Genomic DNA, 144,179 nt, shown 5'->3' on the forward strand with positions numbered 1-144,179 from the left:
GTGGAATGGAAAGTGCTTGAGTTTGGTTGGATCAAGATCAATTTTGACGAGGCATCACAAGTAGATCATGGCTCCTTTGGGGCTGATTGTGTCGCTCGTGAATGGTGGGGTCATGTACTAGCATGGTATAAGTAGTTGCTCAGTTCAGTTACTAACAATGTGGTGGAGGCTAGTGTGGCCCTCCTTGCGGTTAACTTAGCAAAAAAACTTTCAACCCCATCGTGGAAAGTGAATCTTGGGTTATCACTAATGTGATTATTAAGGGTGGATTAGACAATTAAAATATTGACAAGCTGGTGAAGGCAATTCAAGAACTTTTATTTTCTTTGAAGGAGTTCAAAATCTTGGGTAACGTGGAGGTAGATGTACTCTCAAAGAAGGTGGTGGAGTTAAATGTGGAGATTGAAGAGAATATTAGGAAGCATTCCCAAGATGACAGAGTGGATGTTGGGATGGATTCGTTGTATGGTACACAATTAATATCGTTGAGAATTTATGATTCAAAGTGGGTTGTCGTCATTTTATGCTTTGTGCAACATGTGGATTTATGTTAGGTGGTGGGATTTGTAGTGTTAGTTTGGCGTGCTGGTGAAAATTGTGGTGTACTCTAGGTTCTGCGTGTTTGTCGAGGGATGTGGAGTTAGTGGTAAGAAAAATGAAGGCCAATTTGATCATGTAGACTCTTAAGCCCATGGTGGCCTTTTAGAGCAAGGTGACAACAGACTAGTTGAAGAGGGTTTCAAATTTAAATATGATGAATTCATGCATTGGGTGTTTATGATGCTTGGGGAGTCTTTTTTTAATGTGGTTCATTAGTATCAGACTATTATAGATATTGTTTCTATGAACTCACTACATGGTTCTTAGAACTTTGTTCAAAGGATGATGTCTTTTGGTTGGTTTTTCTATGCCTCGTGGAGGAATGGTGTTTGGGATTAGTAATGTTTTTGAGCTTTCTTAGCCTGGTGAAGGTATCACGGCTCTTGTGGGTGATTGGATACATGTTGGGGAGGCTATTCCCCCTTTGTGCCCCTTCTTCTTATGGGGAGTAGACTAGGAAAAGGAGGTCTGTAGAGCAGCGACCCAAAGTAGGAAAGGGGAGATCAATAACTTTGTACATATGGTGGATAATCACGTGCATCGAGAAGAATTGGAGGTGGATTCACAAGGTGCATCGGGTTCACAAGAGGTTTCAAGGAGGAAGTGTGGTCACCCATTGGGCTTAAAGTGTGCTAAGCAATTGAAGGTGGCAGAGGGAGTAGGTGTGTCTTCTAGTGGAGGGGTTAGGGTGAGGGCTTCCTCTTCATCAGGTTGAGATACTCGAGTCTACCTCAACTCTCGTTGGTTTTGGTATGATTGTTGTGAGTTGGTGTAGTGTTTTTTGGCCTTTGTGTCTCATGGGCGTCTCTTCACTTTGTAATGGTCGGAATTCAAGAGGCTTACATGGCTTATTTTCTATTTTTTTGGGGGGATTGGGATAGAGATATTGTTTGTAATTTCCTCTACAAGTGGTTTTTTGGTTAGGGATCATTTATAGAGCTATGGTCTAGTTGGTAGTTTCAATGATCTTTTTTGTAATTATGATACTTTATATTATTGATAAAATTAACCTTTACCTATAAAAAAAAAGACTGACCACCTTGAACTAGAAATAACATTTTCACCCAACCAGACCTTAATGCTCGCTAGAGGATGTGGTTATAATGCCTTAAAGTGAATATGGTTTTGGTATTTAGTACATTAAGGGTGAGGAGAATATAGTAGTGAATGCCCTTAGTAGAAGAAGGCACCTTGCAGCCATGACCACTACTAGGTCAACCTGGAGATAGCAAGTGTTTTTAGAACCTTTAGTATAATGAGCACTATAGTAGAGTGAAACATGCATTAAAACAAAATCCCACTAATCAATGATTTAATGAATATGTTTTTGAGGCAAATGAAATTATGAGATACTAGGATAGGATGTATATTACAAACCAAGGGAGTTTGTGAAAGATGATTCTAGAGGAAGTCCACAATGCATTATATTTGGGACACCTCGGTGTGACCAAGATGGTAGAAGAATTGAAAACCCTATACTTTTGGCCCAAACATAAGAAAGGCATGACCAAATATGTGGCTTAATGCTTGGAGTGCTAGTGAGTTAAGGTTGAGCATGTACATCGAACATGACTCTTATACCATCATGATGTACCCAAATATAAGTGGTAGGTGATTAGCATTGGATTTTATCCAAGGCTTCCCAATGTCTAGAAAGAAGCACGATGTCATCCTAGTGGTAGTAGACAAGTTAACCAAGGATGGCACATTTTATTCTGATAAATCTTAAGGATGGATATTTGGCTATAGATAACAAGTTCGTTTAGGATATCTTTCACCTTCACGGGGTTTTGAAGACAATCATATCAGATTGGGACACCTATTTTACCTCGAGGTTTTGGACCACACTAAATGTATCTTTAAGTATCGAGTTGAATTTTAATTCCACATACCACCCTAAGACAAATGGACAAGCGAAAAGGGTGAATCAGGTAGTAGAAGAACTCCTAAGGATGTATATATGGGCCAATAGTATAAACGGGAGGATTACCTACCCTTGGTTGAATTTGATTACAACAACTCCTACCATGCATTTTTAGGGACACCTTTTGAGGCCTTGTATGGATGTAAATATCATGCACCTCTCAATTAGGATAGGGTGGAGGACATAATTGTGATAGGCCTCAACATGCTTAAGGAAATGAAAGACCAAATAAGGGTTATCAAGGAGAGACTAAAATATGTAGCTAATAAACAAAAGAGTTATGTAGGTCTAGGTATAGGACCTTTAGGCAATCTTTAATTGGAGATGAGACCTTTTTGAGGTTCAAGCTGCATAAGAGTTATATAACATTCGACAAGGCATCCAAGCTTGCCCCTAGATATGTGGGTTCATTTGATGTTCTAGAAGGGATCAACCCCATTGCTTACATACTTGCCTAACCTCCAACTCTTGCCCAAATTCACAATATTTTTTATGTATCATTACTTAAGCCATGTCATCATGATGCCTCACATATGCTTGATTGGTGTGCCTCATAGGTTTAGGATACATGGGTGGTACTAATGGAACCCCTTTGCAAATTGGTCAACGTAGCCTCAAGTTGTGCAATAGAGATAGTGCTACTTGGGAGGATGAAAAGGAGATAAACACATCTTTTCCCCATTTGAGGAGCTATATACTTGGACATTGATGTTTGGAGTGACATTTTATTTTCTTAGTGATGATTAGAGTAGTAGTGTGAAACTTTAGGTCGTGAGTGTGTGTAATAAGACATTGAGACAATGCCTCTTCCTAGTGGAGAAGGATGTCATGCCCCATTATTTTTCTTATTTTAATAATGCATAAAAACTAGATTTAGATATTTGATTAGTTAATTTTAATTTATGTTGAATGGATTAAGTTAATTAGAATTTAATGGTATGCTTAGTTTATAATTGATTAAGTAAGATTTAAATGATGAACATGCAAAGTTATATGAGAAATTGATGAAGATTTAGACTAGATAAGTATGATGATAATGATTTTTGGGTTAACCTATTAATATGTGAATGCGTTTAAGTGGATGCAAGAATAGTCAAATATAGGAACATGGTCAAGGAGAGGGGTCCTAGCCATTTGGGTGAAAATGTCCATGATGGGAACTATATCATACACCATGAAATAAGATAAGATCACGTGACAACTAACTAATCTTATAGAATGACACCTAGGACCTAAGTAAACTTAGTTCATGTGAATAAGTCCCCAGCTAGGAATTAGTGAAAACACTAGGTACGAGACTTTGTAAGGTTCATAAACTTATTCACACAACATTGAGCCACTAATATATTAAATTCTTCCAAGTGGTCTACAATTCATCCATCCTTTTCCATTTTCAAGGAATATAATTTCTTCCTCAATAAAATCTTATTCACTAATTATTTGGCTTGATACATCTCACCAAGTTTCTTTCATAATTTCTTTGGAGATGACTCTTCATGGATATTGATCAAAATAGAATCTATTGAGCACAATCCGATTAGACCCTTGGCTTTACAATCCATAACATCATATTGAGCAACCAAAGCGGGATCTATAGACTCAAATAATTCTCATCAACACCATACTGAATGACTTCTTCTAAGTACAATAGATTAATGTAGAAATATCATGCATAAAAATGAACAGACCAGTGGATCCCTTATCAAGTAACATATTGTCTTATAGGGTTTCATTTAATTATCAACTAGGGATGTATCTTCGTGGAGGATGCTAGCACTACATGTGAAGGTAAAGCTTCTCTAGGTTATTCTATCAGTTGTGTACATGAAATTAATTGAAAGTTACAAACTAAATTAAAATAATAATAGTGTTAAAAGAAAATCTAACTACACAACAGAGGCTATGGGTGACTATTTATACTAAAATTTAATTATACAACAACTTATTGTACTAAACTTATTTTATCAGTTATTAACAACTAATTATATCAATCAACATTAAAGAATTTAACTCAATAATTATTCTACCATTTTAATTAATAATATAATTTATTATAACAACAATAATCTACACTTCAAAGAGAGTTATAACACCTCAAGTAGCCTTTACTCGAGTGTTGTAACTTCAACTATTAGTACTCAATCTTTAACTTCAAATTTCATCATCAACATTCCACTATTGATTAATATATTCTTGATAACCATCCAACTTTGACATGATTTAGGATTTATACATGAAGCCTGAGAATTGGATCACTTTAGGTCTCTAAACAAATATCCTAACAACTGTCAACTCTTCATTACAATGAGGAGATGACTTATTCTAGTTCATAATTGATAATAAAGAACTAAAAAAAAGGAGTTGAGGGTGTCATAGTCCTAGTTGAACACATACAACATCAAGAGACAATTTAAAATAGAAAGTGTGCAAGAACAAGACAACATCATTGCGAACCATATTCTTGCTTTCCCACAAATGCCTCCTTGTTCTATGACTACATTTATTCTTCATTAAGAACATTAACAAAAAGTAGCAACAACTGTTTGACATCCTCTACAACTGCACCATGATAATTAGTGCCATGATCATTTCTTTGTGAGATGCAAGGGATAGACACATTGTGCTTATCATGCAATCACCCTTCGACTCTGGGTTAGAAATCAAGCTCTGTTGTTGCATGTTAGTTCCCCAAAAGGAATTCATTCACAATAACTAACATTACTATAAAAAACCACATCATTCCATACACACACACACACACACATACATGTATACAGATACAGAGATAGATAGATAGATAGATAGCTGATAAAAATTCAGGTATTGTTTTAAGAGAAAATGAAATGTCATGGAAAGTATGAGATGAAACAAATAAAATAGGATAAAAAAGGTCAATCCTAAGGTTCGTCACATCCCAAAAATATCAATCTATTAACAAATCCCCCATCTTCAACTTCCACATCTCAAAATTGTTACCAAAAAATTTATCCACCTTTGTTCTCCCTAATGAAGTTTCTCTCTAAAAAATCCAACCATAAGATCACAAACTATCTTCTACATAAACTCCCATTCAAATATGGATTAGTTTAAAAAACCCATCAACCACAATTGAAACCAAAGGTGATTAAGCTTTAATACCACTTATAAGAAAGTTAAGGTGGTGGAACAACTTCCTACACTAATCTTGAGAGTAGGGTAATACAATTTTTTTTAAATATTTATGATAGTTATTGAAATGATAAATAAATATCATGCATATCACAACACAATGATTTATGTGGGGAAAATCCTTTAGAGAGAAAAACTCCACACTTCAAAGGATGCACAATCTATTCTTCTAAAATCAAAGAGATTATGATATATTTGCAAAGCAATCTTCTCACAAGAGTATCAACAATCAAAGATCCAATCATAACTCAACATTTATAAGACTCTTCAACACAACGTCCATCTCATGCACCTAATACATAGGAGATACAATACATGAAATTGTCAAACCATATTGCAAAACCATGAGCTGAAACCACCCAAAAAGTTGGCGCTCAACTTATCTCTATTCCAATATACCTTATAATGTTAAAACACACACCTACATATGTAACTCCCCCTTACATCTCAATTATGCTTCCAACATGTTTTTAAATCTCCTATTTTAGGACACCCAACTTTCAGAGGCCATAACTTCTAATAATGGAGTTCAATTCACAAATTGTTTGAATTGCTAAAAAGTTCAAGAAGTGCTCTATCAAGCTACAGTTTGCTACGCTCACTTTGACCACATCCAAGCCCAAAGAATACCTTTAAGGCCTTCAAATTAAACTTTGAAACTTAACAAAAAAACTTTAACGTCTTAAAAATAAATATGATTTTGTAACAAAAATTTACTAGCATGCTTATTTAGCCAATCTGTAGCTTTGGGTAAAATTTTGGACCAAACTGTGCTCAAATATAAACTTATTATAAATAATAACCTTATGTAATTGCAAGGTTGAGACACTATTTTCCTAACAATACATTAACATGGACAAACTATTCATGGGGTGACCACTAAAAGCATTGATTGGCCATCATTGACTTCTATATTAGGTTGAAAAGCATTATGATTATTTGTATTAATAGACCCCTTTTAAATGAGAACTATAAACTCATTGTCCAATTATACTCTAGGTAAGAAATGGAATCCCAAATTAATAATAAAATATATTCAAGAAGAAAATAGGCTTCAAAACTACTAAAATCAATCTAAAAAAATCTAATATTAATTAATTTTCTTAAAAAAATTGCTTGATGCCATCTAAAGCAACGATTCCTCCCATCTCTTCAAGGTATAATCCTAGCCAAAAAAGGAATTGTCCCTATCTATGGATAGAAGGGGACTCAAATAATATAATAAAGTGCCTCAATGGGACTTCAAAACCTTCATGGTCAATTCACAACATAATCACTTCTAATATTGACATTATTAGAACCTTTAAAAAATGCCATATCTCCCATATCTATCGGGAGGCCAACTATTCTGCTGATTGGGCTGCCAATGTGGCGGTTAAAAATGAGACAATTACCACGTGGATGCGTGAGAGCGGACTCCCCGAAGATGTCAGACAAATCATAAGTGATGAGCGATATAGAAGTACCCCAAAGACTCTTGATTGATAGGGTAATAATGAAAAGTACTGATGTGAGCACTTCGAGTTATTTCTATAATGATAAAATCACTCATTATAACATCAATGCCATCAACTCCCATGCTTGTTGGGTAATTGTTCTAGCTCCGAAAAGCTCTTTGTTTAACCAGCTCTGCAAGTTTCAAAATTTGGCTGTGAGAAGCGACATCATGGGCGGAAATAGGAGACGATATGAGCCAAGTAGCTGTAAAGAATGGAAACAAAAGAAAGAGGTGTGGGGTATTTTGCAGAAGGGCGGTCTCTCGAACTTCATAGAGAGACTCCACGACCGTGATGGAATGGTAACTAGCCTTTTATGCAAAAACTGGAAGAAGGGCATGTTAAAAATGGGTGACCAAATGGTGGAAATTGATGAAGATTTAATTGCTAAAGCTACGGGTCTCAACAGGGAAGGCTGCAACTTCTACAGAGACAGGAAGGTCAGCAGGGAAGCCATTGAAAGGTACCCGGTTACTGAGAAAGAGAAAAAATGACTAGTAAAGTTGAGCAAAACCTACTACCCGCCTAGGGCTTTTGCCAAACCCTGGTAGGAAATTCTCTTTGTTTTAATGCGGTATATTACTCTAGATGGTAGGTTTATGAAAGTCTATGGGTATCATTTTGTTCTGTTAAACCACTTTAGGCATAATGATAAGGTGAATTTTCCTTATTTCTTGCTTTGCTCAATGAATGCTTCCCTTAAAGCCTACAAAGAGAATCCTCTGGGAGATACTACAATGCACCAAGGCCTAATGGTCCTAATTTATGACCATTTAAAGGCTAGTCAAATTAACCGGATGCAGCCCTTTGTGGACTCTGAGGAAGATATGTCTGATTCTGCTTTTTCGGAGGAGGAGGAATCTGACAATGATTCCTCGTCTGATACTGAGGATAGCTCTGATGATTCAGAGTATGAGAGTAGTAAGAAGAGGAAAACAAGACCCTCATCTTCCAAGGACAAAAAACTTCAAATCAAACCCTTGATCAACATCTCTTCGGAAGAAGAGGATTCAGATTATTCTGAGGAGAAGAAGAACCCTAAAGGGTTGCTAAAGAAGAAAATTAAAAACCAAGCCCAGACCCGGAAAAAGCATAAGAAAAAAGAGGAGATTGGCAAGGAACTAGAAGCTGACAAGCAAGCTAGGACCCTGGAAGCCGAGCATAGCCTGGAAAAGGAGACAATGGAAGAGACTCTCAGGGCTGCCGACACTATCTCCGCCCTCCATATCCCTAAAGATGAATAGGTAACCCCTGGAAAAGTGACTCCCCCCTATGGCCCTCCTCCCAAGGGCTTGCATGGTTTTATGAAAACTATGGAATGGCTCATTGATGGTTATAAGAAAGCTATGGATGAGTATTAAAAACTATGCAACAGAGTCCTGATTCTGGAGACCATTAATATAGGGGAGGGGAATACAATGGCTGACTATATTGAGGATCTGAAAAACACTATTGCTAAAGCAGAAGACATCAGAGATGCTTTCAACCCCAGGTTTGAGAAGATTGAAAAGGAGATGCTGGATAGAAAAAACCTTGCGGAAACTAGTGAAAAAACACTCTCGGATACTATCACTAAAGTGGAAAAAATTGAGGAGTGCCTTAAGAATATTGTGGAGCAGAGCCTTAGTATTCTGAAAATATCGGCCAATAATACTCATACCCTCATCAATAAGCTTGATGATGACAAGGAAATCCAGGAAATTGACTTGGACGCTAAAGGTATAGGGGAAGCTCAAGGTCCCAGAACCCGCACTAGAGGCAAGACGAAGGAAAAGAAAATGAACAAGGATCTGGAAGAGCTAAAAGCTGTCGGGGCTACCTATGATGAGTTGGTGATAAAGGCAGAGGACCTGCTAAAGAAAATTGCTGAGTAGCATCTCCCCGGTTTCTTTGCTGTGTTTTGTTGTTTTGTTGTTTTGTTGCTTTGCTGTTCTTTCTATTCGCTGGTCTTCTGGCCAGTCGTTATGTATGCAGACTTTTAATCCTTTTGCTGCTCTTTCTCTTTCTATGATGTAAAGGTTTCGGGTCCTTAAAACCCATTTTTTAATCAATCAGAACGATTCCTCCCATTATCTACTATTCTACATATTTTCCCTTTCTTAATAATTCTTTTGCTTTCTCTCATATGGACCATTATTCAAATACCTCAATTGCCCACTTAAGCAAATGTTGGAAAATTAAGCAAACATGAACTTAAAATTTTAGTATCATAAATTGTAACCCTTTACAATTTCACAATCCTTTTTTGGGCCCCGACTTTAGTGGCCCTCTCATAGCTCAATTTAAGCCTATTTTTGGCCCTAGCATGTCCAAATTGTCATCATATGCTCATTTGATGACTAGATCCTATGTTTTGGGACCTTCCACTTTGCAACCATCCTTCTTTGCTCCTTTTTTGGGTGGACTAGGGAACCTAACGCCATAGTCCTAGTGGACTAGGGCATCTAGCACCATAGTCCCTCCAAAAATGACCCAAAATTAAATGCATATGAGTGTTAGTTCCTACTATTTGTGATCTAATCCTGATATTTTGACATGACCGTTGGAAGTCAACCTAAAGTAGGGAATACATTGTGAACCCTATATAAGGCATCATTTATAATTCATTTGAACATAATCACACATCAAGTGAGTATTATTGAGCGACTATCTTCATATTCAAGCATTATGGAGAAGCAAGCTACAACCACCTACATGAAAGTGTGTTTTCATGATTGATCTTGTTATGTCTTGTAATGACATGCCATTTTATTACATCAACCCTTGAGGGACTCATCAAAAGTGCACTGCATCACCACCATTATCAAGCCTAAGCTAATATTATTTCAATTCAACATTTCATTTTAGATTTAGCCTCTATCGTAGTAGGGGTAAGCTCTCTTTTCTCCTTCATCATAGTTATAGTGGAGGTGGAAATATCGACACAGGGTTTGACTTAGGAAAACCCCTATACAACACAACACTTCCCTTCTTCTCTATGTGCAAGTTACAAATCCAACAATTGCTCAATGCACATTAAGACATATAATTTTAGACTTTGAATAGGTAGAAACCTCAGGACTATGCCATTTTGCACACCTTACCATCACTTTTTGGCTAAATTTTGGAGGGAATGATCTATATAGATTCCTAATCCAAAATTTGAAGTTTTAGTTGATGGAAGCATCTCTAGGTCCAAGGCACCTAGAACACTTGACCAACACTTTTAGCTCCATATTTCAGTAACAAGTTCTCCTATGCATCACATTTATAGGTATGTGCCTCTATGTTAACTTTTTGTTTTATTTCTATCTATTTGTGCCGAATCTTGTCAATTTCCTAGCATTTTACTTAGTCATTACACATTCACATCAAATCAAACAACAATAAAAACTCTTGAAAATAAGCATATACAACATCCAACTCTCCTTTATGAGTGAAGTTGAATCTTATTGATTATTCTCTCAATGAAAAGTGAAAAAAGTGATTAAATAAGTTCTTAGTTTACATTTCTAAGCTAAGACTCCTATTTCCACAATTTCAAAACTAAAGTCAATACTTAGTGGATCAAAGTCAAAGTGATAGAAAGACTCAAAATAATCAAACATATTTTTATGTCATTTAAAGTGAAGTGATAAACTTGTTTTTTTGGATAACTTTGGAGAAGCATTATCACATAGAAAAAGAAAAAATAAATTTGTGAAGAAAAAAAGCCCATTAAAATTGACTTGTTATGTTAATTCATTAATTATATAAATGTTATGTCCAAAAAAAAAAAAAGAGTGCAATAACCAAAAATATAACATGCATAACACAAACATCAAACCTATAACACCTCAAAAATATTTAGGTCACAAATATTTAAGTCACACTATCTTAAACATGTTTGTTGGTTAGTCATGGACTAATTTTAATAATAGAAATATGTATCTACTACCATTTTCATTTTACATGCATGATCATTTAGTCAAGATTCCATTCAATAATGAAAAACAATTATTTATAATTGTTAAAAAGAAATTTATTAATAAATGCTATCAACCAATTTGTTTACAAAAAGGTGCAAATATTTGTTTGCTATTTTTGTAATGTCTACTTTGAAGTGTTTTATTTGCAATTCATAGTATGTGGAGATCATTTGGAACTAATTTATTCATTACAGTATTTGTGATATAGGCAATGATTTCTGTGTTAAAAGAAATTAAAAAAAATTGCATAATTTATTTAGTGTAATTTTTCAGACCAGTTTTAAAAGGAAGAGGCTGGCATTAACAAATTATAAGCGAATCCATCAATTTATTATCAACAGACTTACACAATTACAAAGAAATTTAAGTGTTATTTTTCAAAAGGAAGATATTCAGTTTGTCGAGTGATGCCTTTCTGTCAATCAACACTCTCTGGAAGTTCAGCTTGAAAAATGAAGAATGGCTTACAGGACAGCAGTTAATCTTAACCTGCTTGTAAAACCACTATCAAAAACACCTATTTTTCCAAACAATCCAAAACCCCTTCCTTTTGTTGGAAAAACCCAAAATTCATGGATCGGAAGGGCGTCATTATGGTCAATGAAAAAGGACCCTGCACTGGAAAAGGCCTTGAAAAGAAACCGGCGGTGGACAATCAACAATCAGCTGAAGAACATTCTTCAGAGGTGCCCACAACAGTCCGCTTCAGTAAAATTCCTGCAAAGAAAATTCAACTCCCTCGACATCAGGCAAGGTAATGTTCTCAATTGGCTCAGAAAATACCCCTGCCTTTTCGATATCTATACAGAGAATTTCGAGATCTATTGCAAGTTTACAAAGAGAGTGCGACTCCTGATAGAGGAGGAAGAAACCCTAAAAGAGCAGCTGGAGCCTGTCATGGCTGAAAGATTGGCTAAAATAATCATGTTGACCTGGAAAAAGAAATTAAATATTGTGAAATTTAATGACCTAAGAAAATATTTTGAGTTACCCGATGATTATGTTCTGAGTATTGTTCCCAAGTATCCGGAGCTTTTTAGGGTTAGTGATTATAATGCCAGGAAAAATAGCTTAGAAATTCAGCTGGTTTCATGGAATCCTAGCTTGGCTGTTTCTGTTGTGGAGAGAAGAGCAGAGCAAATGATGCAGAAAACAGGTGGGGAAAATTTTGTTGAAGTGCAAATTTTTGTTGAGAAAGTGTCTAATTTTCAATATTGAGTTTTTTAATTTTATTTATAAAAATAATAATTTCCTTATGATTTTATACTGTTTAGCCTATTGGTGAATGTTAGTCGCTGATTCTTCCTTAAAACAGGGCAGAAGCTGGTGCCTATGTTTGAGTATAGGATATCAGAGGGTGATGATAGTTTACAGGCGGAAAAGTTTAATAAATTTCAGGAAGCTCCATATATTTCACCATATTCTTATTGTGAGGATCTGGAAGAAGGATCTGAACAGCATGAGAAAAGAACAGTTGGGGTTATTCATGAATTGCTTTCTCTGACAATGTGGAAGCGGGCCTCCATTGCGAAGCTGGCAAAGTTTCAGAGAGAGTTTCGATTTCCACGGAATTTGGTCAACATGTTGATGAGGCATCCTGGGATTTTTTATGTTTCAAACAAGAATGATAGCCATACAGTAGTTCTCAGAGATGGTTATGTTGAATCGGAGCTTGTTGAGAAGGATCCTTTGGTTGTTGCAAAGGAGAAATTTGGCGAGCTCATGCAGGAAGGGCTCTATGAGTTTACTGAGAGGCGGAGAAAAGCGAATTTGGAGAAGAGAAGAGAAAATAGACCTCTGTGGAAGATGAATAATGATTTTAAGAAGCTGGGAAGGGAGATTTTTGATAATGAAGTAGAAGGGAAAGAAGAGAAGTATCAGAAAGAAGCAAGAGAAAGGTTTCAGAAAGCATGGCCTGGTCCTGATGCAAGATGAGTCCCGCAGATTGCTTATTAATAAACTATGCCACAAACTTATGTCTGCACTTCATATGAATTCAGCCATTATGCAGGTTTGCTTCAAATGCATTTTCAGCTAAATAACAGTATTGAGGACTCATATTATTTCTTGCTTTGTATAGACTAGAGTTGTAGTCTCCTTGTATGCAACACACACTATGTAGAAATCTTCATCTTTAAAATTATTTTCAAGTGAAGCCAGGAGCAGGTATTTAATGTCCCTTTCTCTGATATTATTATAATTGTGTAGGACAGATCCTCTTATCAGATGTGCAACAGCGAGACTGTTGAGCTTCTATCATTTGCAGGAGTAGGATGATTCCTCGTGTAACCAATTGGAACCTTTGGTCGTTGGGAACCAGTTTGTATTGCCTGCTGGAGGATATCGATGCAGCCATGCTCCAAATTGGGTGTCTTAATAGGCATGGACTAGCTTCAACCCTTGTCATCTAAAATGAAATTAATTGTAGCGTGCATAATTAGTCCATGGAGGGATTCCTTATCTGGAGATGAATGAGTTGTCTACAGCCAATATCACATGCACACTGATATTTTGTTCACAGGTATATGTTTTGTGAATGATACCATTATGAAGTTTAAAATTTGTTATATTAGCTTGAAGTTGTTTTAGGTTGAAGCTTCTAAGATGCTGTAACTTTAGAATATAAAATTCTTCTGCTTTCTGCAGTTCAGGCTATGCTTTATTTATTAATATTGTTAAGAGCTGTCTATCTAAACGACATTTGTTAGAATGTTTTTGATTAATAAAGCAGTGAGAACAAGGGCACTGACGCTTTACATAGCATAACTATTAATGAGACCACAATGCGGAAACAACACTATAACAGCATTAACAACAACTAACAGCAAAAAGAGACCAAGTCTTTAGAAATCAGAAACATCAGCAGAAAACACAAAAACAAACTACAGGGGTGCCTTTCGCACCCCAGTGGCATCCATGGCATTGTTCCATTCATTGGACAAGAACTTGTATAGGTCCCTAGCCTCCTGCTTATCCTCCTCCGTGTCCGCAGTACGTTCCCTCAGCAGAGAGAGGGTGAGTGCCGAGCTGTGTAACACCTGCAAATGAAATTTGTTAAGGCTCGCCATTTGGGCATCCCAGGCCTCCATCTTGCTCTTGAGCCGATTGACATCGTCCATGATAGCCTGCAATTCAAGCACGGGGACCAAGTTCTCAATCCTCTGCATGATGTCCAACACGTCCGTGCGCAGCTTTTCCATTTGTTGCAGAGTAGGGACATCCTAGGGGTTCACAGTAGCCATGTCATCCGTAGTCTTTTCCATCTCCTTGGGCACATCTTCAGCAGGGGCGCTGTCAATATCATTACCCAGGCCCATCAGGGGGAGAGATTGCATCACCTGTTCCGCCATCTTTAAATCCGGGTCCAAGTTACCAGAGTCCAGGGCTTTGTTATCAAAAATTTCCTCACCCATGACACCCACAATGTCCATGTTCATAGGGGCCGTATCCTTAACATCAATAGGGTCCCGGGTTTGCATCTCAGAATTGCCCGTGTCAGCGGCACCAACAGTGGTCGGAACCATGGGGTCCCTAGTCATATCCACATCCACAACATCCCCATCAGGGCCCCCCATAGTGGTATTAGGGTCCTCTCCCTCCTTGTCCCCAATGGGGTCCTCCTCCTCGTCAATATTTTTGATCACCAGTTTCTTCTTCTTACGGCTTTTGGAAGCCAATCTGGAGGATCTCCTTTTAACCTCAGAATCAGGGGAAGGATTGTCATTCTCAGCATCCTCAGAGGACGAATTGTCATCAAAGACAATACGTTTGCGTTTAACAGGGGTTTTGCCTTTGCCCTTGGAGAGGGAGCGGGAAGCATTGGGAGAGGCTAACAGAGTCAAACTGGGGGAGACCACAGATAAGGAAACAACAGAGGCATAAGCAGGCAGAGACATGGTGGCCGTAGTAAAGCTTTCATGAGGGTACTGGAAAAATCTGGGGAAGGCCATAGATAGGGCGACAAGCTGCTGAGGAGTAGGCATGGGGGGTTGAGAGAGCGAGAGGTTCGGGGGGGGTGGGGGGGGGGCAAAGGGCCTCATGGAATTTATACAACCTGTAAATGAGGCCTTGGTGAAGGAGGTAGGGTGGCTTATCTCCATGCTTGGGATCCATGGTGTCTTTAACAGAGCTTTCAATAGAATGCAGTAAATAAAAGGGCAGATAGAGCAAATCATTATTGTGGAAATGATTGAGAAGGGGCGAATGATAGTAGCAGAATACCTTGTGCCTGCCCTTGAGAGTGAAGTACTTCATGATCATAAGGCAGATCATGTTCCTCGGGTGTTTGAGCTCCTACTGAGCAAACCCACCCTGGAGTTTGACAGGTTCTTTGCGGTTGCGGAAGAATTGTTTCAAACCTTCGCTATTGGCAACATGGTTGGTACGCTTCCAGCGTCGACCGTCAAGGGTCAGCTTCGTAGTCTGGGCAGTAGTCTCCTCAGAGACATCAAAGGAAATGCCACCCACCGAGACACGCCTCCCAGACCAAGAGGAGGCAAAAGCAGCCGAGAGCTGCTCATCGTGGCCTTGCAGACATTCCAAAAAATTGGCAACCCTTCAACGCAGAAATTCCAGACCAGGGGGTCATTTTTGAAATCATCCGGATTATTCGGTTCGTATCTAACTCTGTCACCCCCCATATCCTTCGCCAACAGAGCTTCTTTAGTCATGAAAAAAATTTCGCAGATAAAGTTGCAGAGACCCTTCGAGAAGCAAGCCGAGAAAAGATAATGGGAAGTGTGCGAGCCCGACATCAATAAATGAGACATGAAGTTGGGCACATGGAAAAAATTGAAATCACTTTTAGAAATGATTTCCTGGTTACGAGGCATGAAGAGCCAACAAATACCGGTGGCAACCAACACGTTACCAATCCAATCGTACCTCATCATGACACTGTAAGCCCAAAGGAAATGCCAACAAAGTAGCACGTCCATCACCGCCAGCTTGGCCGAACAAGTCACCACCACATCAAAAAAGATCGAAGGGATATTCTCATAATTTGAAATATGAAACCAACACCTCCAGACTACCCCAAGGGAAAAGAGGAGAGTAAGGAAAGCACTTGGTAGCAACTCAATCATTAGTAAGAATTTTGGATTTCTCTTCCTAAAGAAGGAAGTTAACATGGTCCGAGAGGGAATAGTGGCTCCTCCAACATCTCAAGCCTGAGAGATTTAGTCCAATGGCCGCCAGGGCATCCGCCACTTTGTTGCCTTCCCTGAAGACATGCATGATTTTAAACGAGTCAAGCTCAGAGATGAGCCTCAGGGTGTCCCTGATGGTTCCCTCAATGGTCCAATTAAGCTTATTCCGCCCTTTGACAACATCAATGATGAGCTTGGAGTCGCCCTCAATGTCCATAATCTTGATTCCCATGGTGAGGGCGAGACGAATTCCCCAGGCTAAGGCCATAGCTTCAGCCTGATTAGAGGAATGCCCATTCAGGTTACCCGCATAAGCAGCAACAAGGGCCCCCAAATGGGATCTGATAACCCCTCCACCAGCAGCTAGACCCCCCTGGTAGCCCCATCAAAATTGAGTTTGAAATGTATAGTCGGAGGGGACCGAACCGTGTTTTGCCTTAGGAGTCTCTTAGAGCAGTCAACAAGAGAGAACGAGGGGGGGATGTTCCAACATCTAGCAATTTCCCAGTCCCAGGTAGAGGGGGGCTTGGATGCCATTTGGGTTTTAGAAACAGAGATATTCTCAAGAATCAACTTAAGGAATCGAGCAAACACAGTTTCCACAGAGGCCTCTTTGTCTCTGAATATCCTGTCATTTCTTTCCTTCTAGATACTCCAACTCACATGAGGGGGGATCTGCTTCCACAGTTGTTGGATCAGGGGGTTGGAAGAGGGGCCCCGAAACTCCTGGGACAAATTTAATAAATTAGCATTCATAATCCAACAGATATTGAGCTTGCTGTAGACCATCCCCTAGAGCTCCCGAGTAAAGGCACAGTGGAGGAAGAGATGAGCAGAACTTTCCTCATCATTTTTGCAGAGGATGCATCTATTAGGGAATTGGAATCCCCGCTTGACCAAATTGTCTTGGGTCAAAATTTTGTTGTGGAGAGCAGTCCACCAAAAGAAATTAACCTTGGGGATGAGTTGGGGATTCCAAACCTCATTCCAGATAGAGGTGTAAACAGGTTCTCTTAGCAAGCTGGTGTAGGCAGTTCTGAGAGAGAAGTCTTCAGAAGGGTCCCACTTCCAAATGAATCTATCTTCCTTAGGAAAAAGGGGGAGGAACGTACCAGCCAAAAGCTTCTGGAGCTCTCTAGTAGCTGGGAGGAGGAAGGGATGATCAATGCAGCAGTCCTCCAAAGCCCTCCAAGTGCAGTTGCTGAAATAATCACTGACCCTTTCTCCAAAGAAGCTTTTGGTAGCATCCTGGAGCCTTCTAAGGGAGGGGGAAGAAGCAAAGGGTTTCTCTCCCAACCAACAGTCCTCTCAGAAGAGAATATTCCTTCCATTTACAATAAGCCACCTCAAACCATGAGATAAAGGGTCCTTGCAACCCAAGATGTTGTTCCAAAATTTTGGAACCCGTGGGAAGGCCCTCCTCTTTCAGAACAGAGGAAAAGTCCCCATTACCTAGGTATTTGGCCTTGATGATCCTGCTCCAATTCGTATCCTTAGTCAAAAGCTTCTAGGCAATTTTGGTCATAAGGGCTTTATTGAACTTTGAGATCTTGCGGGTTCCCAACCCGCCCATGGCCTTCGGAAGATAAACTTTGTCCTAGCCCACCAAGGCTAGCTTCTTCTTTTCTTCCATTCCCGTCGAAAGGAAATTCTTTTGGATATTCTCCAGCTTAGCAGCCATAGCCGCATAAATCTTAAAAAGGGAGAGGAAGTACACATGGATCCCCTGGAGGGAGGAGGAGAGCAGCTGCAATTTCCCAGCATTACTGAGGAATCTACCTTTCCAACCAGCCAACTTCTTCTGCATTCTTTTGAGGATAGAGATCCAGAAGGAATTAGAGACATCTTTGAAAGTCAAGGGGAGGCCCAGGTAGGTGCCAGGGAGGGAGGCCCTTTGACAACCAAGGATTTTGCAAACTTTATCTTGGAGTTGGACATGAGTGTGAAAGAAGTAAATGTTGCTCTTCTCATAGTTAATGTGTTGGCCAAAGGTCAGAGCAAAAGATTTCCAAGCCTTAGCTTCCCACACAGAGGAGATACCAAAAAGAATAGTGTCGTCGACGAATTGCTGCAGAACATTAGGAGGTGTCGTAGAGGCAGGTTTGATGCCTAGGAGAGCTCCCCTGCGAACCATGGAGTTCAAGTTAGAGGCCAACACTTCAGCAAGGATGATGAAAAGGTAAGGGGAGAGAGGATCCCCTTGTCGCAGACCTCTGGAGGCCTTGAACTTCTCCAGGGGGCTCCTGTTGAGAAGCACATAGTAGGTGACTGTAGATATACATTCCCCAATAAGTTTGATGAGTTTATCTCCAAAACCCATAGCTTTGAGAACTTTGAAGAGGAAGTTCCAGTTGACTCTATCATAAGCCTTGGAGATGTCAAGCTTGAGCACCATCCCCGACTGATGACACTTATCCATGGAGTGAATAATCTCATGAGTAGAGATGACCGCATCAAGAATCTGTCTATCTAGGACAAAACCCTTCTGGGAAGGGTTAATCAGAGGATCCAAGAAAGATTTGAGCCTATTAACAAGAACTTTTTTGAAGATTTTATAAATGGTGTTGCAGAGACTGATAGGACGTAAGTCCTTGAGATTGGACGCCTCTTGAATTTTAGGGACAAGGGTAATGAAGGTGTAATTGAGCTTGTTGAGAAGCCTTCCAGATCTGAAAAAATTCCTAGTGGCCAGAACAACATCAGGGCCCACCACATCCCAGAAATCTTGGAAAAAAGCCAGGGGAAAACCATTAGGACCCGAGGCTTTGAAGGAACTGTTGTAACGTTTTCACACATCGCCCCATTACAAATGGGGACCCCCTACTTTTTAGGCCCTCCCGGTCTTTTGGCTTGCGTTTTTGGGGTCTTCTCGCAGCAGTCTCGTCAGTCTCTCTGCTTTGCAAGTGTTTGGGGGTCATATTGATTAAATTTGCTTTTCGCTTGAGCAAAGTTGATGAAGTCTAGGGCTTGTTTTGTCTTTTCTAAGGGTTTTGCCTTTTGTCCTAGATTTTAGGGGTTTCTGTTAGGGTTTTGAAGAAACTGAACATACGACTGGAATTAGGACCCTTCAAGGAACCTCCCAGTAAAATTTGAGCCAAAACGGAGCAACTTTCTATTTTTAGAAAGTTCCTATTTTTTAGGGATTTTACTGAGTCTCGGATTGGTCTAATTTTGCCAAAAATCAAATGTACTATTTTTAGTAAGTTTCTATTTTTAGTAAGTGCTCTTCTGACCTATTTTGCCCAAACTGCTGACATTTTGAATGTTTCAATTTTTGAAAAGTCAGTACTGGCAAGGTCAGTCAGATAAGGCGACAAGGATCAGACGTTCACAAACATTTCTAATTCCGTTAAGTCAGACAATAGATAGAGAAAGTCAGAAATTGATCAAGTGCTAGAAGCCTATGCCTAAAATGGAAAGTTCAGAAATTCACCAAAATGAGGAAGGCAAGGACAGATGGAAAATTCCATGAATCCCTGGCACTGGCAAAATTCCGCCCAAGTCTGGAATTGGGCACAAAAATGGGATTCCCAAGGACAGAAAGAAAATCCATGAATCCCTGGCACTGGTGAAATTCCGCCAAAGTCTGGAATTGGGCGCCAAAATGGGATTCCCAAGGACAGAAGGAAAATCCATGAATCCCTGGCACTGGCGAAATTCCGCCCAAGTCTGGAATTGGGCGCCAAAATGGGATTCCCAAGGACAGAAGGAAAATCCATGAATCCCTGGCGCTGGCAAAATTCCGCCCAAGTCTGCAGTCAGGCGCTGAATTGAAGATCCCAAGGAGAGGAGGAAAATCCGCGAATCCATGGACAGAGCAAAAATGCGCCCAAGTCTAGAGTCAGGTGCTGAATTGAAGATCCCAAGGACAGGAGGAAAAATCCATGAATCCATGGACAGAGGGAAAATGCGCCCAAGTCTAGAGTTGGGCGCTGAAATGGAGAAGCCAAGGAGAGGTGGAAAAATCCGTGAGTCCATGGACAAAGCAAAAATGCGCCCAAGTCTGGAGTCAAGAGCCGAAATGGAGAAGCCAAGGAGAGGTGGAAAAATCTGCGAGTCCATGGACAAAGCAAAAATGCGCCCAAGTCTGGAGTCAGGCGCTGAAATGGAGAAGCCAAAGAGAGGTGGAAAAATCCGCGAGTCCATGGACAAAGCAAAAATGCGCCCAATTCTGGAGTCAGGCGCTGAAATGAGATTCCCAAGGAGAGAAGGAAAATCCATGAATCCTTGGCATGGTGAAAATTTCACCCAAGCTAAAAAATTGAAATTTTGTTTAAGGCATGGAATCCAAGGAGTCAAGGAGGAATAAAAAGCAAAATTCCTCTCGGGCAAATTTTCGAATTTGCTATTTGTAGACACCAAATCTCGACGAAGAATGGAAAATTTTATAGATTCGGAATCGGGATGAAATTTCCCATCCAATGAACCTGGCCCCTAAATTTTAGGAGGATCCCTAAAAAATAGGGATGTTGAAAAGAGGAAATGGACAATTCACAAAACAATGAATTCCTTCCTCAGGAGGAATTTCCGCCCCAGCCTTGTGGAGGGAGCCAGAATGAGGAGTGCATGTAGAAATATGCAAATTGCAAGAGTCCTTGACCAAGGCATTTTAGCGCCCAAGTGAGAGAAGGAGCCCCAAATAGAGGGATGCAAGGAATCCATGGAATTGAAAGAATTCCCCACCAAGTGTAAAATGCCGCCTAGGAACATAGGAGTGCGCTAAAATGATCTTGTCATGGACAATGCACAAAGAGATGAATTCCTTCATCGGGGAAGAATTGCACCCAAGAAGAAGAAATTCCAGGAAAGGTGTAAAATTGACTTAGTGTTTGAAATTTCTTCCTTCAGGACATAGTTCTTGGAAATCATGGAAATTGGCTAAGGTATGAAGAATTTCCTTCCTCAGGGTAAGGAACAAATTTCTTTCCAAAGGAGAATTCCTCCACAACAAGAAATCACATCCAAGGATGAATTGAAGATAAAATTTATAAGGCAAGGAAGGAATCAGGGATGAATTGAACAAGAAATTTCCCCCCCAAGGAAAAATTTGAAAAATCCATTTTCAGGGCTCAAATGACCTCCAAATTTAGAAATTTTTGAAGATATGGTTACGTGAGAGAATTCTCTTCCTCCTGGTCTTGAAACCCTAATTTGTGCAAAATTCCTTAAAAATAGGAGATGTTGAAAAATCATTGAAAATCTTTTCCAGAGCAAGGCAAGTTCAAAAACTTCAAGAAAATACTTCCAGAGTCAGAGATTCTCCCTCTTGAAGTCTTTCTCTCTCCAGGGTTTTTTCCACCAAGTGGCAGTCGAGTCAATAGACGCTGAATTAATGAAGCATCTCTTAGCATGCAGCCGTCACATTTATGGCATTATGGCAGATTCCTTCTGCATGCGGCCATCATGTTCAGGAGATGATGGTGCATTTATGACATAATGGGGTGAATTTTGCATGGATGTATATTCCACGCATGTTGGGCGAATTTGAAAGAGGTGGTGCATTTAATGCGCAATGGATGCTATTTTGGGTACTTATGAATTAATTGTATATGGGCATGATGGGTTATTAATTGTTGATCCCCACCTTGTTGCATCATGTGTGGGGAATCTTTTGGGGAAACCCTAATTAGGGTTTTGCATGTAATCATGGCTTGATGCCTATATAAAGGGGTGACCCCCTCATTTGTAAGAGGAGGGAGTTCTGCATGATATTGTTGCGATAAGTTTTTGAGAAAATAATAGTGAAACATTGTTCTCTGATGGTGTCCACTTAAGTTATTTTTTTAAAACTTGCATGGTTTCACCTTCCTCACATAGATTAGAAATAGTAAAGTGCTTTGATTTCAATAGAGAATGTAATGGTGTCTGATGAATTTCCATGGTTCATACTTTTTGCATCTTGCTGATTGTAAGTTGTAGTGTAAAGTTAGTCTGAGCCCCCTAAATTTGTGTTGAGTTCGATTGTGGATAGTCGTTTGGATTGCGCCGTTTTTGGGTATTCAAATGTACTTTCTCGATTTGAAAATCCTCTAGCATCCCCAGAAGATTGCACCGGTTCTTGCGGAGTTGTAGTTGATCTTGGCAAAGCAGAGCTTGGTTTATTTGGAATTTGTCCACCAGAGCACTATTCATTGTTATCATTGCCTTTAGGAGTAGATTTAGATCCTTCTGAACCCTTTCCCTTTTCTTTCAGTTCATTTTAGTCCCTTCGAAGCAGCAACATCGTAGAATTGCCATATCTGATGATGGAGTTCCAGCCACAACAAAGAAGTGAAAGAACGATGCACACGTAAGGCCCCTTGGATTACTAGCAATCACATCAGCCAACTGAGTCACGTCCACGCATTGAAGGAACCTTGGAGTCGATTGTTTGAACTTCTTGCAATCTTAGCATGCAATCGTACTTTGATCAAGAGAGAGTGAAGTGACCGTTAGGCAACTTTATTCTGTGTTCGACGCTGTCATAAAAAACACGTCAACAGGAACCCATAGCAAAAACAACGGACTTGACTTCCTCCTCAGAAACAGGGGCCAAAATGAGGCTGTTATCTTCCACCGAGAGGGGTGGTGGGAGGCAGTTGAGAAGGTCCTCCCCAACAGGGGCCCTAGAGTCACCATCTTCCCTAAACAAAGTGGCAAAATAGTTGGTAGTCAGTCTGCTCAAACTATCCTCATCATTGACCTCTTGATTGTTATCATCCAAGAGGGAGGAGATGTGGTTTCTACGCCTGTGGATAATAGCAGATTTGTGAAAGAAAGTCGTATTCTTGTTACCCTCTTTGAGCCATTGAACCCTGGATTTCTGTTTCCAGTAGAGTTCTTCTTTGTGGGAGTTTTCCTTCCATTTTCTGCGGAGAGCAGCCTCTTCCATATGGGTAGCTTCAAGGGAGTCACCTTGATCAATGCGCTCTTGGATAACAGTCAGTTTACTATTGAGCTCCTTTTTTTGCTTGAAGATATCCCCAAAGGTATATTTATTCCAACCCCAGACGTTCCTTTTGACCAAATCAAGCTTCTGGGCAATCCAGAACATAGGCGTGCCAGGGATGCAGGTGCTCCACCATCTTTTAATGCAATCCTTGAACTCCGGATGAGAGTTCCACATAATTTCATACTGAAAAGGATGACTTTTCTTTGCAGCATTTGTTGTATTCCAGAGGAGCAGGGGGTTGTGGTCAGAGACTGTTCTAGGGAGGGCAGTGAGCTTCAAGGAGGGACCAATTCCCCAATTGCCCGAGATGAGAAATCTGTCAAGTTTGACCTGAATAAGATCCTTTCCCTTCCTAAGATTGGACCAAGTGAATTTTTGCCCCGTTAGTTCCACATCCATCAACCCATTCCTACCAATGAAGTCAGCAAGATCAGTCATGCTGTCAGAGTACTCTGGGAGGCCTCCCAACTTCTCAGAGGGGATCAAAGGAGAGTTGAAATCGCCCGCAATCAACCAATGGGCATTGGCATTATTTTGTATTAGAGCAGTTATGTCGTATAGAGATTTAGTCTACCTGATCTGACATTGGGGGCATAAACATTAACGAGAAGGTAGGAGTCCATCGGGGAAGAGAGTTCAGAGACCAAAAGGTTGGCCGAGGAGGAGAGAAGACTGCCAGAAAAATGGGAGGGGTCCCACATGGTAACCAAGCCACTAGAGGCTCCAGTAGCATCACTGATAACAAACTTAGCACTAGGCCAAATTTTCCCAGCAACAAGGGAAAAGGAATACATAGACATCTTAACTTCTTGGAGAAGGACAATAATTTTATTTTCAAAAATACACTTCTTAAGAGCATATTGCTTTTGGGGGTTGTTGAGGCCCCTCATGTTCCATGAGAGGACCTTCATTTCTTACCTTTTATGGACGTCTCCAAAGTTCGCTGCCTGCCATTGGCAATATCCCTTGCTGCTTGCTTTTGTCTCGATGGTCGATCCTTTTTAAGGTCCGTCCCCACATCGGGCTTTGCATTCCTGGTCTTGCGTCTTTGAGTAATCCAACCCTCGTCAACAGGAGTCATGCAACTGCTAGATGACGCACCAAGAGCACCAGGGGAGAGGATACCCTGGTTTGGAGTGGGAAACACCATCGGGGAGCGAGCCGTCTTTGGGGCGAGAGTGGGGTCACTCGCAATCTCGCCATCTTCCAGTTGATCAACTAGTGAAACCGAGTTGGCCGTCAGGGAGATGCACTGTTCCTTCAGGGCCGATTTGGAGGCTTCGTCCACATGCTTTGTAGGAGATTTGAGAAGGTTGATAATACTCTCAGCAAAGGGGTATTCTTCCATAACTGGGTCCTCGACTGTAGGGGGAGGTAGGTCCAGGCCAGGAGTAGGAGTCACAACAAGCCCCACAATTGGGTCTTGATGAATAGGAGGAACATTTGGCACAGGGCCTTCAACCAGGGCCGGGCCCTTAAGCTTAAGAGGTAAGGGAGCCGAAGCTTTACATTGAGAAATAATATGCCCAGTTTTGCGGCATTTTTGGCAGAAAAGGGTGGCATTTTCATAAACCAGGGCTTGAGTCCAGCTACCATGCCTGGATTTGAGGGTTATAAAGTTGGGGAGATTCATGCTCACAGTAGCTTGAACACAGAAACAAGCATAGACCAGGCGCGATTTGGTTTTGGTGATTTCATCAACACCAACAAAATGACCAAAGGAATTCCCAATCTATTTAAAGATGGACTCATCCTAGTATTCAAGGGGGAGCCCCGGGAGCCGAACCCATATCGGAGCAGTTTTCTGTAAGTTAGCCGCTGGGTCAAAACCAGCCTTCCAACAACAAAGGGAGAGATTGTTTTGACCATAGGACCAGCAACCAGAGAGAACAAGAGCGACATCCTCCTCAGCAGTGAATTTGAAGAGGAAGAGGGCTCCAGGCATGGCACTAATAGAAACACTCCCTTTCAGTTTCCATTTATCCTTGACCCATTTTCTAACCATCTCCACCATGGGGTGTAGGGAGAAGAATTTTCCCACCAGAGTATTAGCCATGTTCTGCAAAATGTGGTCCAAAACAACGTCAGGGAGCTCTAAAGACGTTCCCTCCTCAGTTTGTGAGTAGACAGGAACGATGTTGGGGTCCATAGTCTCAGTGTTTTCAACCAACACGTTTTTCCAGCTTGTGAGATTCGTGTTAACAGTAGGAGGTTCTGTGACATGTTGGGTATAGGATCAGAAACCACAGGCGTGGCCAAGGAGCTCTCCGAAGAAGAACCGTCAAGCTGAATCATAGTCGGACCGGCGGGAGGATCCACCGTGGGACTAGGAGAGGATGTGACAGACAGTGTCAGCATCGCAGAGTCCAAAACGGGGTCCATAGGCGGTGGGGGAAGATCCCCACCAACAGAGTCCACCATGAACGACAGGGGTTTGAAATTTGAAAACTTGCAGAGCGGGAAGATTGGGTTGGGTGCACACATTTGTTAGAATGTTGTATCTTATATGATGTTTCTTTTGTACAAAATCTGCAAGTGAATCCATATCTATACTCTATTATCTGGATGTTTGAACTATGGGTTAGCATTAACAAAGTTTAAGCTAGACGAAATTAATGAATCATTTAGTAAATGAAAATGAATCATGCATTCAACCATGCATAAAGCCATGCATTATTCTATGCATAAGTTTATTTACAAAGGCCAATGTAAAATTATTGAGAAGAGAATGTGAACTGAGCCTTTCTTCACTATCCCACCCAACAACACCAACCCCGACAACACCCAAATTGCGCATAGAAGAACCATCAGTGTTAATTTTAAGGAAAATATCAAGGGGTGGAAGCCATTTTCCAAATCTGTTCGCCTTCTTGGAGGCCTATGTCCTAAATCAGGGCCAAGTTAGAAGTGTCTAAAACATCATTGTTAGTTTCCATAATTATCAGAATTACTTGTTTCTAATGGTGATTTGGGGATGGACTTTTTTTCATTATTTTTTATATGAAATAAAATAGTCATGTCAATATGAATAGGCCCATAAAGAATTTGATTTTGAAAGGTTCCAGAATTGTTGAAAATATGGAAATCACTTTCATATAAATTGTAGAGGTTATTTGGAGGAGATGCCAAAGTCAAAGAGGCCAAGCTGCAATCACTAAGAGGTCAACTTGAAGGCATCAAGATGAAAGATGAAGAAAAGATTGTAGACTACCCTAACAAAATAGATGAAACTGTGAACACCATCAGAGGACTTGGAGAAGAAATTGCTGATGAGATTATTGTCAAGAAGGTACTTAGATATCTCACATCTAAGCATGATACTAAGGTTTCTGCCATAGAGGAAGTTAAGGATCTGAAGACCTTCACAATGGATGAGCTATTTGGCTCTCTAACAACCTATGAAATGAGAACAACCGATGAAGCATCTTCAAGGAAAGAGGCAGCGTTCAACTCCACCAAAAAGGGCAAAGAAGAGGTTGCTCATAAAGGATCCAGTGAAGACTCGGATGCAAAGGCAACAAACTTTGTCAGAAAGCTCAAGAGAGGATTCGGCAAGTATAAAGGAAAGTTACCACTCAAATGCTTCAACTGTGGTAAAGTTGGACACTTTGCTGCAAAATGTCCTTATAATGAAACTGGTGGAGATGAGCAAAGAAGTGTTGGCAGATCAGTCGGTAAAGACAAAGAAAGGAATATCTACTGGCAAGGAAGGAGAGGCTACCAGAAGCAGAATAGCAAAGTGTCCTTATAATGAAACCGATGGAGATGAGCAAAAAAGTTTTGGTAGATCAGCCGATAAAGACAAAGAAAGGAATATCTACTGGCAAGGAAGGAGAGGCTACCAGAAGCAGAATAGCAAAGTGTCCTTATAATGAAACCGATGGAGATGAGCAAAAAAGTTTTGGTAGATCAGCCGATAAAGACAAAGAAAGGAATATCTACTGGCAAGGAAGGAGAGGCTACCAGAAGCAAAATAGCCTATATACTATTGAGGATGATGCCACTGACGAAGAAAGTGCATCAGAAGATGACTACCATGAGAATGAAAGAGAAGTTAATCTCTTTATGGCACTAGATGAACCGGTTGGTGAAGAAGAGGAAGAAGAAGACATTGAAGCCGAAGTGGATCTAGAAGGTGAGCTCATAAGTGCTCTTGAGGAGTTAAGCAAGACAAGAAGAGAACTCAAGAAGGTCAACCTTTCTGCAGTAGAAGAACAAGGTCTCTTGAAGCAATCCCTAGATGAGTCTAATCAAGCTATCTCTGACTTGAAACTCCAGTTGGAAGAAGCCAAGAGGATATGTGAAATTACATCCTCTGATTTGATGAAGAAGGAAAAGGAGCATCAAGATCTGGAAGCAGAAATAGTGAAGCTCAAAAAGGAGCTTGAAAAGAGTAAGGATGAACTGAAAGTGAGAAGCAAATATGAGGGTAGCACAAAAGCCTTGGACAAGATGTTGAGCAAACAGAAGCAATCTAAAGATACCGGTGGCTTAGGATTTGAAGGACAAAGTTCAAACAACAAAGACACATCTGGTAAGGAGATACAATTCAATTCTTTAAGTGAAGGTGAAGAGAAGAAGACATTCATGGTAGCAAGGATACCGGTAAGAAGACTTATGCAGAAGCTGTTAGAAATTGCCACACAAACCGGTATACACAATCAATGAACTGGAGGCCAAACTCAATGTACCGGAATGCAGATCTTAGGAGAAATGCAAGAGTTGATCATGAAGGATTCACTAGAGTTAGCAGCATGAAAGGAAGACCCCCGGTGAGACAGTTGTTTGCAGGACCAAGGCAACCTAACCGGTATGTTCCAAACTTTTGTGGTTATTGTTACCGGTGTAACAAATTTGGACATAGGTTAGCTAATTGTAGATTAACCAATAAGCCCACTATGAGTTATGAAAGTAGAAATCCATTTAATGCACTCTGGGATATGAATGTTGTTTGTTATTAGTGCAATGGATTTGGTCATAAGAGTTTTGAATGTAGGAAGAGTAAACCGGTATCCTACAATAGTTACAAAGATTCATCTTTCAATGCAAATGTGAAATGCTATAACTGTCAAGAGTTTGGACATATAGCAAAGTTCTGTAAGAACAGGAAAATCAAGCAAAAGAGGACAGATTCTGATCAAGAACCGGTAGCCAAGCCGGAGCACAAAATTGCAGCTGATAAGAGGGAAGGAAGCTAAACCAGTACGGGTTGAGAAAGAAAAGGACAAGGCAGAATCAAGTTTGATAGTGCAGACTGCCCTACATGGTGAAAGAAGAAATCTATGGGTTGTAGATAGTGGCTGTTCCAACCACATGACCGGTGATAAAAATAAATTTATCAAGCTTGAAGATTGGAATGGTGGTTCAGTGAGATTTGGAGACAACTCATCCATCAAAATAAAGGGAAAAGGTACTCTAAACATCGATGGAAAACTGAAAGCACATGATGTGTATTATGTGGAAGGCCTGAAACACAATTTGTTGAGTGTAAGTCAGATGTGTGACAAAGGTTATAAATTTACCTTTGATTCTACCGACTGCTAGATAAAGGAGAGTACCGGTCAAATTGTAGCAGAAGGCAAAAGGACAGACGATAATGTATACAATGTGAAATAATGTTTTGAATCCCAATGCATGTTGGGACAAGTGGATGAAAGCTGGTTGTGGCATAGAAGATTAGGCCACATAAATTTTGATAATCTAGTTGCGGTAAGAAAAAAGGGTTGTGTAAGAAATATTCCACCCATCATCAAACCGGTAAGCACATTTTGTGATGAATGTGTGAAAGGAAAGCAGACTAAGGTGAGCCTCGGGACCAAAAAACATAACACTTCAAGACCACTTGAAATTGTACATACAGATCTGTGTGGTCCAACTAGGACAAGAGCTCTTGCCGGTGAAAGATATTTTATGCTTTTCATTGATGACTATTCAAGGATGACATGGGTCACCTTCCTACAAGATAAATCACAAGCATTTGACAGATTCAAGATCTTTCGGAAGATGGTAGAGAAGGAAAGTGGGTGCAAGCTGAAATGTCCAAGATTAGATCGAGGTGGAGAGTTAACATCAAATGAGTTCGAAGATTATTGTGAAAGACATGGAATCAGAAGGCAATACCTAGCCTCTAGGACACCACATCAAAATGGTGTGGTAGAAAAGAAGAATAGGACAGTTAAGGAGATGGCCAGAACCATGTTAAATGAGGCAAGTTTGCCGAACATGTATTGGAAGGAAGTGGTTCATACTGCTGCATATACCTTGAACCAGGTTCAACTAAGAACAAACAACAAAATGACACCTTATGAGTTGTGGTATGATCGGAAACCATCAGTCAAGTACTTCAAGGTATTTGGAAGCAAGTGTTTTATCAAGAGAGATATGGATGGTTTAGGTAGTTTTGATTCCAAGAGTGATGAAGGAATCTTCCTTGGTTACTCAACTAACAATAAGGCCTATAAATGCTACAACAAAAGACTAAGAAGAGTCATTGAGAGTGTGCATGTAAGAGTTGATGAGGATATGCACAAAGGAAGACAAGCACAAGAGAACCGGTATGATGACTCCGGTGATGAAGGTGAAGAAGCTCAGTCAGACAATGAACTGAAAGAAGCATCCAAAAAGGTCCCTAACCGGTATGTGTAGATAAATCACCCGGAAGAGCATATTTTAGGTAATAAGAGTGATGGTGTGCAGACTAGGAGAAGACTTGCTCGGAATGATGAACAAGTCAATTCTGCCTTATGACCGAAGTAGAACCTAAAACGTCCAATGAGGCCAGCAAAAGTCAGAAATGGATGGATGCCATGGAAGAAGAGTTGCAGCAGATTGAGAAGAACAAGACTTGGGAATTAGTCCCTAGACCGGAAGACAAGAACATCATTGGCACCAAATGGGTCTACCGGAATAAGATGAATGAAGAAGGTAAAATTGTTAGGCATAAAGCTAGATTTGTGTGCAAGGGTTACTCTCAAGTAGAGGGCATTGATTTTGAAGAAACATTTGCACCGGTAGCTAGATTAGAAGCAATTAGAATGTTTCTAGCTTTTTCTGCCTACAAGGGTTATAAGGTATGTTAAATGGATGTAAAATCTGCCTTCCTCGATGGAAATTTGGAAGAAGTGTACATGGAGCAACCAAAAGGGTTTCTGTTACATGATGATGAAACCGTTGTGTGATGGTTGAAGAAAGCCCTGTATGGTTTAAAGAAGGCTTCTAGAGCATGGTATTCAAGGCTAGATCAGTATCTGAAGGAGCAAGGATTAAAAAAGGGGAGTGCTGACAACAATTTATACATCAAGAAAGACGAAAATCACATGATCATTGTGGTTGTGTATGTAGATGACATTATTTTTGGAGGCAACAAGGACACCCTTTGCAAAGAATTTGCTGATCAGATGCAGTCAAAATTTGAGATGTCAATATTTGGAGAATTGACATACTTCCTTGGTTTGCAGATATCACAGCAAGATAAGGGAATCTTTATCTCACAAACCAAGTATGCAAAGGATATGTTAAAGAAATTTCAAATGGAGGACTGCAAACCGGTGAGTACCCCCATGGTGACTGGAAGCAAATTAAGCAAGAATGATGAATCATTGGTGGTGGATCAGACACTATATAGATCCATGATAGGCAGCTTATTGTATCTTACTGCTTCTAGATTGGATATAGTGCAGGCAATGTGCATGGTGGCTAGATTTCAAGCAGCACCTAAGCAGTCACATATGAATGCCGTAAGCACAATTTTTAGGTACCTGCAAGGGACACTCAGTTATGGTTTGTGGTATCCTAAACAAGGGGAATTCATCTTGGAAGCATATACTGATGCTGATTGGGCAGGTTGCATTGATGACCGGAAGACCACAAGTGGTGGTGCATTCTTCCTAGGTGACCAGTTGGTCTCATGGCATAGCAAGAAGCAGGATTCAGTCTCCCTATCAATTGCTGAAGTAGAATACATTCCCGCTCTCAGGTGCTTTGGATGAAGCAAACCCTCAAGGACATACAGGTGGACATCTCTGATCCTATTCCCATCCGGTGTGATAATTCAAGTGCCATCAACATATCAAAGAATCTGGTAATGCATTCAAGGACAAAGCATATAGCCATCAAGTATCATTTTCTCAGAGAAAAGGTTGAAGGATAGGAAGTAAAGATGGAATATGTTCCTACAGGAGAACAAGTGGCAGACATCTTCACCAAACCATTATCGTTAAGCACTTTTGAGTACTTAAGACACAAGTTGGGAGTTGTGTCACCTGCCTCATGCACTTAAGATTGGAAGGAGATCTATAGTTCAAAGGGAGTTCATTATAAAATCTCCTATCTCTTCAACCATATGCTGGACATAGGGAGAGATCAAGTGTTTATGATGCAGAACCCACATGCTTGAACTTATGGGTGTACTAACAACATCAACTGCAGAATAAGGAAATTGTTGTAGGAATACCCAAGAGAATTTCATGATTACAAGTGTCTACTTTCCCACTTTGCAGCACTCATAGTACAATCACATTTGAATTTTTTATGTTGCTGGTTGAGCGGATTGTGGCAAAAAGGGGAGAATACACTGAATAATCGGGGGAGAATGAAGTACCCTGACCCTTTGTCATTGTGTCAAAGGGGGAGAAATCTACCGGTGTGAAGTCTTGTAGTGAGTTGACATCAATGCCAAAGGGGGAGATTGTTGGCATTATTGACATTATGCTGTCATTGATGTCAACTGGTATGGAATGGTCACCGGTGAGTAGGTAGTGGTGACTGGTATGGGTGAAGTAAGTTATGATGTCAACCGGTATGAAGGATGGAGTGTGTAAGCAGACATACATAAAAGGTATGTTACCGGTACATATGAAATGAATCATCTATCGATAAAGTAGGACCACCGGCAAGGCAAAGCAAGCAAGCAAAAGAAGAACTTATGTATGTAAACCGGTATACATAGAGAAGTTTAATGCTGCCGGTAAATGGACTAAGTGGTAGGAGCAGCATGTTTGATGAAAGCCCAAGTTGATCCATCGACAGAGAAAAGGTCAGCAGTTATGAAGGTCCACCGGTGAAGTAAGGTTATACCGATAAGGTGAGTTGAACTAGTAGTCAATCTTGGTCGGTGAAAGATGTCAAACCGACATAGCAAACCGAGCATAGGTGGATGTCGACAAGGATGACAGGTGGAAGCCAGGTGGTGATCACGCAGAGGTCGGTGAAGTATTCATCGACGTAACAGTCAACTAGCAAGTCGGCTTTTATGAAGAACTCGAAAATCATGGGAGGATGGCAGAATGTTGTGGCTCGAGGAATAAAAGATGGCAGGACGATTGAACTAACCCTGCAAGAAGATCTGATCTTTGTACCCGCTTGCCAAAGGAAACAACCGAGCCATTAATGGCGTTTGATAGAGAAACGCAGAAAAGCATGTTGTAGGTCACATCCAAATATAGAAAACGCACATTGGAATGCGAGGGGTTGGCGGTGTTGATCGATGACATGTAGATCATCACTCCAGAAAAGCAGATCGGATCAAATCCAATACGGATTGAGTTGGTGTAGGTAAAACCTAACACGACACCGTTTGAATGCAGCTTTTGGCAGGAACCCTAAAAGATAAATATGTCAGCTCGAGACCGAAATTAGTTGATGTTTGATGCGAGGTGTGAGAGAAAAGAGAGCCTGAGCAGCAAGGAGAAAGATTATTTGCCTTAGAGTTTATTCTGAGAAAGTTGCACTGTGGGTTAGCAGGTTGAACTGGTGAGAGGGTCTAACCGGTAGAAACAGAGTAACCGACAAACTGGTGCAGTTCTAACAGTCAAGCAAACTGGTGAGGAGTGATTAGTTAAGAAGGCATCCAAGAGTGACACTGTGGAGGGTGAAGCTGAGAGAGAGAGAAGAAAGACTGAGAGTAACCGGTGATTGATCAGAGAGAGTAATCTGATAACCGACAGTGTGAGAACCAGTGAAGAAGGGGAGTTTGTTAACCGGCAGAAATCCATTGATCAAGTGTTGCAGAACTCATTTGCAACCGGGTGCTATCACTGTATTAAAGTTGTATTTCATTATATATCACCGAGTTGGAGCTTGGTGCAGAGGTTGGTGCTCCTTGGGTTGGTGTCCTAAATTATTGTAATCTGATTGTTTCATTGTGAGGCTGCATTGGAGTAGTAGACTCCAGCAACACAGAGGTTTTTCCCATATTGGGTTTTTCTCGTACATTTGGTGTTGTGGGTTGTACATTTGTGTGTTTGCCTCTTTTGATATCCACTCTTATCTTACCGGTTTGTTGGTTTAGTGTTTAGGTTGATTACTGGTATTCCAAGCTTGGTTTAAAAAGAAAGGATTTTAGGAACCACTGATTCACCCTCCTCTCAGTGGTACATTGTGTTCAACAGCTAAACCATGATGTGATATATGAATAGGAAATCTATGAAATAAATTTCACCGACAAAAATCAATTAGCTAAAGACCCAAAGAAACAGTTTGACATATCTCTCATGACCATGTCCAGATCCATTTTTTTAAATAGTAATTTTCTGCACTGAACTCTAAATTTCATATACCTTTCCAACTTGAAGTAGCTAATCTGGTGGTACTTTTCTTCATATACCCTCCAACTTGAAGTAGCTGATCTGGTGGTACTTTCATGGTAGAAATGGTGCACCTACAGTTGTTCTGAAGAAAACAATATATATATATATATATATATATATATATATATATATATATATATATATATATATATATATATATATATATATATATATATATATATATATAATTAATTGTGAAAAAAGACCCCTCATTGTACCAGTTCTCAGTATGGATTTTCCCAAGACATACGCAGCCTCTACATTGTTTACCAGCTTGAGCTGCTGCAACTCCTTATGTTTAGCAACAGAGTATTTATCTCTTGCTGTTGGATTTCTGAGATGATCATTCATACTATCCTTTAGTTCTTGATTTATGATAAGATCTTTTATGCTTTTGATAACTTGGGTCAGAAAATCCCCTGCTTCCACGCTTGGGGTCACATTACTGTAACCATATTGTGCGAGGCATCTATATATACCATTAGGCCCAAGTTTTCCCACTAGAAAACTCTCCTCTAACGACACTGTTGTTACTGGTACAATTCTTATTATCAAGATAATCATAATCTCATGAAGAGAATCCACATTCTTAACGTAATGCCACAGAATTGGTGGCAATCCGCACAAGAGACACTCCTGGAGTATGCAATCCTACACTGGCAACCAGCATATGAAGGTCTTCTGCACTTAATTTTCTCTGTTAGGTGCTTATACATTAATTGCCTTCCATAATTCGAAGAGTACATTATAATCAGAAGAAAGATTGAAACTGCAAATGGCACCCAACCTCCCTGTGGCACCTTGTTCAGCACTGCTGATAGACTCCCTCTATGAGACCGAATACGATAAGGAATAGCAAAATAAATAGAAAATGCATGTTCCAAACTACCAGAACCACCAAGCTCACTAGACATGTTGTAATGAACATGGCTCCAATAACAGCAACTCCTGCACCTCGATATCAAGGGAAAAAAGTTCATATCAAGTATGGAAAAGATATAAAACTGCAGATACCATAGGCCATTATGTTATAATGGTTTAAGAGTGGAGAATTTGTGGGTCTTTGAAGTTCAATAAGCTAGCATGATCTGAAAAATAATTCATACCATAGGCATTGCGAATTTCTGGGCTGCCCTTGAATCTGACCACATTAGCAAGACAAATAACCATGAGGACATGGTTATCTTCTGGAGAGTAAATTCGGCCTCATTTTTCTTTGATGTATGTACCATCTTCGTGAGGGAAGCAGCCGAGAGCCTCAGAATGTTTTATAATTGAGAAACTTGCTGAGATCAATAATTGACTAGCAACAATGGCTGATAATGATGCAATATTAAACATGGGCCAGTATACTTCATTTGGGATTGCAGCATACAATGCAATTTTCGTGTCTCCCGGGTTCTTGATCAAGTAAGCTGCTTGTCCGGTGCAAGTAATAATCAGAGCAGGGTATTACCAAAGCAGTGAAAGCGATCTACAATTTAAAATCATGAAATTTCAATAAGAGAGCAAAGTAAATCAGTTAGAGCAAATTATATATAATTGTAATAGTTATTTCTCTTCAAGTCTCTGGAAAACCTGGATGGATCCCTTATTGAAGTGGCCCAAATCAGCAAACATTGCCTCAGCACCTGGTTTGAATAAGATACAAAAGATAGATTGGCTAGCTCTTTGAAATCCTTGCTTTGAACAGATAATCTGGTTCATGCATATTCTCTATTTTACTAATGGAGGAAGAGAGTAGAATTAATTTATAAGCATAAATAAGTACAAACTTGTTATACAGAAGGCTGCTGGGTAATTTTTGAGATTATTGTATATCCCAATAAGAGCATTATACATGAACCAGATGATTATTACAGGTGAGAACACAAAACTCACTTTATCGGTACCAAATTTTTGAAGAAGGAACAGTAGCAGCAGAAGTACAACTGATATTCCTACAACAGCATCTGCATATGAAAAAGCATTACAAGTTACATTTAATGAGGAATTAAAAAGCTAAATATGCCCAAGACCTTATACATTGAAGGTAGATGTAAAAAATCTCTAAAGGGACCTATCCAGTAGATAAAATATTAAAACCTTATTAACTTGTAATTAAGTATTTGAGCAAGAATTACCCATTGTAAAATTATTAGTCATTTAATCCTACAGTTCGAGGCAAGCTCATATAACCTAGCACTTTAAACATGAAGATAATAATGAATGATTAAAGAGGTAATGACATAAAATAAGATTGATTTGCGAAAATTAAAACATTCATTCGAAGTGTAAACTCCTGAATTAGACAGGTTGCTCATTTTGCCTACTTTAAAAATGTTGGGGGCTATGATAACAATGTTAAAGAAACTCAGAATGCAAAACCAGATAACTTTAATAGCATTTAACTGTATGTGTTGACCCATTTGAAAATTTAATTAAATTAAGTATTAAAATAACATTAATTTGATATGTAAAATATTGTATCTAAAAGATTTTAGATAAAAGTTTTAGAGACTTATATTGTGAAAAAAAGTCATTGAAGATTCTTGAATTTTGGGAAAAAAAACATATTACTTAATACACTTGAAAAACACCAAAGATATGTTTACATTGAGAATAGTTTTGAGATATTAATTTATAATATTTCGTGTGTTGCAGAATGGTAGTCTAGCATTATCTAGTCTTGTAGTCAAGCTTTTGAATTTGTTGTTAGAGTCATCAATGGACTCAAGCCTTTAGAAACACGTTTGAAATCAAAAGATGCCTTCCACATGAGAGCAACAAGAGCAAAATATTGCCTGATTATGGGCACAATGGATTAGATTGAACTGGACATTACATCACAAAATGTACATATGATGTCTTGCTTATTTAGGCAAGGTTGATAGGTAGGATGACATGTGTCTTAATTCTATGGAATGAGACAATTAACAAGATAATTTATTAAAAAGCTTAAGACAAGAATTAAATGTCAAAAAGACAATATTACATCTAAATGACAACTAAGACTTTTAAAAAAGATTCTTTAGACCTAAGTAAACTTAATTTGTAAATAGGACATGTTAGTGAACTAGATAGGTAAAATACCTTACTCACACCAATACCTCTCATTAAGTGCAACTTAGGAAGCGATAGACATACACAAATGATGCAAACCATGAAAATTATTATGCGTTGCGACTTCTATGCTATGCTAGTTGTAGAAACTTAAATTTGGTTAATTAATTTAATCAAATTTAATTCTCTTAGTTATTGCTTCCCTCCTAGCTAAATTAATTTAATTAATCGAGCCATGTCTAATTAATTTAATTAATCGAGCCATGTCTAATTAATTTACTAATACTTTAATTAATTAATTACTTTAACCTTCTTCTACCAAATAAAATATATTAGTTATTTGGTTCATGTCACCCTCTTCCTTTTATTCGAATTTAAATAATTCGAGTAATTCACTTTAGTCACATGTCTCCTAATCTTAACCCACATTTAACCCCTTCCTCTAGCCTAACCCACCATCCAACCCTATTCCTCTCAACCAACCTTATCTTTCTAACTTCCCTTATCAAATGTATGCACATTCCTATTTTCCTAAATATTAGGAAAAAAAACTATTTTTTCGATGTTTCTCTCCCAAATAGATGCGTGCTTGCTTACACTTGTCACTTCTTGCCATGACACTTGCCCTTTCACAGGACACTTGTTGCCACTTGTCCTCAATTGAGGCAAGTGGTATCCTCTCAAAGCTTCTTTCATCTTTATCAATTTCTATTTAATCCCCTCATTTTCTTGCACAATCCATCCACTTTCATACAATCATATCATCGTAATGTTAGTTTAGCTACTCATATCCAACCATCTTGCATCCATTTTTAGCTTAGTTTCTTGCATAATTCATCATCATGGAGCACATGCTAGCACCCTTGGAAGCATATATTGAGCACACATCAAAGCGATGGACAATCAAATCAAAGGAAAATCAGAGAGTTTGCATTTCTTTATTGTTTATCATTCGCTTTCTAATTTTCCTTTTTGGTATCCTAAATCTTGAGTGTTTGATTGAATTTGTGCTTGTATAGATTGTTAATTTCTTTCTTTCAATTATTTTATTTGCACACATTTTCACTCACACTTTTCTGGCACGTTCGGTGGGACCCACTTCACGAGTCATTCTCACATTTTTTGTTGTTAAGTGTGCTATTTTTGCATATTTCAGACACTTGGAGGCAAAAACATGAGGTTTCAAGTCGATTTTCACTTTGGCAGAAGTCAGTTTAGCTTCAGCTCGATTTTCAGGAACTACGAGAACGTATTGTCAAATAGCAAGAATGCCACTAGAACTAGCGGGAATGCATTCTCGTTGTCGTACGAGTGGAAATTTTTTAATTCTTTGCTCTAAGGTTTCTTTGTTTTTTGTCAGCACCTAATGGTAAAACGACGAGTTTGCATTTAGAAATAACGGTATTGACACTAGTAACAGTGGAATTGTGTGAAATAATGGCGAGTTTGCATTTTTGTCTGTGCGTTTCTGATTCTGTCTCTATTTAAAGTTTGCATTTTGAAAGTAAAACAGTGGGTTTGCACTTTGTACTAGTGAGTTTGCGAGTAAAATCAAGAAACAACAGGAATGAACAGTGAAATGGCGAGAATGCATATATTTGCATTTTTTTGTGTTTTTTCAAATGATAAATTTTGTTAAATTTGACCTAAAATACTAATCTATTTCTATATGTTGTTGTGCTAATATTTACATATAGATTCACTCATGGAAGGCCCCAAACTCTCAAAACATTAATATGTTTGTTGTAGGACCACTAAAGAGGGGTGTATTGTAAACAAAAACATCTACTTGGGTTAAAATGAACGACGTGTCTTCTTTTTAGTTAGAAAACACTTCAATTTCTTAAAGGGAATGAATCTTATTTGCCATGTCTTCATTTTGTTTAGATTAGATCCCTCAAATTAGTATATAAGTATCCTCTCGTGCTCCCAGACAACCTTTGGTGTAAGAGAATGTGTACTAATTTCGCTAGCGAGCGTGTCTCCTGGTGCGTTACACCTATGAGAGGGAACAACTCAAAGCAGTACTTTCAATCTGGTCTGTTATATAAATGGGCTAGGGTGAAAACCTAACTTTTCTTGGTGAAAAGCGTATTCAGACAATTTCCCCCAGTATCCACATTCATGTGAGATGCATAAAAATCCTTTTGCGAGGACTGTGACAAGCTCTTAAGTGAGTCATCGATGAATGGATAGCCATCGAGTCCTCAAATTATGCCTAGGCACCACTTGTTTTAGAGGCTCAAAACCCATGCTCACTAATTCAGGGAATGCAAATTGTATCTCGAAGTTAACCTTTCATGTACCCTTCATTGTGAGGTATGAATTCTTCGATTAACAAAGGTTTTTGAACCTTCAGAGAAGAGATCTAGTGTGCCCAAGCTGTGGTGGGGGAGACAGTGTCACCGGATCTCTGCATATATACTTTGTCTGAGGTATTACTATTTATAGCGAAGGGCATTAGTGAGTAGTATCCAATTTCCAACTTTAGGTTATGAATTGCTTGATGTGTCTTCATTTGCAAACCACTAAAATGTTATCACTTGGGCTAATATAGGCCCTCCTCGTCCAATTGAGTTAGACAACTGTTTTCATGCTCCTTGTGTTTGTGCTACATAATCATCTTTTTGTCATAAACAAGTCCAAATTGTTAATTCAAATTAATGGGTTCGTGTCAGTTTACCTTTTCAGAGTAATCGCGGGATTGCTATCTCAAACCATGGGTTCACACCTAGAAACAACAAGAATGTTGTTGTTGTCCAAGTCAGTTATCCCAGATCACAAAACTGCGAGAATGCTATTAGAAACAAGGGGTTCACCTATTGTCATAACAAAAATGCTTTTTGTCTTGTTATTTTGCCAAAATTTCCAAGTGTTGAGATTGCTTTCTTGCCGAATGGGTTTGCCTGTTGGTCCTAGAAAACATTTCAATCCTTTTGCATCATCACCTATCAAGGTATAATTGTGCGTGTTCACTATCATCATCCTAGTCCCTTGCGTTCTCCATCTTGAGGGTCATAATTCAACTTGCATCACCATTCGTCCTCATAGTCACGACATCATTATCCTCTTTTGCTAAGACAAGGGTCCTTACCAAGCATCAAGTCAAGAAAAGCAATCCTTAATTGGATGTCAATCAACTTTGCTCAATTAATAAGTCCAAAATCATGTCTCAGATTTGTCTCATTTAGTCCAAGCAGTCAATCCAATCACCAAGCGCTAATCTATTCTTCGATCAAATTGAATCAATCAATTACTTGCTCCAAATTTTTCATCGAATCAATCAATCAATCCTTCAATCAAATCAATCAATTAATCAATCTTTGCAATCAAATTCAATCAACCAATCAGATCAATTCATCTAGTCATTGAATCAAGCTCTTTCAATCAATCATCCAATCTAATTGAAAAATCAAGCCAAGGATCAATCCTTTTTCCATACTTGGTCCCATATCCCAAAATTATGACGTAGTCTACATCTTTAGCAACCTTTATTATTAACTCTTTTGACTATATCGTGTCTAGAGTTTTGGTCTCTTTACATTTTTGTTGCCTTATCACCTTGAGCTAGAGGTTTGGTTCACATTAATTCATCTTGTTGCTTGAGTGCATCCTCTTGAGTAACTCGTGTCGCGTTACCCAATTAGACTTGTCAAACTACAATTTGAGTATTAAGAATCCAATCAATCAAGCTCTTTTTGTGTCATCAATCTCTCATTAAATCAACCAAATTGGTCTTCAATTTCGATCCTTGGCTTTTTGTGTTACGTTTCATCTTTACATCTTTTTATCTCATGGTTCATGCCCGTCACCACTCGATCCAAATCAAGGCAAGCAATGGAGCAACAACCTTCCCTCTTCAGTCTAGAATTCCCTGATCCTCAACCAAATCCAAATTTGGGTGTCACGCCCATTGTGTCAGGAAATCCACCCTTTAATTTTGACCTGCTTAATCAAATCTCTTTCGATGAGACCATGGTAAATCAACCTGATGAAACTGATGTCCAAATCAGCCCTATAGATCATTTCCTCCAAAATCTAGACTATGCTCAAATAGTGGAGGACATTATTGAAAATCGTAAGGACATCATCTTTGCAAACATGGTGGCTCAAGGCATGACCATTGCCTCTTCAGTTACGCCTGCGACTACTAACTCTCGAGATTTACCTCAACAACATATTTCTCTTTCGGTGTCATCACAACTGCCCCAACAACCAATATCGCTTCCACTTTCTCATCAAAACGTTGTGATATCCTTAGTACCACCCCAATCAAAAGTCCCATCATCAGTCGTACTACCTTAGCAGAGTAACCCAATTATATCAATTGGATTGCCATTGATGGGCACGCTTGGCCAATATTATCAACCCTTTTACGCCAATTCGACAGTATTCTCACCATCTGTATCCTTAGGAGGAATAACCCAATCAATTGCACCCTCGATGCAGCTTATCACGTCAATACCTATGATGACTCAAATGCCTATGACCTTGCACATGATTCATGTTACTCCCTTTGTCAATCCAGTTGCATGTACATTGAATGTATCTTTAGCACAAACGCAAGCCTTCACCACTGGAATGGTTGGCTATCCTCCACCACCTCCTATGCAAGCTATGACTGGGGGCATGATTTCCATCATGCTAGCATCTTGCCCCAAGTTTCTAATGTGCTTCCAACTGTGCAATCCTTGCCAGAAGTCGTTAATGAATGACAATACCAACCATCTATATTTGTTCAACCTGTGATATCACAACAACGAATCAACTATTTGCAAGCACCCTCCTCTGCTCGCATCGTGTTGAATACTTACCAATCATCATGTGGTACTAATCTAAATCCCCATCTTAGAATCAACAAGTTAATGCATATCATACTTATGCTAGGGGCAATTATCTCTAGGGTGGTACACATCAAATCAGTGCATCTCAAAATCCTTTACATCAATAGAAATATATAATGCAACAACCAAATGTCGCTGCTTACTAGCAACCTCCGCTGGTTCAATCGCATGGCCTTATGTATCAACAACTACTTGTTTACCAAAATGTGGCAAACTATCAACAACAACCCTATCACGGCCAGTCACATCTGGTTGCATCCCAAACACCACAATACCAATCTCATTCACCATCACCAGATTTGTTTCTCGTCAATACCAAATGAACCAACTTTTAAAGCCTTACAAGAAAATAACTTTGAATGAGTTTTCAAATTTTAAGAGCTTTGTCCCTATCCTTTTGATAAGTCAATAATTGCCATGCCATTCTCTAAAGACTTTGAAATGCAAAAATTTAATAAATACAAAGGGAAAGGTGACCCTAGGCATCATATCAAAGAATTTTACATGGCTTGTCAAGAAGTGGCTCATTGTGACAATTATCTACTGCATTTGTTCCCCAAGAGTCTTAGCGGACCTACCTTAGAATGGTTCTCCAAATTACCATTCAACACAATCACTTCATTTGTAGTCTTGTTAGAGAAGTTTGTAGCACATTACTACTGTAATGTGGAAAATGACATTTCTATGTTCAACCTCTGTCAAGATAAACAAAAGGGAGGAGAGAGAGTCTATTAGACTACATTCAACAATGGAGGGCTCTTGTCGGTATCCTCCTATGCAAGGTACTTGATTCTCAATTGGTCCCAATGTTCATCAATAATCTTTACCCAAAGCTTGCTTATCATATTTGATTAAGTTGCAGAAGCACATTCCACGATATCATGTCTAATGGACCAACATTCGAAATGACCTTGATTGATGAGGGGGTCATCAAACTTTATAAGGATCATTCGGATAAGCTGACCAATGATAAATCAAAGTATTGAGATAAGATTACGAATGTGGTTGGAGATGGAGTGATGGATTCTAAGACTATTCAAATGATTGTGGCTGCCAAGCCACCACCACAACCACCACAACCAACTTATGTCACTTCTTCACAACAATCGTATGTTAACCCCTCTCCATCAGTCCTTGTCAATCCTCAACCGCAAGCACAACATCCTCAAACCAATCAGACCAATGCTATTATTGTTCCTCAAGCTCCTAAAAAACTGATGCCTCATGACAACCTGAAGTGTCATTTCACCCCATTGGGGGAACCTCTCAAGGCTATCTATAAAAGGATGGAGCAACACAATCTGGTCATATACCCATAGATGCAACCATTTGATGAATCTAAGCCTATGCCTGATTAGTACAAAGAAAATGAGTACTACACTTATCATCGCATCAAAGGTCATTCCACAAACAAGTGCATGAAGCTTAAGCATTTGGTGCAAGATTTCATTGACGATGGAAAAATTACCATTGATCCTATTACAGGAAAGTCTCCAAATGCGCACCTTGGGATGTAGAAGAATGATTTTCCTAAGCATCAAGGTGAAACTAGCACTTCTGGTTCTAGTCAATTTAATGCAACCAATAACATTAATTATAATGTGGTCCCATTTGACTACAGTAACACTATTGGTTGTATTAGCTATTATGAAGGTCATGTTAATATGATTCGTGTCAAAGGGGTAGACAATCAATGCACAACCACCACTAGAAAGGTTCGCATGACTGTTCTTGGTCTTGCAACGCCTACCCGGCCTCAAGCTTTGGTATCCACGCAATATAATATCCTAGAGAATTTAGGAAAGACTCCCACATAGATCTTCGTCTTGGATTTTCTCAAGTCATCACCTGCCCATCAAGAGATCCTCATGCGCACTTTGCAAGAAGCCCGTGCTCCAAGCAATATTGATCCTACTCAATTTCAAGCCATGGTAGCAAACTTGTATTCCATGTATCACCTAAGTTTTACCCAATTAGATGTTATGGTTCTCGATCCTAATCACATCCGCCTGCTAAATACTGAAGCCATTGTGAAGAAATTCAAAGTGAAACTGATGCAGGAGCATCATTCTAGTTCTTACTGGTTGAACATTTTTCAGTATATTTGCTTGAGAGCTTGGCATTTCGTCATATTTGAGTGTTTAGCATTGTGGTTTTGGGTTTATTCCCTTTTATTCATGGTCGTTATCATGTTTGAGTTTCATAGCTTTTGGCTTTGTTACCGTTAGTAAGCAAATTCTAGTATTGTCCCGGTTGGTGTGTTCTTACCGGTTAGCTTGCAGTGTGTTGAGCGAAGATGATTTCAGGTTGCAGATGATCTTCGTGACTTGCGGATCGTTGGAGATGTTGTTTTGGGCCTTTGTCGGTATTCCCAAAGGGTTGTGCATCGTTTTGTGTTTTGGAGTGATTGAGCCGACGTGTTACCGTTACATGTTTCCTGAACCGGTTGGTCTTTGGGCCGACTTGATTAAGTTGTAATTATTTGTGGGCGGTAGATATATGGAGGTTTGTGAATCATTTGAAAGGGAATTTAAGGAAGTCACATCAAAGGAGTCCGATCATAGAGGGCACATCATAGAAGTCAGATCAACGAAGCTAGAAGATTGAAGACAAAACATTGATATTGGGTGAAGATGTAGAACTAGTTGGATTCTGATTTGGTAGGATCGAGGCCGGAAGGCCGAGGTTCGAATTGGGGTTGAACCGACAGACTGATTACCGATAGCCGATTTGATATGAAGATGATCTGCGAATCTTGTAATTGCATTGTAAGCATTGTTTGTATCCTAGACTGCGATCCAGTATGTGGCATGCATCATTCTTCAGATTGTAATAAGATTCGTTCATATTGTTTACTAGTTATCTGTTCTGTGTTGTTACTGGTTGTTCTTCCTGCTGTTTCTGGCACCTTGTTACTGGTTACCGGTATGCTTTGCATGGTTTATGTGTTTAGTTGCAAGGTTGGGTTGTCCTTCATTGGATCTCCCTGCGTTGACTGCACCAGAAACAAGTCCTAATTGATAATGGTTTGACCCTAGATATTTGTACATTGAAGTTTGTTACTCAAGTGGGGTATACTATCGTAGATATGCATAATCACTGTATCACTATAAAGGCTTATGATAATGTTGAAAGAAGTTCGATGGGTATCTATTCATGTAGGCCCAGTGATCCAGAACACATTGTGCCATGTCATTGATCTTGATCTTCCATTCAACATCCTTCTTGGTCATCCTTGGATTCATGCCATGCAAGCCATCCCACCCACCTTTCATCAATGCTTAAAGTTTCCCTATCAAGGCTACGAAATCACCATCCATGGAGACTCCCAACCGTTTTAGTATTGTTGTGCCCTCAAAGCCTCATCACCCTACACATACCATTGCCTTGGGATCAACATCGACACCACTCACATTGCTTCATCCTCTTCATATGTTGATCCTGACACAATACTCGTTGCTAAAGAAAAGACACGCATCTCATCCTCCTTTTCCCAACTCAAGATCAACGACGCCGGTTACAGAGAATATGCTTTGCAAGGAACATTTATAGCTGGGGCACTCCTATTAGATCCCCACACTCATGGAAAACCCACCAAAGAGCTAAAAAAGAAAGAACCTATAGTTTTAACATTTGGGCACACCACATTTTAATCCCATGGAGAGCTAAATCGAGAAGTCATAGAAGGAGATATTAATCAATGACTCTATAAAGACCCTCTTGAAGATAATGATGCCCCCCTTGATTACTTCAAAGAAAAATATCCAGCATCCCATAAGATAGTCACCAAACGATGGGATTATCAAGGTGGAGGACTAGGACATGAAGAACAAGTAATCATAAGACTTGTGGATGAGATTCCTAATTTGCACAATCAGGGGCTTGGTTTTGGATGTCCCTCTAATGAAGCCTCAACTTCAACTAGTACTTCTCGAAACGATGAGAGTAGCTTCGTTGGCATCAAAGACATACCTGAGGAGGTTGTTAAACAAACATACGATGATATAGAAAACTCCTCAACCTTCAAAACTTCCAACATTTTTGACACATTCATCGTTTTGATTGACCTTCCCCTTTGCCATCCTGAACTCATCGATTGGGGTCAAATTGTTGCACACCTAGACACTTTCCAAAATGATGCTGTACTCCTAGAATTCTTGGGTGCAATTGAATACGCACCATATTAGGATATGACTCCAAAGATAGTGTACAAGTTAGATCCTCAAGGCTATTTTGGGGAAGAAGGGATCCTTAGCCACAAAAATGAAAAAGAAATTAAAAAGCAAGTCTTTTGGTGAAAACCTCTCTTAGGCGCCTCTAGACCATAAAATAGTAAAAGGAAAGGGTGTATCTTCTAGTGAAAACCTCTCTAAGGCACTAGAAGATGAGGATTCCCCCCTTCCCCTCATGGATATACATCGGCCTAAAATATCTCCCATTCTTATTGATGAGACTCAACCTATCAATCCAGGCACCACAAAACATCCATGCATTACACATGTTGTAACATTGTTTGCGGAAGAGCTTCAGGTGTTCATGCAGATTCTTCAACGATGACCTATTAACTTTGCCTGGTCTTATGGTGATATGCCCAACTTGGATCCAAATCTTGTAGCACACCATATTTCTGTCAAGCTTGATGTAAAGTTGGTCAAACAAAAATTAAGAAAGATGCACCCTTGAGTGGCATTGTTAGTCAAAGCATAGATAGAAAAGTTATCAGAGGCTAAATTTATCCAGCTTATTGATTATTTAAAATGGGTTTCCCAACATGGTACTTGTCTCTAAACTCGATGGAGCCATTAAAATCTATAGACTTTCAAGACCTCAACAAAGCCTATCCAAAGGATGATTTACCACTCCCTAGCATTGTCATCCTTGCTGACCTAACAATAGGACATGAAATGTTATCTCTCATGGATGGTTTTTCAAGGTATAATCAGATCAGAATTGTAGAGGAAGATCAACATAGAACAACATTTACAACTCCTTGGGGGACTTTTTGTTATTAGGTCATGCCATTTAGCTTGAAAAATGTGGGTGCCACCTACCAATGTGTGATGACAATGATTTTCCATGATTTTATGCATAAGATATTGAAGGACTATGTAGATGACATCTTGGGTAAATCTAAAACCAAGACTGAACATGTAGCCATATTGGAATGCATATTTGAGCGTCTTGCCAAGTATCAACTGCACTTGAACCCCAAGAAGTGTATTTTTGGTATTACATCATGAAAACTCCTTGGTTTCATTGTGTCCACACATAGAATCAAAGTTGATTCCAAGAAGTAAGAGAAATTTTAGAGATACCTCCACCCAAAACATTTAAAGATCTGAGAAGCGTACAAGCAAAACTACAGTCCATCAGACAATTCATCGCTTAGCTCGTAGATAAGTGCCAACCCTTTTCACATCTCCTAAAGAAGGGAATAGTGTTCAACTGGGATATCCCTTGTCAATAGGCCTTTGATAAGATAAAAGAGTACATAGCTAATCCCCCAATATTAATGCCACCCATTCCAGGTAGGCCCTTGTTATTGTATATTTTAGTCACATCAGTTGCATTGGGGGCATTACTTGCCCAACATGATGATCATGAAAAGGAACATGCCATCTATTATATTAGTCATACTTTGGTTGGTTATAAGCTCAATTGTACACCTATGCCTGGCGATTGTTTTCTATACTCAAAAGGTTTGTCACTATATGTTGAGCCACACTATTCACCTCATCTGCAAAATTGACCCTTTAAAGTACCTATTGAAAAAGACACCTCTCATAGGTTGTATGGCCAAATGGGTAACACTTCTTAGTGAATTTGATGTTTAGTATGTGGACTAGAAAGCTATTAAGGGCCAGGTTATAGTAGATCAATGTTAGAAGTACGGTTGAAAGGACCATAATAATGAGAGGGAGAGGGGGGCGCGGGCGCGGGGGTGAATCAATATTCCCACAACAATAAACTTTTTCACTGATTTTTGTTGGACATTGTTGCTGCTAGGATATGTTGTTGTCATTGATGTCAACATATTCCTGTGATTTATTGCTCCTGTGATTTATTGCTCCAGTGGTTGTAGATTGGTTTATTTGGATCATGGTTCGGTATATGGAGTATTTCTAGTATCATTACATCTTTCTGTATTGGTTTCAGTGATCGAGAACTTAATTGATCATATCATATGATCTGGTTTATAGTTTGGTTCTTCTGATCAATGCTTTGCAGAGTTTCATATTTCCTCTGGTATATTTCGGTGTGATCAAGTCTTGAGCTGTGATTTTGGGAGATTGTTCGGGATGTTCTTATGTATTTTCATTTTAGATGGATCGTGATTTGGTGCTCTGCAAGTTATCTTTTCTCGTGGCAGTTGTTGCTGTTTGAGTGTTCTTGAGTTTTAGATGTTGATCGATGAAGATTTGATAAGTGGTGCTGGTGCAGCTGTTACATATGATTATAACGTGCTTGCTGGTGATTTATAATTGTGTCCTATTTGTTGTGATGATCTACATTGATCGGTGTGCATGGTTTTGGTGTTTTATTTGTTCGGTGGTGCTATTCATGCTATATGAGACCTATTTGGTGGAGTAGCGTGTTGCGGTTGATCTTGGAGTTGATTCCGGTGGTGTTGTGTGTTTGAGAATTTGATTTAGGTCCATGTTATGTCATGTATATCACTATATTGGTCAAGTGATTGATCTTTGTATCGTGTGATGTAATTTTGTAATTGTGAGTTGAGGGTTTGGCCAACCTTGTAGTCAAGGTTGATGAATTGTATAAATAGGTGATAAAGTTATGCAACTTTGGTATCGGTATTGTGTCTGCATTATCAGAGAATAGTAAAGGTGCGAATAAGCGAATACATCCTTCGACATTGTGATTGAGTAGAGATTGGAGTGTTGCAGAGCAGACAAATGCGCTTAACTGGAACTGTCATCAGGAATTTGCAAATACTATTCTTTTAGTTCATTTGTTTCCAGATTGTTGTCTGAATATTTTGTAAGTCAGCGGGACTTCCTTATAAGGTAGTGAACCTTCCCTGAGGGTTGTAGCTTTTCGGGTTATTGTATTTTGAGCAGTGAGCCCGAATGCATATGCATTACTCATTGTAATTATTTTCACATACTATTGCTGAGTATCATCTTATTGTGGGTAGGTTCCCACTGTGGTTTTTCCCTTAATTGGGTTTTTCATGTCAAAATCTCGGTGTTGTGTGTTGTGGTATCAATTTGCTTATCTTTGTTGTTGCTATAGTTAATCAGATTTGTATTTGAGGTTAAGTTTGTTAATCTGGTGAAAACTGATTCACCCCCCCCTCTCAGTTTTCCTTCATTGTTGTTGCCAACAATTGGTATCAGAGTTAGATCCTCCCGAAGAAACTTGACCGCTTGAGGTGATCCAGGATGGCATCTGGAGGTGTTATTTTTAAGAAGGAAAGTTCGAGATTCGATGGAAGTAATTATGTTATATGGAAGAACCGGATGGAGGTGCATTTGAGATGTCTTAAAGAGGATTACTAGAAGATTACAAAGGATGCCTATTCCGTTCCTCAAAATGGACCGGTTACTATTGCTGAGATCAAGGATGCTAAAAATAACATTAGAGCTAAGGAATCATTGTTGAGTGCCCTAACTAATTCAGAGATGACGAATGTAATGGGACTTCAGACTGTACATGAGATCTAGGAGAAGCTTGAGACCTTGTATGAAGGAGATAAACAAGTCAAAGTTGCTAACTTGCAGAGTTTGAAAGGGAAGTATGAGATGCTGAAAATGGGAGAAGATGAGAACATAAACTCCTTCATGGCTAAGGTGAATGAACTTGTCCTAGGTATTTGATGTGCTGGTGGAACCCTTGAAGAAGATGAAATTGTTGCTAAGGTGCTGAGATCATTGCCTCCTGCTTACAAACACAAGGTAGCCGCTATTGATGAGATCTTGAGTATGACTACTATGACAAGAAATATGTTGGTTGGAAAGATTGCTGCATTTGAACTAAGCGAGTTTGGTGAATCACATGGAAAGTCTGAGACAACATTTAGAGCATCTATATTCGAAAAGCAGAAGTATGATCTTGAAGAATGCATAATATCCAGATATGAAAGAGAGAGAAGAGAGATGGAAGAGCAAGAAAGAGAATTGGATGAGCTTGAAACATTGATTGCCCCGAGATTACCTAAAGGAGCTAGTAAGTATGATGGAAAATTGCCTCTGAAATGTTTCTCTTGCAATAAGATAGAACATTTTGCTTCTAGGTGTCCGGAGAGAATGTGTAAATATGATAGGCATGATAGGAATGATATATATAAGAAGCATGAGAAGTATGATAAGCCTTACAATTCTAACTGGAAGTATAAACATCAGAAGAATTGTTATTATGCTACTGATGATGGTGTTACAGATGAAGAATCAGAAGGAGATGAAATTGTGTTTATTGCTATTAAAGAAGATGGACCGATACCTGTTGATTCTACAAGCTGCACTATTGAGGATAAAGCTTTAGCTGCTAAAGTTGAAGAGAAAGATGAATGGGTGATCCGTGGTAGAGGTTCTATTTCCTTTGATGGTAAGAATAACACTGATGATGTCTTGTATGTTGAAGGTTTGAAGCATAATCTTTTAAGTGTTCGACAGATGGTTGACAAAGGTTATGATTTGCAATTCAAGAATGAAAAATGCAAGATCCTAAATGCCTCTGGTATAAAGATTGCATCAGGAACTAAGATTGAAGGGAATATCTTTCATTTGAATACCGGTGAAAAAAGTTGCTTGATTGCTTAGATTGATGAAAATTGGTTGTGGCATAGGAGAATGTGTCATGTTAATTTTCACTCAATGATTAAGATCAGTTCTACTCAAGTTGTTAGAGATTTGCCTAAGATTGTTAAGCTTGCTAATCTTGTATGTAAGGAATGTCAAATGGAAAAGCAAACAAGAATTTCTTTCAAGAGTAAGTAGTATAGATCCGATGGATTGCTAGATCTTGTGCATACTGATCTATGTGGACCTACAAGTATAAGAAATGTGTAGGGTGATAGATATTTCATGTTATTGATTGATGTGGGTTGATGTGGGTTGCCTTTTTGAGAGAAAAATCATAAGCATTGGACAAATTCAAGATATTCAAAGCAAAGGTTGAGACTGAGACATGATTGAAGCTGAAATGTCTGAGATCTGATAGAGGAGGAGAATTTTGTTCCAGTGAGTTTGACTCATTCTGTGAGAAGCATGGAATTAGAAGACAATTATCTGCTCCTAGAACCCCACAATAGAATGGAGTTGTTGAAAGGAAGAAAAAAACTATCTTAGATGCTGCATGGACTATGTTGATTGAAGGGAATGTTCCAAAGATTTATTGGAGAGAAGTTGTTAGCACTGTTATTTACACATTCAACCGAGTGCATATAAAAAGTGATACCAGTAAGACTCCTTATGAGCTATGGTTTGGTCATGTTCCCACTATGAATAGTTCAGAAATTTTTGGAAGCAAGTGTTATATCAAGAGAGCTGAGGATATAGGAAAGTTTGATGCAAGAAGTGATGAAGGAATTTTCTTGGGATATTCAACAAAGAGAAAAGCCTATCGGTGCTACAATAAGAGACTAAGAAAGATAGTGGAAAGTGCAAATGTGAAGGTTGATGAAAATTGTGGAAAAAAAATCAGAGCATGCGGATATGATGATGATCTAAATTTCATTTTAACACAAATTCAGAGTGAAGAATTGAAGCAGAATGATTCGGTAGAGGCAGTGAACCCAGATATTGCTGCTGCCGGTGAAGAGGTGCAAAAACTTGAAAATCAGAATAATCATAAGACTTCAAGGTATGTAAGATTGAATCATTTTGAAAATAAGATCATTGGTGATAAAAATAAAGGCGTGATGATTAGAAGAAGGCTAGCTGCTGAAGAGGTATGTTTGATTTATATAATTGAACCCAAAGATGTTGTGGAGGCTTGCAAAGATGAAAATTGGATAAAGGTTATAGAAGAAGAATTGAATCAGATTAGAAAGAATAACACATGGAAACTTGTGCCTAGACTTAAAGACAAGAATGTGATTGGTACTAAATGGATATTTAGGAACAAATTGAATGAAGCCAGTGAAGTTGTCGGAAATAAAGCAAGATTGGTATGCAAAGGATATTCACAAAAGAAAGGGATTGATTATAAGGAGACTTTCTAGACTTGAAGCTATTAGACTATTGCTTGCATATGTTGCTTATAAGGATTTCAAGGTATATTAGATGGATGTCAAGTCAACCTTTTTGAATGGTGATCTTAAGGAAGAAGTCTATATTGAGCAATCTGATGGATTTTCATTATCAGATGATGGAGACATGGTATGCAAACTGAAGAAAACTCTTTATGGACTAAAACAAGCCGCTAGAGCCTAGTATGCTAGATTGGATATGTATTTGTTGAAATTAGGATTTAATAAACATACTGCTGATAGGAATCTATATTTCAAGATTGAGAATGATAAAATTTTGATTGTTGAAGTTTTTGTGCATGACATTATTTTTTGAGGAGATGATGACTTGAGTATGAAGTTTGCCGGTGATATGGAGAAAGAATTTAAGATGTCTATGATAAGAGATGAATTTTTTCTTAGGTTTACAGATTTCACAGATTGGAAAAGGTATTTTTATATCTTAAGCTAAATATGTGAAGGAATTATTGAAGAAGTTTGGGTTAGAAGATTCTAAACTAGTTGGAACTCCTATGGTGACTGGCTACAAATTCTTTAAAAATGATGAATCTCGGAAAGCTACAAATATATGGTTGGTGGACTACTATACCTAACTCAGACTAGACCAAACATTATGCATGCTGTGTGCATGGTTGCTAGATATCAAGTTGATCTGAAAGAGAGTCATGTCACTTCTATAAAGATGATATTCAGATACCTGAAAGGAACCATGGATCATGGTTTGTGGTATCCAAGGAATGATGATTTCATGTTATGTGCTTACACTGATGCTGATTGGGTTGGTGATGTTGATGATTGAAAGAGTACCTCCGGTGGTGCATTCTTTTTGGGTAAGAAATTGGTTTCATGGGCAAGTAAGAAACAAGATTCAGTTTCCCTATCGACTGCTAAAGTTGAATACATTGCCGCTACTAGTAATTGCACTCAGGTAGTTTGGATGAAACAAATGTAAAAGGATATCAAAGTTATCTATGATGAGCCTACTGTCATATATTGTGATAATTTCAGTGCTATTAATATGTCAAAGAACCTGGTGCAACATTCAAAGACTAAACATGTATCAATCAAGTATCATTTCTTGAGAGAAAAAGTCAGTGAAGAGGAAGTGAAGTTAGAGTATGTGTCTACAAAGGAACAAATTGCTAATATTTTCACCAAGCTTTTGCTTGAAGATACATTTGTCTATTTGAGAGACAAGTTAGGGGTATCTACCCCACCTGATGGGAACTAGATGCATTGAGTTGCATCAATCCGGTGGACTTCACAAACTTTTCTTCTTGTTCGGATTGATGAGCTTATGCTGCTTCTCTGATGGAGTAGTCTGTTTGTGGTTCAGTTGAGTTGGTTATAATCATGATTTGTTTATCTAAGGGGGAGAGTTTGGTTTTTTGTCTTGAGAATCTTTGTCATTGATGTCAAAGGGGGAGTGAAAGCATGTGAAAAACTGTTTTATCTGCTTGATCTTAGGGGGAGTTTGTTGGAGATGTTTTCTTTCTTTGCATTGATTGCTTTTCATATCCATATGTTGCCATTAAGGCCAAAGGGGGAGATTGTTGGACATTGATGTCAACATATTCCTGTGATTTATTGCTCTGGTGGTTGCAAATTGGTTTCTTGAGATCATGGTTCGGTATATAGAGCATTTCTAGTATCATTACATCTTTCTGTATTGGTTTGAGTGATCTGGGAGCTTAATTGATCATATCATATGATTTGGTTTATAGTTTGGTTCTTTTGATCAATGCTTTGCAGAGTTCGATATTTCCTTCGGTATATTCTGGTGTGATTAGATATTGAGCCGTGATTTTGGGAGATTTTTCGAAATTTTCTTATGTATTTTCATTTAAGATGGATCGTGATTTGGTGCTCTGCAAGTTATCTTTGCTCGTGGCATTTGTTGCTGTTTAAGTGTTCTTGAGTTTTAGATGTTGATCGATGAAGATTTGATGAGTGGTGTTGGTGCAGCTATTACAAATGATTCTAACGTGTTTGTTGGTGTTTCCTAATTGTGTCCTATTTGTTGTGATGATCTATATTGATCATTGTGCACGATTTTGATGTTTTGTTTGTCCGATGGTGCTGTTCATGCTATATGAGACCTATTTGGTGGAGTAACATGTTGCGGTTGATTTTGGACTTGATTCCGGTGGTGTTGTCTGTTTGAGCATTTGATTTAGGTCCATGTTATGTCATGTATATCATTATATTGGTCTGATGGTTGATCTTTGTATTGTGTGATGTAATTTTGTAATTGTGAGTTAAGGGTTTGGCCAACCTTGTAGTCAAGGTTGATGAATTGTATAAATAGGTGATAAAGTCATGTAAATTTGGTATCAGTATTGTGTCTACATTATCAGAGATTAGTAAACGTGCGAGCAAGCGAATACATCCTTCGACATTGTGATTGAGTAGAGATTGGAGTGTTGCAGAGCAGACAAATGCGCTTAACCGGAACTGTCATCAGGCATTTGGAGATGCTATTCTTTCAGTTCATTTGATTTCGGATTGTTGTCTGAATATTTTGCGAGTCAGTGGGACTTCTTTGTAAGGTAGTGAACCTTCCCTAAGGGTTGTAGCCTTCCAGGTTATTGTATTTTGAACAGTGAGCCCTCCCCATTGTAATTATTTTTCCATACTACTGCAAAGTATCATTTTATTGGGGGTAGGTTCCTATCATGATTTTTCCCTTAATTGAATTTTCCACGTCAAAATCTTGGTGTGGTGTGTTGTGGTATCAATTTGTTTATTTTTGTTGTTGCTGCAGTTAATGAGATTTGTATTTGAGGTTAAGTTTGTTAATCCGATGAAAACTAATTCACCCCCCCTCTCAGTTTTCCTTCATTGTTGTTGCCAACAATTTAACCTCAGCAATTAATGTCATCAATATGAAACAAGAAGTGCAGAAGAAATGAAAAACATAATCACAAGATAGACACCAGATTTTTTATATGTGGAAAAACCAATGGGAAAAACCACGAAGAGAGTTAGCTTTCAAGATAATATAACTAGTTATATGGTGTTTACATGGCTCATTGTTAGATTACAATATGGCTCATTGTCAAAATACAATAGGGAGCATTGTTGAAATGCTCATTGCATTAGAAATAAGTGAACTAAAGAGAATTGCATCTGCAAATGCATGAAGTCAGTTCCAAGATAAGCTCAGTTAACAAAACAACTACTTACGATAGAATCAATGAAGGATCACTGCAACACCTTCTCAACTTGTCAACACAATTGCTTGCAGTAGATCTGGTAAGGGATTATTGCAACTATGTCTGCAATCTGTCAACTCAATTGCTTGCAACAAATGTAGTAAGGGATTACTAAAACTCTACAACCGCACTCACACTTCCACACTTACACACACCTTCGCTTTCCACTATTGACACTGCACGTTGCTCACATACTTTTTATTCTCAACTGCTCATTCGCTCTCTTCTCTATACATTTAAACTCACTGTAGTTCTCCTCCCTGATTCATTTGGTCTTTCTGTACATTAGAGGATTATATTGACCTAGCTTAATCTACTTTATGATGATTTATTGGTATCATGCTATGTACTAAACCTATTTCATAATTGAATTTGATAGGAAAATGGATCTATATTTGATGATGTATATGTGTTCATTATTCATGATGCATCATATTGCTTACGAGATTTTATTGACATTATGATTACGCCAACCCTACTCTATGATCGTGATGTTTGAATTGATGCTATGATGTTTGTGATTGTCTTCTAGTGTCTTCATGATTAGAGACAATGTCATACCACTTATTGTGAGCACGATATGACGTTGCAATTCTCTATCACTTGCCTAATCATTTATGATGTATATGTGTTGTATATATGTTGCATTGTGTGTAGTGGTGGATGCAAGATTGCAGGTACTAGACATCGACTCTACTTGGTCTCACATGTCTGAGCGTGTCTTACCCCGATGGCAAGTTGTTGGAGATGACATGTGTTTCCTTCACACACTCTAGGCTTAACTTGTTCACCTTGTCAGTTATGTCGTGACGCAAGTTGGTGGTTAGAGTTTTGTGTCAATGTTCAACCCTATGTGATTTATATGATTAATATTTGATTAGTATAGTATTAATACTATAGTTGATTTATTTGATGGTTTGATTATTTGATTATTATTTGGTTGATTATTTAATATTTATTTCTATTGGCTTGGTTAATGATTATTTGAGCTTGATTTATTTAATTAATTAATTGACTTATTGTTTATTGGCTATTTATTTGTTTGGTTTATTTAGTGTTTGATTGATTATTTGATATTTAATTTATTGTTGAGATTTTATAATGATTTAATTAGGATTAATTTATTGGTTTATTTGACTTATTGCTTAATCTATCATCTTATTATTCATTTATTGTTTAATGGTTATTTATTTATTATTTAATTGATTTGATTTTATATTTAATTACAAGTTTCTATTTATTAAGCTTTTATTTATTTAATTATTGGGATTCGATTTGTTATTATCGCATTTATGTTTATACTATTACATTATTATTATTTGCATAATTGGTTATATTATAAAGTTTATCTACCCCTTATTTCTATTGGTTGATTTTGAGTGGGGTAAGTAAGTAATATTGTTAAATAATACTTACCTTGTTTTCACACATGATAGGTATAATATATAGTTTAATGGAATTTTCTGATTGGCCAATGAATTTCTATAGTTTGAATTTGATTTTTATTTATTTGAGCCTTCTGGTTTGTTGCTAGGTTACCATCCGAGAGAAATTTTGGGATTTCAATTTGGGATTTCAAGTTGGATTGATGATTGATATTTGAAGATTGTAAATTGGACGAAGGATTTTTGATTTGGGATTGCTCTTCTTCGAATTTCATTTTTCCATTTACTGCAAATTTTTCCAAGTTGGAACTTTATTTCCTCTCTGCAATTTATTTGAAAAGATTTTTTGCATCTCGATTGTGGAAGGATTGTTTGGGGGAAATATTTGATGTTTAAAGTTTTCAATTTGATTTTTGGGGAGGAATTTAATGGTGATTGAAAATGGATTTGAAGTATTGTAAATTCTGGGAATGATGTGTGTTGCCAGGAATGCATATTCTGCATTTTCCCTTGTTGGATTATTGTTTCCTCTCCCTTGTGATTAGGATTGAGATTAATAAGCTTCTTGAAGCAGTCACTGGTGAGGAGGGACCTCAAAGAGATCAATTTGGACTCGTTAGCAAGAGTAAACACAACGGAAACACAAAGATATCATGGAGGCAATGGAAGATAGATTGATTTATTGCATAAAATTCGATTACATCCAACTGATAACAACCGGGTCACAACATATTGGCTCACAGGCCTGGTAGAATAGGTCACAACCGGGACCTTGAATCTTATGATCTATCTTCTACGCACAGTCTGACTACTTAATTCTCTATCCCTTGCATTCTAATGCGTAATTACAAATATATATATCAAGCCAAAGGATGCAGTCGACCCAGAAGGGATCAAACTTGAAGAACAAGACCTAACATGAAAATAACAATGCTGGCCTTCGTCAATAGATTCCTTCGGAAAATCCAAAGGATGAAACGTAGATCGCGGGAAAAAGTCGGCCACACGCCAAAGAACATCAGAATCAACACCTAAGGCTTCGCAAACTTCGAAATGGGTTCTGGTAGATCACCATAATAGGTCCAGGCAATCGGTAACAAAGGAACAACTGGTAACAGAAAACCGTCATGGAAACCAGTAGCGAGATCTTGCAGGAAAATGATCCAAATGCGATGCAGTTTGGAATCAAGAAAGATGATCAAATATTCAAGTAGATTCCAACTCCACAGGATCCGGTGATCCAAAACTGGGACACACAGAAAGGAAAATTGAAACTGCAAACATAAAACAAAACAAAAATGAATTTTTTTTTTTGGTTGATACAAGATTGCTTATGAACCGAGGATGCTCTTGCATGACTTCTTGAATTATTTTTATGTTTCTCCTTGATGAGTTTTCTGTATCTCCTCAAGTGTATGTATGTATTTGTACGAATGTGGCCTGTGGCTTGCCAGGAGTTGCTTTCAGGAAGTCTTGAGACTTGCATTTCCTTCATTTAATATTTTATTGTCATCTTGGGTTTTGTTTCGGGTATTAGAATGCCATTGCAATGTTTCTTTGTACCTATCTTTGTCTTATTGCATCTCCCTGAGCCGTTGTGCGAATTTGGTGAAGTTCTACGCACATTTGGGTGCGCTTGTTATTGAAAATTGATGTCAATATATGATCATAAAGTTTTATTTATGTTTTTACCTAATGATATTTCATCCTCCCGCACCTTCTTGGAGTGTCTATTGGTCAGTTTGAAGTCCTTATGCAAATCTGGACAAGTTTCATATCATATTTTGTTCGTTTTTGTTGATTTTTGCATTCTGGACTGAAAACAGTAATGTTTGGTACCAGAACGCTAAAGAATGAACTCAAAATGCTAGAGAATGCTATAGGAATGCTAAAATATCTCCCACGAATGCTAGTCTGGGTTTTTGTTGCGCTATTCTGCCCGAAGTTGCAAGTTTTGATGATTTTGCCTAATTTGGTCTCTTTTCCGGATTTTGTGTATTTACCAGAGGCTTTTTATGATTGAATCTAGTTCTTGAGTGGTGTGTATGATTTCATCTTTTTCATTTCATATTGATTTTGTGCTCCGGTAAGAGGATTTGTGCCTTACCATTGAGGGGTTTGCATATATGTTGTTTTGCTCTAGCGAGAGGGAGAATGCCTCACCGTCGAGGAATGATTATCAGAGCTCTAATGAGATGTTTATTGCCTCACTATTGAGGATTGAAATTTGTGTTGGATTAGCCTTTGAATCATGTTTATGCTTTGGTTCATTATTTGCATTTATTTGGTGAAGGCTCTTGCCTTGTATATGGCCATATGTATCCTATTATGCTCATTATGTTCTCAGTGATGTTATGACTATTTATTTCAGTTATGATGATGTTGTTGTGATGTTATTTGGATAAATGTTTCACCCTAAGGCCTAGGAGCATGATTAGGGAGGGTGGGTTTCCATGAGTCTATCGAAGTCACAAGGAATGAAATGCTAGGATTTCTTCTTGTTTGGAGCTGGGGATCAGATTGTTTGGATAGCTCATTGGAGGTTTATGGTAATAATAAAGTGATAACATAATTAATTAATCCTAGGTGGGTTGGGTAGTAGAACTCATCTTAATAAGATAAGAAATATGTATATGTGGTGATGCCCCATCTCATGGCTAGGAGTAAACCAGAGTGAGGTATGAGAAGATCTGGTAATTGGATAAACCGAACTCCCTTGATTTCTTTAAAGGTTGAGATGGTTCCGCATGTGTATCACAGATGCCAGGATGAGTTCTAGGATATCCTTATTGGTGATAGCATGTGATGACACTCTTCCCTACATGTTGGTCCTTGTTTCCTTATGCTATCCCGATTGGTAAGCCTCTGGATGTTCCATAGTTGTGATTGGTAGTTTGAGAGTTTGTTTTATCTCTTGGTTGTTAGGTGCCAGCCTAGGTCTAGAGTTGGAACCTCGTGTCATCTCCTAGTACGGGGGGTGGTTCCTATTTGGTTCCACATGGTCAGGTGGTTTGATGTCTTCTTCCATTGGGATGATCTTCTTGGGTGATAGAGTGCGTGGATTAGGATTTAATGTATCTTCTTATGTGAATGGATCTTGGAGCATATTCTTGTATCAATGTATCTTGAAGAAGATGTAAATGTAATAGATATTATGTACTCTTGTATAATGTATTCATATGTAATAGGACATGGTGTAGAAGTTGTGATTATGATCTTGTAATGGAATGAGACGTTTTATTCATTGTATGCTTTATGTTGCAAGGATGTTCACTATGATGAGATTGATATCTTATGTTGTTTAGGAAATTGAATGATTGGATTATGTGCATTCTTGTTGTATCAAATGGTTCTTGAAATGGTTTAGTAGCATGAGATTCCTAATAGGAAAGGAGATTAGTACTTGCTGCTATAATCTTTGCATATGTATGTGGATAATAATCTTGATTAAATGTATAATGATTATTCTTAAGAAAATCAACTAGTTTTATTGGTAGGAGTAGTACACACACACACACACACACACACACACACACACACACACACACACACACACACACACACACACACATGTGAGGCCCTACCCCGACCCATCCTAGCATTTCAGTAATTTTCATGTTGGAACTATTATGGATGCCTTATTTCTATGCATTATGGATATAGAACTTTATATGATCCCAGGACTGGATAACATTGTTATATTTCTATGCATTATGGATATAGAATTTTATATGATTTTAGGATAGGATAATATTGAGATGGTGTATGTCATTTATTTGATTTGCAGGACTTTATTATGATGTTAGAAATATGATGTATGTCTTATGAATGGTTGGAAATTATGAGGATTATGATAATTGCTTATGTGGATTGCTTTGGATATATGGTAAATTGATTTGTATGATGTCAATTCTATGCAGAGTGATTGATTTGTATTCTTATTTATGTGTTTGATATTATATGAGGCTATTTGGGAATTACTAATGTGTAATTGAGATGCACAAGAAAATTATCCATGTGACCATGAAAACATTATGGAGAATCAAGCCTAGACCTATGTACGTTCGTAAAACCAAGGGTTGTCAATTTGGAGAGGCAACACCGCGTATGTATCGTATTTTATTTGTAAACGTAAATGTTTGCATGTGTGTTAAATTGTATTTATTATTTTGTTTAAATCCAACAAGAGACAATTTTCATGTGTAAATTAAGTAATGTATTTTATTGTGTCACTTGACACGTGCTGAATAGTGTTTTGATTTTGACATGTCTCTTGGAGGGGAATTGTTTCAACCAAAGCCTTTTTCAAATATTTGAGTGTGGTCCCTAGATTTGCATTGGGTAGAGAGCCTTTGGAGTGGTTAATTCAGATTTGACCCGTAGGTTAACTTCAGATGGGTTTCTAAGGGGTCAAATGGACCCCTAGGGTTAGTTTAGGGGTTTTTCCAAAGGTCCATAGGGTATACCTATGGGTTAGGGGTATTTTTAAGAATGTAACCACTCCGATGTGACTGAATTGACCCTTCAAAAATTGATTTTTTCAAGATGAGCGAAAATCCAACTTGGAAGGTTCCCCCTAGGTTAAATAACCTTCCTTTCTTGTGATAGTTTCTCTTCCCCACTTTCTCTTACATTTTCAGTTTCTAGTTTTAGTAACCTATAAGAGGTTGGGAAGACTTCTTGAAATTTTGGAAGCAAGTTTAGGATATAATTTTTGGCTAAGTGTTGAATGAAAGAAGTGTGGATTTGGTCTGCTCTTCTCCAAACTATCTCTTGTAAACCCTTGTCAGATTTAAGGTTGGTTCAATCTTTTTCCTTGTATGTTACAATTTTGCTTTGAAAGATTGCTTGAATGTAGTTTGTTTTCTTCCTTTTTGTTTAATTTGTGAAGAAATATATGTGAGCTTTCACTTGTTTTGGTTATGCATTTTATTTGTGTTTTGAGAGTATCCAAGGCCAACTCACCCTTGGGAGGGTAGAGTGGCCTTGGGGTGGAGGGTTGTATGACAACCTTAGAGTGAGAGGCTCTCTTTGGAAGAGAGTGATCTCAAGAGTTTGTTTTTTGTGACCCTTGCTGCATAGTTATTGTTTATGCATTTGGGGGTCATAAGGGGAGATATTATGGCTTGTATGCCTTGAGGGTCATAAGGATGTTGGAAGAAGTTGGACTTGTGATGTGTTTTTGGTTGCCATGAGATGGCTTGTGTTATACTGTTTTGCAGTTTCTCCTAAAGGTACTTAGTCCACCTCCACCCATGTAAAAATCACATTTGGTGATGATGTTAAGTCTTGGGATGGGAATATGTTTGTTGTAAGTTTGTCATGCTTGTTTGTGTTTGCTTGAGTGTAACCCGTCTAGGTCTTGGTTCTCCAAGCTTGGGGGTGGCTTCTAGTAAGCCTAGGTTGGGAGGTGAGCCCTCTATGGTTACCACCTTAAGATTTTGTAATGTAGGTTTGCTTGGAAAAGAAGAAAAAAGAAAGCTAGGAGTTGCTACAATATTATTTTTTTGAGTTGCAAAAGAATAATGTATTTATTTATTTAAGTCCCCATTTATTAGAAATGAGAGGCTAGTTGGGTATTTCACCTATTTGTAAAGTTGACATATTGTATTCAAAGTATTCTTTTAAGAAATGCATTCTTTTGTTAAGTTGCTGTTGCAAAATGAAATACATATATTTATGGATTAAGCTTTCTTTAGTTCATGAAATAATATTTGTTGTATTTATGTTTTTGAAAATAAGAGTCTTTTCTATCCTTTTATGCATATTGAATATGATGGAAATGAATGAATACTATAGCATGAATGTTAGTGGAAAGAAAATCAATCCTTTACCTTTATTTATTCATTCCAAATACAAATATGCTTAATAGATATTAGAAGAATAATAGTTTTGCATTTTTAATATTTTTAATAGATTTTTAGACTATATTAATGCTGTTGTAATTTATTTATTTTTGTCATTTATTTCAGAAAAAAAAAGCAGAAAATAAAGGTAGATAAATTAATCTTTTTCTATAGTTAACCATATAACATTAAAAAGGAAAAGAAATACATTTAATCTATGTTTAGTAAATAGAGATTTTATTTGAAAGAGAAAACTAATAAGTTTATATGCCTTGTATATTCGAAAGAAAAATAGATAAATCTATTATATGCTTAATACATTAATGTTTATTTTTATGGAAGAAATGAACTATTTAAAATGCTTATTATGTTGTTTTAAAAAAAAACTGTCATATTATTTCTTAATGTTGAATATCTAAATGTATAATAACACACACACACACACACACACACACACACACACACACACACACACACACACACACACACACACACACACACACACACACACACACACACACACACATATATATATATATATAATTTTTTTTTTTATATTTATTTAAGTTTAAAACTTAATAAAAAAATAAAAAATAAAACAAAATAATAATAAAAGAAAACCTTACCCCGAGGGTTCCACGGAGCCGAAGCTCCATGCGGGAGGCCCTCGGTGGCCCGAGCCCTACAGAGGTGCCGCTGCGGGCCGCACCCCGCGGGGACGCCTCGACGTCACTGCAGGCTGCGACTTGCAGTGGCGACTCGGCGCCGCTGCGGGTGGCCCCGCCTTCACAACGCCGCCACTACTTAATGGAAACCGTCGCCTGCGCAAAACATAACCCGCGGCTTGTGTGTGGTCAAACCGTCGCCTGAGAACAATGCCATCTGCCATTGTATCTCCTTTCTTGCATAACGCGTAAAAACCCTAACTCGGATCTCAGGTTAGGGTAGAAACATAAGTTAGGTTTAAAAAAAAAAGTAGATTGGTAACTTTGTTTTATAACTTTTAATTTGGTTTAGGGTTTCATGGTATATTTAAAATGTTAAGAAAATAAAAAGGGGGGAACCCTATTAATAAAAGTCTATTGCAAATAATTAGGCCTTAGGGGATTAATTGTTTGGCTAACAATAATTAAATTATATAGGGCAAGGTATGTTATAAATTTACTTAACCCTTTAGTCAAATTTGAGACATTATATTTATTGCTCAATTGGTTATTAAATTTTAATAGTCTAAATGCTAGAATTAATTTAATTAATTCTTGGAGTGTTAAAGGATTATTGTAGGGTATTATTTTCCCTTGTCAATTTAAGTTAGAGATTTTGTTTAAATTAATTTATTAAATTAATGAAATAATAATGATTCTTTTGGAGAGTTAATTCTCCGCATTGAATTTAATTTCGCATGCTTGATTAAGTTAATTAGTTTAACTATAGTAAATAACTCTTTGAATTTCCAGAGTTTAAACATAGTTAAGACAAGACTTAATTTATTGCATGTTTATTGTTAGCACATTTAGTTTTATTAGGTTGTTTTAAATTTTTTTGTTTTTCCGTTTTTGCCCAAAAGTTTGGGTATGACAACATACATATACATATAATACATATATACACACACACACACAGATACATACATACATACATACATACATACATACATATACACACACACAAATATATATACATATATACACACATATATACATATTCACACATATACATATACTGTAGTGCCCCTACCCTAGTCAGCTTTGTAAAATAGGTTTGACCTTGGTTGACTTTTTTTATGTGGCATTTTTGGGTGGTTGATTTACCATTATGTAATGTTGTAGTAAGATATTATGATTATTGTGCGTACCTGTTAATGTGCTTTCGCATCAATTTTTATGTAAGTTTATTTGTTCTCCTGATTCATGTTATTAATCTCGAGCTAACACTTTCATTAAATATATATATGCTTGTGTGACTCATGGTTGCAAGAGATTGCAGGTATAGTACCACCTAGGTGTGAGGTTCGTTTTCACCTGGATTCATAGGTTTGATTGTACCTCTTTGGTCCTTAGAGTTTGGATTAGGTAGTCGTAAAACCCTCATTTTACCCTAGTCGTGCTCAAGTGAGCGTCGTCAGTCGTCTGTTGGTTTTTCGTTTTGTTTGGGCTTGCGGGTCATGTATCTGGTTGGCTTTCTTGGGTTGCGTGCTTTGCATGTGGTAAAATTGAGTATTTAATTTGATTTAATGTGTGCTTACGCATTTTAATTAAGGAATTAAATTAAATAGGTTTCTTTTATGTGATTAATTATTAATTAAAAATTGCTCTATTCATGTTTGTAGCAAGTTCAATTTAATGGTTAATTTTAAATAATGAATTTATTCAGTTTATGCATTTTGAAAGGAAAGATTTAAATTTGTACAAAATAGAAATAATTTAATGTCTTTTGCATTTTGGAATAGAAAGGTTAATTTCAATTATTTAAGAAAATCAATTTTAATTAGAAAAAAAAGTTTTATATATATATATATATATATATATAGTGTGAAAGATTGATTTTGAGATTTTATTTTAATTAAAAACATTTTACCCTCATTAATATTTTGAAATATAAATGTTAGTTTTGTAATATTGAGAAAATTAGAAATTAAATAAAGAAAAGAAAGCATTTTGATTTTTCTAATTAGAAAAACAAGTTTAGAATATTTGAATAGTTCGAAAAGAATGATTTTTCATTTTATTTAAAAGAAAGTGTTTTAAATTCAAAGATAAGAGTTTAGGTCAAATATTCTTCCATTTTTAACCTAGGTTTGAAAATGTTTGGTTGAATGATTTCTACAGTTGGGAAAATTGGTAGCTCTTCCCAAACTTTCATCCAGGAAAGCTTAACCAGGTTGGATTATTTGATCTGTTGTTTTGTTTAATAAAAAAAATAAAAATGGGAAATGAAATATTTTCTGTGAATTCTTGTTTGTTTCATTGTTTTGATTGTTTGAATTTGTTCATTAAATTTGCTCGAGAATAAAAAAATAAAAAAATCCAACTCATATAACATATTTGGGGGTTTAAATTTAATCAGTTTCCATTTTTTTAAAATTTGGTGAAGAAGGAAATGGACAGGAAAACTTTTCATGATTTTTGTTATTTGATTTCCAAATCCCTGTAGAAGTTTTTATTATGCTGTTTCATAATGTCAACGATATCTCCAAATATATGAACTAAGTTTCTACGAAATTTTTTGGGTTTCTTGGTGACTTTGTATTCTAACTTCTGTATAAATTTCGTAAAAATAAAGTTTCGGGTTTTTGAGAAATGATAGAAACCGTGTGATTGTGTTTATTTTTATATATAAGGACTTGAGATTTTTATATAGCTGATAGAAAATGAAATTTAAGTTGATATGATTGTTTGAAATTTATAATGATATATGGATTTTATATTTAATTTTGCATTTATAGGCAATTTAGTCAATATGAGTTTATTGGGAAACCAAAATCTTTAATTAGATTAATTTATGGCATTTGACTATTATTTTTTTATTTTTTTTTGAAAAAAAAGGGTTGTTTGGAAATCATAATGCTTATGAACCCATCTTCAATCAATTGTGAATTGAAAGCTATTTGGTTTAATTTTGTGTAAAAGAGGAAATTTTCTTGTATATGTTGTATGGATGTAATTGTCATTGTTTTGCAAGTTAAATAGAATAGTAGTGATTTTTGGAATTATGTATTACTTTTATGTTTTAAAAATAAAAATAAAAAATAAGTATAAATAAACTGTGTCAAGATAAAATAAAAATGATGTTTTATTTTGAAAATGAATATCATATGTTTATGTGATTAAAGAATAATTGATTTTATATCACTGGGTGCTCTGCTTACTATATTAATGTATTTATGGTTTGAAAACTCATGATGATTTATTTATGTTATTGTACGATGCAATTGAACTTTAGGGAGTTAGAAAACCATGAATGCCTATACCTAGACAAGGTAGATTACTGCAATCAAACTTAGATCCTCTAGAAAATTGGATCGATTGTAATGTTTAACCAATGTGGAAAAAGATTGTCTTCTCTGGGTTATGCTTGTGCATGTTTAAATTTATATTTTTGCATTTGCTTAAGGAATGGCAAGTTCTTGTTTGTAATTGTTGGTTATTATCGTTTGTCGGTTTGGGTACCGGTTTATGTCCTTGATCCCGAATCTTGATTGTTTTCATGTGATGGTTTGTATTCGATCATGTCCTTTGTGCGAGTGTTTAATATTGGTTTGTGGTAGACCAGAGCTGGCCAAGTCTCTTGTTAGAGTACCGTCAATTAGTGCATCCCGTATAAAGTTCAGTTTGATCAAGTGGGTAATCCTACCATATTGAACTCTGTTTGCTTGACCTTGTGTATTCCTGGGTTTTAGGAGTTTGCTTGAATATGTTTGCTAGTGTGTTGTTGTGTTGCCTTTGATAGGAGCACGGTTGTGGAGTCATCCTGATGTTTATTGCCCTCATGAGAACTTGATATTCATGTGAGACCATGGGATGCTTATGATGGGTTGCGAAGATTTAGTTTCGCGGATGCTCCAGTTGATCTTTTATAATTGCTTCTTATTATGTTCAGTTGGATCCTTCCTATTCAGGGATCATTCATGTATTTATTTGACCAATGTGTTTGTATGTATTACTGGTTATGTTCGCCTTGATGGCAGGATTGTAAATGATGTGAACCTTATGTATTCTTCACTATTGATTAAGTATCAGAGGGGTTTTGTAGTTGAGAAGACCCGAAGATGTAGCCCACTAGGGGTGAACTCCGAGATCATTTCGATGTTATGTGGTGTTTTTCCATTCTTATGTTACCTTTTAATTTGTCATGTATGAATGCTTTATGTTAAAATGTATAATGAGGATTTGATGAAATTAATCATAAATGTATGTATGTAGTCATTTTATTAAATGCAGTAATAGGGATCATAAAAGAATGTAGATTTGATTAATGGAATATATTCAGTTATTGATAGCACAATTAAGTATGCATGGAAAGTATTCATTAGTTTATGATGAAGTTAAAGTACGTTATGGAACTAGATGCATGACATGTGTTCAATGTAAGATTGAACGTAATGAAGGGTTAAAATTTATTGGATGAACTTAGTCATGTTATCCATAGCTTTAACTCACTCTAATGGATGAACCTCATTGTGCCATCTATATTTTAACCTTAATGGATAAACTCATCATGTAATCTATTTTTAACTTTAATGGGTGAATTTCCTCATGTTAGCTACATCTTCAACCATAATGGATGAACGCATCCTATTATATATAATTTTAATTTACTGAACAAATTATATCTTTGTTTAAAGTAATAACATGAAATTAAGTTAACCTGCTTAATTGGATCAAATGTCGTGAGTTGAGTTAGATGTTAAATTAAGTAATCACGTTGGGAAACTCCTTAGGTATTGTTTAGTCTTCCGCTGTGTTATCTGAGCTTTTGATAACTCATTGTATCATTATGTTGTCTTATTTAAAAAAAAAAATTATTTGCACTCCATTCGTGTGTTTTAGCTTTATCTCTTCAGGGTTTCCTGGCGGGGCATTACACACACACACACACACACACACACACAGACATGTGATAGATGAAAATGAAAGATAAGGGAATTAGGAACACTTGGTTTGGTGCCCTAAAATGAACTTAAAGGATAATGGGTTATGATAGATCATGCATTGAAAATAAATGAGTCTCATGATAGGGAAGATAGTATGGCTTTTTGATATGGATGTGTTATGTGTTGTTGATAGTAAGTAATGACGTTGGAGTACCCTAAGGAAAGTGTAAAAGGGTATATACATGTTTGATATGTTTATGGTTATGATGTTATTTCCGCTTGCGTTATGTGATGTTATAGATATAGATATGTTCATGATGTTTTATGCATATATATGTGAAGTTAATCTGTGATCTTAGGTAGTGATGTTTTACTATGTTGCATTAGTAGATGTTTTAAAAAACATTATCTCTATTTGATAGTTTAGTTATTTTTTCTAGGGTATTTTGGTGGGCATTACATTCATGTTCACATATAGGTACATAATCCATACATCCACATACATACATACATACATACATACATACAGACACTAGTAAGTACATACACCAATATAATATGTCGGCCAAGCACAAAATATTTATATAATTAATGCATTGCTCGAATCAATATGTTGCACATAAATACCTTGACCAAAATGGAATAACCAAGTTGACCTTCATTGATCTTCTACATGCTTCCCTCTTAATTATCGGAACATACACGTCAATTATCGGAACACAACAAGGGTCTGCCGGACCTATAGACACGAACCCATAGGAACAAATTCCAAGCAAATCGACTTCCATCTTCAAGATATGAATGCCACAAATTTCAAAGCATAGGATTCATCTCGATGAAGTTGCAATACCAAAGTCTAGATAGCAATTGAACTGTCACAACTAATACGACCACTTGATACAAAAGGAAAAGCTCAACCACGGTTAGCAAAACAATAGATTCCAAAGCAAAGGATCTTCCAAAAAATACTCTCTGTAGAATATATATTCTTCGCTACTCAATATCATATACATACCTATCTTCCACTGTTGCTGAACATACATACCCGACTTCCTCTGCTTCTCAACATGCTCTATCTAGCCTTAACCGGATGACAAGGTTTAACATCAATGACAACATTCACACAAATCTAACAATCTCCCCCTTTGTCATTGATGACACAACATCTCAAAAAGAAAACTCTCAAAAGGAAAAACATGTCTGCATATATGTTTGCACAATACTGAATATATCTCCCCCTTACTCATATCACTCATATCTCCATTTCTCCATTTATCTTTCTTCCTTTACCTTTGTCTCTTTACCTTTCTTCTTTTACCTTTCTCCCCCTTTGACATCAAGAAAAAAGGGTGCCTTCAACCAATAAAAAAGTTATCAAAATTGTGTATCAACCAAAAAGAAAACTTAATTTCTTCTCTTCTGAAATATCCTCTTGTATTTCTCCTTAAGTTCCAGAAGGAGAACCTTCTAGGAACGCACTGCCAGTTTAATTCTCATAGATATGCTTCTGGTTTCAACCAATAGATCAATAACATGAGATAAGCTGTTCGAAATGGATGGATTTTCTTCATATTATCTTGCATCTCTAAGAATTCCTGAAAAATGTACTAATTTGGCTTCAACATTTTCTTTCACCTTCCAAAAAATATTCACAATGTCTTCTGTCGTGTGTGTGAAGTAGGGTACTTGCAGCTACAACATAAACACTCAATAGATCATTACAAGAATGGTTAGAAAATTAAAAATAAATGAAAGATAAGCCATGACAAAGTGACCTATCTCTACCTAAGAGATGCGAGTGTGGATTTGCTCTCAGATCTGGATAAGCAATCCTTGTGACTTGACTACACCTAGACAAAGGATGTACAATGATAATATGCAAGCTAGATGAAATTGATTATGTTAGATTGATCCAAGAGGCTAATTAAGCTAATGATATGCATGATTAAGCTATGATAATGATGCAATTAAGCTAGAATGGAGATTGATTAAGCTACATGATTCAACAACTATGCTAGAAAATGATCAAATTAAGCTAGATCTAAGATGCAATTACCTATAATAACAATGCTTAAATGATATGCTAGAAGGGATATGACAATTCTGATACTTAATATAAGTACAGATCCAATAGCCAAACAAGATGAGAGCGGGGGGGGGGGGGGGGTTAATCATACAAACTTAATCATCCATAAAAACATCAGATTCAACCTCGGTAACATATATATCAGTCATATAACCAAAAACTATCAAACATGCAAACTCAAAAGCATATGAACAATATAAACCTCATAACACCAGATTTAACGTGGAAACCCAAATAGGGAAAAATCACTGTGGGATTTCAGACCCACTAAGAAATATACTCTTCTAGAGTATGCTCGGGTAAAAGCAAATCCTGTTAAAGATTACAAACACATTGCTAGATGTGACCCGGTTAAGGGATTTCCCTCAAATTTGTTAGGATCTTCACTTCGTTAGAAGTGACCTTGTCAAAGGATTTCAAACACTCAATCAGAATGTCACCTTGCTAGAGGATTTACATATAAGACTGTTAAGTCCACTCGGTTAAGAGATTTCCTGTCACTTTCACAAAATAACAGTAATAAAGATATGTCTGCAACTTCACATCTAAAAATGCTAAAGCAGATTCCTATTTGTTCAATACAATTTAGACATAGAACTAATCTTGTCTATCTGCTGGGCATCTACACTCTATTATTCTAATAGGTCTTCAAGCTTCTATGCTTGGTAATCACTATGTAGCATCCCTGTGCATACACTTGCCCACATACATTGTTTATCAACAGTTTCCTATTTATAAACAATTTTCTAACTGCTCAATCTCCTTGATCACATTTCCCATGATCAATCATAGCCATTAGATTTTCAATCTTGTCTAGGTTCAATGTATCTTTCGATCTGCAAACGTTTTACCCTGCCTTGGAACTTGCATTGTCACCTTGGAACTTGTGTTAGGGTATTGCGGTTCAATCTGAGTTGTAGATCTTCATGCCGACTTTCCATTGCCTTAGATTCATTAACAAACTTCTTCCATGGCTTACCAATCATTGATCCGCTCCAGCTCATCAGCTTCTTTCATTAAATATCATATGTAAACATTTAATGCGTTCTGTTATAGTTCGGTTGTAACTCGGTAAATACTAAACTTCACTCGATAGACATTCTGCCTTCATTAACCGATAGCAATAACCTTAGGGTTTACCAACTAGGTTCTTTGCCTGATAACATAGTATAGTATTAACCTTTACATTTTACAACATATGTATGATGTTAAAACAATCTAAAACATCATGATCTCATCATTGTGTGACTCGGTAGTAGTTGCCCATTGAATAACTTATCCCCTTATTCATCATATTCTTTCTTGTGTCTTTTACCGACTTCTTTATAATATTCATATCATACTTCTCAAGATATGGCAACATCATACTGAATTAGAAAATCAATTTCTTGACATCAATGACAAAATAATAATATCAAGATAGTAAAACATCTTTAATCAGTTATGTCCATAATCATCAACAACCTTCTCAATATCCTTATAGAAATGTCAACAATCTTTCATTGTCTGTTATAATGTAATATTGCCAACAATCTCCCCCTTTGGCATTGATGGAAAAACCAATTGATTTGACCTTTAAAAGATTCGGATTGTTGTGATTCTGAAATGCTTGAAATGCTCTCCCCGATACATTAGACTTCTCTTCTATTTTCAGTCTTTATTTCAATCTGTAGTCTTCTCTCATTTTTCTCCCATATATTAGTCTTCTCCCCCTTTGGTAGGTCTTCTCCCCCTTTGACAACAATGCCAAAAAAGAAAAGAACTAAAACATAATTTCTTTCTGTAAGAAGTTATTTCCTGCTGTTGTGTATCAACTGAGTCTTGGTCAGAGCATTTGTCTTCGATTCCTGTTCCCTGTATCATTCTTTGTATTAGTCCAGTATTAATTCCAGTACACTTTTAGAAAACATTCTAAAGTGTATAACTCCAACATCAACTCCCCAAAAGATATTCAATAGAGTCATCGAATTGATGCTTTCACCGAACTCGGTCAGTGAATGGAAGATAGGGGTAGGACCCCTAACTTACTTTTAAGATATTCAAAAGTGTCATTTGGTAGTGGCTTGGTGAAGATATCTGCTATTTGCTCCTTTGTGCTAACATTTTCCAACACCACTTTCTTCTCTTGAGCTTCTTCTCTAAGATAATGATATTTGATAGAGATGTGCTTTGTCTTAGAGTGCATAACAAGATTCTTTGAAATATTAATGGCACTAGTATTGTCACAGAATATAGTTACTGGCTCGGTAACTTTCTCATTTATACTTTCCAATAGTTGTTTGATCCATGCAATGTTGGTGCAATTCAGTGCTGCAGCAACGTATTCAGCTTCTGCTGTTGACTGAGAAACACATCCTTGTTTCTTGCTAAGCCAACTCACTAGTCTTTCTCCTAAGAAGAAAGATCCTCCACTTGTGCTTTTCCTGTCATCAATGTTGCCTGCCCAATCAGCATCAGTATAAACTTTTAAATCAAAATCATTTCCTTTCTGATATACTAAGCCATAATCTTCAGTGCCTTTTAAGTATCTGAAAATTCTTTTGATTGCTGTCATGTGTGTTTCCTTAGGATCTGCAGAAAATCTTGCAACAATACCTACTGCATGTGCTATGTCTGGTCTGCTGTGAACAACATATTGCAACTTTCCAATCATAGATCGGTAAAGTGTCTCATCAACAGATACAGATTGATCATTCTTTGATAGTTTATAGTTGGTAGTCATATGAGTACTTATTGGTTTTGAATTCTCAATTCCAAATTTCTTCAAGATTTCCTTTATGTACTTGGATTGAGTAATGAAAATCTCATTTTTCATTTGCAGTATCTGTAAACCTATAAAATACTTTATCTCACCGATTAATGACATCTCAAATTCTTTGCTCATTTCATTTCCAAAGTTCTTGCATAAAGAGTCATTTCCACAAAATATAATATCATCAACAAATATGGCTGAGATCAGTATTCCATTTTCATCATTCTTCATGTACATATTGCTGTTCTCACTTGTCCTTATAAAACCAATCTTAATCAAATAAGAGTGCAATCTTTCATACTATGCTCTAGGTGCTTGTTTCAGAACATATAAAGCTTTGTTCAATTTACATTCCTGATCTTTATTATTGTCTTCAACAAATCCTTCAGGTTGTTCAATGAAAACTTCTTCTAATATTCCATTCAGAAATGTAGATTTGACATCCATTTGATATACCTTGAAGTTATTGAAAGCAACATACGCCAACAATGTTCTTACTCCTTCAAGTCTAGCAACAGGTGCAAAAGTCTCACCATAATCAATTCCTTCTTCTTGGGCATAACCTTTGCAAACTAGTCTTGCTTTATTTCGAATGACTTCCTTTTTTTCATTTAGCTTGTTTCTGAAGATCCACTTTGTACTGATTACATTTTTGTCCTTCGGTCTTGGGACCAGTGTCCATGTGTCATTCTTCTTGATTTGATCAATCTCTTCTGTCATAGCATTTATCCAATCTTCACTGTTAAATGCCTCTTTCACAACTCTCGGTTCAAATTCAGATATCAAACATGTGTTCTGTCTCAGTTTGTTTCTTGTCATCACTGGATCATCCTTATCTCCTATAATCTGACTTGGTGCATGATGTCTTTTGACATACTTGGATAATACAGGCTCGGTAGGCTCTGTATGATCTTCTTCATCACTCGGTAACTAGATATTTTCTTCATTTTCTTCAACAGTTTTCTCGGTAGGACTTCTTGGTTGCACATAGACAAATCCATCATAGTCTTCTCGTTCTTTGGAATTTCCTTCATCATTTTTTTCTGCAAATTCATCAATTTTCACATTTGCACTTTCTACTATTTTGTTAGATGATTTGATCAGACATTTAAATACTTTGCTTCTAGAAGAATAACCTAGAAATGTCTCTTCTTCACTTTTCTGATCAAACTTGCCATTTCTATCATCTTTATGAACATAACATTTACTTCCAAAGATTTTAAAATAACTTACATTAGGTTTCTTGCCATACCAGATTTCATAAGTTGTCTTCAAAGTACCTTTCTTCAATTGAACTCGGTTCAAGGTGTAAACAGCTGTTCTTATTGCTTCTCTCCAAAATGTTTGTGGAACCTTCTTCTCAATCATCAGTGTTCTAGCACAATCCAAAATAGATATGTTTCTTCTTTTAGCTATTCCATTCTGCTGTGGAGTTCTCGGTGCAGAGACTTGTCTTTTTATACCATGATCATTGCAAAATAGGTTGAACTCATCAGATGTGAACTCTCCTCCTCTATCTGATCTAAGACATTTCAGTTGTCTTCCTGTTTTATTTTCAACTCTAGCCTTGTACCATTTAAACATTTGAAAGGCTTCTGATTTTTCTTTTAAAAACATTACTGACATCATCCTTGAATAATCATCCACAAATAATATGAAATACTTATCACCATAATAACTTTGAACTTTCATAGGACCACAAAGATCAGTGTGCACAAGATCTAAAATTCCCTTAGAAGTGTAGGACTTACTTATAAAGCTAGATCTTGTCATCTTATCCATCTAGCATCCTCTACACATAGCATTCTCAGGTTTTTCAAAACTCAGTAGACCTCTTACTCGGTGCTTCTTACTTATTTTGATCAGATTATCAAAATTAACATGACAAAACCTTTTATGCCATAACCAGGTATCATCAATCTTTGCATATAAACACTTATTGTAAGTTGAATCAAGGTGAAATGTATTACCTTTTGTTTGTGTCCCGGTAGCAGCTAACTTTCCATTCTTGTCATGAACTTTGACAATTCCTTTCTGAAATTCTATTCGGTAACCTGTGTTATTTAGCTGTGCTACACTCAACAAATTGTATTTCAAACCTTCAACCCAATAAACATTATTGTATCTTGCATTATCAAGAAGTGTTATAGATCCTTTACCTCTTACCAGATATGGTGCATCATTACCAAATCTTACATAGCCTCCATCATAATCTTCTAACATAACAAACTTGTGTTTATCTCCTGTCATATGATGTGAGCATCCACTATCTATAATCCAAGAATAATTAGTGTTTATGTGAGATATTAGGGCTTTTTCTTCATACCTTTCTTCATTTGATCCATCCTTGATAGCCACATAAACAACTTCCTCTGTATCAGTCTCATTTGATTTATCATCATTAGATTCCTCATCAGCTATTAAGCATGTCTGTCTATCTCTTCTTCTAAAGTCTCGGTGTCCTCTGTAATGATTATCTTTCTGTTTATCATCTCGGTAATCTCTCTTTTCAGTAAAATCTTTGTCAAAATAGTTAGAAGCCACACGTCCAATCTTATCACAATTGAAACATTTCAAAGGTAGTTTTCCTTTATACTTACCTTTGCCTCTCAGTAACCTTTTGGCCAATAGTGCTTCAAACTCTTCTTGCTTTCTGATTTCTTCATACAGTTTTTGTACTTCTTCCATGTTCTTCCAAAATCTTTCACTTGCTCCACTGTGATCTCCTTCAGAGTACTTATACTTTCTTTCATTGTAATCATTAGATTCATTCAGATGAAAAGAACTAAATGCAGATTCAACTTTGTTTACCGATGACCCACTGTTATCAAAATTACTTAACTCAAATGCATGTAGCTTACCAATAGTAGCATCCAAAGAAACTGAATATTGGGTACAGACCTCAATTCATTGATTGCAGAGACTCGGATTGCATAGGCAGGTAGAAGGGTTCTTAACAACTTACTTGTTACATCCTTTTCTTCAATAGTTCCTCCTGCTCCTTTGATTTGATTTAGAATCTCCTTTAGTCTTGTACTGTACTGGGTTATGTTCTTACCTTCATTCATCCTCATAGATTCAAGTTGTCCTCTTAAACTATCTACTTTTTCTCTTTGAACATGTTCATCTCCTCCATGTACATACATGAGCTTAGTCCACATTGCCTTTGCATCAGTACATCCTTTTAGATCATTAAACTCTGAATCGGTCAATGCAGATGTTATTTCAATCATTGCTTGAATATGTTCTTGCTTTGCCTTTATCTCTTCCATTGTCAATGGATAGGTGCTCGGTGCAACAAAGTCATTCTCCAGATAGTATATAGCATATTCTCCAACTCCTGATAGATGTAGCTTCATCCTTTTCTGCCATGTAGAGAAACTTGACTTGTTCAGCTTCGGTGCATCCCTCTTATACATCTTTGGATCTTTAACTCAAGTGTCTTTAAACTTTCTTTTCGGAGTCCAAAGCTCTGATACCAATTGATAGTTTTGATACTTAATATAAGTATAGATCCAATAGCCAACAAGATGAGAGGGGGGGGGGTGAATCATACAAACTTAATCATCCATAAAAACATCAGATTCAACCTCGGTAACATATATATCAGTCATATAACCAAAAACTGTCAAACATGCAAACTCAAAAGCATATGAACTATATAAACCTCATAACACCAGATTTAACGTGGAAACTCAAATAGGGAAAAACCACTATGGAATTTCGGACCCACTAAGAAATATACTCTTCTAGAGTATGCTCGGGTAAAAGCAAATCCTGTTAAAGATTACAAACACATTGCTAGATGTGACCCGGTTAAGGGATTTCCCTCAAATCTGTTAGGATCTTCACTTTGTTAGAAGTGACCTTGTCAAAGGATTTCAAACACTCAATCAGAATGTCACCTTGCTAGAGGATTTACATATAAGACTGTTAAGTCCACTCGGTTAAGAGATTTCCTGTCACTTTCACAAAATAACAGTAATAAAGATATGTCTGCAACTTCACATCTAAAAATGCTAAAGCAGATTCCTATTTGTTCAATACAATTTAGACATAAAACTAATCTTGTCTATCTACTGGGCATCTACACTTTGTTATTTTAATAGGTCTTCAAGCTTCTTTTCTCGGTAATCACTATGTAGCATCCCTGTGCATACACTTGCCCGCATACATTGTTTATCAATAGTTTCCTATTTATAAACAATCTTCTAACCTACTCAATCTCCTTGATCACATTTCCCATGATCAATTATAGCCATCAAATTTTCAATCTTGTCCAGGTTCAATGTATCTTTCGATCTGAAAAAATTTTACCCCACCTTGGAACTTGCATTGTCACCTTGGAACTTGTGTTAGGGTATTGCGGTTCAATCTGAGCTGTAGATCTTCATGCCGACTTTCCATTGCCTTAGATTCGTTAACAAAATTCTTCCACGGCTTACCAATCATTGATCTTCTCCAGCGCATCAGCTTCTTTCATTAAATATCACATGTAAACATTTAATGCATTCTGTTATAGTTCAGTTGTAACTCGGTAAATACTAAACTTCACTCGGTAGACATTCTGCCTTCATTAACCAATAGCAATAACCTTAGGGTTTACTGACTAGGTTCCTTAGGGTTTACCGACTAGGTTCTTTGCCTGATAACATAGTATAGTATTAACCTTTATATTGTACAACATATGTATGATGTTAAAACAATCTAAAACATCATGATCTCATCATTGTCTGACTCGGTAGTAGTTGCCCATTGAATAACTTATCCCCTTATTCATCATATTCTTTCCTGTGTCTTTTACTGACTTCTTTATAATCTTCATATCATACTTCTCAAGATATGGCAACATCATACTGAATTAGAAAATCAATTTCTTGAAATCAATGACAAAATAATAATATCAAGATAGTAAAACATCTTTAATCAGTTATGTCCATAATCATCAACAACATTCTCAATATCCTTATAGAAATGTCAACAATCTTTCATTGTCTGTTATAATGTAATATTGCCAACAATCTCCCCCTTTGGCATTGATTGATGAAAGTGCGAGTTCTTTGATGAAAGTGCGAGTTCTTTGATCACGATGGTGTGGTTCTTGATGCGATGATTGATAAAACTTGATTGAATTCGACAAGATTGATTAGATTGAGAAGATCGAGTTTTAATCTGGTTTTAGGAATGACACCTCCTATATAAGACAAAGATGATCAAAGCGTCTGGTTTCAGGAATGATATATCTTGTATAAGACTTGATCAGAACATCTAGTTCTAGGAAATATACATCTTGTATAAGACATGACAAAATAGATAAGATGAGATCGATTGATATAATTGATAAGGTTGATTGGATAAAGAATTGACATTTTGTTGATATCAAGTTGCAGGAAGATTCAGATATGCTGATGTGGGTTCATTTGAGGAGGTAGCATAATATTTGCGCTGGGTCGACAATATCTAGAGAGAGATGAGTCATTGTTCTGATTGTGTATACACTTATGATGATACTTTGCAGATTCCTGCGATAGATTTATCCTTGGAGAAGAGGAGCTTTTGTGATCCCATGCAAGAATGAAATGCAAGCTAAATGCAAATGCAAATGCAAACGAAATGCAAAGCTACGATCAGACCAGTCACTGGGTTATTGCATTTTGTCATCATTGAACTTTTTAAAATTTGGGAAGTGAGTGCAAACATCGATGGTATAATGAAACCATGATGACCTGATTACTACTTTCCTGGATTTTGATATTACAAGTTAGCACAAGAATTGGGTTATAATCGAACCAAGATGACTTGAGTGTTGCTTGCGTAAAACAAGCAGTATTAACCATTTCTATATGCAAATCGGAAATGTCTTCGATGATACTGCAATGATCATGTCTTGAGACAAATTTGTACATATTAATGATTAATTTACATATAGAAGACAAGAAAAATATCATGTTCCTTCATTGTTCCTCTAGTCAGAGACATCCTGGAGGCACTCAAAAATCATGATAGCGAAAATCAAGATATAAAAGTTGAACAATCATTGATTAAAGTTTAAAAAAATCATTAGTCAAAAGATACCATTCAGTGATATGTGTGTGTCATGCTTAGACTAATATGTGATAGTTTTGATGATTGACAATTTGATCTCGTGATCAACGTTGGAAGTGTCTCAGTTTCGCTTGACATGAGATACCTAACTATTGTTCTACCTATTTGATTAAGCTCAAAATGATCAGAATTTTTTCCCCCAGCTAGGTGCAGGATTTTTTCCCAAGTCTAGAAACAAAGTCATTATGATATACCCAATGATCCAAACCATGGTGAGAAATCACCTGCGATACTTGCGTATGTACAAAGGCTTATTATGGATATGAACAATGCTGATGGAAAATGAATGCAAGCAGAAGGATGCATGAACTAATAGATGGAAGAGCTAGCTGATAGATAACGCCGGTTTGCTAGGTTTTCACCATATATTTTTATTGCACTTTTTTCTCATATTTGATTTTTTTTTATTGGTTTTGCTGTTTTTGTATTTTCTGATTTTCCACTGTTTTTTTATTTTTCTGCTTTTTCACTGTTTTTTATTTTTCTGCTTTTTCATTGTTTTTGATTTTTCTTCTTTTTCAAACATAAAACTTTTTTAGATGCATGCTATTGATGGGTTCCTCGAGCTGATCCCCGTCCTGTGTTGATAGTTGATATGCTCCTGATCCAAAGACCAATGTGACCACAAACAAACCTAACCAATTTGGTTCAAACTTCTCTTTCTTTTCCCGATCTACCTGGTTGTGTGAATTTTTCTTTAGTACTAGTTCTCCAACTTGAAATGCTCTTGGTTTGACCTTGTGATTATAACTTCGATACATTATTTCCTAATATACCTTCAAATGATCAAAGGCATTTTGTCTTCGTTCATGGATCAGTTCTAGTTGTTGTAGTTTGGATACTCTTTGTTCTTCATCGGGGATAAGGCCTTTTAATGATACTCATAGAGAAGGTATCTCTACTTCTATTAGCAATATTGCTTCTGATCCATAGACAAGAGAGAAAGGTGTGTCACTTGTTGGTGTGCGGATACTGGTACGATAGGTCCATAAAGCAGGATTCAATTGAATATGCCAATCTCTGCCAGCATCATTCACTGTCTTTTTTGAGGATTTTCAAAATAGTTTTGTTTGATGCTTCTGCTTGCCCATTCCCTTGTGGATAGTAAGGCGTGTAAAATCTGTGTTTGATCTTGAATTTCTCACATAGATCTTGTACATCTTGGTTCTTGAATGGTCACCTATTATCAGTGATAATGGTCATGGGTATGCTATAGCGACATACGTTGTAGTTCAAGATAAATGCAACAATTTGTTTTCCTATGATATTGTTGAGAGGTATTGCCTCAATGCATTTTGTAAAATATTCTGTAGCTACAAGGATGAATTTATGACCATTAGATGAAGAAGGATTTATCTTTCCTACTAGATCAAGACCCCATTCGCAGAAAGGCCAAGATGTTGCCAAATCATGAAGTTCTTGTGCTGGTACATGAATTAAATTTTCATGGATCTAGCATTGTTTGCATGTTTTAGCTATTTGAAAAGAATCTCGTTCCATAGTTGGCCAATAATAGCCCGAGCGTATGAGTTTTTTTGAAAGGGTAAGACCACTTGAATGAGTGGCACAAATGCCGTTATGGACTTCATTTAAGGCCTTCTCAGATTCTTCTTGCTCAGGACATCTTAAAAGAGTACCATCCAGACCTCATTTAAAAAGGGTATTCGTGACAAGAGTATAATGAGAGGATTGGTGAATAAAGTTTCTCTTTTGGTTCTTTGATAAGTCAGGTGGGAGGATATTATATTTTAGGTATGTGTAAGTTTGGCCATAGTGGGAGGAATCATACCCAACAAGGTGACAAATAGTTTGGGAATCAGAACAATTATGTGCAGGGTAAAACAACTCTTCCACCAGGAATTCGTAATGCTCTTGACTTTTCTGTGTCTGTAATAGAGAAACAAGTGTTGCCATGGCGTCTGCTACTTTGTTGTCATTCCTCGGAGTCCGCTGAAAAGTTATTTTGACAAAGTATTTCTTGACATCATCAACCATCTTCTTATAAGGCATTAGTTTGTCATCCTTTGTTTGATAATCATCATTGATTTGATTGATGACGAGTTGAGAGTCTCCAAAGACCTGTAGCTGTGTAATGTTCCATTCTATAGCCATTTTGATACTTGTAACGAAAGCTTCATATTCTGCTGTGTGATTGGTGCATGGAAAGCTTAATTTGTACGCTTTTGGAATTGTATGACTTTGTGGTGTGATGAATAGAATCCCTGCCCCTGATCCATGCTGTGTATATGAACCATCAAAATATATTTGCCATGTTTTTGTGGTGACTGTTAGGATATCAGCATCGGGAAACTCAATATGTAAGGGATGATCATCTTGAAGCGCTGCCTTCGCTAGCTGGTCGACAATGACTTGTCCTTGATAGCTTTTCTGTCAACATATTGAATATCAAACTCGCTTAGAATCATGATCCATTTTGCTAGTCTTCCTGTCAATGTCACCTTGTCGAGAAAATACTTCAATGGATCGATTTTAGCAATCGACTTGATGGAGTTGTTGAAATAATAGTTAGTTTGGATCAAATATAAGTATTACTCATATTGGGCTGGACCCAAACACATTATGTAACTTGTAACCATTAAGGATGTTGATATGTGTATGTAACTTGCAAATATGAAAATTGGGCGTGACCCATAATGTAACTTGTGGGTGGCTAATTGGCCTATCGGCCTTAGTCACATTAAATGTGAAAAATTAAATATAACTTGTAATTTGGTCTAGCCCTATAATGGGCGATGTAACTTGTGGATAGGGATAACCCTATATTGAACATTGTAGCTTGTAAATGCAATGGGGCTGACACTGTATTGGGTGCCAAGTTTAGGTCATCATATTATTATTAATTGATTATCCTTGTGAACCGACCTAGGATGAATTAGGTGACTAAGATCACATATATAAACAAGGTTCATTCATTCATCATTACACACAATGGAAGACATCAAATTACATCCTTGATCAACAATGAAATTATCGTTAGCGAATATAACTACAAGGACAACAAATTGCATAATAAAGATTAGCGAGCATATCCCTATGGGAGCGAATTCATCTCAAAGAACAACAAACTAATTTTGGAGCAACGATTAACAATGGAAGACATCAAATTGACTCCTTGATTAGCGAATGGTCCTATGATCAACAACATGAAATCATCTTCAGTCAAGTATATTGCAGATAAGTTCATCATACTGCTGTATATATGCTGATGTTCATATTGCTTCAAGTTTTGAAGTAAACTTGTAAAGTCACATATTGATTATTGCCTAATATAAACTGAGATTAATTGCTGGGTTTTTCACCTCCAAGAGGGAGGTTTTCCCAGGGTACTCTTGTGTTCTGTGTGTTCATTGTGTTATTTCTAATTATTGCTATCAATCTAATCTAAAACTAACATGGTATCAGAGCCAAGTTCCTTCTATAAGGCCTAACAGCTTGAAGGAAGAACCTGTACTTCTTCTTGTGCAAATTAGGGCTGAAGAAGTCTACGATGAATCAGAAAGTTCAACAACAATGTTTGGTTGACAAATTGAAGGCATCGATGGGATGATAGCAAGAAGAATATTTCAAGTGTTCTCATTCCTCTGTTCTCAATTGTAGGGTGCACTTGGTTTGGAGATTTGCATTTGATTGCCTTATTGTGTCTTATCTAGTGCACAAGGTTCTCTTGCTTGTTAACTGCTTCATCTGAGGGTGCTTTCATATGTCGGTTTGTGCACTTGTTTTTCAGATCTTAGTATTCCTTTTATTCCTTTAATGCTTGCATAACTATCTTCCTAGGGTTTGTAAGAATCGCCCTAGTTCAAGCTTTGTTCTTGTGTTAAGAATTTGTTCTAATCCAGTTTGAATTATTGAAGTTAGTATTTGGTTATGCCCTACTCTCTATTTTGAGTATGTTTATCTCTCAAGCTATTTGATGTGATTTTCTATGAATATGTAATAATCCGAATTGATGAATTGATCTAAATACATCCTTGATAGTTAAGATTTCAGCATGTGTATTCAGATATAAAACTAGGAGTATTATGATGAATATAACAACAAGCACAAATAGGAAGATTGAAAGTTGAATAAAATTATAGGAGATTCAAAAACATGGAACCTTAGTTGAAAACATATAGTGTCCTCTAATCATTGGTGTGGTAGGCATGTAAAGGTAAGATGTCTTAGTCATCCTATTTAGTATCTATGCCCAATGATGACACTTCTATCTTCTTCTGATGATATTTGCTAAATAGTTCAGATGCATCATATTCTATCTAAACCTTGAAATGCTTAACAATCTTGCTGGTGTCTCCTAAAATCATACAGACTGTAGTCTCTGTTCTATAATAAGGTTGGCATGTAGGAATGGGACTATGTAACACTTGGTTCTCTTAAGCTCTTCATAAATGGCTCTCATGTTCTTTGTTATACATTTATTATAACCTTGCTATGCTCTTCTTCTGCAGAGGATTGCCTTTAGATCTAATGCATTTTCAGTCATGGCTTTTACTATCCTCACATAATATTCATTGTTATTTTATCTCTTCAATTTGAGCATACTACCTATTACATTTTCGAAGTAAGTATTCTCTTGATGATGAAACCTAAGATGAATGAGGTATCTAACTTATTGAAGTTGTGTTTTGATCATATGCTTGTGCTCAACTACGATGTGTATCCTTTTGAGTGGTTGATACTAATATTTGATTTTACGCATTGGCTGGAAATTTTTTTTGGCTTATATACCTTGCTTATGGATTTTGTAAAATGTTAGATTGTCAAAGTTTTCTGAAGTCATACACTTGCCTTTGTTTTCTAATGTGATCAGGCACAACTAACTCTCTATTATTCAATGTTGTGTAGATTTACACCATGATTGAAGTTGATCATAGATTGGCAATATGCTTTTGAGAAATCTTGGCATCTGTTGTCAATGGTGGAAGTCTAGTCAATAAAGAGATATTTAATCATGTTGATGCTTCTCTTCAAGATATTCTTAAATTACCATTCCTTCAAGCTTAAGAGGGACCTTGGTTTCTTCACTTGAAGGTATGGCATGATCATAATGATTGTGCTATGGGTCCATTTCGTAAAAGTGAAGGAAAAGATTGGCATTTCTCATCTTTGATTTATGGTAACTTATGTTGGCTGCCTTCCTTGATTGATTCTTATATTATGCAATCTTCATGAGACTTGGTTACCACAATTTTATATTAAGAATCAAGAGGGATTTCCATATGGAAGTTTTTGAGAAAAAAATATGAAGCTAGATGTGTAGCTCATAGTTAGAAGGAAACATTTGCTCTTTCTGCTAGATATACTCATATTTGAACTATTATAGCTAATGCTACAGGCTAGAAGTTGGATATAAAGACTGTTTTCTTAATTTTGTCTATATTGAATAACTAGAAGGTTATGAGAATCAAAATAGGGAATCTCATAAAAGAAAAGCTCTTTACGGCCTCAAGCAAGCTTCTTGAGCTTGGTATGAGAAGATTGACAAGTATTTGATTAGTTTAGGATCTTGCAAGAATGATGCTGATTCTAACCTTTACTTTAGAAGTATTCAATGGTGAATTGCTAATTCTGTTTCTTATATATATGTGGATGATTTATTTCTAACTGTTGGAAATAGTCTCATCATTAGATGTAAGAAAGAATTAGCCAATGAATTTGGAATGAAATATCTAGGCCTAATGCATTACTGTCTAGGAATAGAAGTATGGAAAAGATCTTATCCTTAGTCAAGAAAAATATGCCATTGATATGATGGATTGTAAACCTATGTCTACTCCTATATAAACTAAGTTTATCTATAGCTAACTCTAATTTTGCAGATCCATCAGAGTACAGGTAGTTGATTGGATCCTCAATGCATCTAGTTAACACTAGACATAATATTTGTTATGTAGTGAGTGCCCTTCAGGCAGTTCATGAACAAACCTAAGCATGTTCATCTTATTGCAACCAAGGATATCTTGAGATATTTGTGAGAAACAGTTGGCTACGGGCTGAAGTATCCAATCAACATTGTCATCACCCTAGAAGGCTACTCAGATTCTGATTGGGCAGGAAGTGTTAGAACACTTCAGGAATTTGATTCAACTTGAGTTCTGCTCTAATCTCTTGGGTCAATAGGAATCAGTCCTGAGTTGCATTGAGCACTTCTGAAGCTGAGTACATTGTGAAGCAGTGTGGCTTCACAAAGTTTCTTGCTAGGTTGTTTGGGCAACCTTGGGAACCCTCAGTCATTAATTCTAACAATCAAAATTGTATTGAGATGTTTGTTAATCCTGTGTTTCATGACAAACCAAAACATGTGAAAACTCATTATCACTATGTTCATGATATGGTACAGAAAGGTGCTATTCAACTGAATATGTCAACACCGATGAGTAGATTGTAATTGTTCTAGCCAAGCCTCATGTTTGAGTGAATTTTGTGTGCTTCAGAAAGAGACTTAGAAATTATGGAGAACACAACCTTGGCTTAGAGGGAGTCTTAGTCCTAGTGATGCATTAAGTTGCATCTTCCACCCTCTGCGAGCAATGCAAGGTGGAGTCACCCTCTGCGGGCAATGCAAGGTGACATTAGATCCTTCTCTAGGAGAAGGTTGAGGTGAAAGACCTCCTCCACCCTTTGCGGGAAATTCAAGGTGGAACCACCCTCTGCAGAAAGCAAGGTGACAAGTTATTCTTCTCAATAGAGAAATTTTGAGGTGTAAGACCTCTTCTCACCCTCTGCAGGCAATGCAAGGTGGATCCATCCTTTGCGGGCAATACAAGATGGATATCATGAAAGAAGGTCATAATGTGTATTTATATATTTGTGTGTATTCATTTCTTGTAGGTGTGCATAATGAAGTTTTTGGATCCATCCCTTGTGGGCAATGCAAGATGGATATCTTGGAAAGGTCCATGATGATTTGTTAGTTGGCTAGAATCCTCCCTAGCTAAGAGGGAGTGTTGAAATAATAGCTAGTTCAGATCAAATATAAGTATTACTTATATTAGGCTGGACCCAAATGCATTATGTAGCTTGTAACCATTAAGGATGTTGATATGTGTATATAACTTACAAATATGAAAATTGGGCGTGACCCATAATGTAACTTGTGGGTAATTAATTGGCCTATTGGCCTCAGTCAGATTAAATATGCAAAATTAAATATAAATTATAATTTGGTCTGGCCCTATAATGGGCTATGTAACTTGTGGATAGGGCTAACCCTATATTGAACATTGTAACTTGTAAATGCAATGGGGTTGACCCTATATTGGGCGCCAAGTTTAGGTCATCATATTATTATTAATTGATTATCCTTGTGAGCCAACCTAGGATGAATTAAGTGGCTAAGATCACATATATATACAAGGTTCATTCATTCATCATTACACACAATGGAAGACATCAAATTACATCCTTGATTAACAACAAAATTATCCAGTCAACGAATATAACTACAAGGACAACAAATTACATCCTACAGATCAGTGAGCATATCCCTATGGGAACAAATTCATCTCCAAGAACATCAAACTAATTCTAGAGTAGCGATTAACAATGGATGACATCGAATTGACTCCTTGATCAACGAATGGTCCTATGATCAGTAGCAACAAATCATCTTCAATCAAGTATATTGCAGATAAGTTCATCATACTTCTATGTATATGCTGATGTTCATATTGCTTCAATTTTTGAAGTAAACTTGTAAAGTCACATATTGATTATTGCCTAATATAAACTAGGATTAATTGATTGGTTTTTCACCTCCAAGAGGGAGGTTTTCCCAGGGTAATCTTGTGTTCTGTGTGTTCATTGTGTTATTTTTGATTATTGCTATCTATCTGATCTAAAACTAATTGGAGTGAGATAGTAGATAGTGTCTTAATTTTTGAGAAGCAAAAACTATTGCCTAGCATGCTTTTTCTGTTGGTGAATAGTTGACCTTGTATCCCACTAATGTTCTGCTGATGTAGTAGATGGCTTATTCTTTTCCTTCATTGTCCTGTTATGCAAGCATAACTCCTAATGATACTTTGGTGGTTGATACATAAAGTAACAACGACTTTCCTAGAATTGGTGACATTAGGATGAGTGGTTGCATGAGATAGGTCTTGATTTTGTTGAATGCATCCTCACATTGATGGTCCCATTTGTTGTGCAATAAATGAGTAAATGGTTGGCATTTATCTGCTAGCTGAGAAACAAATCTTCTAATTGACTGTAGTCTTCCTTGGAGTGATCTTAGTTGATTGATAATCTAGGGAGATGCCATTTCCATGATTTCTTTGACCTTGGTGAGATCTACTTCAATACCCCTTGTTAAAACAACGTATCCTAATAGCTTGCCTGAAGTAACACCAAAGGAACATTTCTTGGGATTGAGCCATAGCTTATATTGTTCTAATTGGTCAAAGGTCCTTTCCAAGATTCCTATATGGTCTTCTCTGTTGTATGATTTGGCCAATATGCCATCCACATAATCTTCCATGAATGTATGTATCATGTCATGGAATATCATTGTCATAGCTCTTTGATATGTAGCACCTATGTTCTTTAATCCAAAACGCATGACGTTCCAGCATAAAGTACCCCATGGACATGTGAAAGTTGTCTTTTTTTGATCTTCAGGTGTGATTTTAATCTAATTGTATCTGGAGAAACCATCCATTAGAGAAAACACAGTGTTCAGTAGTTAAATTCACAATGATGTCAATGTTAGGCAAAAGAAAGTCATCATTTGGACATGCATTATTAAGATCTTCAAAGTTTATGCATACTCTGATACTTTTATCTGGTTTGGAAATAGGAACGATGTTTGATACTCATTGAGGATATGCTACAGGTCTGATAAATCCTACATCCAGTAATTTCTTTAGTTCTGCTTTGACTAGGAGAGCGATATGGGGATGCATCTTCCTTAATTTCTGTTTAACTGGTTTGACTCCTGGACTGACATTTAAGTGATGCATAATAAGCTCTGAATCTAACGCTGGCATGTCTGCATATGACCAAACAAAATTGATTTGGCGTTGTTTAAAGAAGTCCATATATTGCTGCATTTCTTGCTCTGTTTTACCAATGTTAACTGCTTTTGTTGGTTTGATCAATTTGGATGACCTTTCTTGATAGTGCTCAGGTAAAGTGTCAAATCTGCCATCTTTCGACGCCCCAAGGAGGTTTTAATCGTTAGATGCATCCTTTCTTTTTACCTTTTCACGGTTTAATGTTGCCAATGAATGGTTTTCACCATTAGACCTGATATTGTTTTCTTTATTTTCACTTTTGCGACCGGGAGACTTGACACCCACTTGACTAGAAGATGCGTTGTTGAGATTCCTGGTGAAAGTTTTTGTGGGTTTGATCGCATTAAGATATAAGGATATGGCATGGTAATTAGGAAAGGTATCAATGGCACTATGTCTTTCATTTTCCCAATCAATAAGTTCAGGGTGGATTAGAGGTAAGGAGTCCTCAGGGTGAGATGCTTTGAGGGTATTTAGGGTCATGATAGAGATGTCAAAGTTTTCGATATGTATGTCAATGTCGAGAATGATACTCTTATCAGTATGACCTTGCACAAGGAGCTCCTGATCATCCTTGATTAAGTCCAAGTCATCTGAATGTGATTGTAATTCAAGTGGGCTAGTTCCTAATGTTTTCCCTGCATACGTGTGAACTACATCGACTCCTACATCTTCTTCAAAGCAATTTTCTTCAGCTGATTCTTCAAAATGATAGGAATCCCATTCCCATTCATTAGAATCTGTCTCACTTGCAACTTGCAATCTACAAATTTGTTCATATAGCATTTGATTTGTTTATTCTATTTTTCTTGCTATATCTTTTCTTCTTTCATATTCAACTTCTTCTGGACTGAGATTGAGTTCTGTCAACCTTGCTATTAGCTCTCCTTAATTTGTACTAGGTTCGTGCTTGTTTGGATTGAGAGTTAATGCTGCTTGCGAGGTGCCTTTAGTTTTTTTTTCCTATTGATTTGAAGCTTGCTTCTTTTGTCATTTCATGTTTGCTTGTGCTTGTTGCTTGGCACATGTTTCTTCTCTTTCAGTTGGAAGTTGTTCTTGTCTGTTTTCATATTCCTCTTGTTATTGGCTAAAAGATGTGTTCTCTAGTAGAGTAACTTGTCCATACCCTAAGCCTGCTTTGTCTGTAGCCTGTTGAGTATGAGGTTGGATAGGTTCCAAGATACCTTCTTTTCTTTTTCCTACAGGACCTGTTCCAGTGTATCCCATTTTTTGAAGAATGTTAAATCCTATTCCATATTTTTCAGTGGGTATTCTGACATTGTTGATCTTTTTTTGGACTTCTTCATTGTATAGCCACTGTAGCACATCTTTTTCTTCTTTTTCTCTAATAAGGTCACAACACTAACAAATGCTCCATCAAATATTGGAAGATGTTTTACAATTGGTTTTTGTTTAGATTTTGATGGTTTTCCATAGGACCTAGGAGAAAGTGGTAGTTGTGATATTGAATAGTCTCCATTCCCTCGATCTCTTAGCTGCATTTGTTTTTTCATACTGGACAAATTTGAGGCAAATGATTTTTCTTTTGATTGCGTGTTCAAAGATTATGCCTCCCTATTATGAGGAACAATGACCTCTTGAGCTGGTTTTAGATTACTATATTACTGAAATGGATTTGAATCTACTGAGATCGTGATTTCCTACCCACAGTAGGGAAATTTTAGGCACTGATGATTTGTTGATGGAAGAACTTGTATGTCATGTATCCAGGGTCTTCCCAAGAGTATGTTGTATGATAATTCCATGTCTAGAACTTGGCATGCCGTGTCTTTCTGCAAAGGTCCCACTCTGATGGGTAATATCACAATTCCTTTAGAGGAACGCTCTTCATCATATGCTTTGATGGTAATCTTTTTCTAGGGATCAACTTAAACTTTTGAATAACCTAGAGCACAAACAAGACTCAATGAGAAAATGTTTAAGCCAACTCCACCATCTATTAGGACATGTTTAACCCTCGTCTTTTGAATGAGGGCTTCAATATGCAAGGGAGCATTATGGGGATGTTGCAAGGACATGTCATCTCCTTCAGTAAATGATAAGCAGTGAGGGGTTGTGAGGTGTCCCACCATGGTTTATAATTGATCTATATCAAGATCCTTAGAGAATGTTGTATCTACTTATGCTCTGTCAATAGTGTCTTTGTGTGCAGGTGAAAGATTTAAAAGTTATAAGATGGATATTTGCATGGGTATTTTCTGTAATTGATCCACTAGACCGTATTGTTTTGCAGTAGATGACATGTTAGTTGTAGGACCCGACAAAACAACTTTATCTTTTCTTCTTGTGATAGCATGAGCAGGTTCTTAATGTTGTTTTTATTTAACTACAACCACATTTACTACATTATCATATGTATGAGTGTAGTTTACCTTTGCCTTACCTTTATCATTATGTGTTGTTAATGATTCACCCTTCTCATAGTTTGGAAGCGGAGTTTTAAAAGGTATATGAGATTCGTTTGTCGTATGTCCATCCACAATTATTACTCCATTATCAATCAAATCTTGGATGACATGTTTTAACCATTGACAATTATCTGTGTGATGTCCTTTGTTTCGATGAAAATCGCAATAGTTGTTGTCATTCCACCAAGAGGGTTTTACTTGAGGTTCAAAGTTCCTTCCTTTTGGCAAATTAATCAATTTATTTGCAAGAAGCATCTTTAATGTTGACCCAAGTGGTTCACCAATGTTTGTAAATTTCATTCGAAAGAAATTGTTGAAAGTTGATTTTTGGCGATTGTTGTTTTGTTGAGCCGCTGTTGAGTGAGTGGATAAATTGAAAACTAGTTGTTTTGGTTTTACATGGTTGTTATCCACTATTCCATTGTTGACGACATTTCGATTTATATTCCATAATTTAGGCTTATCATTATTATTGTTGCTAACATTATTGTTAGGAGGATGAACTCCTTCTTTATATAGCTTCAACTCACCCTTCTTTACCATAGCTTCTTCTATTCTGATTCCGTTATCAATCATTATTTCAAAATTTTGATGACATTGCATTTTCCAATTATAACTCAATTTATCATTTAGATTGTCAATGAATATGTCTATTTTCTCTTATTCTGACACCGTATGAGGATATCGTGAAGCTAACCGTCTCCATCTCTGTAGAAACGTCATGAAAGGTTCTCCACTCTTTTTTTTAGTATTACACAAGTCGAGCATTGTTACCTCATGTTGAATTTTGTAAGAGTATTTTGAAACAAACTTATCCACCAATTCTGTGAATGATTTAATTTTAGGTGGAAGTTTGGAGAACCATTCCATAGCTAGTCCACTTAAGCTCTTTGGAAATAATCTCATCAGGTATGTATCCTCATGTGCAAAATCCATACTCATCGTACAAAATTCTCATATATGATCCTAGGGATCAATGCTTCCATTATATTTATCATATCGAGGAGTTTCACAACATGTAGGAATTGGTATCATGTTTAGATTTCTATCGAACGGGTAAGGACAAATTTCTTGAAGTGAGTATCTTCTAACAGTTCCTCTCTGCATGTCTTGAATTTGTGTTTGTAGCATTTGTATTTGTTGTGTAAGAGCTGTGATAAGATTATCAACATGATTTGTCCTTGTATATCCATGAGTTTGCATTCTAGTATGATCTTGACTCTTTCTTCCATCTTCAGTAGATTTAGCTTTGTTGATAATTTCTACATCATCCCTTTTGCGAATGAAAGTTTCCTCCTTAGTTTTTGTGTTATCAGGAATTGATGCGTCGTCCTTTTGTGACCAAAAATCTCCTCATGTCATTCATTATCATGGAAAGGGTCACTTCTCTTTTGTCCTAATTTTCTCACATCAAAATCTTGGGGGAGTGTTGCACCAAATTTTGCTAACATTAAGAAGTATTTTTCTTTTTCTCCATCCAATATTTCCCCCATAAATTTATTGAATTTACGATCTTGTTGATTTCTCTGAGATGTTGTTCTGTTATTTCCTCTTCTTATTGTATTTCGTTTTGGTATTCCATGTTCTTATAATCTTCAGTCATTTCAAATACTCCTGTTTCCATTTGTGTGATCTTTCGGCTCTGCGCTCTAGTTAAAATGGGCATACATGTGTGGTGAATATTGTGCAAGTATTCGATTATCTTAAAGTTGTTTCAATAAGTGACCAACTACCAATGTAGATATGATAGAGTGATATGACATGAAAAGATAATTGAAGTGTTTGAAAGTTTGTAAGTTTTTCGATCTTCGGTTTTGGAGTGCAATAATGATGATTTTGATAAAACCAAGTCCAATAGGAACGATATATCCTATGATGTGGGACAAGGTTATCCTGACCAAACATTGTAGTTTTGTGATAAAGGATGATAGATCCTAATGAGAAACTATGTTTTGAGTGATCAGTTTATCAAAGAGGTGATGATGCACTTTGAGATGTTTAGATCTTGAACTTGTTGAAGGTGAATACTTGAAAATCTTGAGGTGTCTAGTTCTAGAATCCGATTTGACAGAAGATAACTTGACCAAGCGAACCAAGAAGACAACTGAAGCACATAATGACAGATATCAGGTGTTTATGCTCACTATAAATTGACCAAGAAAACATGATAGATCTGAAAAAGACATGTAAGAAGACAACTCTGGAATGATAGAGATAGAAATTTGTACGATAGTTTAGACAGTCCTAGATGACAATTTAGACAGATCCATACGATAAACTAGAAATCTTGCACGACAAAGGCCTAAACTCGTACGACACTTACCACACAACTAGACGACAAAAGATAACAAAAAAGCTTCTGCTAAACTGACTCATATGAGAATTTCCACAGAACTAGATGATAAACTATATTTCCCGTACGACAAACTAGAAAGCTTGTACGACTGAGGACAGAACATAGACACATTTTTTATTTGGACAGATTTTTGATCAATGAAGTTTGATGTTTTGATTTTATTTTCCAGTTTTAGATGTCTGATTTTTTGTTTCAGGTATGAAAACACAACAAACATGTGATATGATAAGTGACCTCAAGCACAACATGCTAAGTCCTAAGGAAATCGGCTAAGAGAGAAAACTTTTGCTTGCAAACTTAGGTACACACCTAATAGCTAATCAGAATTCGACTGCCGAGTCTCACACAATGGATTCTCAACGCTGTATTATCCAGCTCCAAACGCTAATGAGGGTATGATATGACAAGTGTCTTGGGAGAGTTACTATCTCTCTTGCACAAAGATTATCCCCCTTTCAAAGGTGAATCGGGTAGCTTCTATCTTAGGGTTCATAGTAAGGGTTTCTGTTTGAAATTACCCCTTGCAGTCATCCAAGCACAATTAAGGCCTATAGCCCAACAAGATACCGAAACAAGTAGTCACGCAAGCATGATTGAGACTGCGAGGCCCTACTAAATGTACGATATGAGAGATATCAAAAGAGAAAACTCAAATAATCCCATCCTCTGAGACTTTAATCTCGAGAGGCCTATTTTTTAGAATGAGTCGGAAAGCTTAGGTCTATCTGTACTCACTTGGGTCATTTTCATAGGGTGATTACTTTTTCCCATTGTGATAGGCCCGCTAAAGGTAATCAAATCTCAAACATAGAAGCGCTTCAAGGGTCAATATTTCTGATTGTCCAAATGGACAAGAGCATACTCTCCTACCTTTTAGACAACTTCTCAAGCATAGAAAACAAGATGTTCATTTACCATTAGCAAAATAAGTGTTCCTAGAAAACTTAAAGAAGACACAAAGTTTGGTTGATTTTCCTTAGGAAACCTGCAAAATAGATGCGTTAGTAGTCATGTTGTTTTGATGAAATGAAGCTTTGACAAACGTAATCTTCGACAATTGTTCTACAAAAACTAGTTAGGCTTCTAGAAAACTCACAAACAGACCAGGGTTAGCATTACTAATAGCCAAATTGAAGCATAAAAACCCTAAAATGCAATCTATTTTGAAAACACAAAAGCATAAATTCGTACGAGTATTATCATATACTCGTATGAGTGCACAAAGAAACTCATACGGTACTGTAAAGGTACTTGTACGAGATTCTGAAATAGGTTTGGCTAGAAACCTGTGAGATTGAAGATTTGATGATGAGAGAGGCCAAGAAATTATATTTTCGACCCCACAGTGGGTGCCAAAATGTCGTGTGTGTGAAGTAGGGTACCTACAGCTCCAACACAAACACTCAATATATCATTACAAGCATGGTTAGCAAATTAAAAGCAAATGAAAGATAAACCATGACAAAGCGACCTATTTCCTCCTAAGAGATGCGAGTGTGGATTTTCTCTCAGATCTGGATAAGCAATCCCAGTGACTTGACTACACCTAGACAAAGGATTTAAAATGATAATATGCAAGCTAGATGAGATTGATTATGTTAGATTGATCCAAGAGGATAATTAAGCTAATGATATGCATGATTAAGCTATGATGATGATGCAATTAAGCTAGAATGGAGATTGATTAAGCTACATAATTCAATAACTATGCTAGAAAATGATCAAATTAAGCTAGATCTAAGATGAAATTGCCTATAATAACAATGCTTAAATGATATGCTAGAAGGGATATGCCTATAGTAACAATGCCTAAAATGCTAATGAGATGGGATCCTTTGTGCTCCAAAATGGGGGATATTTATAGGATTTCCAAGGCCAGGGGTGAGGTGGCAAGAATCAATAGTCAAGATTGAGTCTGAAGATATCAATGGTAAAATTGGAGGAAGTTGGAGAAGAGGTTGGAGGGAGGGACACTCGTCATCTCTGTGGTGACAATTGTCAAGGAGCCTTGCTCATAAGAGGGAAAGTGTCCAAGGGAGGAGACATGTGGCATGCGTGCCATGTGTCTCAAGGGGAGAATATCCACACCATAGGAGGTTAGGATAAGGAGGTTAGGATGTGCAAGATAGGATAGGGTTAGGTTAAGGGATGGTTAGGTTAGGTGGTTAAAAGTTAGGAGACATGTGGGTAATTTGAATTTAAAAATTTAGATAATAGGAAAATGCTAATTAATTTTCAACAACTCATAAATTGATTTGTTTTAATTAATTAGGGGATTAGAAAGAATGAATTAAATGGGGGGAGGATTAATTAATTTGGATTAATTAATCAAAGGGGACTATTGAAATGAACTTATTAAATAAATCCTTAGATTTATTAATAATTAGATGAAAGGGATATAATCAAATTGCTAATGAATTCAATTCAATTAGGAAGGGGGATTAATTAAATAATTTCTTATTTAATTAATTATCTTTAGACAATTTTTAGGTGTATACATCTTCTTTCTCCCTTTACAGGGATAATAGCCCAGTTTGCAAAGAATCTACCTTTTTCCTCTGACTTCTATCCTTGTCACTCAAAAAATCAAATGTTTTCACAATAGAAATTAATTTTGTTTCAATTGACTCAACTTTTACATTGAAATTTTCCATAACAAGCAGCCATTGAAGACAATACCTCTATACTCAATTGACATCATCTATACAGTTCTTCATTTCACGGATGTATTCTGACAAATTCCTCTATGCATCATTCAATTTCTCCACCATATTCTGCATATTATCTGCTTATGTCTTTGTAATATCTTCTCCTTTCTCTTGTAGTGTCGTAAATTGTACACCCTTATTTGGGTGGTACAATTACATGCTTAGGTTAGCACTGACCTTAGTGTGTTTGCATTTTGCATTTAAAATTCCCTTTAAGTATTTAATTAATTAATTTAATTAAATCTAAAGTCTTCTTTTATCCCTTCACACATCATAAAATTGCACCCTTTAACCTAAGTGTGCCCCTTTTTTATTTTATTCTTTTAATCAATTAATTCATTGAAGCCCTAATTAGGTCCTATTTGGACATTGAAGGCCCAATTTCGCATACCTAAACACCTTGAATTGTCACACCAACCTAGGAATTACCTTATAATCACGATACCTTGCATCCCTAAAAATTTGAAAAAAATTCGGTCGGACCATAGTGCGGCACCATGGTCCCAATTTTTTCTCCCCGAATTTCGAGATCATGTTTTAGCAATATTATAATGTTTAAACCCGACTTGGTGCAAAAATATATCATTTCTTGGTCAGCCTATGATCAAGAACAAAGTTAGGGTTCCATACATATAGCCTTTCCTTTTCTCATTTGAAGGATCCATCTACAAGAAATTGAAGGAGCCTCTTATGAAGTGAAAGTACACATTTTGTGGAGCCTTCAACCAACAAATCAAGTAGTTATTAAGTCTTCATCAACCATTTTCATCATCAATTGAAGCTTTGGAGATATTGAAGAATAATAGGAGATTATCGACTGTTGATTGGCTTGTACCTCTCCCTTAGGGTTTGTTTGCAGATTCGGGAGCCGTACAGGTGGGTAAAAGACAGAGGAGACTGAGACAAGGTGAACTATCATTTGCAACAATTTTGGAGACACCTTAGAACCATGGAAAAACAGAGGGACCATGTCAAAAATTGAGGATCATGGCACTGTATCTTGGTCCCGACAATTTTTTCTGAGCTTTCAGGTACAAACTCTGATACTCTTCTATTGCTCAGAATCTTAGATTTTTGCTCTATTTGGTTTTTGCAACACTTTTGTTTTCATCATTTTAATGCAATATATATAGTATTCGTAATTTCCAAACCTAATTCAACTTACACAGTTTTAACTCAAACAAAAGGGGAAATAGGACCTCAATCAACATTCAACCCTCTTCCTAGTAGAATTAAGGTTGGATCTATTGAAGGTTCATCCTCCTTTTAATGTATTGGTTAATTTGGCTAGTTGGTGGTCTTAACCTGCTTGGTGAGACCCTAGATCCAAACTGCACTATTACATCTTGGTGAACCCGACTCTTTACACCTTTAATTATGATTTATGTTCTCAAATGTGAGTGTTTATGAAATTTAAAATTCAAGTTTTCATTTACAAGTTTCATTTCCTTGGAAATTTTAAAAATTTAGAGGTTAATTTCACTAAAACCATAATTTTTAAATGTGAACTTGTAGATTGCTTAATTTGGATTAATTATTTGATTTGGGAACACTTTTGCACTCATAGACCTCATTTAAAAAAATCAAATTACATAAATTTAAAGTGCTTGCATTGGTGAAAACATTATAAAAATTGAACATTGTTTTCTATTTTGTATATGTTAACATTGGAAAAAGGAAAATTGTTGTAAAAAATGTATTCATTTCATAGATGTGGTAAGGGGTTATCCTCCCTTGTTTCAATTCACCCCTCTCTTAAAGATCCCCCTATCCACGAGGACATTTTAGTGCAAAAAAGAGTTGTTAACAATTCCTTCAAAACTCTCTCATATTCTAAGGATGAAGATTTGAAGAATGATATTGATATTTCTCATAAAATGAGTCTCTACCATGAAACTATCTTAGTGGAAGAGGATGATATCATAAAAACCTTTCTTAATGTTACCTTACATTTCATACATGATACTTCTCTTAGAGAAAAAGAATTGATGGACATTGATTTATCTTCTCCCAAAATTGGCCCTACCAATGGGGGCATCATAGTGCAAGGAGATATTTGTAACACTTCACACAATGATCTCCCCATTTGGGATGAACCATTAGATGATGGTGTTGAATATTCTCTTAATTTGTCCCTCACCTATGAGGATACCCTAGTTCAAGAAGAGGTTATTAATATTTCTTTCAAAGAGCTCCCTCTCAAGGATGAAGTTTTGAAGAGTAATGTTGATCCTTCTCCTAGAGAGTCTCTCCCCTATATGGATAATTTGGTGATAGAAGAGGAAATGATGGCTACCTTTCTTAGTAAGACCATACCTTCTTTAAATAAATTTAACTCTAGGGATAAAGTATTAATGTCCACTTCTAGTCAATCTCCCAAAATTGATCCTATCCATGATAAAATTTTGGTGCAAGAAGAGACTATCAACACTTCTTTGAGTAATATTTATCATATGAATAATGTTGATCCTTCTCCTAAAATTCATACCCCTTCTAAGGATACCTTGGAGCAAAAGAAAGATCTTAGGTCACAAGGGTTTGATATTGTAGACACCTATTTTTGTCCACTTGATTAAATAGATTTTATATTTATTTAATCCATCTAACTATTAATTAACTTCAACATTTAATTAAACTATCATCCATTTTCCAACTAATTAATTCATCCATTCCCCCTTCTCTAGCTATTAATTAAATTCAATATTTAATCAGTTAATCCTCTTCACCCTTCTACTATTAATTAAATAAATTATTTAATTTAATTGATTTAATTCATTTAGCCAAATTCTAGCTTTAAATTAAATAAATCATATTTATTTAATTAAATCCCCCGTTTACATTTAATTATATTTAATTAAATACCCTTTTGACATTTAAATAAATCAATATTTATTTAAATTTATCCAATGGAAGTTGCAACCAATAAATTGAAATACATTAATTTTATTCCAATTAAAACCCTAAAATCCCTCCCACTTGCATTTTCCTACAATATCCTCTTGCTCACTAACCCACCTTCTAGATTCTTATAATCCCTTCTAATTAGCGTAATCCCCTCCTAAACATTTGCACATTTCTTAAGAAAAGATCATTTCTCAAAAACATACAAAGGCTTTATAAACCATTAAAGGCTTTATCACTTCTACAAGCTAACCCTCAAAGTCTTCATAAACCATTAAAGGCTAAAGTCTAGCTGACCCACCTTTGACCCTTGGTTAGAGACTTTCTCTCTAACTCAACCATCCATTTAACTCACAACAAACATTCAATTCTTTGACCATGGTTATCCTTTAACTCTTGCACTTTTTTTTATCCCTTGGATAAAAGAATTATCTATTAACTCAACCCTAACAAAACCTCCCAAGGTAACCATCATGTCCCTTCAGACATTTAATGCCTCTTATCTTTCCTCTCAAGCCTTCTTATGTTGATACTTGTCAACATAGGATTGGTTTGAAAGTGTCACATGGAGTGAGGATCATTCAATCCTAGCCTTTGTTAAGATAAATCCATCTTTACCATCCAATTGCCCATTTATTCTATAAATAGGACTCATCCCATCAATATCAAGGCTACACATGATCAATGTGATTTCATTTTGAAGCTACATATTGTACTACACAAATATCCCTCATACACAAGCATTTTAGAATCATAATAGTATCATTATCATAATATGTTAGTTTTATTATCATTGTATAAAATCTTCATCATAGGATATCATTGTTAATATCATCATAGATCTTAGTTGCATAAACATATAGATCATTTCATCACTTATAACTCATTCTTTGAGTTGTCATTCTAAAGGTTAATTGCTTAATAATTTGAGAGCAATCACAACTTGAAGAATCCTTGAAGATAGAGGACAATGGGACTCTTTTGAAGGATTGGCTTGTTTGATTAGTTTACCAAGTAAGTCTTTATTTCTAATGTTTCATTGGTATGCTATTTTAATGTTGATCTAATTGATTGATTGACTCACTAAATCTAGCATACATTTTTGGAGCCCACCATGGGGCCCTCCCCAAATTTCTAATCATTTTGTACGTAGGTTCAAAGTCAAGATTCAACACAATTTCAAAACGATGCATCTGTAGCAAGCTGTAGCACATAAAATATATATTTTAACGTTTTTGTCTTTTGTTTCAGTGCATTCGAAGACCAGAGCACTGCATAACCGCCATCTTCTAGTGCATCACAAAAACCATTCTATTCTATTTTTCTTTTGGCGCGTGTAGTCATCAGAATAGGACATTCCAACGTCAGAATAACACATACACTCTATATGTTAACACATCTACTACATAAAATAACGCATTTTCTCTATTCTTTAGTACATCTTGTCACAAACAAAAAGAAAAAAATTGTAACACAAAAGAAATTTTTTAGGCATGTCAACCTACAATTTTGACTAACTTTTTTCAAAGGGTTTTGTAGGTGCTAATGTTTGTTGTAGGTCCAAGGGAGAGATTATTTTTTTTTGTTTTATTTAAAGTTTTCATCTTGCAAAAAGGGTATAGATAATTCACTTCATTCTTTCAAGGAAATAAAGAACTTCATCTCTTATTTGGTGCTTTAAAAAGGATCTCACTTTCTTTCTTGAAAAAGATTAAAACAAATAAACAAATGTTTCTTTTCTTGCAAGTTAGTTCACTTTGTCCTTTGGTGCAAAATTAAAAAGAACAAGACACATTTTCTTTTTGTTGCAATGGGATAAAAGAAGACAAGCCACACTTAATTTTCATAGTAACAAAGAACAAGCCATCTTTGTCAAGTTTCATGTCATGCCCAAACTTTTGGGCACAAACGGAATAATTTTTTTTTTTTAAAATACTTAACTTAGTACGACTAACTTAATTAAAATAATGTGAAACTAGTGTAGTCTTAACTATGTTTTGAGTGAATCAAACAACTAAATCAATTAGGCGATAAATAATCTAAGTTATAAGCGAGCTAATATTTCTCCAAAAGAGTTATTACTATCTTCCATTTATAAATAATTAAACTCACTTAGCCAATAATCTAAAACTTAATATATAATCTCTAAAATTAATTGTCCAATAATCTCTTATAGTTCTTTAATTACCTAGGGTCTAAATAAATTGTCCTAGTTATTAGATTTAACAACCCTATTAAATAAAATCTCCATAATTTAGAATACCTTATAATTTAAAATTTAAATGGGCCAACTTAACCCTACATATATCGTTTTATTTTTTCCAAGGGTTTATCCTACCCAAGAATTTTAAATTCTTCTTTTTAGAATGCTACTACATTCATTTAATAATTAAAAGAGCATTACTTAATTTACAAATAACTATATGATTCCATATAATTATAGAATTCAATTTCATATATATATCTATATATTTATATATAAGTATATATATATATATATACTTATAAATATATTCCCAAGAGAGAGGGGGGGGGTTTTCTTTTCTTTATTTTATTAATTTACTTTTAAAGAATTCTACAAGGTCACAAACTAACCCTAACTTCCTTTTTAACACCATCCACACACATATCTTATTTTAACATCTATGTGTGCTTGCCCTAACCCGAAAATAGGGTTAGGGCATGTGTGTTATAACATACACATATTTTTTTCTTTTCTTTAACTATTAGTATTTTGCCCTAACCCGAAAACTGGGTTAGGGCTTGTGAGTGTGTGTGTGTGTGTGTGTGTGCAGGTCGAAGGTTGGGCGGCGACCATGGGAGGCGGCATTTTTTTTTTGTTTCTCATTTACCCACGGCGGTGCGCGCAGGGCCGAGCCGGGAGTTCTTTTTTTTTTTTTCATGGAGGAGGAAGGGAGGCGGAGCGGGGGTTACCCACGGGCTGCGGACAGCACCGCCCACAGCAGTGGGTTCCGCAGCCCTGTGGACGTTGCCGCCCACAGCTGCGGGCTCCTGCAGTCTGTGGACGTTGCCGCCCACAGCTGCGGGCCACACTTCCCTTTGCAAAAAAAAAAATATTTTTTTTTTAAAGTTTTTTTTTTTTTTTTTTGTGTTTACAAAATATGTTAAATAAAAACACACACACACACACACATACACACACACATATATATGTTTATATATATATATATATATCCACTTTTTTTTGTTTAAGAGATTAACATGCAATAATTTCTTAAAAGGCATAAACTTGCATTATTTATATATACATATATGTATATACATATATGTATATACATATATGTATATATATATATGTATATATATATATTTATATAAATATATGTATATATTTTACTGTTTTTTTTTAAATAAACAGATTTTCAGAATAAACATTTAAATGAATAAAAGATATATATATATATATATATATATATATATATATATATATATATATAGCTATTTATAGCTCATTTAGGCAAACTTATGGGATTTCCCTTTTTTTTAATTCTTTTATAGTTTTAGAAAGCATGCAGGGATCTTCCCATTATAATTTTGTAGTATGTTAAAGGGAAAATATATATATATATATTTATGAGGTTGGAATATGTATGTTTTATATTCTATTTTCTTTTTTTGTTTAAAAACTAACATTCTGTAACTAATATCTACAATGCATTCTAACAACAAACTTAAAATATAACCTTTTTGGTAAACAAAATAAAAACTAGGTCTATATGCTAACCTTTCCTTTGATAAAATAAGCTACTACAATAAGATTTATTTTCTGCATTAAATGGAAAAATAAATGACAGATTTCTTTTATTTGCAGCAGCATTAATATACATAAATGCACATGTAGAAACAAAATTAATTTATTTGCAGAATAAACATAAATGCAACAACTTTATTTCCTTTTTTTTTTTCAATGAGGATTTAAGTACATGCTAATATAATTCATTTTCCCATTTTGCAAAATTAACCAAAATAGGAGAAATACATTTCTTTAGCAAGTTTAAATACAAAGTAAATAAGAATACAAATGGGTTTGAAATCCCAACTAATATTTCCCTTCCATAGGAATATCAATAAATAAATACACTTCTTTTCTGAAAATAAATACAATATTAGCTCTCATTGTTTTCTTTTTTTCTTGTTACAAAATAAATACATTCTTTTTTTGAACTATTTCTGCAACTTAGAACAACAACTAATCCCTTTATCCTTTCTTTTCCATCCCAAACAACCTGCAATAAAACACAACTTGACCATGGAGAGCTCACCTCCCAGCCTAGGCTTACTAGAAGCCACCCCCGAGCTTGGAGAACCAAGCACTAGACGGGTTACAAACAAACAACCAATACAACAAATAAGGGGCAAACACTCAACATGCATTTTCCCATCCCAAGCTACACTCTCACCACAACTTGTGATGAACTTTCCACGGGTGGAAGTGGACCAAATACCATTGGGGAGATTGCAAGCTTAATACAACTCAAGTCACCTCATGGCAATACAAATACAACAAAAATTCATCTCCACACTTTATGCCCCCCCAAAGGCATAAAAGCCATATTTTCTCCCCTTATGACCCCTAAATGCATACACAAGGCTATGCAGCAAGGGTCACAAAGGATACCCTTGAGATCACTCTCCATAAGGAGAGCCTCTCACCGAAGGCTGTTATACTTCTTCCACCCCAAGACCATCCTACCCTCCCAAGAGTAGGAGGCCTTGGACACTCCCAAAACAAGAACACATAAACAAAGAACATGGAAATGAAAATTTACATTTTTCTCCTACAAGACAAATTACATATACACATCTCTTCATACAAGCATTTCTTTCTTTCAAAAACAACATAAACAACATAAACAACATAAACAAAAAGAAGTAAAACCAACCTTAATCTATCAATAGGTATGTTAGACTTAGTTGGGGATGAGCTGCCCAAATCCACACAAACTTTCCACCAACACTTCACCAAAATTTCTATCCTACAACTAATTTTCAAAAAAAAAGCATAATCTCCAACAATGGAGAGTGGGTGATTACTCACTAAGTCCCTAATCCTTGCCTAAGAAGGCCTCTCACACACTTCCCAACCCCTTGGGTAAGGTGAGAGTTCCCATTGGTTGCTCTTCCCAACCTCTTACATATTACTAAAACTGGAAAGGGAAAAGGTGAGAGAGGATGGGGAAGAGAGTTTGACATCAAAAGGGAAGGTTGTCTATCTTAGGAGGAACCTTCTAAGTTGAATTTTCGTTCGCCTTGGGAAAACCACTTTTTGAGGTGACTAAACAGTCACATGGGAGTAGTCACATGTTTCAAAATACCCCTAACCCATAGGTATACCCTTTGGACCTTTGGAAAAGCCCTAAAATTGACCCTAGGAGTCCATTTGACCCCTTAGAAACCCAACTGAAGTTAACCTACGGGTCAAACCTGAGTTGACCACTCCCAAGAATCCCTACCCAAGGCAAATTTGGGACCACACTCTTTTGTTTGAATGGCTTTGGTAGAAACAAAACTCCCTCCAAGAGACAAGTCAAAATCAATGACACTAATTAGCACATGTGTCAAGTGACACAATAAAATACAATATAAAAATCACACATGGAATTTGTCTCTTGTAGGTTTACACAATTAAATAAAATCAAATTAACACACATGCATAATTTACTTTCACAAATAAAATACATTACAAATGGGGTGTTGTCTCTCCAAATAGACAACCCCTGGCTTAACAAACGTACATTAGTCTACGTTTGGTTCTCTATATTTATCCCATGGTCACATGGATAATTTTTCTGTGCATCTCAATTAACACATTAGTAATTCCAAATAATCACAATTATACATAATTAAATACATAGATTTCATTGCACATCAAACACTCATACATTTGACAATAATAATCCAATATCCCATTCATTCAAATTCAATTCCACATAAGCAATTATCATAATTCTCAAAATTGAACCATTCATAAATTAAGCATCCTTTTTCTATCATCAAAATGAATTCCTGCAATTCCAATAATGACATTCACCATTTCAAAGTAATTCTATTCTAGCAACATATAAAGTTTCATAATCATAATGCATAAAATGAAGCATCAATATATGTCAATGTGATCCAAATCATGGAATCATATAGGTTCTAAATCCATAAAGCATAAAATAAAGCATCCATAATAGTCTCAATATGCAAATAACTGAAAATGTCAAGCTGAGTCGCGGTGGGGCCTCACATTTCAAGTCTTTGTTTTTATCACAAAGTTTTTCACATTTCTCGAGGTTCATTATTGCAATTTTTGGCTTAAAAGGAACATTCACTATTTCTATCTTGGTTAAAAGGAATGCCATGATTGTTGGAGCAATATCTCCAAGTAGCAATTAAATCACATTGCAATGATGGGATAAAAAGAACAAGAATTGTCTACCGTACTTTGAAAGTGATAGGTATATGCTCTCCCCTTAATTGGGTGACCAAAAATCCAAACTCACTCTTTTCTTTCTTTTTACTTTCTTGCAATTAAGACAAATCCTTTAGCAGGCCTTCTCTCCCGAGAAGCCCATAGGGGTGGTGAGAGGGGAACACCTAGTGCTAAGTATTCCAACCCACTATAATTAAATGTGGATCATGATGAAAATCACATCCAATGGTTTTTCTCATTGATTAGCCTTCCCCAATTATTCTTGAGATACGTAAAGCTTTTGTTCTAAAGGTTGGGAAGCATCCAGATGGAGCTTATCATTGAAGACCGATCGAAAGCCTTACTAAATATTTAAAAGTAGAAGCCTCACTGAGTCAGTTACCCAAACATTTCTATTATCATAGTGCAAGGGTGGGGAATAATCCATCCCCAAGACACTCACCATATATCTCCCAAGACAATGATCCAATTTGAGAAGCAATTCTATTTGGTTCAACTTCTAGCAAAAGGCAAAAAAATGGGTGCACCTTCAGGTGTAACAAGGTTGTTTGAGCTGAAGGAGTATCAAGATGTGAGCTATGATATTATTAATGACCCTTTAGATTAAAGAGTCTATTTGATGTATATTTTTGTTTAAACCAGTGAAAACAAAAGGGGATTTGAAAAAATCCTTTGAACATACACTCATTGTTTGAATCAGAGAAAGGAACAAACTATCTTTTTACTTGCTGGTATGTTTTCAATTATTATTCAAAAGATCATCCATCAAAAACACAAAACATAGTCAAAACACAGTTAGAAAAATCATCAAAACACGATGAAAATTGTCAAGAAACTCAGTCAAAAATAGTCAAAATTTTCAAAACTGGCAAGACAGTTTAGCGCATAAACAACTTGTTTTAAAGCATCCAGAGGATATCTTAGCGTATTTGATCATCAAAACAACACAAAATATCTAGTAGCGCATAAGAAGAAAACATTTGTGCATTCAATGACAACAATAGTGCATTCAAACAAACATAAATTTCAAATTTCAACAATCAAAATAATCAATCTAGGTCCCAGATTAGTGCATAAATAGGACATTTTAGTGCATCAAGAGGACATCATAGTGCATTGGAAGACCAGGGTAGCACATTTAAGTGATACTTTGGCGCATACGTTGGCAGTTTTAGCGCATCCACCTAAAAACACTTTGGATAAATAGCAAAATAAAAACTTTCTTAGAAAAATAGAAACATTTTCGGATACCATTTTCATAATTGAGCTCATTTGTCATCAAACATCGATCAAAACACAAAAAATCAGGTCATTACAAATGTAACATCCAAACAACAAGATCCAGTAACTTACGTGCTCAATTATCAACCTCATCTCTGATTTTCATTAGCGTTTCACTATCAGGATACATAGTCCTCTATCATGAAACAAATATCCAAATTAGATTGACTAAGTCTCATCAATAGGGAGGATTTTTCCTATTCGGACTTAAGTATCTCATATCAAAATAACGTTTCCAACAAGGATCAAACTTTAAACAATTTCAATCACTTATATGACTATTTCTTGTCATTTGAAAAAGAGGAAACTTAGTCAAAAGGCAATCTTGACAAAGAGAATACTTCTTTACATTGACCACAAACTCTTGCTAAAACATCACATATTCCTACACCTCTTTCATAAATATCTACACAGTCGTGGAAATGAGTTCGATGAGGAATCTTTAAAAACATGTGCCTTTAAACAAAGATCCGCATTATCACAACATCTCAATAAAAGTGGGAAAATTTACTTGTCCTACCTACCTCAACAACAAATCATCTACTGAGTTAACTCAAAACTTGTCAACAACCATTGCAATTAGATCACACACATGCCCATTTGGATGAGATCTCAGAGACTAAAACTTAAGGAAAAGGAGGTAGAAAATTCACCTACCATGACAGCAAGAGAATAAAACCCCTTTTACAGGTATCAAGATATCGAAGTAGAAGACATAAGCGATGAACCAATCCAAGAAGCCCAACGAGACCCCAAGTTCCAAATATTTATGGAAATGCTTCTAGAATGATAAAGACAAATATCCTGTAATGTTGAATAGTCATGGTGCCAAACTATCCGATGATTTTGATACCAAAAAAGAAGAAGTTGAGTCAAGTACTAATAACAAAAATCCATTGAATGCAGAACCACAAGAAAATATTCATTAGAAAACATTTGCCCCTATCCATTTGATCTAACATTAAGCATGATACCATTTCCGCCCGACTATGAAATTCCAAAATACGATAAGTATAATGGCATAACTGATCCACAAGATCACGTGAGAGAGTTTTGCACCATGGGCCTAAAATTTGCATACAATGACACTTATTTAATGAGATTATTCCCCAAAAGTTTGGGCGGACAAACCATGGAATGGTTATCAAAATTCACATTTGGTATTAGAATATTTGACGAATTGGTAAACAAATTTATTTCCGAATATTCCTACAACATTCAACATGAAATAACCATATTTGACTTATGTCACACCAAACAAAAAAATGGTGAGACATTTCTTACATTTTTGCAAAGATGGAGACAACTGTTTGCTCGATACTCTTGCTTGGTATCAGACAAAGAAAAAATGGACAATTTTATTGATAATTTAAATAATAAAATGTGTTATAGACTCGAATTACAATGTCCACCAATTTTTGACAAACTAATCGAAAATGGTCTTAAAATTGAGGAAGCCTTGGTTAAAAGGGGAATATTGAAATTTTCTAAAGAAAACACCAATTTTTCCAATAACTACAACAATAACAATACCGACAACACTGACAAATCAAAATTTTGGACGAGAAACAAAAACATTGCTAATGACGGTGTAGTTGATGCCCATAATATAAAATCCAAACAACCAGTTTTGAACTTATTAGGTAATACACCCACAAACAATCCAGAAAGCAACAAACCCAAACCAACCCTTACTCCATATTGAAGGAAGTTCACAACTTTAGGGAAATCACTTGAGTTAGCATTCAAAGAACTTTTGGCCAACAAGCTTATAACATTGCTCAAAACAAGAGAGTTTGAACCAAAAGTTAAACCATCCTGGTGGAATGATGCACATCATTGTGAATTCCATAGAAGCAAAGGTCAAAGAACAAATGATTGCCAATGATTGAAAAATCTAGTGCAAGACTTATTAGACAAAGGTGATATAACATTATAACGACACAAGACAAACGATAATCATGAAGCATTCAAAAATTCTCTCCCTAATTACCAAAAGGGAGAAAATTCCTCATCAAATAACACAAGAGCCAAGGTGAATCACATTTTTGCATCTGATTACTAGATAAATGTCACCAAGATCAAAGACAAACAAGAACACAAACCTGTCAACATAACCACACGAGCTCAATCCAATTTTGTATTGAAAGAAAGAACATCCAAAACAACTCCTTCCAATCAATACAACTTGGTAGATCAATTACAAAAGACACGTTCTCAAATATCAATACTTGAGCTTCTAAAAATCTCACAGGTACACAAAGACATTCTAGAAAGGGCTTTTGTAGACACTATGATACCAACCAATTTAGATATTGACTGATTTCAAGCCATGGTGGGGCATTTAACTGCACCTCACAATCTATCATTTTTTCAGAAAATGATAATGTTTCCTTAAGTCATCCACTTAACACTCCACTTCATATTGAAGTTTTAAATCATAAACATCAGGTCAAATGCGTATTAATAGACGAAGGAGCTGGTTTAAATATATGTACTTGAAAGATTATACGTGCATTGGGTTTCTCAGAAAATGCTATAGATCCTAAGAAAAAGATAACCATCAAAGCTTATGATGATGAAGAAAGATCTTTAGAAGGATTAGTGGTATTGCCCATTCAAGTGGGACCAATTTAAAATAATATAATTTGCAAAGTATTGGACATGGACTTGACCTATAACATCCTCTTGGGTCAACCTTGGATCCACAAAATGTAGGCAGTACCATCTACCTACCACCAATGTGTGAAATTCCCCTGCAGTGGATAAGAAATATAAATAGAAGCCAATTCTAATCCTTTTTAGTACTATGATAATCTCAAGGCAGTTCAAGATGCTTTTGTACCGCACAATAGGGAAGTTCTTACTCCTACTTCATCAAGCAATAAAACACAACTAAACTCTTTAATAGATTTTGAGAAAAAGATTCAACTGAAAGACAAAGGTATGGGGAAATATTCTTTTGAACAATCCCTATGTCTATCAAATCTACCAGTTTCACCGAGATCTCATGGAAAACCATCAATGAAGCAGTCACCGGCTAGGAGGGACCTCAAAGAGATCAGTCCAAACTAGTTAGCAAGAGTTAACACAACAAAAGCACACATATATGATGGAGGCAAATGCATAACAAATTGTTTTATTACATGAAAAGTCAATTACATCTAACTGACAACAACCGAGTTACAACATATCGACACAGGCTTGGTAGAATAGGTCTCACGGGGACCTTGATTCGAAAGATCTATCTTCTAAGCACTATTTGTCTGATACTCCTTTATCTCTGATATAATTTTTTTTTACAATGCACAACATGATTACAAATATATATATTGATCCAAAGGATCAAGTCGGCCCAAAAAGGATCAAAACCCAAACGTGTAGAAATGAATGAGGTCGGCCTCTGGAAAATCCCAAAGGATGAAATGTAGAAGGTCAGCCACACATCAAGAAACATCGAGATCAACGTCCAAGGCTCCGCACGCATCAGAATGGGTTCCGGTAGATCACCAGAATAGGAATCACGCAATCGGTAACAAGAAAATCTCAAGGAAACCGATAGTGATATCTTGCCGAAAAGTGATCCAAATGAGATGCGGTTAGAAAGAAAGTCAGGTGATTAGGTCTCCAAGAAGAATCCAAATCTACAGGAAGCCAGTGTGCCTAAACTGAGACACACAGAAAGGAATTGCAAACAAGAAAGAAAATCTTTTTGGTTGATGAAAGATTGCTATGAACCGAGGATGCTCCTGCATCAGACATCTGAGTTTAATAAAAACGAGCCTCTCACTTTGCCAGGGTCAGAGGAAAACCAAGGTGGTCCACCTTTGCTTGAGAAATCCAAGACGAGTCTTCCATTGTTTTGTTCTTCCACTTCACAAGGTATTCTTTGTACTGACTGCTTTGGGTACTATGCCCGATCCTACTGTCCAAAATCTCTTCAATCTAATCTGGTTCCTTCCAGGGAAATTGTTTCTCCAAGTCTGCAATTCAGTCCTCACTGAATTCTAGTTCATGGTACTCATGAAGATCTGCAATGTTGAATATAGGTGAAATACTTAGACTATCTGGTAGCTTCACTTCATATGCATTTTCAGAACTGAACTTTCTCAAGATCTTACAGGGTCCAAACTTCTTCATCTACAACTTATTATAAGTTCCAACTGGGAATCTCTCTTTTCTTAAATAGACCATCACTTCATTGCCAACCTCAAATTCCTTATGTCTCCTCTTCTCATCCACCTTTTTCTTGTATTTTCTATTCATGTCTTCCAAATGTTGTTTAACCTGAATGTGCAATGTTGCCATGTGATCTATAAATTCTCCTGCTTCTAAACTCTTTCAGTCTTCACTGCTAATGTCTCTCAATTCTGCTATTCCTTTAGGATGCACTTTGGTAACAATCTCAAAAGGTGTTTATCCGGTACTTCTATTCATTGAATTGTTATAGGAAAACTCTACTTGTGTAAGGATCAAATCCCAACTTCCGGTTTTATCTCCTACTAGACATCTCAAAAAGTTTCCCAAACTCTAGTTAACTACTTCTGTCTGTCCATCAGTCTATGGGTGAAAAGTAGAATTGAACTTCAAAGCCATCTTCATCTTCTTCCAAAATTTTCTCCAAAAATAGCCAATAAACTTAGTGTCTCTATCTTAAACTATGCTCTTAGGCAATCCATGCAATCTTACCAGTTCCTTGAAAAATAGGTCTGATATATGCAATCCATTTGATGTCTTCTTACAAGGTATGAAATGTGCCATCTTTGAAAATCTATCCACTACCACAAATATTGAATCATTCCCCCTCGATGTCTTAGGTAAACCAAGTACAAAATCCATACTTATATCCTCCCAAGGTCTTATCGGTACTGTCAAAGGTTTATACAATCCCACATTCTAACTACTGTCTTTTGCTACTTGACAAACTCTATAACTCTATACATATCTCTTAACATCTTTATGAATTTGGGGCCAAAAGTATTGCTCACTTACCAATGCAACTATTTTATCCATGCCAAAGTGTTTAACTAAACCTCGACTATGCTTCTCTTTTATCTGGTTCTCTCTCTTGGAACTTTTAGGTATGCACAACTGAACTCCCTTAAATAACATCCCATCCTGAATGAAGTAATCCAACCATTTGCTCCTATCAATCATAACCATTTCTCTACAGGCTTTCCAAGGTTCTCCAAAATCTGGGTCTTCATCATACAAGGTCTTCAAATCCTTAAAACCTAATACTGTCACTCTCATCTCTGTTAGCAAATTCCTTCTCCTACTCAATGCATCAGCAACTTTGTTAGATTTTCCACTTCTACGTTTTAACACAAAGGTGTAACTTTGCAAGAACTCTACCCATCTCATATGTCTCTGATTCAACTTACTCTGACTGCTCAAATATTGCAAAGCTTGATGATCTATATACAATACAAAATCCTTAGGCAACAAGTAATGTCTCCATTTCTTCAAGGCTTGAATTATGGAATAAAATTCCTGATCATATATTGAATATCTCTTCCGGGAATCATTCAATTTCTCACCGAAATATGCGATTTCTCTCCCTTCTTGGCTCAAAACTGCTCCTATTGTTGTTCCACTTGCATCACAATCCACTTGAAATACCTTATTGAAATCCAGTAAAGCCAACACATGCTGTTCAGTGACTTTTTTTTAACAACTCAAAACTTTTGTTTTCTCTGGTGGTCCACTTGAATTCCTTCCTATCTCCCCTTATGGTGTCGGTCATAGGATTACAACTGAATTGAAATTTCTGATAAACTTCTAGTAAAAACTAGCCAATCCATGAAATGATCTTACCTCTCCAATGCTTTCTAGTGTAGGCCACTCAACAATAGCTTTCACTTTCTCTGAGTCCATCTTCAAACCATCCTCAGATATAACAAAACCCAAATAGACTACCTCATCCTTCATGAAAGTGCACTTCTTGATATTGATCAGTAACCTACCTTCTCTCAACCTCTGCAAAAATTGTCTTAACTACAACAAATATTCCTCTTTTGTTTTACTGAAAATCAGAATGTCGTCCAAGTATACAATAAGAAACTTACCCAAGAATTTCTTCAAAACCTCATTCATCAGCCTCATGAAAGTACTCAGTGCATTAATCAGTCCAAAAGGCATAACCAACCACTCATATAATCCTTCATTGGTCTTAAATGTAGTCTTCCATTCATCACCTTTTCTAATCCCGATCTGATGATTTCCACTCTTCAAATCTATCTTTGTAAAGTACTTTGCTCCACTCAAACAGTCCATTATGTCATCCATCCTAGGTAAGGGAAACTGGTATTTCACCGTGATCTTATTTATTTCTCTGGAATCAGTACACATTCTCCATTCTCCATTCTCCATTCTTCTTAGGTGCCAATACTGCTGGTACTGCACAAAGCCTCAAACTTTCTCTGATCAAACCTTTCTTCAACAGTTCCTGCACTTGTCTATTCAGTTCTTCATTCTCTGTCGGTGTCAACTGGTGCACAACTTTATTAGGTAAACTAGCTCCAAGAACTAAGTCCATGCAATGACTAATAATTCTAACAGGTGGCAATCCACGAGGTATATTATCTGAAATGATGTCCTCATATTCTGTCAGCAAATCTCTTATCTCTACTGGGTGTTCTCCTTTCGGTTTCGGTCTCTCAGTCCTCTTAGGAATTAAGGCAAAACATACATTCTCATGTCTCAGTCCCTCTATGAACTTCTTTCCATCTGCAAGACAGATTCTGATATTTGTACAGACTTCATTCTTCAAAGGTTCCTCTAAAGGCAACAAAGTTTGCTTCATCCCATTGGCCACAATAGTGTATGTATTCTTCCTTCCATCATGTATTGCTTGTCTATCAAACTGCCAAGGTCTTCCCAACAAAAGATGACAAATGTCCATAGGCATAATATCACACAAAACTTCATCATGGTAATTCCTAATTTTCAATTTTATTAAGCACTGTTCACCTACTAACAACTTATGTTCATCTTGAATCCATGCTATCTAGTGAGGCTTAGGGTGTTTCAATCTTTCCAATTTCAACTTATTCACCATCTCTTTTGAAACAACATTATCTGAACTACCACTATCAATAACAACTTTACAACACTTACCGGCTACCTTACATCTGGTCTTGAACAAGTTCTTCCTCTGTAAGGGTTCTTTATCTTCTGTGGTATGACACAAAGCTCTCCTCATCATCAACAATTCTCCCTCGTCTAGTTTATTGTTCGATTTGATGGGGTTCTCTTCCACCATTGCTGCTCTTCTGGTAGTCTTTGACTTCTTACATTCAAACTCACAGTGTCCTTCTCCTCCACATTTAAAATAGGTTCCTCTGAATGTCCTTTTTTCTTGTCTTCCAAATTTATCATTCTGGTAACCATCTAGTTCTCTCCTCTGGTAGAAATTTCTATCATCCTTCCGGTATGAATCACCTTCTTTTCTTAATTCCTTTTCCTTGTTCTAATCCATACTAGTTCCTCTTGATGAATACTAAGAGGGGGGGAGGTGAATTAGTATGCCAAAAATCTTTGCACTTAAACACTTTGCAAGACTAATAGTAAACCGGTAAAACAGTTTAGTAGACAAACCGGTTAACACACATGCAAACCAAATAGCTAATAATGCATTCACCCACAGAAGCAAAAACACCATAACACAAGAGATTTTGACATGGAAACCCAAATGGGAAAAACCACGGTGAGATGGAACTCACAAGTAACTATCTGCAGAATAGGAACCAGACCGGTTAAGGTCTTATAATGTTCTTTACCAGAATAGATCCTGTTAGGAATCTCAATCTCTGTTAGGAGACAAGTCCGATTAAAGACTACCTTGCTAGAGGATTTTAGATCCACAGATGTGAATCACCTTGTTAGAGGATTTACAAAAGGCTTTTGGGCCTACCCGGTTAAGGGCTACAGACTTGTCAAAGATGTGAGTAATCAACAAATGTTTGATCTAACTAATAGCACATACTACTCGGTTAGATCCTTGATAGCTCATTCCTAATGCACTCCAACATTACTTTAGTCTTCTACACATTCATATTCTTTCCAACTCCTCAACCACCTTAAACCCTAGCAACAACATAAACTTTCGCTACAACCACATCAACAACCTAAAACCCTAGACATGATGTCCTTATAAAGGAATTTGATTTCATGTCGGTCCAATAGGATTACATTACAATTTCCTAGGTTCAATGAACCTGGACATACTTGGTAACATGACACAAAGAGCACCGTTAATGTGTTGGCACTGTCAAACAATTGGTGGATGGTAACTCATCACAAAATGCTGGTTGGTAACTCATCACAGAGTATTACCGGTTCATATAAAATGCCGGTTGCCGGCTTGACAAAAATGAAGACTGGTAAAAATGTGTTATGCTGCTTTAATCCCTCATACCACTTGGGATCCACGAACCGCTTGGGGTCAACATGCTGCTTCAGATCGGGAAACACATTCTACAAAACATCAATAGTCTAAAGACTATAATACAACATACCGGTTGGAATATATCTCATACATATAAAGAGGATTTCAATGCAAGTGTGTGTCCATCAATGACAATCACAACATAAACATCAAAAATGCCAACAATCTCCCCCTTTGGCATTGATGGCAACACTTAGGAAAATAAAATTTTGACATCTAAGTGTTTTACAACAAAATCATGCCATTAGCAAAATTGCTCCCCCTGAGCATATACACTATCCCTTTAACAATACAATGTATAACACTTTTACATATAAAGCATAAACATTGAGATATTCAGAGCATATATCAAAATTTTGATTACCAAATACTTCTCCCAAATAGAATTCTTCTCCCCCTTTGCCAACAATGACAAAGTACAACTGAACAACCTTGTTTTCATTTGATATAAAAATAATAAAAGTTTATGACAATAAGGAATAATACTTGTCAAAAACAAATTTAAAGTCCTGCAAGAATTGTTTCATCGACAAAGACTAGGACTCAAGTAGGGAGGTGGCTACTTCTTTTTCTGTCTGCATCTGGGAGACCTGTTCTTCCATGGCATCAATTGTGCTCATCTCCTGTGTGACTGTTAAGGCATCCAAGTTCATATCGCACTTCTGAAGAATTTGAAATCATGGGAGTAGTACCAGTTGTAGCTCCTGCAAATCTCTAGACCGAGTGCTGATCTCTTGCTCCATTTTTTCTGATTGGATGTGAAACCGGTGAATAGTTTTCCCATAAGTTGTAAAGGAATCATAAGGTGGCTTGAATGTGCTCATGTAGGACTGTAAGTCTATTTGAAGCTTTTGCTTCTGAGCTAACACATCATCATAGAATAGATGGGGTTGGTAGATCTTGCTGAGTAGCAGATTCCCCTCATCTACAACGTCCCTTATATTCTTTTGTTCTTTCTTTAGTTTAGACCGGAGCTCATTCAACTTCTTCATGAGAGCTACATTAAGAGATTTTTGATGCTCCTTCTTGACATTTGCCTTTGCTACCTCTTCTAGGCTCTGCACCTGATCATCCACTACTGTGCATAGGAGCTTAAGTTTAGCTAGTGATGAATCAGTGTTGGGAAGATTTGTACCGCATATCAAACCAGTAAGAGTTTCCAGAACCGCTTGAATTACATCCTGCTCCTTCTTCCTTCGAATGATTTCAAGGCACTCTTGAGAAACCTTGATGCTCTGCATTAGCTCCGTTTCACTTGCAGACTAGAGATCGATAGGACTGGTGAGATCAGCTGGTTTGGCTTGACTCCCGGTTGCCTTCGGAGTCTCCATCTGGGTGCTCTTCTCTGCTTCTCCTACCTTGTTCTCTTCCACTTTCTTCTTCTCCGCTTCTCTCCTCTTCTCCGCTTCCTTATCCTCCTCTGCTGTTTTCTTCTCTGCTTCTTTCCTTTTCTCCTCTTCCTTGTCTTCCTCAGCCTTTTTCTTTTCTACTTCCTTCCGCTTCTCCTCTTCTTTCTCTTCCTCTTCCTTCTTCTTTTTCTCTGCTTCTCTTCTCTTTTCCTCTATTTTGTCTTCCTCTGCCTTCTTCCTCTCTGCTTCCTTCTTTTTCTCCTGTTCCTTATCGTCCTTTTCTTTCTTTTTCTTTTCATCTTCTTGCTTCTTTTTCTCTTCTTCATCCTTCTTCTTCTTCTCCTCTTCATCTTTCTTCTTCTTCTCATCTTCATCTTTCTTCTTCTCATCTTCATCTTTCTTCTTCTTCTCCTCTTCATCCTTTTTCTTCTTCTCTTCTTCATCTTTCTTCTTCTTCTCCTAAATATCATACTCCGGTTTGATCTTCTTATCCTTTCCACAAAATAAACCTAACTGGGAGTGAATGGCTAGAGACCCTAGGTCTTCAATCTTGAAATCTATGTAGTCAAAAATTCCCTCTTCTACTATCACACCAGCCAGAACTTGTGATAGGGCATGATACTTAGACTTTCGTTGAATAAAACTTGCAGACTCGATAGATGCACTAGAACTGGTATGAGATGTAGAAGCCATGATAGAAATTTTAAGAGCTCAAGAAATACCTTTTGAAACACGTGAATTTAGGGCTTGCAGATTCTCCTTCACTTCACACTCCGTTGGTTGCTGAATCACTGCTTTGTGTTCTCCACTTGACTATTTGCAGTTTGAATTTGAATCTCCTTTGCGGTTTCTCAATTTCTCAAAATCTCAGCTCAAATCACCTTTTCGTCGCTCTGCTCTTTGAAAAACTTTTCTTCGCTCGAAAACTGATAATGAGAAATGATTTGAAAAATCCTTTTAAGCATATTTCTCATCTACCGCAATTAATGCTCCTCCATTAGGGCATAAACCCTAGTTTGCCTTTTTACCATTTTTGGTCTTCTGCCAAACGACAGGTATCACATACCAGTTAAGGTCTTTTACCGGTGTAAACCAGGGGTTTGAAATATTTTGCCGTTTTCTCCCCCTAAGGTTTTCTGAAGCTTAGTTTGTCAGTTCCGTGATTTCCACACTAGGTGCAGAAACCGGCTCCTCTTGTACCATCACTGGTTTCTTCTTCCAGGTTTTGTTCATGTCCGCTTGAACAGTGTCAACATCAATGTTTCCTTCTAGAGTGACTGGTATATCATCAGATATGTCCTTTCTTGATCTACATAATCTGGCAATGTGACCCATTTGTTGCAGTGATAGCAGACCAATCCAAGTGCTCTCTAAGGTCCATTGTTCATGTTTCCATTCTTCCTTCTGCATGTTGCAGCAATGTGACCATAACCATGACAGACCATACAATTTTCTCTCCATCTAGTTGCCGCTTGATAGCCACCGCTTCTTTGCTGATGATTGAAGGCATTAAACCAGTTGTGATTTCGGTTCACAAAAGGTTCAGGACTAGCTCTTTGGGTCCTCTGAGGATATCTATCAATGTTGTTCATAACTGACCTACATTCAGATGCTCTATGCCCATACTTGTTGCATGCATAACAGTTACCATTGAATCTATACGATCTAGGCTTATCATTTAGGAAATAAGGAAAATTGTTGTAAGCCTTACTCCTACACACATTTGTAGTATGTCCTTTAAGACAGTTGAAGCAAACAGGTTTAAACTTTTGCTTACCTTTATCCTTTGATGCCGGTTGTTTCTTTGACGTTCCAGCATTTGTACCAGAGGTCTCACTTTCCTCATGACTGGAATAACCAAGTCCATTGGTATTCTTGACCAGTTTAGTAGATTCAATCTTTTTCTCTAGCTTAATAGTACTCTTGTCGAACTTAGCAAGTATTTCCTTTGACTCAGAGAGTTCTTTGGAAATAGCAGCATTTGTTTCCAGTAGGTTTTCATTCTCAGAGATGGCAATGTTCAATTCTCCTTGCATGTCTTTCTTTTCCAATTTGCTTGCATGGAGTTGAGCAGTTAGGGAACTGATCTCTTGTTTCAGCTTGGAGATCTCAAGATCTCTTTCTTTCACTAGATCTTCAGCTTTCCTCCGGTTCTCAAGCTCTTGACACATCCAGATAGTCATTCCTTCCAACTCCTTTCTTAGGTTGGAGTTTGATTCATTCAACTTATTTACTTCTGCAATTAGGGCTTCCATGTTTGCTTCATCTGAAGAACTATTTTTTAGATAACTCCATCAGCTTTTCTGAATGTTCTCTCCTTTTTGCTTGAGATGCCTTGTATTTGACCATAAGATCATCATAGGCTTGCTCAGACTGAGTGAGCCAATGAGTAAGTTCCCTTATAGAGTATTCCACCTTATCTCTTTCCAAGTGGTTAAACTTATAGAAAGGTAGGCTCTGATACCAATTGATGAATACTAAGAGGGGGGGGTGAATTAGTATGCAAAAAAACTTTGCACTTAAACACTTTGCAAGACTAATAGTAAATTGGTAAAATAGTTTAGCAGACAAATCGGTTAACACACATGCAAACCAAATAGCTAATAATGCATTCACCCACAGAAGAAAAAACACCATAACACAAGAGATTTTGACGTGGAAACCCAAATGGGAAAAACCACGGTGAGATGGAACTCACAAGTAACTATCTGCAGAATAGGAACCAGACTGGTTAAGGTCTTACAATGCTCTTTACCAGAATAGATCCTGTTAGGAATCTCAATTTCTGTTAGGAGACAGGTCCGATTAAAGACTACCTTGCTAGAGGATTTTAGATCCATAGATGTGAATCACCTTGTTAGAGGATTTACAAAAGGCTTTTGGGCCTACCCGGTTAAGGGCTACAGACTTGTCAAAGATGTGAGTAATAAACAAGTGTTTGATCTAGCTAATAACACAGATTGCTCGGTTAGATCCTTGATAGCTCGTTGCTAATGCACTCCAACATTACTTTAGTCTTCTACACATCCGTATTCTTTCCAACTCCTCAACCACCTTAAACCCTAGCAACAACATAAACTTTCGCTACAACCACATCAACAACCTAAAACCCTAGACATGATGTCCTTATAAAGGAATCTGATTTCATGTCGGTCCAATAGGATTACATTACAATTTCCTAGGTTCAATGAACCTGAACATACTTGGTAACACGACACAAAAAGCACCGTTAATGTATCAACACCGTCATACAATTGGTTGATGGTAACTCATCACAAAATGTCGATTGGTAACTCATCACAGAGTATTACCGGTTCATATAAAATGCCAGTTGCCGGTTTGACAAAAATGAAGACTGGTAAAAATGTGTTATGCCACTTTAATCCCTTGTACCGCTTGGGATCCATGAACTACTTGGGGTCAACATGCCGCTTCAAGTTGGGAAACACATTCTGCAAAACATCAATAGTCTAAAGACTATAATACAACATACCGATTGGAACAAATACTGGTTGTGCTTTGAATCATACATATAAAGAGGATCTCAATGCAAGTGTGTGTCCATCAATGACAATCACAACATAAACATCAAAAATGCCAACACCTCTTCCTCCGGTGTACCCTCTTCCTCCTTGAAATCTTCCTCCAGTAAACCTTCCACCTCTACCTTTCCATCTCTGCTCATGCCTTTTATTCAATTTCTCTTTAGCCTTTATTGCATACTGATAAGCCTCTTCAACACTCTCTAATTTGATCATACTAAGTTCATCTTGTATAGACATCCGCAATCCATTCAGATATCTTGCAATTTGTTCAATTTCATCATCAACATGTCCAAATCTTATGTTCAAGTTGTAAAATGTTTCAGTGTACTCCTTTACACTAGATTCCTTCTGTCTTAGATTCTGCAAATCCCAGAATGGATCTACTTGATAATTTGTCGGGACAAACTTTTATTTTAACTTAGCAATCATCCTATCCCATGTCATAATCTTTTCTTTACCTCTTCTTTGCCTATCAACTTGCAATTGCTCCCACCAAAGAGATGCATGACCCTTCAACCAGGTACATGCATACTTCAACTTTCTCTCTTCTACAGTGTTTTCAAAGTCAAAATATTTCTCCATCTCCAGGATCCAATCCAACAATTCATTTGAATCTAACTTCCCATCATATTCTGGTGGGGTAAAATGAGGTTTAGTGTTCGCGCTACTCAAAACCCTTAAAAACCTTTCCTTCTCTGAATCAACTACTAGTAGGTTTACTTGTTCTACCGGGGCTTCTTATCATTCATCTTTGTTCACATCCTCAACATGTCAGCCTCTTCTCTGGGCTATCTCCATGGCTTATAACCGTACTGTTATTGCTTGCAACATCTCCATTATAGCAAGGTCTGCATTCCCACGCGCACTGCAATTCCTAGTTCCTCTTCGCGCCATTGATTCATGCTAGTCCTCTGCAATTGCAGGTTAAATCCATAATCCACCACCCTACAACAAAATTCAGGACACACAATCCTCTGGAATGAAACTTTGCTCTGATACCACTTGAAGCAGTCACCGACCAGGAGGGATCTCAAAGAGATCAGTCCAAACCGGTCATCAATAGTTAACACAACAAAAACACACAGATATGATGGAGGCAAATGCATAACAAATTGTTTTATTGCATGAAAAGTCAATTACATCCCTCCAAAAACAACCGGGTTACAACATACCAACACACAGGCCTGGTAGAATAGGTCTCATAGGGACTTTGAGTCGAAAGATCTATCTTCTAAGCATTATCTGTCTGATACTCCTTTATCTCTTATATGATTTTTTTTACAATACAAAGCATGATTACAAATATATATATATATATATATATATAGAGAGAGAGAGAGAGAGAGAGAGAGAGAGAGAGAGAGAGAGAGAGAGAGAGAGAGAGAGGATCAAGTCAGCCCAAAAAGGATCAAAACCCAAAGGTGCAGAAATGAATGAGGTCGGCCTCCGAAAAATCCCAAAGGATGAAACATAGAAGGTTGGCCACACATTAAGAAACATCGAGATCAATGTCCAAGGCTCTGCAAGCATCGAAATGGGTTCCGGTAGATCACCAAAATAGGTCTCAGGTAACCGGTAACAAGAAACTATCAAGGAAACTGTAGCGATATCTTTCTAGAAAGTGATCCAAATGAGATGCAGTTAGAAAGCAAGCCAGGTGATCATGTCTCCAAGAAGAATTAAACTCCACAGGAAGCCGGTGTGCCAAAACCGGGACACACAGAAAGGAAAAATGAAAATGCAAACATGAAAGAAAATGTTTTTGGTTGATGCAAGATTGCTATGAACTGAGGATGCTCTTGCATCAATCAACATACAAGAAACACTCTTCATATCCTATCAAGTTCTTTGATGGTACATTTGTCAAAGCAAGAACTCTAGCAAATGAATATGATGATAAAGACATCCTAAACTTGCTATACAAAGAAAAAGAAGAAACCAAAGAATCAACTTTGAATATCGGAGTACAAACAAAGCAATATGGTAAAGGGTTCAAAATCATGCAAACCATGGGATATGATGGTTGTGGTCCTATTGACAAAAGAAAAGAAGGTATTCTAGAAGCTATACAACTTCCTACTGAAAATGCTAAAGAAAAATTGCGACTAGGCTTTGGTTTTGATATTCCAGTTTGTAGACAAGAAGAGGAAATAGCATGTCGACAACAACATGAAGAAGAAGCTCATAGACAACAAAATAAAGAAGCAGTTCAAAAATAGCTAGCCAAAGAAATAGTATGAAAAAGACAAGAGGAGGAACATGAGTGAAGACAAGAAGAACTTGCCATCAAGAAGGAAGAAGCTACTCACAATCTTTATGAATAGATACACAAATTGCAAGAAAGTTTTGAAACCAAGTCCAATGAATAGGAATGGGATTCACCTAATAAAATATCTTGTGATTCACCATTTGAATTTGGAACACAACATATCGATGACTCTAGTGAGGACAATCATATTCTGAATGAGATAGACAATCCCGAGGAGAGTAATATCATAGATCTCGACTTTTCTATCACAAACCTTGACAACACTTCCATCATTACCCTTACTGCTTTAGATCTCAACCCACAAGATGATGCCTTACCATTAGTACATCCCAAACTCATCGACTGAGAACAAACCGAACCACTTAATATACCCATCTTCCCCCATCATGATGCTATTATTAACTCTCTGTCCAGTCAATCCAGAAACATGTTCCACTTGGGAAACTCACAATGAAGCCCACAACCAGGAGAGTGCCAAGTCTCTTAGTTGCAATCTAATGGTGAAAACCATTAGATGGCAGTATTAGATCATAAAAAAGTAAAAAGAAAGGATATATCTAGCAATTAAAACCTCTCTAAGACACTGAAGGATGAGAGACTTGACACTCTTCCAAAACATTGTTAGGAGAGATCATCAATTTTTATTGAACCAACTCAATGAATTAACATCGACACTAAAGAAGCAAAAAAGACTGTACACCTAGCCGGATCATTGATAGGACAAGAACGACCTAATGTCATGAAATTCTTCAAAGAAAATCAAATTAATTTTTCTTGGTCCTATGTAGATATGCTAGGAATAGATCCAGATTTGATCATGCACCACTTATCTATAGCTCTAGAAGCTAAGACAGGAAAGCAGAAGCTAAGAAAGATGAATCCCCATGTTGTGCTTCAAGTGAAAATAGAGCTAAAGAAACTACTAGATGTAGGATTCATTGAACCAATCAACTATGCATAGTGGATTTCAAACATTGTATCTATATCCAAACTAGATAAAAGCATTAGAATATGCACAAATTTCAGAGATCTTAACAAGGCTTGTCCAAAGGATGATTTTCCTTTACCCAAGATCGACACTATTTTAGACTTAACAATAGGACATACTATGCTCTCACTCATGGATGGTTTTTAAGGCTATAATTAGATCAAGATAGCACCAAAAGATCAAGATAAAACATCTTTCACATTCCCATGGGGTACCTACCATTCGAACATCATGCCTTTTGGACTAAAGAATGTGGGAGCAACCTATCAATGAGAAATGACCACCATTTTTCATGACATGGTGCACACATTCATGGAAGACTATGTAGATGACTTGCTAGCAAAATCATTCACCAGGGAAGGACATTTGGAGATCCTAGACAAAATCTTTTGGTGGCTAGAACAATTCAATGTGAGACTTAATCCAAAGAAGCATGTATTCAGAGTCACATTAGGAAAGCTCCTGGGATACATGGTATCAGATAAAGTCATTGAGGTCGATTCAGCAAAGGTCCAAGCAATCATGGAGATGCCACCTCCTAGAAATATAGGTCAATTAAGATCTCTACAAGGAATGTTGCAATCCATCAGAAGATTCATTGCACAACTGGCTGACAAATTCCTACCCTTCACTCATATACTACACTAAAATTTTCCTTTTAGGTGGGAGGAAATATGTGAAGAATCCTTCAACCAATTAAAGCAGTATCTCATGAATCCACCCATATTGGTGCCACCAATAGCTGAAAAAACACTTCTACTCTACATATCAGCCATCGAGGTATCTTTAGGATGTTTGCTAGCACAAGAGGATTCTACAAGAAAAGAAAGGGCTATCTACTACATCACCAAAACATTGAGTGGTTACAAAATTAACTATATATTCATTGAAAAGGCTTGCCTAGCTGTAGTGCTTGCATCCCAAAACTTGCGACATTATATGCTAGCTCACAAAATCAAGGTGATAGTAAAGATAGATCCCTTAAAATATCTACTCAGCAAGGCCACGACTCGCAAAATGGGTAATGATTTAGAGCAAGTTTGACATTCATTCCATGAACATAAGAGCCATCAAAGGCCAAGAAATAGTAGATCAATTGGATGAAGCACCATTTCTAGTCGATCATCCATTGTAGGTTGAATTTCCCGATACAAATGTTCTAGTAGTTATAACACAATCATGGGTACTGTACTATGATGGATCTTACACCCAACATGGGTCAGGTGTTTGAATCCTATTTGTCACTCCTTAGGGACACATAATCCAATGATCTTATAGGTTGATGTTCCCTTGCACAAACAATATAGAAAAATATGAAGCACTGGTCACTGACATCAAGGTGGCAATAGAATGGAACATCAAAAAACTACTAGTCTATGGAGATTCTCAATTGATCATCATTCAGGTTTATGATTACTATCAAAAAAAGTATGACAATATAATGCCATACAAAAGAATGGTGGATGACTTTAAGAAATACTTTGTTGAGATCAAGTTTGAGAAAATTCCAAGACTCGACAACAAAGCTACAAACGCCATGGCGACCATTGCCTCTCTTCTACAAATACCCTTCCACCTAATCTATGTTGGAATTAGAAACGCAACTAAGAGCCCTTATGAGTTGATGGTATGATGAAAGAATAAGTATTTAGTAGAATACTGAGAGGTGGGGGGGATGAATCAGTATACTGAAAAACTGATACAAATTCCCAAACTCAAAAATAAACTTATCAACAAGTAACTCAGTCAAGATAATATCTCAAAGATTACCAACATTAACCAACATCAACCGGTTTGACTATTATGACAACTTAATAGTAAAGAACTTCAATCTTGTAAACATAAAAAATACTTAATCATATGTCAACATATTCATCTCTCAATGCTTCCAATTATCATGTCATATCATATTAGTCAAGTAGTTTATCAAATCAACAAATAAGCTCATAACCACAAAAGCATTCACCACTTGAAACAAATATTTATACATGGAAAACCCAAATAGGTAAAAAACACGATGAGATGAGACTCACAAGGATAGCTATCTGAACTTTTCTGAAGTTTGCCCTATTAGGAGCCAAGCTTGTTAAAGCTTTTACAATAAGTCTTGTTAAGAACTAATTCCAAGTAGGAATCACTCGGTTAAGGGATTTACAAACATGCCTTGATGAAAAGCACAATACCTTGTTAGAAGTAACCTCGCTGGAGGATTTGAGAATCCAAACTAATGGACTACCTTGTTAGAGGATTTTGAAAGTAACCAAGCTTGTTAGAGCTTACCCGGTTAGGGGATTTCAATTTCTGCTATAATTGTTAGAAAACAACAGTTTTTCTTGATCTGTTTGAATATCACTAAATCTGCTTGATTAGATCCTTCTTAAGCTTCAATTTGCCTTTAGTCAAATTGCAGATCCATCCACCGGTTAGGCAACCACACACTCAATTGGTTTCTGCCAATCTTGTCAACTTTGTCAATACTTAACAAAAGAATATCATTGACCTTAAATATAAATCAACTAGGTCGGTAACACAACAAAAATCTAATTCTCATCATCAAGATTACAAACAAGTTGGTACAATCTTGGCCATTAAAAATCATAACAATCTCTTCACATTCTTCAAGAAAATTCCAACCGCTCCATGATCATCGCTTCATCAGACTTTGTATCTCATCACACACTATGCATTAGATGCAATCCACTTTGCTTCTTTCCAAGATAACAAACATGCCAAATCAATTTGAACTAATCCTCATTCAATGATCACACGTGTCTCCATCATTACCGCTCAACATTATATCTTAAACCAACAAACTTGATCGGTTAGGGTTTAACAGAAAACAACTGGTAGGGTTTACCGGTTACATAACATAGAAAGGTTTAACCCTTTACACTAGTTCATCTTACAAACTACCATATACCGGTTTACAATATCTTCCTCAGAGTTCATCATACCAGTTACAAGACAATAGCAATAACAACAATAACATCAACAATATCATGAATATCATTCACCGGTTCAATTGACATCAGTGACAACATATCATTAAATCAATCTATATGGAAAATGCCAACAATCTCCCCCTTTGGCATTGATGGCAATACAAATATCAACACCTTTGATTGCTGTGGTGGATTGGTGAATAGGAATCCTGGTTTACATTATCAAGTATTCACCATGCTTTGTCTGTCTTTAGTCTGTTGCCGGTTCACCTAATCAGACACATAATTCTTCTCCTCAATCACATAATTCTTCTCCCCCTTTGAAAACAATGCCAAATTGAAAGTAAAACATGTAATTCCAAATTCCCACTGTCCATCAACATACTGCAACTTGATGCTCCCCCTGTGGAATACATCCACTTCCAAAAACATCAATCCATGTAAGATTTTGCAAGTAATTCGGGGACTGATGCTATTAGCATCATGCTCAACTAACTTCATGAAGAGGGACAACCCCCAACTGACTTCTAAGATACTGAAAATTGGTCTTAGGCAGAGGTTTGGTAAAGATATCTGTAAGCTACTCCTGGGTAGAAACATGCTCTAAGATAACATCTTTACTTTGAACTTTTTCTCTCAAAAAGTGATGCTTCAATTCAATGTGCTTAGTCCTTGCATGCAAAACAAGATTCTTAGAAATATTTATTGCACTTGTATTATCACACAAAATCTTTATAGGTTATGAGATCTTCATCTTAAAACCTTCCAAAATATGCCTCATCCAAATAGCTTGTGTGCAATTCACATAAGTTGCAACATACTTAGCTTCTGAAGTAGATTGTGAAGTACAACTCTGCTTCTTACTACTCCATGAAACTAGCCTTCCTCCAAGAAAGAATGCTCCACCGGTAGTACTCTTCGGGTCATGAATATTTCTTGCCCAATCAGCATCAGTGTATGCCTTCAAATCAAAATTGCCTCCATATGGATACCATAACCCATAGTCAACTGTACCTTTTAGATATCTAAAAATTCTCTTGGTTGCTATCAGATGTGCTTCCTTTGGATTTTTATGAAATCTAGCGACTATACCAACTCCATGGGCAATATCCGGTCGAATGTGAACAACATAGTGTAATTTACCAATCATTTCCATGTATTCCTTTTCATCTACAGACTTAGATGCATCTTCCTTGGACAGTTTACAACCTGTAACCATTTGAGTTCCAACTAGTTTATAGTCACTCATGCCAAAAGTCTTCAAAACTTCTTTCACATATTAATATTGAGTAATGAAAATACCATTCTTCATCTGCTATATCTGCAAGCCTATGAATTTTTTTATTTCCCCTACTAATGACATCTCAAACTCATTCTTCATTTCATTTGCAAAACTATTGCTCATGACATCATTACCTCCAAATATAATGTCATCAACAAATACTTCACTAACCAGTATTTCATCTCCTTCAGACTTGAGATAAATGTTGCTGTCATCACTGGTTATTGCAAAGCCTATCTTCATCAGATGTGTATGAAGCCATTCATACCATGCTCTGGGTACCTGCTTTAATCCATACAAAGCTTTATGCAATCTCCATACCATGTCTTCCTTATCTGTCAATGCATAACCATCAGGCTACTCTATATAAACCTCTTCTTCCAATATCCCATTCAAAAATGTAGACTTAACATCCATGGTATACCTTGAACTTCTTATGAGTTGCAAATGCAAGTAATGTTCTAGCTCCTTCCAGTCTTGCTACTGGTGCAAAAGTTTCACCATAGTCTTCTCCTCTTCTTGCGCATAACCTTTACAAACTAATCTTGTGTTGTTGTGAACTACAACACCATCTTCATTTAACTTGTTTTTGAATACCCATTTAGTACCTATAACATTCTTGTTTACCGGTCGAGGTACTAGGGTCCAAGTGTTGTTCTTCTCATTTTGATCCAATTCCTCCTGCATTGCTTTCACCCAATGATCATCACCAAAAGCCTCCTTAGCACTTCTAGGTTCAATGGTGGAGATCATGCAAGAGTTCTCTCTAATTTTCCTTCTAGTTAGTACTCCAACATCCTTATCCCCAATAATCTGTTCAGGACTATGATTCAGTCTCACATATCTAGGAATGACATGATCATTCTCATCAGGTTCAACTTCTTCATTGTCTTCTTCCTCTAAATTTATTTGTTTTGGTTGAACAAGTACATCAGGATTTGCTTTACCAGTTTATGATTTAATAGTTTCAGGTTCCAAAATCAAAATGTAAGGATCTTCTTCCTTTCTCTCTGAACTGGTTCCTTCTAAAATTTTAGAACATTCATCTACATGATCGTACATCAACACTCTCAACAATTCTCTGTAACCGATTGTTGAAGAATTTGTAGGCCTTACTCTTGGTGGAATAGCCAAGAAATATGCCTTCATCACTCTTAGCTTCAAACTTGCTTGTGTAATCACCTCTGTTAATAAAACATTTTCTACCAAATATTTTAGAATAACTAACATCAGGTGATCTTGCATACCAGTACTCATAAGGTGTCTTGTCCTTACCTCTTTTCACCAAAACTCGGTTCATTGTGTAGACCACTGTACTTACAACTTCTCTCCAAAATGTTTTTGCTACATTTCCTTGTATCAACATAGTTCTAGCTACTTCAACCACTAATCGATTGTTCCTCTCTGCTATACTATTCTGTTGTGGTGTCCTTTGTGCAAAAAGCTGCTGCTTGATACCATTCTCATCACAATACTTAGTGAATTCCTCAGAAGTGAATTCACCACCTTGATTTGTTCTTAGACATTTTATCTTTTTTCCACTCTCTTTCTCATCTAAGGCTCTTAATGCCTTGCATTTACCAAAAGCTTCATTCTTATCCTTCAAGAATGCGACCCACATCATCCTTGAACAATCATCAGTGAAGATCATTAAATATCTATCACCTGAAATGCTTCTAGTTCTTATTGGTCCACATAGATCTGTATAAACTAAATCTAATAAGTGCTCCGCTGAGAAGGACTTGCTCTTGAAAGTTGAAGAAGTCATATTTCCTAACTGACATTCTTTACAAAGAGCATTAACTGGTTTGTCTAGCTGAGGTAGACCTCTTAGAGTCTTAGACTTGCTCACTTTAATAATGTTATCAAAGTTTATATGACAAAATATCCTATGCCAAAGCTAGCTATCGTCTATTTTTGCAATCAAACAGTTGCTAACTTTAGGATTAAGATGAAACAGATTACCTCTGGTCTGTTTCCCAGTTGCAATCAATTCACCTTTGTTTTTAAAGATTTTGCACATACCATTTCTAAACTCCAGTGGGTATCCTCTATCATTAAGTTTTGCCATGCTCAGAAGATTGTGCTTTAGGCCTTCAACCCAATAGACATCGTTAGCACTGCTCTTCCCATTAAGAGAAATAACTCCCTTACCTTTAACCATACAGGGTGAGTCATTGCCAAATTTGACAACACCGCCATCAAATTCCTTCAAGGAAATAAATTTGCTCTGATCACCGGTCATGTGATGTGAACAACCACTATCAATGATCCAATCATCAGAGTTATCCATCTTGGACACTAGTGCTTTCTGATCTGATATCTCTTCCTTAATAGCTACAAACACAATATCTTCACTAGCATCATCATCAAATTCTTCATCAGTAATACCACCGTCAATAGCTACAAGACAATCTCTCTTGCCTTTACCCTTATACTTCTTAAATTTGTCTCTCTTGTATTTATTCTTACCATTAGGGAAATTAGCTTCTATATGACCAATCTTATTGCAAGCAAAAAATTTCAACGATAGCTTACCTCTGTATTTCCCAGTACCTCTAAGTAGTCATTTTGCCAACAATGCTTCAAGCTCCACTAAACTATCTTCATCATCAACATCTTTGCTGTATCTAGATTCATAGCTATGGCCGGTATCTCTACTTCTTCTCACAAATGAGTTAGAGATAGAAGCTCTGAATGCAGATTTTGATTTTTTTACACTACCATCATAGCCATTTAGTTCAAAAGCAGTAAGTTTTCCAATGATAGAGTCAAGAGTTACCTTTGTTTTGTCAATGGATTTCAGCTCTTGAATAGATGCAACTCGGATAGCATAGACCGATAGCAAGGTTCTCAGTACCTTACTGATCACTGTGGCATCTTCCACTTTCCCTCCTGCACTCTTTATTTCACCAACTATCTCTTTTATCCTTTGACCATATTTCTGGATATTCTCACCTTCAGACATTCTCATGTCATCAAACTTTCCTCTTAAACTCTCTTCTTTAGCAATCTTAACATGTTCATCACCGCTATAAATCTCTTCAATTTTTTTCCATACTTCATATGTAGTTTGAAGACCATGAACATCTACATATTTAACATCAGACAGGGAACTGATAATAACCTCTAATGCTTGATGGTTCTCTTATTGTTCTTTCTTCTGATCATCAGTCAGAGTTCTAGTAGGTGCAGTATACTTAGTTTCTATATGATCCCAATAATGACTTCCCAGACTCTTAATGTAAATCTTCATTCTTTCGCTCCATATCCTATAGTTATCTTTGTTGAACTTCAGACCTTCTTTCTTCATCATGATCTACAAGATCTTTTCCTCAAGCTGTTAGGCTTTAGGTTAAAGAGGACCTGAGATGCTTTGATACCAATTGATGGTATGATGAAATAATAAGTATCTGGTATAATACTGAGAGGGGGGGGGGGGTGAATCAGTATACTGAAAAACTGATACAAATTCTCAAACTCAAAAACAAACTTATCAACAGGTAACTCAGTCAAGATAATATCTCAAAGATTACCAACATCAAGCAACATCAACCGGTTTGATTGTTATGACAACTTAACATTAAACAACTTCAATCTTGTAAATATAAAAAATGATTAATCACATGTCAACATATTCATCTCTCAATGCTTCCAATTATCATGTCATATCAGAATAGTCAAGTAGTTTATCAAATCAACAAATAAGATCATAACCACAAAAGCATTCACCACTTGATACAAATATTTATATGTGGAAAAACCAAATAGGTAAAAACTATGGTGAGATGAGACTCATAAGGATAGCTATCTGAACTCTTCTGAAGTTTGGCCTGTTAAAGCTTTTACAATAAGTCATGTTAAGAACTAATTCCGGTTAGGAATCACCTGGTTAAGGGATTTAGAAATATGTCTTGATGAAAAATACAATACCTTGTTAGGAGTAACCTCGCTGGAGGATTTGAGAATCCAAACTAATGGACTACCTTGTTAGAGGATTTGGAAAGTAACCAAGCTTGTTAGAGATTACCCATTTAGGGGATTTCAATTTCTGATGTAATTGTTAGAAAACAATAGGTTTTCTTGATATGTCTGAATAGCACTACATCTGCTTGATTAGATCCTTCTTAAGCTTCAATCTGCCTTTACTCAAACCACAGATCCATCCATCGGTTAGGAAACCACACACTCAACTGGTTTTTGCCAATCTTGTCAACTTTGCCAACACTTAACAAAACAATATCATCGACCTTAAATACAAATCATTTAGGTCGGCAACACAACAAAAACAAAATTCTCATCATCGAGATTACAAACAAGTCGGTACAATCTTGACCGTTATAAATCATAACAATCTCTTCACATTCTTCAAGAAAATTCCAACTACTCCATGATCACCGCTTCATCGGACTTTGTAGCTCATCACACTCTATGCATTAGATGCAATCCAATTTTCTCCTTTCCAAGATAACAAACGCGCCAAATATATCTGAACTAATCCTCATACAATGATCACACGTGTCTCCATAATTACCACTCAATATTAGATCTTAAACCAACAAACTTGATCGGTTAGGGTTTAACAGAAAACAACTGGTAGGGTTTACCAGTTACATAACATAGAAAGGTTTAACCCTTTACACTGGTTCATCTTACAAACTACCATATACTGGTTTATAACATCTTCCTCAAAGATTATCATACTAGTTACAAGACAATAGAAATAACAACAATAACATGAGCAATATCATGAATATCATTCACTAGTTCAATTGACATCAATGACAATATATCATTAATTCAATCTATATTAAAAATTCCAACAATCTAAAAATTCCAACATGAGTATGCTAAACAAATCACCTGAGAGAGTTACAATTCAATTTCCCACACATATAGTATGCGGAAAAATAGGCAACCTAATCATCCTCCGGTTATCCCTTCTTTGCTTCTTGCTTCTCAACATATTCTTCCACCAACACCCTGTATATCCCAAACCCTTGGTAAGAAGTATGATATTATTGAACAACTTAAAGCTACTCTTGCCAAGATATCTCTTTGGGATTTGATTCAAAATTCATCCATGCATCATGGAATGTTACAAGATGCTTTAAAAACTTTAGTGACACCTAATAACATGGCTTCTTTGATTGACTCCATGATGACACCCAAAGCTCAAATTGTATTCAGACAAGATGAGTTGCCTCCTCATGATGTCCAACATAAATATGATCCTTTTATGATTGTTGTCCTTATCAATGGTAATTCTATAAGAATAACCCTTATTGACAATGGCTTTGGCCTTAATGTTTGTAGTATTAAATTATTGTATAAAATCAAGGTGGATACATCTCTTATTAAACTAGATTGTCTTACTATTCGTGGCTTCGATAATGTTGCTAGATCTTCTTTAGGTACTATAACCTTTCCTATTAAGGTGGGAAATGTTATTTTACCTACACTTATTCATGTCATGCATGATGATCTTAATCGTAACCTTCTATTAGGATGACCTTGTCTTCATTGTATGCAAGATGTCCCTTCTACTTTGCATAGGCAACTCAAGTTCATCTATAACAATAATGTGTATACTTTGTTTGTTGATACCAGTTTAAAAGGTCCATCACAAACCCCATCTTCTTGTTCAGCTACTTCCAATTCTTTTGAAAATACTCCTACATCTTCAAGTATGCCTATTTCCTTGAGTACTCCCCATTCTTCTTCTACTCACACTGAATCACCATCTCCTCTTGAAGATACTTTATCACTAGAAAAAATGGTCTTGGAAGATGATTGGGGGTCCTTAGATTTTACACCTAATTTTGTAGGAGAATAGAAAGTCCCTCCAAGAGAACCTAAGACTAAAAAGGAAGACAATATGGTGGAAACTAAAAAGCAACCCACTTTGTCTAAACAACTAAGTAACAATTTTGTGGCCACTTATAATTCAAAAAATTCTTCAGAATCTTCTTCTTATTCATCTAATTATGACACTGAGACCTATGAGGCTCCATCATCTCTTTCCAATATGGCAACCCTTTATGGTCTAGTTTTTCACATTTTAGCTAAGAGTGGATATAATGGCAATGGTTGTGGCACAAATGAACAAGGGATTAAGGTTCCTTTAGAGAAAAAAATACATGAAACTTCATTTGGACTGGATATAATCCTTCAAAGCCCACCAAAACATCTAAAATACCATCTCTCAATGTGAACGCTATATTTAGTAGTGATGATGAATTCACTTCAATTAGATCATCCTCTATGTCTCACAACACCTACTCAATCATAAGGAAATTATGGTGATTGAAAAAGTCTCTTTATGAATTTCCCCAAGATATTTTCAAATGCACTTATGAGGATTTATCTTCTATTCATTCTAATTGTTGGATTTTGCCAAGATCAAGAGGTCAAAGAAATGTACAAAATAGAGACATAATATGGGACAAGAATAAACTGTATTCTCACTAATAGAAATGATCAACAATAATGATTCAATAGTTGTTTACAATGTAGATGAGCCTGCTTATATAGGCAAGGCTAGGGATATGTATGAGCACACAAATATGACATGTGGCTCAATAAGAAACAAGGTTAGGTAGGAAATAGGTGTGGGTAGGTAGGAGAAATAATATAATATTCCACATGAGGTGGATCACCCACCGAAGGTGGAATTATCACTCCACAATAAGTGGATATGATAGTGTAATATAAAAGGTGGAATTTCTCCTACACACACTATCCCAATGTGGCACAAACACCCAAGTGTCTCATACCCAAACTACTATGAAATGCATTATCCTAAGTAAACTTAAGTAAGTGTAATAATATCCATGATGAATAATTATTTACACCAACACCCCCCCTTAAGTGCAACTTAGGGGAATGCACTTAAGTCTACAATGCAACTAAGCAATGCAGGATGGGTCCCGGCTATGAGGCCATGTTAGGTACCCATGTACAAATGCAAATGCATGCAAACCAATGCAATGAAATCTCTCACAAAGTGGGGAAAGAGAGAAAAACCCAATGGGAAAAAACCCTCCCCCAAAAGAGAGATGAAAAACATACAAGAGAACTCTCATAGAAGAATGCGAGGAACAAAACCCCATGTGAGGAAAAAGTCCCCCCCATATGAGAGAAGAAGAGAAGTCAAACTGTGACCCCCCCTCAATGGAGAATCTGCACCAATGATAGAAGCTCAATGTATGAAGAAACTGCTCCACGAACGTCGAACAACATTCCTCCCCTTAGGAAGAAACAAAACCAAAGGTGTATCCATGAAGTTTCCCCAATCATGAAGGGAAGATGTATGAAGAAAACTCATGATGAAAGGAATCTCTGAAAACTGCTCAAGTGTCCCCATGTCGATGCTGAAAGATACCCCTTCCAAAGGTGGTAAACTATGTCACACTGCTGAAAAAGGCACTCCAAGATCTAGTGGAGATGGATGTAGAACATGTCCCAGAAACTCAGATGTCTCTTCAAAAAATAAAGAGACCTCCTCCAACTGCTGTACATAAGTATCCACAATCATGTCAACCTCGAAAGAATGATCATGTAGAGAATGAACAAGAGGGTCAGAGTGTGCCCTTGCAACAATCGAAGAAGGATCATCTTCATCAAAGAGAAGATGAATGTCATCAATGATGTCTCCCAAATCTGCAATGTAGGATTCCACAAACAAACCTGTAATATCTGTCAAGTAATCATCCCATGAATCTGAAGCTGGAAGACAATGAATATCCTGCTGCACTGAATCACATGAAGGCAAAACTGTCGCACTATCTGCATCATCAGGTGCAATAGGTGATGTGATATCAATATGAGGAGATGAAATACAAGACTCAAGAACAGGTTCACATGTGAGAATCCCCATGTTCAAGTGTCCAAAGTTCTCCTCAAAATCTGAACCATCACAATAAGTGTGATCATCATATGTAGAATCATCAAATGTGAAACCATCATCATCAAAAAAATCTGAAAAGGAGTATAACCGAGATGCATGATCAACCATCCCAGTCGCAATGATAGCTCTAGTCTCCATGTCTCTAATAAAACTGTGTCAGGTGTGAACTCCACAACTCTCTTAGTTGCGCCATGTGTGATTTGATAGATAGAAAGGAGATTGTTTGTCAAGTGGGGTACACACAACACATCATTGAAGGAGTTATCCCCAATGTCAATAGATCCTTTCCCAATCACATCCATGTATGTATGATTTCCCATCAAAATCTGTGGCATGGTGCAAGGCTCAAATGTAGAGAACATAGACTGCAAAGATGCCATATGATGAGAAGCCCCTGAATCTAGAAGCCATCTCTCTGAATCATGACTGATAGTAGCACATAGAGCTTTTCCTTTTCTTGTTCCAAAAGAGTGAGTTTTTCCACTTGTAGAAGCCATGAATGCTTGCCCTTTTCCTTTTGAATGTGAGGAAGTGGAAGTTGATGAATCATCCTTCTTGTAGACTTTAGGCAAATCAATGTTATGCTTTTTGATGATATGTGTAAGCTCATCAATCTTCTTAGAATGGCAGCGATGCTCCTCATGACCAATCTTTTTACAATAAGCACAAGTAGGTCTCTCTCTCTTTGGTGAATTATCTCTCTTGGAAGAGGATGAATCTCCTTGTTGTGGAGAAGATGGTGCTTTTTCCTTAGGCTTTGATTGCCATTTCTTCTTGTTTGAGTTGTCCTTTCCTTGATTTCCTTTGTTCCCTTGATTTGCCACTAATGCTTGGGACTTAGAAGCCTTAAGAATGCCCATGCTTATCAACTTAGTTTGTTCCATCATCAACATTTCATTGAAAGCATCAAATGTAGGCATTTTGTAGCTTGACCCCATTGTCATCCTATGGGTTTGGAAACTAGAAACAAATGTTGCATATTCTTGTGGAAGCTTGCCTATCAAGTTGAATATCAATTGAGTATCCTTTTTATCAATGCCACAATCTTTGAGTTGTGCCCTCAACTCATTTGCCTTAGTGACATAATCTTGTATAGTATCAAAGTTCTTGGGATCTAACATGGTGAGATCACTATCAATTTGATATCCCCTAATCTCATCAACTTGACCATACAAGTCTTGAAACTTTTGCCAAGCATCCTTGATTAGAGTACATTTCTCAATATGAAAAATGAGATCCTTTGATACATACTTTCTTAAGGTACCAATTGCCATGATATTTTTAGTGAGCCAATCTAAGTGACCAACTGGATCAGTCTTAGGATCAGCTTGAGCAACAATAGTTCCATCAATGTAATGAGTGAGTCCTTTTTCCATAAGTTTACTCCATGCATCAATTTTCCAAGTAGCATAATTATGTGGAGTTAAGAGAGGAAACTTAGAAGAACCCATAGCAGCAAAAGAAATAACACAAGAGCACAAAAGCACAAGAGACACCCCCCCAAATTCAATCAATCAATGTACCCCCCCTAAAGTGATGATTTTGGCACTTTATACTTAGTGTGATTACAATGAGCCACTTGCAAAACAAGGCAAAGTGGACTTATGATGCAAATTTTACAACTTCTCAAATGAGATACAAGAGACTTCTATCAATAGTTCAATGAATCTAACTGAGATTCAAGCAAATATACAAGTACCAAAAGAGCCAAAAATGGCCAAGATCTGAAAGTACAATTTCTACTTATGATGACATCAATCTAATAGCATCATGTGAAAGTAGACGAAAAAATACGCACTTTCAAAAAAAACAGCACCTGAAAAGGAGGTCGTATGACCCCAAACGAAGCCTCTGAAGTTGCAAAAACTGGGATTACTCAAGGACAGTCACCAAAAACTTCATTTTCTGAAAAATATATGCATCAAAATAAAAAAATTTCTTCACCACTCCGGAGAGCACGAAATTCTAGCCCATTTCAAAAAAAATTGCACCCAAAAAGGAGCAAAAATGAGCAAGTTATGGCCATTTGAAGTTGAACTGCAAAATCAAAATGCTCAATGAGAGGGGGGTCCAAAATTTTCAAACCCTACTGATGTGGTGCTGATGTCAGCCATTCACTGGGTTAAATTTTACGGCCGTATGACCGTCGCAAAAACATCACGCCCTGCTGACTAGTCGTCAGTACTGTACGGACAGATGACGTGGTCAAGTACGGACGAGCTGCGTGGCGTGCTGACTGTGCAAGCTGTACTGTCGTGTGGCGTACAGAAAAGCTGACTGGGTAGTACGGTTTGTACCATGGGCCAGTGGCCGCTTGCCATGTGGCGGGTGCGGTCCTCCGATCTTTGTGGTCTTGTGGCGAATGGAAGTGGCCGGAGAGAAGGCCGGCGGCGGTCGCGGGCGCCACTGGTGGCGGCGGAGCACAGGCTGCGGCGGAGCGATGAAGTTCGGCAGGTAGCTGGGCAGTGCTGCGGGGGCTGTTGGAGGAAGCTGCGGTTGGGGAGCGGGGGTCTGTGGGCGCGCGGGTGGCGGTGTGGGCGCCGAGCTATGGCAGAGCGGAGGGACGTGGCGGCGGAACCAGAGAGGATGCCGGAGCTCAGGGCGGAGGCTGGTGAGGGGAGCAGCCGGAAGACTTGGGCGCCGGCGGTGGTGTAGGATCTAGCCGACGGGAACTTGCGGGTACAACCGGCGGCGGCAGGCAGCAGGTATGAGTGCACAGACCTGCAGGGACACTCTGCACGGGGGGGGGGTCTGCGGACCCCCCCAAATTTTTTTTTTGATTTTTTTGCTTTTTTCAATTTTTTTTTTTTTTTGATTTCGGCTTTTCAATTTTTTGATTTTTCAAACAATTTTCAGAAAAATAAATTTTTTTTTTTGAAAAATATATTAAAAATTCGAAAATCTGTACGATTCAAGCAAAATTGGAGAAAAAATTTTTCTCACCAAAATAGGCCGAATTTATAACCAAAATTCATGGAAATGGCCTTCTGGACGCAATGGCGGGGTCGGATCTAGTCTAGGATGCCTCCAAAAGATGTTGCTCCTCAGATCTGCATCTTGACGTCACAATAATGCCTCTTCAAGACGAATCAATGAAGCCCCAATGGCTCTGATACCATGTTGGATTTTGCCAAGATCAAGAGGTCAATGAAATGTACAAAATAGAGACATAATATGGGACAAGAATAAACTATATTCTCATTAATAGAAATGATCAACAATAATGATTCAATAGTTGTTTACAATGTAGATGAGCCTGCTTATATAGGCAAGGCTAGGGATATGTATGAGCACACAAATATGACATGTGGCTCAATAAGAAACAAGGGTAGGTAGGAAATAGGTGTGGGTAGGTAGGAGAAATAATATAATATTCCACATGAGGTGGATCACCCACCGAAGGTGGAATTATCACTCCACAATAAGTGGATATGATAGTGTAATATAAAAGGTGGAATTTCTCCTACACACACTATCCCAATGTGGCACAAACACCCAAGTGTCTCATACCCAAACTACTATGAAATGCATTATCCTAAGTAAACTTAAGTAAGTGTAATAATATCCATGATGAATAATTATTTACACCAACACTAATATCCTCTCTTCTATAAATAACACCCTAATGAGTTATACTTGTCTCTTTCCTAAGGTTTCTTGTGTGCAAGAGGAGCATGAATCAGTGACCTATTCTTCTCCTACAAACTACTCTCTTGATCAATACTTTTCTATATTTATCATCTTATACATGTCTTTAATCTCACAGATAGTAGACAATTTAACATGTCATATTCAAATTCCTCATCCCATCTGTCACATATGCAAATAACATTAATGGCTATTATGTTGCTCATCATTATGTGACATTGGTAGATAACTTATTGGGGGCTCATTGTCATTTATGATAGTATAATTTCATGTGTAATCATACTTTGGAAGCAACATAATAGCCTCTTTTTGTCCCATCTCTTGTCTATAAGTGTGGGGGAAAGAATCATTTCAAATATCTCTCCTTCTTAGGATTAAACTTTCCCCTTTGTGAAGTAGTGTCTTCTATAAGGATCACTTATTGATTTTAGAGGTGTGTATTCCTACTAAAAATTCCCTCTCATATAGGAACAAGTACCCCTAATGAGGATCTCAAGTACATATCCTTAAGTACTCTCTTCCTTGGTGTTGGAAGTCTTTAATCATTCATAAAGTTCTTTTCTTCATTGAGTAGTATCTTTTATAATGAACCATTCTATGTTGTGAACATTCTTATCCTTGATGTGGATCTCTTTCCTTCTTTTAGAAGAGTGTTTGTTTTATACACGATCTCTCTTTGATTTACTTGCCTCTATGCTTGGAGGGCAAAGGTGATATTTCAATCTTCTATTCTTTTCTCCAAAGATTCACCTTTCCTTTGTTGAGTTGTATTTTTAATTTGATGCTATTTCTTGCATAAAATATGTGTCTTCCTTTTCTAGGACCTATTATTTGTTTGAAATAATAAATCTTTGTTAGAAATTAGGATCTTAGGATACTAATCATTATAAAAAAGATCATAAAATAAATAAAATAATAATTATTCAAGCATAAATCTACACATTACACAAGATATACATGGGGAAAACCCTTTCGAGTAAAAAACCCCATAAAGTATCATTTTATTAAAACAGTTACAAATATAGTCTATCATAAAATAGACTTGAACCTGGGGACACTCCAATAATTTCACATGACCAATAATACCTCATGTGTATAGTGATACAACTCACCATAAATCTCCAAATTCCCACACCTCTCAAATGAGAGAGAGCCTCCTTAAATATAGGAGGAAGGGTGACTTCACTAGTCACACCTTTTCAATAACCCTCACTCATAAATAACTAGTAATCTAATAGTTATTAGATTATAATTATTTCAAATGGGGTATGCTTATAAAGAATATAATATATAAGGTTTTATAACCTTATATTAGAACATCATATATAATGTTATAAGGATGTGATCCCTAATAACATTATGTTCTAACACTCCCCCTTAGTGTTAATAGAGGATCACATGCCAATTTCCATAAAATAAAAAATGAAGTACCCCAATAACATAGGTCTTCTTTGGCAGTGACAAATATGGACACAAATATATGCCAACATGAAGATCATGCATTCCAGACTACATTTAAGTCATCTTGTCATAATTTATAATCCCAATGTTTTAATAATGATGCTATGAGGTCTAAAAAAATTATATTGGAGCTGCGGTCTCCTCAAATTAGCCTCTCCCCAGGTTCATTACACAGTGCCCGTAGGAATTAATAAAAATGTTCCCGTAGGACAATACAATGCTTTTACAAGTGGAAGATTTACAAGGAGAAGAATTTACAATATGCCTGTATGACTTAAGCATAAATGTGCCTATAGGACCTACTAATGCCTACCTGCAATATTTAAAATATAAAAAAGGACTTACATATGCCTATCTGCAGGCTTAAAGGACTTACTAATGCCTATATAGGTCTTATATCATACCTATTAGGACATATGCCTACCCATAGGATTTAAAAATAGGATTTAACCACTAGGTGGTGTCATTGACATGCACACTCCCCCTCAATGGCATCACCTATGGTCAAGCGTTATTTGAATTTGGAGAATATAATGCCTAAAGGTCTTACATCTAAGATTTAGCCACTAGGTGGTGTCATGTACACTCCCCCTTAATGACATCACCTAAAACCAATCACTGCATAGGGGATTTCAAAGTGATGGCTAAAATTCTAATTTATAGCATGCCCATAATCTTCAAAGTGTCTTTATTATAGAATGATTTCACTTGAGTGAGGTTCCCATGATCTTCAATGTTAATTTTGATCTTTAGAAATGATATTCTCTAGAAAGAGAAGTAACTTCAAGTAATATGCTACTTTTACATGTATCCAAATGGAACTCTTCCATAAATCTTCAAGGCCATATTGATTCTTCAAGAGCTACATTCATATTTTGCCCATTTGATTCAAAGACACATAGAAGATAGTCTTCTTATTAAAGTATTACACAATCTATGTAATAACACTTGCACCATATGTTTTGAAGGCATAACCTCGCCATAGAAGAAACAATATAGTTAGTAACATAGTAATCAATTAAACTTGCTTTTTGGTGCAAACAAATAGCATAATGTTATGCATTTGTCATTTTCCAAAGATTATATAATATTCCTCATAAATTTAGAATATAAGCCAATGAAATTAGTAGCAAGGATATCAACATATATTTTCATAAGAATAAGCATGAATAATTTACAGAAGTAGACATATTACTACATATAGTAATGATCCATAAAAAAATTAAATCAATGGGTGAGCTATCCTTTCTAGGTTTGCTCCCTAGACAATTTATAAGGGCGATAGTCACCCATTATAAATAGTACGATTGAAAAAAATGGATCAAATATAGAATAGAATAGCAAGGCACGTTGATCTCCAAAAAAGATGCTAATATGAAATTTATCAAGGTTGAATTTACTTATGCATATTTTATAGCCTATATATTTCATTAAAAATATTATAAAACACCTTTATAAGGGAATTATGAAGTGTCAACACTTATAATGGAAGATCTAGGAAAGTAAAAGTCCACTCCATCTCTTATAACATTGTGAAAGTAACCCCCTTAAGAATATTCTTCATATATATATATAATCTTACATTAATCATAGAGAATGTACTTTTTTACATTGAACATTTTTAATGATAAGATTAATTATATGTATGTGAAGTGTACAAGTTTGGTGGAGACTTCTAAAATATTTGACAACATTAAGGAATGAAAAATCTCATGGAGTACATGCGATTACTCATGATACAATCACATTGCTTCATAGGTATTAGGTCACAATTTCAATCCTCATTGTGAGGAAATTGAATATAAGTTATATGAATTGATAAATTATTTGTATTAGACTCAATATTTGGGTTAAACAACTATTTGGATAGATATAAGAAAATCAAATTTCCAACCTTATTAGTTTCAAATAAAGCTTGATATTATATCAATATCACATATCATTGAGATTAAAAGAAAGCTTAGTTCCAATATTGTGCCCATCTTACTCAACTAATAGTTATTTGACTCTACAAAGTATAAATAAATGTGTATAGATACTTATATATAATAAATACCAGTCATGATTAATTATTTATAAATATCAATAAAAAATTAAAGACAACCAAAACAATTGAAGGCTTTAACAAATGCATATTACAACAACTTTCCAAAGAGTGGCTTAGACTATGGCATCAAAATATTCCCTTAAAGATTTAAAATAATCCACCAAACAAATAGGTAGAAATATATTCATAGTATGGTACACAATTACATGAAGGATAAAACTTCCTTCAAAGGAAACAGATACCATATTTTAAGTATGTTAGACATTGTTAGTAAATTCATGTAAGAAGAGGCAAGCCTAAGAGGAAATATAATGCTAACATGATAAGAACTGTCACAACTTTCCTAATATCCTCGTTTGCATCAACTATCAATGGCACCCAAAAATAGAGTCTTGACATCCAACAAATCATATTGGAATGAGAGTTTTGCCAAATATATTTTTAGTTATAAATGCATAATGGAATGAAAAGATCATTGTAAATGTACATAAAGACTTTTTTTCTTCAATATGATATTTCTTGCTAAAAATTATGGAGTCTTTCTTTTAAATACTATTGGTGTCGCATTGGCATGAATATTTTCCTAAACACAATGGTATGGTCTAATTAACAATGCAGACATGTTTTAAATTTTATTTAAATGTTTTAGCAATATCCATCTTATGAAGTACAAATAAAGATATTGGCATCAAGTAGGGTCTTGCATGGATTTGTATGCATATAACACAATTGATGTCTATTAAACATGTTATCAAATGAAATGAGAATTTAGAAATTATTGTTGGTGACCAATATGAAAATGCAAGTTGGTGATACAAAACAATAACCAATAGTATAGAAGAACATTTATTTGAAGAGAAGACATACAATACTTGGCCTTTTCCATAAAAAATCTAACTTACGACATTTTGAACATTTTTGTCTCTCTCACAAATGAAGGTGTGTTGCCTTTTCAATGAAGATGCAAGAAAAACTTTCTAAAGGTGGAAGAGTTCCCCCCTGTTATATTTGAACACATATGTAAAGTAGCAGAGACAGATGATAAGTGCACCATACACTAAACGATTGCTTGTTCTATAGTGAGGAAAAAATAGATAAATAAATGACGATTAAGAGTCTTTAATTGGTTGTTCTCTAGAAAAAATTAACTAGAACAACTTGCGAGTAGGAAGGTCCAATATTTGCTTACTTTGTGATGTGGAACTGAAAAACTATGAATTGTTGTGCTGAAATATATCTTAAAAAAATAATTTTCACAAAATTGGGTGTAGAGACCATATCAATCCCTTTGTTAGAGGAATTGATATGAGCCTCTATCATTAGACAATACTAGGACTTTACAATTGAGAGCATATCAAAGGAAAGAGTTCACGATTTCGAGAGTTAATTACAACCTATCGTCCTTGTTATCAGATGCGCCAATGATTAAGAAAACAATTTATCAAAATACGAAATCTTATATCTCCAAATAATTCAATAGAGATCTCATCATCTCAAATACGATCTACCCATCTGCAATGACCTTGCATTTCACACTTTTGAAACATCCATGCAAACCATATCTCATCCTTCTACCAACACCACCAAGTGCTTAGCTATGCCAAGTATGATCTCCTTTACCTTTTTAAATGAAAGCATTAACAACACCCAACCAACATGGATGTAAGTTCCTATAATCAACGAAGATCAAACTCAATATCATTCCAAAACTAGGAACCATCTCAAACATCTCCTACAAGAAGATAAGTCTACTGAGTAGACCAAGAGTGGGGACTAAGAATGCTCCTCTAGGATACACCAACTCACAATGACTCTCTCCAAGAACAATCTCCTCTAAGTCTAAAATGAACTCGCGTCAATCACTAGGTGTAGGCTCCTCGACCTTCTCGCCAAAACCTCTAAAGAGATACCATCTGAACAAATGTTCTCTAATCCCAAGAGAACTCTAGCCTCATCCAAGCCTCTTAGTTTTCAAAAGCACCTCCATGGTCAATTTGTCAATGTACTCGATACTAAGAAAACTAACAAGACCAATATTGAAACTCCCACTACATGTTTGCATTACCTTGGAACACAACATGACAACTTGATCTTACATCTTCACAAATGAAGACCACATTCTCAAATAAGCATAACTTGCCAAGAGAACATGTATCATGCCAATGCTCTAATATAGAATCAAGAGCCTACAATGGCATCTAAGAATCAACATCTTCAATCACATGAAGATAACCACCTCTTGACAACAAAAAATCACACTACCA

General features: G+C 36.7%; 1 protein-coding gene and 1 pseudogene across 3 annotated transcripts; one reads left to right on the forward strand and one right to left on the reverse strand.

Annotated features, from left to right (window-relative positions):
* Positions 1 to 11,428: 11,428 nt before the first annotated feature.
* On the forward strand, positions 11,429 to 38,304 carry LOC131034566 (protein WHAT'S THIS FACTOR 1, chloroplastic). Of its 3 annotated transcripts, XM_057966100.2 has the most exons (4): positions 11,430 to 12,291; positions 12,451 to 13,146; positions 13,349 to 13,656; positions 37,998 to 38,304. In XM_057966100.2, exons 1-2 carry the CDS (start codon positions 11,595 to 11,597, stop codon positions 13,068 to 13,070), a joined length of 1,317 nt encoding a protein of 438 aa, XP_057822083.2. In that variant the 5' UTR covers positions 11,430 to 11,594; the 3' UTR covers positions 13,071 to 13,146; positions 13,349 to 13,656; positions 37,998 to 38,304. The 3 variants fall into 3 exon arrangements, with proteins under 3 accessions (XP_057822082.2, XP_057822083.2, XP_057822081.2); XM_057966099.2 differs by lacking the exon at positions 37,998 to 38,304 and having other exon boundaries at positions 11,429 to 12,291; positions 13,344 to 13,790; XM_057966098.2 differs by lacking the exon at positions 37,998 to 38,304 and having other exon boundaries at positions 13,349 to 13,790.
* LOC131034582 (potassium transporter 26-like) lies at positions 25,788 to 63,230 on the reverse strand (annotated as a pseudogene).
* Positions 63,231 to 144,179: the final 80,949 nt, after the last annotated feature.

The sequence above is a fragment of the Cryptomeria japonica genome, chromosome 5 (genome assembly GCF_030272615.1).
Source record: "Cryptomeria japonica chromosome 5, Sugi_1.0, whole genome shotgun sequence".
Taxonomy (NCBI): domain Eukaryota; kingdom Viridiplantae; phylum Streptophyta; class Pinopsida; order Cupressales; family Cupressaceae; genus Cryptomeria; species Cryptomeria japonica.

Coding starts and splice junctions, on each gene's coding strand:
- LOC131034566 (XM_057966099.2), top strand. CDS start 11,595: ATGGCTTACAGGACAGCAGTTAATCTTAACCTGCTTGTAAAACCACTA. Junction 12,292..12,450: donor GCAAATGATGCAGAAAACAG/GTGGGGAAAATT, acceptor TCCTTAAAACAG/GGCAGAAGCTGGTGCCTATG.